This window comes from Ictidomys tridecemlineatus, unplaced genomic scaffold, assembly GCF_052094955.1.
Source record: "Ictidomys tridecemlineatus isolate mIctTri1 unplaced genomic scaffold, mIctTri1.hap1 Scaffold_52, whole genome shotgun sequence".
NCBI lineage: Eukaryota > Metazoa > Chordata > Mammalia > Rodentia > Sciuridae > Ictidomys > Ictidomys tridecemlineatus.
In genome coordinates this window covers 1,470,713-1,614,891 of record NW_027523416.1, presented here as the reverse complement: position 1 = coordinate 1,614,891, position 144,179 = coordinate 1,470,713, and the positions used below count along the sequence as shown (strand labels likewise).

Below are 144,179 nucleotides of genomic sequence, written 5' to 3'. Positions count from 1 at the left end.
TTAGAAAGTGCCTGCTAGAAACTAGGACCTTAACTGCTAAGTTATCTACCACTTTTCTTACATTCCATTTTGTACAAGCTGCTAAATACTCATTTGAAAATATTCCACTCTGTACACATGCATGGGAACCCATCAGTAAATTCGACTCACGAGAAACATCTCTGCTCGTCTCTGTGGATGTCTTCAACCTGCCCTGGCTTGGCCAATCTGGGTAAAGACAAAGCCTAACACAAGGGTTGGGTTTGGATGCCTGGAGTCAGTGAAACTCCACTCTTTTTCACATAGAGACAATATATATTAATAAAATATTACTAGAGTGCCTTACAAATCGACATCAGAAGAGAGCCCTGCGAGGCTACCCATACCCCTCCTCTAGCTGCTGCTTGGTCCACAGCAGACCAGGTGATAGTTCATGCAAGTGGGGCGCTGAGCATCAGGACACATGCCTGCCACTCACAGAGCTTCTCTGTGGGTCCCCTGGTCCTACAGCTTGTCCTGCTTACAGTTTAAATATCTATGTGACTAGTGAAGAGCTAAGAGCTCACATTTCTAGACATGTCTATATACACGTATATGCTTGTGTGTCTTAACAGTTTTCTCTTTGCTATTTTTCAAATGTGGGCAAAATACACAGCTGGAAAATAATAGTGTTCACCTTCGGTTTCCTTCATTTGTCCTTCCTTCTGTCCTCTCCCTTTCTGTCTCTCCTTCCTTTCAACCTGCAATGGTTCTTGTGTGATTCATTCATTCATTTAACCAGCATCTGTTGAGTGCCTACGATGCGTGCGAGCTATTGCACGTGCCCAGTGTGGGTGGTGGAGGTCATGATCATGGGTGTCCTGGGGCTGATGGTGAAAGAGGCAGAAACCCTTTGAGAGCATCACATCATGGAGTAGAAAGCCAGCCTTTATCAGTGCAGTGCAGGAAGGCCCCCTGCAGTCAGGAGAGCTTGTGGTCATTCTAGGGGAGGTAACTCAATTACAGGCCTGGGGCACTTTCCCCAGGAGAGTGAAGGCTGTGCTGATCCTCCAGAGCAGGTAAGAGCTAGCTGGGAGAGAGGGTGGACTGAGGGGCTGAGGGGCACATGTCCACGTACATGCCCCCTGTTCAGGGCTGGCTGGAGGCATGGGAGTGGGGAGGTCTGGAGCAGAGAGAAGGCAGGAGACAATGGAGGAAGGCCAGGGGAGAGCCAAAGACTGGGCCCTGTGGAGTTTTGGAACACACTGTAAGGAGTTTAATATAAATTCTTAGGGTCTTCAAATAGTACTGGTGGGTTTTCAGCAGAGGTGATTGTCAGCTGGGGCACAGCAGATTCCAAGGGCAGCCAGGATGGGCAAGGTTCTGGAAGAGGCTGTGTCAGCAGAGGGCGGGAGGCAGGAGCTGATTATCACCTGGGGGGCTGGTGGCGAAGCACTGTGTTCCAGGGTCCTGGAGGTAACTGAGGACCAAACATGTGGACCAATAAGACAGCAAGTGAACAGCCTGGGGTGCTGTGGCTACGAGCATGGTGGGTAAACATTTCAAGCAGAATTGAAGCAGTAGGACTGGTTTCTTGGGTATGGGGCTTAACATGGGCTGCAAAACAGAAAAAATCCCAGGATCTCAGAGGACATTTCATGTTGGTGGAGCAGGTTAACAAAGCCATTTTATGGTCTGGATGTGAAGTGTCCCCCAAAAGCTCACTTGTGAGACAATGCAGGAAGATTCAGAGGAGAAATAATTGGGTTGTAAGAGTCTTAACCCAATCAGTGAACTAATCCCCTGCTGGGATTACCTGAGTGGCCACTGAGGTGATTGGGTGTGGCTGGAGGAGGTGGGAATTGGGGGTGTGGCTTCGGGTATATATTTGTATCTAGCATCTGAAGTCTCTCTCTCTGCTTCCTGATGATCATGTGGGTGGCTTCCCTCTGCCACACTCTCCACCATGATATTCAGCCTCACCTCCAGCCCCAAGGAATGCAGTCAGCCTTCTGTGGATTATGACCTCTGAAACTGTGGGCCCTCAAATAAACTTTTCCACCTTTAAAATTCTTCTGGTCAGATCTTTTAGTCACAGCAGCCAAAAAAGCTGACTAAAACAAGCCTTAAAAAGAGGGACTTTGGAAGCAAAGGAGGGGGAAAAAATTGTCAGTGACATTACTTAGCAGCTGGGACAGTTTTCAAAGTGATTTGTCATTAATCATTTAGTTTGATGGCCAAAATCTACATCCACACATACACACACACACACACACGCGCGCGCACACACACACACACACACACACACACACACACACACCACACACACACACCCCAGAACAAAGCAAAATCAGCTCAGAAAGGCTTAATGCAAAAAGTATATCTATTTGATCATGGGAATGAAAATCACTTGTGTGAAAGACTTCAGTTAGAGCTGGATCCAACTGCTCAAACAATGGTGCCAAGTCATTTCCTTCTCTCACGGGGCTGTTCCCTTCTTTAGACTGACTTCATTCCTAGAAAGACTCTTCAGTAACACAAAACCCAGGATCTCAGAGTTGCCAGCAGACCTAGGTTTACTGCACATCTAGAAAGTCCTGGTAGGGTTTCTATTTACCAACAGTTTTAGGGAAGGTTCTCTTTTCTGTCTTATTGGCCTAGCTTTTCTCCCATGTCCATCACTGACCTAATCACCCCATCCTAGAGATTCAAACCTTGGCGCAGTTTTGGGGTTGGATCACATGTGCCCTCCCACCCCACTGGAACTAGAGATGGGCTCACTCTCCCCTCTCCAAACTCAATGGACAGGGAAAAGGGAAGGAATTTTCTCCACTAGAAAGCAGAATATCGCAATGATAAGAAGAGTAGATGTGTATTGGACCGGTGAGTGAACACGCAAACAGATAAGGCAGATGTTCTTTACCTCACAAGATGCTGAACAGGTGATTTGGTGAACTTAGAGGGTGAACTTCCATTTTAAGAGATTTCTTTTTGTAACAGCCTCTTGGGCACATACTGGTTTATAAATACCCTTCTATGGGAAAACCAGGTCTGTACTTGAGATCCGTGGTGTTTGCTGAAAGGTAGAGAATCTCCATGTCTGTCTCTTCCTCAGACTGGGGTCTAATATCAGACTCAGTCATGTTCTCCATTCATGAGAGGAAGCTGTTTTGCTCACCTGGTATCTTTTAAAACAGCATGAAAATTGTCATAAAATTGCTAGTCAAATTTTATGGAAGGTGAAACAAACTTCAGTAGTTCTTTCTCATTTTCTGATGGAGGCAGATTGATACAGATTTGGGCTCATAATTCAAGGAAAATATGTCCTTGACAATGACTCAAGAGGGGTGTCTAATTTAGAGCCCTTATTCTCTCATAAGTTATTTTTTTCATGTTCTTCTCTGAATTATTTCATCCTTTAGAAGATTTTTTTAAAATTTAATTTTATGTTCTTTTCATTTTATCTTGATTAAGCTTTGAAATGCCTTTCTGAGAAACTAATTCTGGCTGATAATTAATTTTAAGTTATTCTTTCCCAGTTCGTAATAGCTTTTGTTATTGTATAATTAAAAACAAAATTAAAATATTTCTGCCCCCTCACTGTTGTGAAGCCTATAATCCAGCTCCCTGCGACGATGGGGATGTCACCTGTGGAGGCAGAGCGTGGCACCTTCGCTATCTATGCAACTAAATTAAAACTCCAGCAAGAAGAAACAAAGCAAATATTCCATCATTTCATGGGATTGATGAGATTTTATGATAAATGATTTCCTCCCATCATTCAATACTCTTATCTCATCTTTTCAGGGTTCTAGGATAAATGGGGGTGAGGATTAAGTCACTGCTAACCTGGCATAGTCCTTACAACCTCATGGGGCTTGCAAATCCCCACTGAAGTGAAACAGTCCCAAGCCTCAGGCAAAGGAGAGGACCTAACAGGGAACCTGAAGGAGAGTTCCTGCCTATTTCTCAACTTCCGGAAGTGTTGTGGAGACAGAATCCTAAAGACAGGTCACCCAAGATTCTCAAAGCCAGGTTATTGACACCATGAAGGGACTCTGCAGGTGTGAATTCTTGAGTCAGCTGACCTTAAGCTAAGGAGATCAGATGAGTCAGACCAATCAGGTGAGCCCTTCAAAATTAGGGAGTTTTCACTGGTTGGAGGCAGAATGGGAACCTGGAGGTATTTATAGATCCTGAAGGACTCAGGGCATGGTGACAGTTCTGTACTAGAGGTAGAGGGAGCCATCTGCCAGCACCACAAGAACCAGTGGAAAGGTGAGAGCAGCCCCAGTCCCCGATAGCCAGCAAGGAGAGGAGATCTCAGTCTTTAAACCACACGGATATGAAGGGATAGGGAAGCAGATATTCTCTCAGATCCTCTCTAGAAAAGACTGCAGCCTGGCCAACACTTAGATGTCAGCCTGGGGAGACCTTGGATAAGGAAGCCAGAAAGCCCAGCCACACTCTCTGTACCTTCAGACCTGCAAACTGTGAGATCATAAATGGGAGTTGCTTTTAGTGGCTAATTTTGTGGTATTTTGTTACACAGAAAGAAAACTAAGCCAAGCATTTAAAAGCAGATACATAAAGTCATGTAGAAGTAGGGGACAGTATGACTTGGATACAGATTTCTTAGATGTCAGGGTCAGCCCCTCCAAATGGTGGCAACATTACTGAGCTTCTGAAGCTGCATGGAAGCAGATTCTCAGAATTAGCTCAGAAACCATTTTTAGGTATTCTTTATTCCCCCCAATGAAGAAATACAAGAAAAATCAAACCCAATAGGATAGTTATATGCTGAATGATGATGTTTTGGTCAGCGATGAGCTGCATGCAGGGCAATGGTCCCTTAGGGTCATGTTGTCTAGTGACATCGTGGTTGTCTCAGTTGGCGTAAGTGCACTCTATGATGTTCACATAATGACAAAACCACCTGTGGAGATGTTTCTCAGAGGGTATCCCTCCTGCTGAGTGGTGCATGCTGGCCAAGCATTCTCTCCCTCTCATCACTGACCTTTACATACTCGAGAACAATAAGTCAGGGACGGAGAGAAAAGGATCATATGTTTTCTATGATATGTGGAGTGAGAGGGAAGAGTCGGATAAAAAGCATTGCCATGAGAGCAGAAGGGAGGCCCTTGGAGTAGAGGAAGGAGGTCCAGGAATGGAGGACAGAAAGGAGGAGGGTGGTATGGAGAGGGAAATTGATCTAATTATTCATGAATATACCACTATGAAACCCACCACTTTGTATAATCACTACGCAGCAATACAATATATTCCAGTGACACTATGCCCGTAAGACCAAGAGAAGGAGAAAATGTGAGCTTCCCAGAGCAAGGTCCTTGATAGGTGGGATGTGTCCATGAGCTCCTCTCCTATCCCCACTGGATGAATGTGTCTGGGACAGTCTTTTGGGGTGGGGTTGCAATTGGCATCTAGCGGTGGAGCCAGGATGCTACTCAGTACCCTGGACAGCTCAGGCTGCCCCCCAGTTCCCAACAGAAACCACAGATGACCTGGCTGAACAGGTCTGCCTTGCTGAGGTTGAGAGATCCTGAATGACAGGCTCTGCCTTGGTGAGGATTTTAGGACAAATGGGAAGATTTCTTCTTTCCTCCATCCCACCGTGGTCCTGGTCTTCACTGACAGCATGCTCTTGATGGTTTGCAGAATATTTTATCATCTTCCATGCATCAATTTTAGCCTTCTAAGTCCACACACCTGCTTAGTTCCTGTCCTTTGACCCACTCGTTCCCATGACAGACACAGGAGAGCACTACCCCATGCCAGGAGCTGCTGTACAAGTGTCAGCTTCACATTTATGCAGCTTTTATAGAAATTCTGAAACACAAATTCTCTTGTACCCCCTCTTGGAGGGAGAAACTCCAAGAGCAGAGGATCCAGGCACCACACCTTAGATGGTGAAGCTTGTGAGTGGCAGAGGTGCATCCTGACCTCAAAGCCCGCCATCCTAATAGCAGCGCTTGGTGCTTCCTCTGTGCCCATTGAGATTAAACTTGCTTCGGCTTTTAGTTTTTGAAAACTCCCTAACGATTTTGCCTGCTGACTTTTAGTCTGATACTCAACATCACCTATCTGCTCGTGTTGCTGTATTTTTATCATTTCCAACCTGTTGCCATCCATTCCTTATCACAGCGTATCCCTGAAGTATGTGATTATTTTGCCTCTTCCTTATCGGATATAGTGAAGGCACAAATGAGCAAAATGAGATGGAAGCAATGAGCAAAGTGAGATGGAAAAAATGAGCAAAGTGAGATGGAAGATGAGAGCCATCTGTTACTCTTCATGGAGCAACTGGGGTCACCTTTGCAAAAACACAACATTGGGTCATATCTCGCAGTCTTGCATCAAACTTCTCAATGGCTCCCCATTTCTTAGGATAAATCCCACCTTCCTGGACATGACCCACAGGGTGCCGCACAATCTGGCTCATGCCTGCCTCTATGGTTCTGACAGCCAGGCTGAGGGGACAAAGAGACTTTCAAGTATATCATTATTCAACCACAGGGCAAGTGGATTCTCCTCCCAGTCTAGGTTGGCTAGTGGTTCCCTGGGGTGCCCTGGCTTCTGCCTCTCTTGGACCTCACCTTTGTCTTTGTCCCATCCAGAAGAGGGAGAAAGGAAGGACGGAGCTCACTTTCCCACCTCACTTCCTTGGGAGCCTCAGCGGGGAATAACCACTTGGCAGCATCTTACTCAAAGGAAGCTGGGAAGGGTCCTGGCTGAGCTCCAGAATACCAGGGCAGGGCAGCCTCTCCACAGCAACCCCGCATCACTCTTGTCCTCCTGAGCTCCTGCTCTGACATCTCCCATGGCCCTTAAAGGCTCCATGCTTACTTTACCACAGGATGGTGCATATACTTTGTTTAGACATATAAACAGAATCCACTCCCTAATCTGGCTTATTCTCGCTTCTCTCTTTCTTTGGTCTTGGCTTGAGCATCAGTTTCTCAGGGAAGACTTCCCTGGGCGTTCTCCCAGACACACCCAGATTCTTCCTTATTATGGGATCTCACAGACCTCATTCATTTCCTCCCCAGTACTTATCTCCATGAAAAGTTATAGTTTCATGACTGTCTGATTCGACAGAAATGGTCGGGCTCATCCTGCATCCTAAGTTCCTACCACAATTCATGTAGCTGCTCAGTTACACTCATTAGGATCCCTCCAGTGGGACAGGCAATGATTCATTGATCATTTTATCATATGACTGCTGTATGAATGTAGTCACCGAGTTACTCAGGAACAGTTGAGAAGTGAAGTTGTGAATCTTCCTCCCAGTGTAGAGATCTGTAGATGGCTCTTATTTTGTTCCCTTCTGATTTGTTTATTTATTTACTTATTTATTTCTTTTAAAGTGATTTACATGTCAATTTATTTATTTATTTATTCATATTTATGTGGTTCTGAGGATGGAACCCAGGGCCTCATATGTACTAGGCAATCTCTCTACCACTGAGCCCCAGCCCTGATTTATTTATTTATCAAACATATAGGGAGTCAACATCAGCCATTTTCCTGGGTCCTGAGCATGCAGATGAATAAGCCACACTTTCTATCCTCGATTCCGGATGGGAAAGGGAATTGACAGATATCCACATGCTGAACAAGGCACTATCCATGCTGGAATGGAAGTGTGAAGGCCATGTTTTGATGCCTGTGAAGAGAAAATGTTCTTGTGTGGGGGGCCCGTGCTCCACACTGTCTTTGTCTATAGGCTCCAAGTGCCAAAAGATGATGCTGATGGTTCTGTGCTGACCAAGAGCATTCTGCTTTTCAGAGAGCTCTGAGATATGTCATCTCTCTTCATCCTCCAGCAGACCCAGGCCAGGTGGCCAGGCAGTGCCGCCTCTCACAGATGACTACAGGGAAGCCCAGCACATAGATGGATTTCCCCGAGAACCCATGGTTGATGAATCTTGGGGGTCTTGGGGAGGTGGGCCTAGGGTGACAGGGGCGAATTCCAGGCACACAGAGGAGTGGCTGCCTTTCACCTGACCCTGTTGTATTTCAACACTAGTAACTGGCATGGCCCTCCCAGGCCAGACGCCACAGACAGTTGGCCCAGGCCCCTGCTGTGCCCTGCCGACTGGCCCATGCTCCCTCGCTCTACACAGTGTATTAATTTTCTTTTTAAAAATGCATTTTTGAGTTAAAACTATATACACACCCACATTAAAAAGTAGTAAAGAATATAAAAGGGAAGTCATTTTTTTAAAATTTTCCCTTCAAAACCAGTCACTTAATGTCATAGGCCATGACAGTTCTTGCATCATTTATGGACACTGCATGAAACCTACACACTCAGACACAACCTGGGGCCCACTGTTCTCACACCTTGTTGGGTGTGTTTTCTGCTTAATGTGTCTGGGAGAGCTTCGGGGTCCTGGCATGCAGGTTACTCATTCCTTTCATAGCTGTGGAGTAGAACTCTGTAGGATTCATTCATTTATTTAACCACCTATATAATGTAAGCATATAATTTAAAATATGCAGAATATTTTCCATAAAAATGCACAAATAATCTGTATATCCATCTATAAATACCTATGGATTATCAATTTACCCATCAATCAATCAATTAAATCAGGGGCCAGGTTCAGCCTGTCACCTGTTTCTGTGACAGCAACACTCCTGGGACACATAGGCACCCATCTGTCTATGTCACAGCAGAGTGAGGAGTTGTGACAGAGACCATAAGAGCACAAAGCCTGGGACATTGACTATCTGACCTTATAGTCAAGTTTGCCAAGACCTGCGTCTCATGTGGTTAGTGCATTTATCTGTGTGAATTAGATAGTTCAACCTCATATGGGTGGGTTTTGTTTAACTATTTTCTTACTGGGGAATATTTAGGTGGTTTGCAGAGTTTTATAATCAGTACTGCTATGAACATCCTTTCACATAAGATTTTGGGTAAACCAAGGTTGTGCCTACTTGATAAAGGCACAGTAGACTTGCTGGAACTACCATTTTATCTGTTTTACATTTTCGTAGATATTTCCAAGCTTATCTCTGGAAAGTGTGCAACAGTCTTTGCTCCACCACAGGGGGCTTGGAAAGATCTGCTTCTGCTCACTCTCACCCGTGCCTTATAGTGATCTTTGCTGTTTTTTTTAAAATTATGAGTGTAGTTGAGCAACTTCATGTGTGTTCCAAAGTTGTATTGTCTCCCTGGCAAACATGTTAAGATTTTCTCTCTTATTAATTAGGATGATGTCTTTTTTAATATTTATCTTTTTATAAGAAATAACAATATTGGTGACTTTTTTAAATTTCATGTGTTTCTTATCTAATTTATTATCAACTATTGAAATATGTGTATTTTCTGCTTTCAAAATGAAGTCTTATTACTTTCTGGTTGTTTTCATTTATATTTACATTGTTTATCTCTATACAAGTTTGCGCTATCCAACTATCCACTTTTCCTAAAATATAATTGAATTTAATCAAATATCTTTTTATCCTTTCAACATCATAGGTTTTTCTGGCCTTTGACCACCTAGTAGACTAAATTATGCCAACAGGTTAGAAACCTCATCTGGACATGGTGAATCATTCTTTTAATGTGCTAGTCACCTTTAATTAGCTTGATGTTAACATTTAATTTAAGACTTTTTGCATGAATACTTACATCTTGTGTTGACTGGTGGTTTTCTTGTGCTTTGTCCAGGTTTTATCAATGGTGTGGGGGCTTCAGAAATGATTTTAGGGTGGTGCGGGTTTCTTCTGTATGTTCTGAGACATTTTAAATATGTTTGGAATTTCCTGCTCGTTGAATTCATTTGGGAAACTCTCAGGCCTAGTGTTATTGGGGTGGGTAATGGGGGTTCCCTAGCCATAGAGCTTCCAATTCCTGTTGTGAAAGCAATTTATCGAGGAAGTGCTCCTGGGAGAAGGGACCCAGGGGCAACAGAACAGAGCAGAGAGTCTAAGTAAGGACAACATCTCAGCTGAAGTCGAGCACTGGGCTGATCCCACCAGGAGCTCTGAGCTTGAACACCAGCTCTGAGTATCTTCTGAGGTGGGGCGGGTAGCCCTGGATGTCGGGGTGTAGGTGAGGCCCCGGCTGCCAGCAGCTCCCCTGACCACCTCTTCAGGGACGGCAGAGTAGAAAGGTAAGAGGCTCCCACCAGGTAAGGTAATTCTCTGAGAAGGAGCATCTATGAGCTGTTGACCTGCATCCCCAGCTCTGGGAACAGGTATCTTGGCTGGTGGCCTTGGTGGAGGGAGCATCAAGGGAGCATCCTTGGTGGTAGGAGACTGGCATTAGGATGACTTGATTTACTTCTTGAAGACAGTTTTCCTATCACAAAATTTGGCACATAGTCAATCAACTTACTCTCAACAAATCATACTTTATACCAGCATTTAACCTTAAGTTATTTTGTAATTTTAGAAATGGCTGTAAAATATAGGAATATATGCTGTAAAACAAAGGATTAGTATTTAGGATAAAATGCTAAAATATCTCTTCACCTCCTGGTCCTCTTCCTTCCTCAAATCACACTGCCCTTCCTAGAAGTGGCCTCTGTTAGCAGGTGTGTTAGTTGCTGTATATGTGTGTGTGTGTGTGTGTGTGTGTATGTGTGTGAATGTAGGTGTATGTACAGAATGTACTCACGTGTGTGGGCACATGTGTGTAAATGTAGGTATACATAGAGTATGTACTCACATATGTGTGTATACATTTGTGCATTTTTTAATTTTGCTTGACATTTGCACAGTCACTTATTTTCATGAGGACCGGGACGTCAATTTACAGAGGTGGCCACACAAGTCAGCACAGGTTCATGTTGTCTGATGTAGACTTTGGCTGCAGCTTGAGTTCTCCATGTGTGAAATAAGGGTTTGCATGTTTGAAATAAAATGTGAATTGACTTCTGGGTTCTGTGAAGCCTAAGACACTTGGCATGGGGGGTAAGAGGAGATGAAGTTGATGAAGTTGAAAAGAAAATCTCTTCAGTGTCAGTGGCTGGGATAGTCTCAATTTTATAAAAGTCATTACTTAACAAACAATTTAATAACCTCTTCTGTATCATCCTCGTTTTACTATATAAACCCAGGAAGCATTTTCTCAGCACATTCTTGTGCCCCCTGAACAACATCTCTGAACTCCAGTTTTCAGGGAATGGAGACCTGCCCTTTGGGGGTTGGCTAGCATTTAAATGAGGGGTGTTTGTAAAGCACGGAGTACACTTCCTGGCACAGAGTAAGCTCTAATGACTGTTGATTTGTTCCACTGCCACATTCCCGTCCCCCTAACTGCCTGATGATGGCTCTACACTTTAACGTGCTCTCCACTAGGACAAGAAGGGAGGCCACCAGGTCCACATGGAAATACCAAACCACCCTGTTCAAAAGCAATGCACATGGGTGATCTGTGGCCCAGTGTTGTACAGACAGACCACTCAAGTCTTGGTGGATGACTTCTTGTAAATGAATAACCTAGAACAATCTGCCAAAGCCTCAAGCTGCTCCTGCCTTTTGGATACGTGAAAGATGAGGGTAGACAGGAAAATCACATACCAGGATGCCAAAGGAGGATGCTCTACAATTTCAAGGCCAGCAGGTTACTTGATAAAAATGAAAACCAAGCAAATGAAACACTTATAGCAGACCAGCAGAGCTGACAGTGGCCTCCTCTCTAAATCACCAGCCATTTTTATATAGTGGGAGTGTGGTGGAGGCTGCTGGGGACTTGGGATTGAATCTTCTTTTTGGACGATCTGTCCTCTGAGTGGGCTCTGGGAGTCAGGTGCCTGCTGCGGGAGAAGGAACCATCTGTGGAAACAAATGCCCCTGGAACCCAACTCCAGCTTCAGATAGTAAGCAATTCCATCTCTGATCCTCTGAGGATGACGTCTTTGAAGTGCACACTCTTATTCAAGCTTGTTAATTATGTGTGACCTCCCTGGGGAGATGCAGCATGCAGGATGCCCTTGCTTTCTCTCAGGGTGGAGGAACCCTCAGGGAAGCCTAGAACAAGAGGAGACCTGACTGGGTTTGGGGCAAGCGAAATACGCTCCCTCCTCCTGGTAGCTAGGAAGAGAAGCCACATAACTGCCTTAGGTCTCTCTTGGCAGTCGTGTCATTTGGAGAGACCCCAAAGCGCACCTGGGGAGAGTGCCATTCTCTTCTCACAAAGGCTTTGCAAAGAGTTGTGTGACCTCCACTTGAATTACAATCGCGCCTCCATTCCGTGTCTGGCTTCTAACCCTCCAAGCAGAACTTTTGATGTGTGCGCATTTTTCCAGCTTGGAGGTTTTGCTGGCAAACTGCACAGTTAGCAGTGGGCACAGCGCCGGCCTCTGCAGAGCTGGCAGGAAATAGGGTAATGTACTCAGCACCCACAGAGTCCAAAGTCACTTGGGTATCTTCTCATTGTTGAAAGCTTTGCCCAGCCTGATGTGTGTCCCAGTTACAATTATGCACAGTATGACTTTTGTAAAAACAATCTTTTATAACCAAACATCTTTGTTAAATTTGGGGAAAGTATGTAGACACCAATGGATACACGAAGGAACTTAATATCTGAAGGAGATAGTGGGTTCTTTTTAGAAAATATTCCAAGGCCTCTGTGGAAGTGAATGTACTTCAATTTATTTATTTATTGTTAGAATTTGGTAAGAATATTGAAGAGGGAAGCAGCCTCCTTCACTAACTTCCAGGTCACAACAGTGCGGCCTGGATATCTACAATCCCAGCTCTCTAGATTTGCATCCTCTGCATCCCTGAAATTTTATCTCTGGTGACTAACATGTCCTTATTCCCCACCTTTGGCAACTCCCCTTCTACTCTCTCTGTATATGAGTTGGACCATCTTACAGACATCATGTGTGTGGAGTCCCGCAGTGTTTGTTGTGGAACTGGCCCACTTCTTTTGGTCATCTGTGACTCCCTTGTGTTGTCCTGGACTGAAGGTATTATTTCTTTATTTGAAGCTTCATGTGTGATCAGCCATAATCTGTAAACCTATACATCTTTTGATAGACATCTAGAATTGTTTCCACATCCCAACTCCTGTGACTAATGCTAGAATGAAGGTGGAAGTGCTAATACCTTTTTCAAAACTCAATTTCAGTTTTTTTAAATAAATACACAGAAATGGTGTGGCCAGTTCCTGAGAGTTCTAGTTCAATTTTTTTGAGGAACTGCCATACTAGTTTCCATAGCAGCCACACCATGTTTCACTCCCACCAATAGAGGGGTTCCAATCCCCCTAGTCTCCACTAGCACTTGATGTCTTTTGTGGGTTTTTGATAAGAAAACACAGAGCTGTAGCATGTGGTGTGATGTCTAATTGAGGTTCTGATTTTCATTTCCCTGAGCACCTCATAACAGTCATCTGTCACACACCAAATCAACTGAAACAAGGATGAAGATCACATGGTTATCAAATTCAACACCTTCATAACAAATATACACAATAAACTAGAAAGCGCCAGAAGTTAACTCAACCCCATAAAGGCCATATATGAAAACCTCATAATATAATCCTCAGTGGCGGTGGGAGCTGTTTATGTATGATCAGGAACAAGGCAAGAATGCCCAAGCTCACCACTTCTGTTCAGCAGAGTACTAGAAGCCCTAACCAGAGTAGCTAGGAATGAAAAAGAAAGAAAATACACCCCAATCAGAAAAGAAGTAAAAAATGTCTCTATTTGCATATAGTGATCTTATGGATATAAAACCATAACAATTCCATAAAAAAATTTAGTGAGAAATAATATGCCTGCATGCCAAAAGATGAAACAAGATGCTTATCTTATGCCACATGCAAATCACTTTAAAGTGAGTGGAAGGCTTAAATGTGAGATCTATGGCTGTAAACTTCCTAGAAAAAAAAAAAACAGGAGAAAACAACCCTTCATTGTCTAGTCATTCTCATTAGTCTCAGCAATGATTTCTTTTTTGTTTCTTTTTTGTTTTGTTTTTTGTTACAACATTTATAGCACAGACAACAAAACAAGAATAGATATTGGGCTGGGGATGTGGCTCAAGCGGTAGCACGCTCGCCTGGCATGGGTGCGGCCCGGGTTCGATCCTCAGCACCACATACCAACAAAGATGTTGTGTCCGCTGAGAACTAAAAAATAAATATTAAAAATTATCTCTCTCTCTCTCCTCTCTCACTCTCTCACTCTCTCTTTAAAAAAAAAAGAATAGATATTGGACAACATCTTCCCATACTGCAGAAGGGGACAAACAAAGTCAGGGCAGAAAACAACCTGCAGTAGGGAGAAAATGCTTTCACATTGTGGATTTCAAAAATATATAAGAATGTCCTAGGGTTTAATAGCCAAAAAAGTTACCAATCCAATGAAATCATGGCTAAGGACTGGAAGAGACATTTCTGCAAAGGGACCTGTCTTTATTAACCTAAGCAACCTCCCTGGGAAAGGTATGGGTGTGAGCAGAGAAATGGTGTCCAGTGACTTTCCCCAGGAACCCGAGGTCTGATTCCCAGCTGGTTTGGACCTTGGTTACAATGATCAATTTAAGAATTACCACAATGACAATAAATATGTTACTTAAATTGAAATTCTTGGCCAAAAGGTAAGCATGCACTTCAAATTTTGGTATATGTTCTAAAACTTCTCTGACAATTTTGCATTGCAATTATCAGAGCATGAAAATTCCATTTTCCAACCCTGTCAATATCAGATTTTTCTCATTCTTTTTATTCTTTTATTAGGTAGGAACATACACATACTTTATATATTTTTTGGATAGCTATATTAACATGAAATGTCATCTCAAGTTTATAGTATGTCATATTTTATAAATGACCTACATTTGTCTTTTCCCATTTTTAATAGGCTGTTTGTTACTTTTTCTTGAATTATAGGAGCTCAGTGTATGATTAACCTCTGGTGAGTTAGCTGTGCAGACACCCACATGAACATCACCAAAATACTGTTTTCAAGCAACTGTCAACAGTTTTGCCTCATGTATAGAGCTCTTTGCCAGCTTGGAAATTCTGGTTCTTCTTATAAGTTTCCAGAGTGAAATCAAGTATTTCAGATAAGATATTCTGGTGAATATGGTTGATATTGTTGACAAGTCAGAGAAGATAATTTCAATATTTCACAATCATGATTTATTTTTACATGGACAACATTTGGCCCACCCAATTCAGGATTAGGTTCTATAAATCTCTTGAATTAATGAATAGAGTCAATCCATGAAGTCCTACTGACAGGAAATGCAAAAAATCAGGAATATGCATAATCTAGATTCATCTATCTATCTATCTATCTATCTATCAGGGCTATTTGTTTCTTGTTGAGCTCCTGGGGACTTTCCTGGTGGAGGGATTGACTTGCACTTTATCTGAGCCCTAGCAGCCATGCAGGTTGGCAAAGAAGATTTGGGCCAGTCCTGAGCTCCTGTAGGGGATCTCCTGGTGGCGGGATAAATCCAGGGCTATCCTGTGCAATGGGCTCCCATGCATGTCAGCAAGGCAGATCTTGGAGGAGCAAGAGCTCCTGTGGGGTTTTGCAGGTGGTGGGATAACCCTGGGCCTAACCTGAACTCTTGCTCCTGCACAGGTCATTGAGGAGGACCTGGGCTGTGTATGAGCTCCAGAACATGTCTTCCTGTTGGCAGAGGCGATCCTGGGTGGATGCTAAGCTCCAGGCAGTGTATCCTGTTGGCAGGATGAACTTGGGCCTAACCTGTGCTGAGGCTCCCTTGCAAATCTGCATGGTCAATCTGGGCAGAGACTGAGCTCCTCCTGGGGTCTGCAGGTAGTGTGAAAGACCAGGGCTTACCCTGTGCTCCTGCTCCCGTTCAGGTCATAGAAGCTGATGTGGGCCAGTACTGAGCCCCAGCTGGTGTCTGTCTGTGGCCAGAGGAGATCCTGGGCCATGCCTGAGTTCTGGAGAGAGTTCTAGTGGGCGAAGGCATTCCTGAGCTCCAGCATGGTTGGCTGGTGGGTGCAGGTTGTCCAGACCAAACCTGAGCTCTGGTGGAGGTCTCACAGAGGTTTTATGGACCCGGGCTACCCTGTCCCCTGGCTCTTGGGCATGTTGGCAATGTAGATCTAGGCAGAACCTTAGATCCAGCAGGGGTCAGTTGGTGGAGGAATGGACCCTGTGTTACCCTGGGCACCATCTCCTGTGCAGGTCGGCAAGGTGGACCTGTGTGAGACCTATGGCTACAAATTTCCTAGAAAAAAAACAGGAGAAAAAAACCCTTCATTGTCCAGTCATTCTCATTAGTCTTGGCAATGATTTCTTTCTTTTTTCTTTTTTACTTCCTTCCTTCCTTCTTTCCTTCCTTCCTTCCTTCCTTCCTTCCTTCCTTCCTTCCTTCCTTCCATCCATCCTTTCTCTCTCTCTCTCTCTCTCTCTCTCTCTCTCTCTCTCTCTTTCTTTCTTTCTTTCTTTCTATTTTTCTTGATACAACATCTATAGCACAGACAACAAAAGCAAGAATAGATAATGGACAACATCTGCCCATACTACAGAAGGGGACAAAAATCAGCGCAGGAGACAACCTGTAGATGTGAGGAAACACTTGAGTCTGAATTTCCAAAATATATAAGAATGTCCTAGAGTTAATGGGAAAAATGTTACCAATCCAGTGAAACTATGGCCCAAGAGCTGAGAGAGACATCTCTGGAAGGAGGGCTGTTTATGATTGTAAGCAACCCCCAGGAAAGGCATGGGTGTGAGCAATGCAATGGTGCCCAATGACTTTCCCCAGGGACCTGAGGTCTGATCCCTAGCCAATGGGGACCTTGATTACAATGATCAATTTCATGGTAAAATTTAAAAATTTGCCATAATAACTATACATAAGTTATTTGAGTTGGAATTCTTGGGTTAAAGGAAAGTGTGCACTTCAAATTTTGATATATATTTTAAACTTCTCTGCAGAAGGGTTATGACAATTTTTCATTGCAATTATCAGAGCATGACAATTCCATTTTCCAACACTGTCAACATTAGGTTTTCTCATTCTCTTTATTCTTTTTATGTGATATGCACACACACAAATGTACTTTATATATTCTTTGGATTACTATATTGACATGAAATGCCATCTCAAGTGTATGGTATGTGATATTTTATAAACAGCCTACATTTGTCTTTTCGCATTTTTATTAAGGTGTTTGTTTCTTTTTCTTGAATTTTACGAGCTCCGTATATGATTAACCTCTAGTGAGCTGTTCAGAAACCCAAAGGAACATCATCAAAGTACTATTTTCTACCAACTGGGAACAATTTTGCCTCATGTAGAGAGCCCTTTGCCAGCTTGGGAATTCTGGTTCTATTTCCAAATTTCAGATGTGAAATCAAATTTTTCAGATGGGGTATTCTGGTGAATATGATTGATATTGGTGAAAGTCAGGGAAGAAATCTTCAATATTTTACAATTATGTTTAATTTTTACATGGATAACATTTGGGTCACCCAAATCAGGCTTAGGTAATATAAGTAAGTCTCTTGCATTGAAGAATAGAGTCAATCCATGATGTCCTACTGAAAGTAAATGTGAATAAAATCAAGAATATGAATGAACTAGTTTTCTTTCTTTTTCCTTCCTTCCTTTATTTATTTATTGTTTTGGCTATTTATTTATTCATCAGCTCCTGGGGGGTTTCCCCTAGTGGGATTGATCCATACCTAATTAGGGTCCTGGCAGCCATGCAGATCCATGAGGAAGATCTGGCCTTACCTGAGCTCCATTGGGAGTCTGCTGATGGGTGCATACAGTCCTGGGCCCTGCCTGAGTTCTAGAAGTGTCTGCCAGTGGACTGAGATAGTCCTGGGATGAGCCTCAAATCTGGTGAGGGTCTGCTGGACTCAGGCCTACCCTAGGTAAGGACACCCATGCGGTTGCAATAGGCTGATCTAGACAGAGCCTGAGCTCCAGAAGACGTCATCCAGTGGTGGGATGGTCCTAGGCTTACCCTGAGCATGAGCTCAGGAGAGTTTGGCCAGGCAGATCAGATCTAGGCATAAGCTCCTGCAGTGGTTGGCTGGTGGGGGAATGGACCTGTGGCCATTCTGTGCCCAGGCTTCCACTGCAGGTCGTCCTCACAGATCTGGGGTGATCCTGAGCTCCCAAAGATGTGTGGCAATGAGTAGAAGAAGTCCTGGGCTGAGCCTAAGAACCACAGATGTCAGGTGGTGGCAGGTAGAACCAGGGCTTTCCCTGGGGCCTGGCTCCTGGGCAGAGCTTGAGGTCCAGGTGAGGTGTGCAGGTGGTGGGATGGAACCAGTCCTACACTTGCCAAGGTTCCCGTGCAGGTTGGAGAGGCAATCCTGAGCCAAGCCTAAGCTCCACCTGCTATCCAGCAGTGGAGAAATGAACTCAGGCCTACTACTGGACTCCCACAGGTGTACTAGGATAGTGTGCGCTGAGCCCAAGCTCCAGCAGGAGTCAGCAAGTGAGCAGAGGCAGTCCTGGCCCGGGCCTGAGTCTGGTGTGCATCTGACCATAGATAGAGGTGGTATTGGGCCGAGTCTAAGCTCCAGCGGGGATCAGACACTGGTGGGATGGCACTATGTCTATCCATGTGTAGGCTCCCAAGTAGGTGGACTAGGCTGATCGGAGAAGAACCAGAGTCCAGAAAGTGTCTGCCTTTGGGGTGAGGCTGTAGAGCTTGTGGCCTGAGCTCTACCAGGGGCCTACTTGTGGCAGTTGATCCCAGGCCTACCTTGGACTAGGCTCCCACACCTGTCAGCACTGCTGATCTGGGTGGGGTTGAACTTGGGTGACTGATTGTCAGTGGGTAGAGTCATTCATGAGCAGAGCCTGAGCTTTGGTGCCAGTCTCATGATGACTGGATCGACTTGGGCTACCCTGGGCTCTGGCTTTGTGTCCTGCCAGGACACTGAGTTGGATCTGGTTAGAGCTGGAGCTCTGGTGGGATTCTGCAAGTGGCGGGATGGAACTGGGCCTCCCTTGCACAGGATCCTGCGCAGGTCAACAAGGCCAATCTTGGGCATGTTTGAGCTCTGCCTGTGGGCAGAGACGGTCCTGTGTCTGGCCTTAGGGCTGCTTGGGGCCTGCTTGTGGCAGTTGGTTTAAGGCCTAACTTGGGGCAGGCTTGCTTGCCTGTCAGAGGGAGATCTGGACTGGGGCTGAACTTTGGTGACTGTCTGACAGTGGACAGTCATTTCTGGGAGGAGCCTGTGCTCAGGTACCAGTTTGAAGGTGACTTGATGGACTTGGGCTACCCTAGACTCTACCTCTGTCTCCTACCATGTTGTCGAGTTGGATCTGGCCAGAGCTGGAGCTTGGTGGGGGTCTGCAGCTGTCAGGATGGAGCTCAGCCTCCCCTTGCCTGGGCTCTTGTGCAGGTCAGAAAGGAAAATATGGGCTATTTATGAGCAGCAGGGGACTGCATGAGGGTAGTGGTGGTCCTGGGCCAAGCCTGAGCTCCAGCAGGGCTCAGACAGTAGAGGAATGGAACATTCCTAACCTTTCCCTGGCTCTGGTGCAGATGCTCCAGCTAGACCTGGGCTGGGAATGAGCTCTGGAGAGTGTCTTGCCTGTGGGCAGAGTCGGTCCTGGACCAAGCCTGAGCAGAAGTGGAGGTCTGGTGATGGCCATATGTTCCCAGTGTTAACCTGTGCCAGGGCTCCTGTGCACATCTGCAAGGGTTAACTGGTTGAATGCTAAGATACAGCAGAGTGTCAGCTGTTGGCAGGTGCTGAGGGCCATTACCAAGTAGGAATGACGCATCGAAATCCTTGCCAGCGTACCCCATGTTAAATGGACTTGCCTTGGAAATTTGCTGCGACCTTGCTTGTGTGTTTGAGAAAGGTGACCCTGCTCAATCACCAGGGTGGATCCAAGATTAGGGTGTATTTTGCAGGAAGTATCCCAGTCCTTGGGTTTAGGGCGTGACAATAGGAGTTTTAGGGAAGTTGGAGGTTGAAGATTATTCCTGCTGAGGGTAGGGCGTGCCTGCTGCCTGAGTTCCCGCTGAGTTCTCCTGGAGAGAAAGTATTTAGGACTTGAATTGTGCGGGAGATGGGGATTGCCCCTGTACCTGTGTGGAGGCAGTGTGAGATCGGGAATAAAGAATTGCTGTTTGAACCTACAAAGGTGTGTGGTGGCTCGTGATTCTGGTGCCAAGCCGAGACCTTGGCAGGCAGGAGGGAACAGGATCTACCCTGTCAGGACTTCTCAGTGGATCAGCAAGGTGGATTGGGGCACAGATGAGCTCTGGCAGAGGTGGGCCTTTGGGCAGAGACTGTCTTGTTTCTGGCCTGATCTCTGCTCAGAGCCTGCTTGTGGCAGTTGGATCCAGGCCTACCTTGGGCCAAGTTCCTGCACCTGTCAGCAAGGCTGATCTGGGTGGCTGCCAAAATGACTTTTGGTAGGGTAGGCCTTTGGGCAGAGACTGCTAGTCTCATGGTTACTGGATTGCCTTGGGCTACCCTGGGCTAGGACTTCATCTCCTGCCATATCATGGAGTTGGATCTGGGTAGAGCTGGAGGTCTGGTGGGGTTTTGCATGTGGCGAGATGACATTGGGCCTATCTTTGCCTCTGCCTTCAAGCAGGTCAGCCAGGCTAATCTTGGCCGAATTTGAGCTCCACTTGTTGATCGAAGGTGGTCCCGTGTCTGGCCTGAGCTCTTCTTGGGGCCTGCTTATTTCAGCTGGTACCAGGTCTACCTTGGACTATGCTCCCGTGCCTGTCAGTGAGGCTGATCTTGGTTGGGGCTGAAGTTCTGCAGCTGTCTGTCAGTGGGCAGAGTAGGTCCTGGGCAGAGCCTGAATTCCAATGCAAGCCTCTTGATGACTGGAAGGACAGGGCAACCCTGGACACTGGTTTTGTCCTCACAGGTCCTCATGGTGACTCTGGACTGGATCTGAGCTCCTGCAGTGGTCTGCTGGTGGGCAGAGGCAGTCACGGCCCAAGGCTCAGCTCTGGGGAGGGTCAGCCAGTGTTGGGATGGACCTGGACCTACCCTTTCCTGGGCTCCATACAGGTTTGTGAGGCTGATCTGGGCAGAGCCTGAGTTCCAACAGGTGTCTGCCAGTGTGGGGACGTGGTCCTGGGCCAGACTTGAGCTCGGTGCAGGTCTCCCAGTTGAGGGATGGACACTGGCCTACCCTGTGTCTGGCCTCCTGCCCAGGTCAGCGGGGGCAGATCTGGACTGTACATGAGCTCTGGTTGGTGTCTGCAGGTGAGTAGAAGCATTCTGGGCTGGGCCTGAGCATCCCACTGCAGCTCCAGTGCATCTGGGAAGGGCCTGAGCTCCGGTGGGTATCTCTGGACCTTTATTTTATTCATTTGTTCATAGAAGGTACTGAGAGTCAAACCCAGTGCCTCACACGTGGGAGACAAAGGTTCTATCACTGAGTCACAACCTCAGCCCTATTTGCTTCTTGTTGACCTTTAATCATACCATATTTTTGTTCTATATCATTTTTTTCATGCATGAATTTGAATTTTAATAAATAGCTATTATTTGATATCACCAGCAATGCTTCCCAAGCTGGCCCCAAATCAGACCTTGATCCTCAGCAGGATTACATCCCACACATCCACATCGCCTCTGGCATAGGTGTGAAAGAGAGATAACTAAGACATGGTCCATGACTCTCAAGTTTTGGGAAAAATTGCTTTGAAGAGGTAAAGGGTAAGGCAACACTTGACAGAGATCTGCAGAATTTAGAGCAGGTATGTTTTTGAATAAGATTTATGTATTGATAGTTTGTTTATTTCCTTTTTGCTGATGTTGATTTATTTGTAATTTGTTTTTCATTTTTCTTTTTGGAACAGGGATCCAACCCAAGGCTTTGGGAATGAGAGGCAAGCACTTTGCGGCTTTGCCATTGATCGCTTCCCAGGCCATTCATTCATTGTCAGCGTGGGAATTTGGGGCTGATTCTATGAATGAATCTACTATGAATATTAAAAAGAGACTGACCAATGGCATTAGTATGTGTCCCACCCAATCAGCATAACTTTGGACCAATAGCATTGGTACTTTTTTCAAGTCCTAATTAGCATAAGTTTGGACCAATAGCAGTGGTACTTCCTTCAAGTCCTAATTAGCATAAGTTTGGACCAATAGCATTGGACCAAGTGCTATATAAACCCCTTGGAGGCTGTTCTGCGAAGAGAAGCTGCCAGGCCATCCAGATTGCTTCGCCGGAGCCTCGCCGGAGCCGAGCCTCGCCGGAGCCGAGCCTCGCCGGAGCCGAGCCTCGCCGGAGCCGAGCCTCGCCGGAGCCGAGCCTCGCCGGAGCCGAGCCTCGCCGGAGCCGAGCCTCGCCTCGCCTCGCGGAGCCTCGCCGGAGCCTCGCCGGAGCCGAGCCGGAGCCGAGCCTCGCCTCGCCGGAGCCGAGCCTCGCCTCGCCGGAGCCTCGCCGGAGCCTCGCCGGAGCCTCGCCTCGCCGGAGCCTCGCCGGAGCCTCGCCTCGCCGGAGCCTCGAGGAAGTTCCAGCCTGCTTTGTTTCCCGGAGATGGTTCCTCGACTTTGTAGAGACTGCTGAAAGAAGAAGAAATGGTTGAGGATCTGCGGGGGTCTGCTGCAGCCCTGCGTGGAATGGCCCGCCTTGAAGAGCTAGGACTCCTCTCTGCTGCCCAGGCCTCCCTGCCCCTCGCGGGCAGCGCCCTACCTGCCAGCAGAAGCCATGGAGCTTCGTCTTCGAACTGCGGTTTCAAAGGTATTGTTATATTTTAGATAATTAGTCTAAATATTGAAATTTGTTAATTTTAATTTCCAATAGTGAAGATTGTGAGATTTATAAAGAATAGAAAATTATTTCCCACAGTTCTGGAGGTAAGAAGCCAGAAAAAGTCTGTCCCAATAGTTGAGTCATCATTTGGCAGAAAAGTGGGAGAGAGTATACCCACTCTTAAAAGCCCTTTTACTTTCCATTCATTTGATGTTGATTTGAATGTTATTAGATATGATTTTATTAATTTTCACTTATTGGTTGTTTAAATTATAAAATCCGTTTTAAAGATTTTTTTTAAGTTGTTAATGGACTGTTTATTTTATTTTGTTTATATGCGGTACTGAGAATTAAACCCGGTTCCTCACACATACTAGGCAAGTGCTCTACCACTGAGCCACAACCCTGGCGTTTTTTTGGTGTTAAGTTTTGTGAGTTCTGCATATATCCTAGGGATTAATGCTCTGAGGTGCATGTGGGGAAGATTTTCTCCCATTCTGTAGGCTCTCTTCACATTATTGATTGTGTCCTTTGCTGAGAATATACTTTTTAGTTTGAATCTATCCTGTTTATTAATTATTGAATTTACTTCTTGAAATGTAGGAGTCTCCTTAAGGAAGTCAGGTCTTAGGCTGTCATAGTCAAGATGTGGGCCTACTTTTTCTTCTATTAGGCACAGGTAGTCTGTTCTAGTGCCTAAATTTTGATTCATTTTCAATTGAGTTTTGTCAAGAGTGAGAGAGAGGGCTTTACTTTCTTTTTTGTTTTATGTGGCTTTACAATTTTCCCTGCACCACTTGTTGAATAGACTTTTTAAATTTAATGTATGTTTTTGGTGCCTTTGTCTAGTATGATATAACGGTATTTTGTGAGTTTGTCTCTGTGTCTTCTGTTCTGTACCGTTTATTGGTCTCTGTGTTGTTTTGGTGCCAATGCAATGCTGTTTTTTGTTACCGTGGCTCTGTAGTACAGTTTAAGCTATACTATCATGGTGTGTCTTACTTCACTCTTCTTGCTAAGTATTGCTTTGGCTATTCTGAATCTCTTATTTTTCCACATGAATTTCATGGTTGCTTTTTCTAGTTCTGTGAAGAATTGTCTTTGGGATTTTAATGAATTCCATTAAAATTTATCCCCAAGCACAAATTAGTTAAAACTGAAAAAGAATCCCAGTTCACTATGGACCTGACAGCTATCTGGTCACTGGTGTCTGTTGAGCCAGCTACTATCTCCTGCACACTGGGTGGTGGCTAAGCTGAGGTTACTTGTTGCATTTCGGTGTTAATGGTGTCTTAGAGTTGAGTCTACTCTGCATGTTGGTGCTGACTTCTAGATTCAGGCACACTTTTGCCACCACACAACCTGGGATACTTTTCTGGTTTTTTTAAACTTAATTGTGTCTGAAAATTTCTTTGGGTCCTTTAACCACTTTGCTTGATCAACGTCTGTGTGCTAGGCACTACACTAGGTGTGGAGTACAGAGTGAATAGGCCAAGTCCTTGCCATGGCACTCAATGAAGTTTGTAGGATAATCATAGCATCTATATCTACCTCAATGTTACTGTGAAAGTTAGAAGACGGTATGTCAATAACTGCAGTGCTGAGGACTGTAATATTGTTGAGGAAATTCACAGACGATTTCATCAGGCACCACCTTGTTTTTGTCTGGGAAGTCAGAGCAATATAAAGTTGTTACTTTTTCTGTAATAAAAACAGACATTGTTTTATTAGTTACACATGACAGTACAATTCTGTTGACAATTCGTACATTTGAATCAAATGGGGTATAATTTCTCATTTTTCTGATTGTACAGGTTGCAGACTCACATTGGTCATACACTCACCTATATATACATACAGCAATAATGTCTATTTTATTCTGCTGCCCTTCCTATCCCCCCTTCCCCCCTCCCCTGAAATCTCTCTACCCCATCTAATGTGATATACTTCCTTTTTTTTTCTCCTCACAACATTATACATGTATTCTGTATAGTGATGAGGATCTCCTTCCATCTTCCGTGCAATTCCCCTTCTTCCTCTTTTTCTCTTCCATCTCTCTTTCCTATTTAGTGGTAACCTTCTTAATGCTCTTCCTCCCTAACCCATTTTGAGTCACATCCCTTATATCAGAGAAGACATTCGGCATTTGTTTTTTTAGGGATTGGCTAACTTCACTTAGCATAATCTGCTCTAATGCCAACTATTTCCCTGTTAATGCCATGATATTGTTATTTTTAGTGCTGAGTAATATTCCATTGTGTATAAATGCCACATTTTTTTATCCATTCATCTATTGAAGGGCATCTAGTTTGGTTCCACAGTCTAGCTACTGTGAATTGTGCTGCTATAAACATTGTGGCTGTGTCCCTGTAGTATTCTCTTTTTAGGTCTTTTGGCTATAGTCCGAGAAGGGGAATAGCTTGGTCAAATGGTGTTTCCATTCCCAGCTTTCCAAGGAATCTCCATACTGCTTTCCAAATTGGCTGCACCAATTTGCAGTTCCACCAGCAATGCATGAGTGTACCTTTTTTCCCACATCCTCCCCAGCACTTATTGTTGCTTGACTTCATAATGGCTGTTATTCTTATTGAAATGAGATGGTATCTTAGAGTAGTTTTGATTTGCATTTTTCTATTTGCTAGAGATGGTGAGCATTTTTCATGTATTTGTTGATTGATTGTATATCCTCTTCTCAGAAGTATCTTTTCAGGTCCTTGGCCCATTTGTTGATTGGTTAATTTAATTTTTGTTGTTGTTTTAAATGTTTGAGTTCTTCCTATACTCTAGAGATTAGAGCTCTATCTGATGTGAGGGGTAAAAATTTGTTTCCAGGATGTAGGCTCCCTATTCTCACATTATTTCTCTTGCTGAGAAAAAAACTTTTTAGGTTGAATTCATCCCATTTTTTGATTCTTGTGCTTTAGGTGTCTTATTAAGGAATTTGGGGCCTGCCCCCACATGAGAAAAATAGACATTTAACACAGTTTATATCTGAAACCTGTGAACTTCAGGGATCCCTGTGGGTTGCCTGTCTCCAGGTCAGACACACAGTTCTGTGCTTACTCAGTACAGGTTTGGAGACCCTTGAAGCTTCTCCTATAACCATGAGAGCCAGTGCTTCATAGTCTGGCAAATTCCGAGTCTCCAGCTCACATAGATGACATATCCCTATGGTGCTGACTTCCCCCCAATCAGTTCATCTCCTGCCTTCACATACTCACTGGCTGCCATTTAGCTGGAAGGCCCTGTTCCATGATGGGAATGTTCTAGACTTTGCCTTAATTGTTCAGAGCTCTTGGAGAGGGGCCTGGCCTTTCCTAATCCCCAGAACACTGTGTCCTCTTCATGGTCCTGTTATTACTGGCTGTGAGTGTGCTTTTTGCAGATGGTGGTGTACTGCAAGCTCATACCACATTCATTTTGTGTCCTCTCCTTATAGCACTTAGCAAGGTGCTGAGAGTTGGTCTGAAAAATGACCCAAAACTTCATGACCATATGGTTAGGAAAACCTAGGGGCTGGAGGCAATGATAGTCTGGAGAGAAACCAATTCCTCCTAGGGAAACACATGCACAATCAAACTTCATTTTAGTAAAACAACATCCTGCACACTAAAACCAAGTAATTCTGGATGGATTTCAGAGAGTTAAAAAAATGAAGGGAAAACAGAAGTAGAACATAAAATTGAATAGTTTTTCAATTTCTGCTTGGGATCCGGTTGTCACTGTCAGATCACACTGTGCTCTAGCTGGGGATCATGAATATATCACATGAAGTGAGAGATGTAGAAACACATATTCAGTTATTTGTCTTGTTGTGACACAGCACATTTCCTTAGTCTTTTATGAGGGAAAAATTACACATTTCCTTTAAATATTGCTCCTAATGAATGCTATGCTAAGGCTGTTCTGCCTCAGCCAATAAAGACCTGGGCTTTGTTCAGAGGGACCCAGATTTTTAGAAAAAGGCTAAGCAGCAGAGAGAGAGACACATATCAAATCAGTTGTCAGAACAGGACTCCACCATGACTGTAAATATTGAGCAATCACTTCTGGTTCTGTGATTTAGTATTTGTGCTGCCTCTGCATCTGGTGGTCTCTAACTGATAAGCTGGCTTTTGACATTGGCCTGCATGAGGACACCACAGGTGAAGACTTGGGGATGGTGGTGGAGAGCCTGGCTGGGGTTGGGTTGGACCATTGTGTGAGATGCCATGGAAGATGCATTAGACCAATACCTGGTGGGTAGAATCAGGAAAAAGTGCTTTCTTCTTGACATTGATAGAGGGAAGGAAGTCTGAATTTTTCCTAATGGCAATCCCCAGGTAATTAGTTGGATATTCAAACTAGGTTTCAAACTCTACTCTTTCATGAGTTTGGAGGGGAAAACTAGTACTTACTATTTAGCTTACTGGGTGTTAACTATCATAGTGTGCACTGGTTAGTTTATAAAATATCACTGCATATCTCTCATTTTAATCAGATTTTAAGTATACACATGTAAAGTCCTCAATGTCAACATACAAACAAAAAATAGAAAATGAGAACCTCCTTCATTTCTCTGACCATAGGCCATTGTGCTGAATTTAATATCTGTTAAGGAGATACGCATTTCCATATTTTTGAAACAAATATAGGTATATATTAACATACTTACACTTTTGGAAAGTCAAAATAAGAGAACTCTTCTCAGTTCTCTGAGGATTTAGACTTAATTGATAAACCTCTATGCAGTATGGATCTTATCTCAGAACCACATTTAAATAAATAAATAAAATTAAGGCTCATTGGCAAATAAATAAATGAAAACCAATAGCATACATTTTCTGGAATGCTATTGCACAGTAAAGTGGTGAGTATTGATAACATTTAGATATGGTATATTTCAACAAGGTGGAAGAAAAGATCCCACATGTTTTCACCATATAAAAAGGGGAAATGTTTAAGGAGGTGGGTGTCTTTAACCTGATATAAACATTGTACCTTATTTGGTGTATCAAATCATCACATGGTACTCTCTAAATACATAGAATTTTTACATTTTATATATCAGCGACAAATTTAAAATATTTTCCATATTCTCTGAAGTTTTGTAAACAAAACATGATTAAAAAGTTATTTATTAATAAATAACTTCTGAGAATCCTAGGCACTCTCATTTCATTTTCCATAGGCTCAGTAATACTTCTGTATTTTCTCTAGGCTTTTGGTATTCTCATCTAATATATTTTGGCACACTGTTAAATGAAATTAAAGTCAAGGTTGCTCTTCAGCAGACATATAAGACAGGTTCTGGAGATTGTGTTCCTATGATAAGATGTTAAGATGATACAGTAAGTCCCTTCCCCTGCATCAGATCCCTTGTGATACTCTGCACCCCCATAGATCTACTTTTACTGAATTACTGGATTATTTATTGTATTTTTGTCTGCTTCTCTTCATCAGAATGGCACCCACAAGGCAGGTGACTATTTTTCTTGTTTATTGATGTATCATAAGCTACTGTGAAACAGTGGTTGGCAAATAAATAGGGGTTACAGTATAAATGGTTGTGTGAGTGAATGCAAAACTAACTACAACTCTAAAATGTGGATCTGGTGAATAAAGATAAGGAATTCTGCCAGGTGACCTGCAAGTAAGAGACATTGTGTAAGGAAAGCGTCATGAAGCACAGGCTACATATTGATGCTAAGGATGCTTCAGAAATATTACTGGATTAGTCTTCATTGACTCATGCAAAATTAACTTTAACAGGAGATTTTCTACCTCAGGGGCAAGTCTTTTGGGATAAAGGTCAAGGCAAGGTGTAGATCCCTATCTGAGCTACTCTTTTCTTTGGCTCTGAATGTAGATTTAAATGAAGAAGTACATGGAAAAGTAAATCCCCTTTTCTTAACAAATAAGATAACTGGGAATCAGCAGTTTCTTAAAGCAAACTTTTTTGCTTTCCCCCTTTTCCCAAAGCAGCAGATTTCTGGTCTCACCAATCAACTAACCATGTGAGTTGGGGGAGGAGGCATCTGCATTTGTCACTGGGATCAGTTCCCTCACTCCCAGGGCAGGTGGCTACAGACTCCCCAGTCCCCACCCTGTAACAACTGAAGCTTCAGACAGCCTTCCTTCCAAGAGCACCTTCCCAGTGGGTGATCTGGTGACACAGGGGAACCAGGACTCTTCTGGGGTCTAGACTGACAGTTTCCCTGGACCAGGTAAATGCTGCCTGCTGGGCCCTGGCCAGGCATCCTCAGCTAATGAGATAACAGAAACAAAGTTACAGTCCCCTGTCAGGGACAAGAATGAAGGCCAGGGGAACTGGGGCTGTTATTGCTGCAAAGCAGATTTCTCTGACATCTCCCTGCATTTTTCTGTTTTTCCCCAGTGGTGACCAATAACATCCTAGGCTGAAAGAGTTTTGTATTGTCTGGTTGTGCAACAAAGAAAGGAGAAACAGAGGCCTGACCTTGTGTCTCCTATTTATTTCTTCAAGAAAAATTCTCTTGTTCTGCAAGGGATAGAATCCAGGGCCTCACATATGCCAGGCAAGTACTGTGCCCCTGAGCTCCACCCCGGTGCCATCTTCTCTTTCTTTATGCTCCATTCAGTAGTCAGCAGCTGTGCTGGTTCTTACTTCCAGTGCATCCAGAACCTGGCCTCCACTCCATGCCTCCATTGCTCTGGCCTCCCTGGTCAAGCTGTGGCCTCTCCTGGTGCCTGGGATGACCCCATTGGGCTCTTGGCTTCTCCACCTCTAGATTTCTATCTGTAGGAAAAGACCAGTGGAGGGTATACTTCCAATCCTTTCCTTTTTAAATGAAGCACTGCCACTACTAAAGTTTGAATCTGGAATGATCCCTACAGGCCCAGGTGAGAAAGCTTTGATCACAGCCACAGGTGCTATTGGGAGGAAGTGGGATCTTTAAGGGGGAGGCTAGTGGGGAGCTTCCTGTTAAGGGCCTCCTTTCATGGGACTGAGGAATCCTGGTCTCTTAATTTCCCACTCTCTGCTTCCCAGCCACCATTAAGTGAGTCACTTGCCACCATGCACTGCCAGGGTGATATGTGGTTTCACCCCAGGTCCAAGAACAACAGGGCAACCAACCACGGAGTGAAGCCTGCAAAAGTCAGCCAGAACATACCTGTGTCTTTTAAAGCTGATTACCTCATATATTTGTCACAGTAATGGAAGGCAATGAAAGTACAAAGCAGGGGAGGGGACCACAGAGAAAAAAAGTGTAACTTAGTGAAAAATTATGTGGAACACCCTAGAACCAAGTCAAGAACAGCACCTTGTCAGCATCCCACATGGCTGCATCCTAGCCCTAGTCCCTCCTTCCTCTGGAAGTAACCAGCACCAGGGCACACAAGCTCAAGGGCTAAGACAGACACCCCATACACCACTTGGTATGTCTTTGTGCAGTTCTTGGTTTGCAGGTTCTCCGCCCTGTGTGTCTTTTCCTTGGTCTCTTTGTTATAGTGGCAGGCCCTGGGATCCATGGACGTCCTCACATCTGGATTTTGCTAATTCATATTTAGAATATTGTACACATCTTTCTTTCTCTTTCTTCCATATCTCTTGCAAAATGGCAGCTGGATGTAGAGACCTGTTCAGAGTAATCTGTGATGCTGAAAAAAGTTCTGAATTTTAAAGTAGATATTGGGACCTGAGGCAAATAACATTAAAAACAAGATCATGATGCTAATGTCCACCAATTGAAGCTCACCAGGCTGTCACCTGTGGTCAGAGTCAGTTTACCTAGATTTCTGGTGGCTCCACAGCCACACAGAAGCATTTCAGAAAGAAACATGGAGCAGTGACCCTTAGAAGATTCTGTCTTTTATTCAATGACTCCACGATGTGAGTCAGGACAGGGGCAAGAAGTGAGGCAGCTTGGTGATTGAGCATCTTCAATCACTTTTGTACTTTTGTCTCAGGGGTGGGAAGATTACTGGAGAGTCACAGTCCATGTTGGTAAAGAGGTTGCTCGCTAAATGGCCATTTCCCCTTGTTCTGGGCAAACCTGGGGTAGGTAATGCTTGGTAAGAAAAAGGTTGGCTCAGTAATTTCTGTTGCCTCAGAGTCAGTCTCCACATAGTTTTTGATATGACCACCATGTGGTCCTGCCTGAGGTTTTCGTTCTATTAGGAGTGCTTTTGTTGACTTGTGGAGATCATGGACGAGCCACCTATTATCAGGAAGGCCATTTCCCTTTCTCAGTTCCTTTCAGGGTTTAGATGAAAACAGCACTGACTTCTACCCATATAAAAGAGAAATTGATCCAAATTTCCAGGTTTTCTTGTGTCTAGTCAATTTACACATTAGTATAGATTTTTTTTTACAAAGGCCCTTGTTCCCATGTAAACAAGTGCTCCACACATTACCCCAAGGCTGTGCTAAATACCACCATATATCCAAAGTAAAATGATGTTTGAAGTAAGCCATACATCTTTGTTTCAAAAAAAATATTAGTACAACGAATACGTGTAAACAGGGATTGAAGTTGATTCAGCAGAGTAAAACTTGTCCACTGCCACCTATAATCCCATTTAGCAAGAAGTATGTGCACACAATATCACATAGATGGTAACAATGCAAAGGATGGCCAGAACCAGCATTATGAAGTCATAGACATAATAGATGTGAAAATGAAATATATTTCAATAAAGATAGAGACAAAAGGTAAAATACTTGCCAGGCAAACAATAACTGCAGGCTACATAAAATATTTTTTCTCCAGTATAGGACAGGGCACAGCATTGGCACAACAAAGGAAGTTGGGCTGACCTAACAAATTTCAGCCAAGTATTATACCAATAAGATTTAGATTTTTGTTCCAAAAGGAATGGCTCTTGAAGCATGGTAATAAATAAATATAAAATTGAAGAAGGCCTGCAGCACACTGAAGCTGGGATAAGGAATGCCCCAGTGAACATCTGTTTTATCCATCTCCTTTCTCCTTGTCTAGCATACAGACTTCCTCCAAAATAATCATTCATTGGTGATGTTGCAGCATGGAAAATATATAAATCTTCTATCATTGCAATAATAATAACAATGAGAAACACAGGAAATATCTGAAATCCAGAACCAAGTAGAGAGGAAAATATTAGCTGGTGTCTTGATGATCTAAATACATCTCCATGCACCTGTTTCTATCCATATCCATCTCCTAAGTCTATCCATGTCAGCCATTTCTTCATTACTGAACCAGACATAATCTTTCCTTAAGTTCTCATTAAAATCATTGAAACTAAGCCTATCAAGAAGATCACCATCCTGAAGGAGTTGAAAATTAAAAACCAATGAATCCCCTGTTGAAAAAAGGATGGATCACAAGATATTTGTGCAATCGTTCTTCAAATTTTACATCTGAATTTTTCCATTTTACCAAATATGACATCTGTATTTTGGTATTGGGAACAGTTTCACATTTCCTCCAACAATTAAATTTTCATTAAAATCTATTTCAAGCTTTTTGTAGCTCCAAAGATAACAAACTTCTACATTTTCATCTGCTTCACCAATAATACCCCATATTGCTAAATCAACTATATACATCTGGTACCAGTAGTGAATTTTGATAGCATAAACAAAGGCTTCTCTTTTCTTTATCAAAATCAATTTCACAGTAACTGGCTGGCATCACATCATCTTTAAATTTAATATCTAGACCACTAAATTCCATTTCAACTCCTTGAAATGTTTCTCCTAGAGCTTCATGGTAATGACTGTTACTTTTTTTGACCCCACACAGATTAGAAGTGAAAAGTACTTATATGTTTCGAGGCAATTTTGGAAGGGTCCAGCAGTTTTCATCCATAAGACAACTTCTTCTGTATCTTGAAACTGACTTTCCTGCCTTGCTCCACTTCACCATTCTGAAAACCATCCAGTCCTAAGTGAAAGCCACTCCTAGAATCCTTAACATCCAATCTTGAATGTGAAAATGCAATTAAACCACCGATCAACTTTAGACCAAATGCAAGAGATTGTTTTGGGGCCAGGCCTTCCACTGGGAAACTGGAGGCTTTAAGGTCAGAAGGGGCCTAAAAGACTACCAGATGGAGCCTCTGCTGGGAACATGTGTTGATGCTCCTCTGCCTGGGCCCTGGGCAGCAGCAGCAGCAGTACAGCAGAAGCTGACAGGCCAGGAGCGCCCTACAGAGGCCTCATCCTGAGCGCTCATGCCTGACTGGCCCATCAATTGCTCTGCCTCTGGTGCTTGTGCGGCAGTGATTCACATCCACAGGGCACTGGCAGACTCAAGGCCTGGGCCCAGCCGCTCCGCTGATGCCCCTGCCTTAACAGCTCCTGTGCCGCCCTCCTGATCCTGCCAGCCTCTTTCTCTGACTCAGCCACAACAGCATTGTGCAGATTTAAGTGAGTTTTTGAAAAATGCTTATCCCACCCCCAAAAGATAAAAAATTCATAGGGACAAGGATATCACTTGTTCTCAATTTGAATCTCCCACACACCAGGCATAGAGCTTGCCAAAGGTGACTATTCTATATTTTTTGAAAGAATATATAAATAAATTTCTTTCAAATAGGTGAAATAAAAAGTAAATGAAGAGCTAATGAGTTGAGTGGAGTCAAGGAAGTAATTTTAAGAATGCTGTAGAGGGAGGGGTTGACAAAAGACTGAAGACTGGACCATGCACCCTGATTGACAGCCTGTTGGATCCTAGTGCCCCACAGTGCCCAGGAGCTGATCAAGGATAGGAAGCATTCATCACAAGACCTGATGGGGAGTCTTTCCCTGATTGTGTAGTTGGCTACGATCTATTAGCTTACTTTGGATTCTAGTTCCATACTGTGTATATAGTAATTGTGTGACAAGCCAGAGACCATCTGTCACACAATTACTATATGTGCAAAGACTGGTTTTCAGACTGGATGGTTTTCAGTATGTGCAAAGCATGTGAGCATTAAATAAAGGCTGTTTTCATTTCTTCAGCTCCCTGTGCAGTTCTTTAGCATAATAGAAGATAGATAAGGAAAGCAGACAAACAGACATTTTAAAGCAGATTTTCAGAGTGGTCATCAATATATCATTATTGTAATTCTTCAAAGTTCTTGGTATTTTTTAATTGTATATCCATCAGGAACAAATCTAAGCTTATTTGTCTAAGGTAAGGAATTAAGGAATTTGTTTTTGCCTCTTATTTACTAAACTTTTTTAAAAGTCCTCAAGTTTTTAGAAAACATTTATTCACATGTCAGGCTTGATGTTGGGGTTACTAAGATAAAAAAATTGATTTTTATCCCCAGGAAGTTCATTGTACATTGGAAATAGAGATGCACAAACCATGCATTTCTTTACACTGTGATAAGTAATATAATAGAGGTATTCACACAACGTATAAAATTGCAAACAAAGGCTAGAGGCTTTTTATTTAGCTTCAAAATTGACTTTGGCAAAGAAGATTTTGTAAGGCAACTGTAAGAGTTTCTTTGTTTGAAGGAAAAGAAAATAGGAATCAGAGGTGTGTGTGTGTGTGTGTGTGTGTGTGTGTGTGTGTGTGTGTGTGTGTGTGCAGTGTCTTCATGGGGGGGTATAATTGGTATTTCAAGTGTGTTCAAAGCATGTGAAAAGTCATTAAGATTTCATATAGCAGTTTCTCACTTTTCATTCTATATAGCATTTCTGTTTAGTAATCATTGATGAGATGCTGTGGCAGACAAACTGGGGCCATAATGACTCCTAAGGATAACGTGAACCCACTGGATTTTATTCAGAACTGTTTCTTAGCTTTTCTTTTTCCTTTCATCTTTCTTTCTTTACACCACATACTCTTGTTCAATATTCACAAAAAGAATATGGCCTCCTTTAAAAGATTTTGACAATTCTAAATAAACATTATAAAACAATTATGATTTCGTTGATAATATTTTCCCAGTTACTCTATGGTGAATGATTTATTTAATTAAAGATGTCACCCTCCTTTTACCAAACCCCCCCCCAACTCTTAGATGAAATTGTTATATGATTTCTTTGCAGTCACTGTGTTGAAAATAAAAGATTTAGGATCAGTGTGGTTAGTGGATAGATAATTTTCAGAATGAACTTAGGGGATCTGTTAGGAGTTTACTGTGTACTTCACGTAAAAATGATAAATGCCTGAATTGAAATAGTAGTGGTAAGAGCAGAGAGAGCAGGGTTGGTATGGGAGATACTTAAAGAGGTTGGATCAATAGGACTGGGTCAAAATTTGAATGTGGGTTGGAAAAGATAGAAATGTTCAAGTTGACTGCCCAGGTTCTGACTCAGCCTTTTGGGTAGAAGGTGACCATATTACAGTGTGTTGAAGGGTTAGGTTCAGAAATAAGAGAGGAAAAATTCTGAGTGTACCTGGGAATCTATTGATTTAGAGATGGATAATGTATAAAGTATATGGACATATTGACTTTAGCTCAAGAGAGAGATCTGATAGGCAAACAAAGATTTGAAGCTCATTGCTGAACAGACAGTAGTTGAAGTTACAGGATTGACTAAAATGTTCCAGGACAAAGTTAACTGGGATCATAAGAAGAAAATCCCATATTTACAGGGAGGAGGAAAAATAAAACCTGAAGGATACTAAACAGAATATCAGTGTAGTAGGAATTAAAGAAAATTATCAGAATCTTGGGAGATGATAGAGAAAATAATTTTAAGATTTTAAGATTATTCAAGAAGAAGGAGTCAATGTTAAAAGTGATTAAGAAGTCAAGGGGGTTAACCTCTACAATTATCCATTTAATTTTGATGTTAAAAAAGCATAATGGCCATCATGAGGTGGCATTTTAATTTTTTTCTTTTAAAAAAGTGATTTCATTTAGAAAGAGAAAACAGAACGAAACCAAAAGCATACTGATCACAAAAACATCTACTTAATTTTCTAAATGTTACAAAACCAATTGATCATTTTTATGAAAAGGAAGAGAAATGGGTGTATTTTATTTGCCACTTCCATATCATTATTTCAGTAAATTGTTGATTTTAGTAAATCCATATTACTAAAAATGACAAAACTGCCTTCTCAAATCTCTTTTTTTTTAGGACATCAGCTGTATTTTCTTCATTATGTTAAGGTATAATTCAGAATGTTATTTTCTAACATATTATTAACAATTCTAGATTCATGTCACAGGGGTTATAGTTTGAAATTTTTCATCAAACTATTAATTCATTTTAAAGCAACAGCAACCAAACCTTGTAGCATCTCTTATGTGATTCACCAAATTAATCAGCAATTAAAAACATCAAGGAAAATGTATTCCCAGAGTGAGAATCTGCTCTTTGATTCAGGTCTTCAAGTTTAACTTCTAAGTATGGGAGACAACATATACAAAGTTCAAATCTGGTGTCAATGAAGACAGGAAAGAGGAAGAAACTATAAAGTTTCTCCTCTATTCCCTAACAATATCTGGTAAACAACAGGTCAACAAGTATTTCAAATTAATGTGAACACAAAGCTCAAAATAGCTTTGGCAATACAGGAGAGCAGAGAAAGCACTCAACTGTATGCCAAGGACAAAAAATCAGATGAGAGGGTACAGGTGAAAAAACTGGCAGCAGGAGTAACATTTTGGGATGAGGAAGGAAAGAGATGCTTCCCTGGATTTGCCCACATTCTGAAGCAGGATTGTGTGAGTTATGCTTCCTAGATTTGTAGCATTTACAACATGCATGGCTAGTAACTCTGGAGATGTTAAATCAATTATGTATTTAATCCCAGGTCTCAATAAATTATTTCCTCAATAAATAATCTCTTCAATTAACTAAAGAAGATTCCAAGAATACATAGCATTTCCTATGTGAGGGTATCCTTTGTGAATAAATACATGTCTTCTTATTTCTTTGGTCTCTGTTCACCCAAAGGGCAGAGACAAGACAGCTAAAATGGGATTTATTCTCTCAATAAATTTAGCATTGAGTCTTTAGCCTTCAGAACATCTACAGAGCAATGGAATTATCTAATTCATATTAGGAGGGACAGAAGATTGTGTCTCTCTAGAGTCAGAGAGGCACTCTAGATACTTCAGAAAATTATAAGCAGAGAACTTTCCAAAATCTCCTATGAAGCTATATCTGGTAAATGTAATTTACTTTCTAATTGACTTAAAATATTTTCAATTGGGAAATGAATTAGAATGTATATCTAAATATTTCAATAATCTAGCACAATGCATGACTTTAAGACTTGGAAAATCACAGCACATGTCAATATAAGCACATGGACACACACATGATTTGTATATTTCATTTAGGATATGACATAAGGAAATGCAAGATTAAATTCTGACATGGAACATTGTCAAGTCTTCATGAAATTACATGCAGTTGAAGAGATTTAGAAAAGGCTTCATGTCTTACTTGATGTGCATAAATAATTTTTGAAAGAACTGCAAAAAGATACATTGTAAAAGAGGCATAGCTCTAGAAAGTTTATTAAACCAATGATAGCCAAAGGATGCCAACAAAGGAAAAGTATTTCGATTTCTGTGATCCTAAAAAACATCCTAGTTATTATTAGAAATAATAAAACATTATTTCATAAGATTGATTTCCAGTTTTCCAAATGTGAGAGCTGTTGGGAACAAATTAAAAAGCATTAGAAAGTGCATCAAAATCTCTGTTTGGAATGAATAAAATTGACACTAGAGATGTTGAGGCAGTTTCTTAGCTCCTGCTTGTGAAACCCTGGCCACATATGGGTGACTCCTTTCTGACACCCAGCTCCTATCTATTATTCAACCAGATTCATAGGTTGTATGCTAGCTAGAAAATAACCCTTCCCTTGCTCCACTTAACCAAAATCTTACATGTTTTCAGGTTGTTTCTGAAATGTCACCTGCTTCATAAAGCCTTTTCTAAATCTCTTCAACTGAACGTAATCTCTCCATCCACCGCCCTTGTAAAGAATCTCACTCCTCACCTTGTGACATCCATTTGTATTATTGCCCACACTCTTTTTCAACTTCCTAGAAGGAACACAGTTTCTTGTTGAGATATGTATTCTTTGTCCCCTTAAACCAACATCAGATAGATGGATAAAAAGACAACTGATGCTCAAATATTTTATTTTTAATTCAATTAAATTACAGAGAGGAAAAGCAGGCAGGTATAAAAGGATTTTAAAGGACAGACAGAAGACACTTTGGCCAAAATGTTGTTTATCAGAAGTGTGCAAATGGGCCTAAATAGAAGGTATCCTGCCAGTCTATGGATGGACGAATTCTCTTTTGTCCACACATGTTTTTAATTTTTCACTCTTATCACCATGGCTTGTTTATTATATTTGTGTCTTACTCATTTGCTTCCTACAGTTGATTTTCACAATGGTCATGTGCCAGTTGGCTAGAGCATGAAATGTTTCTTTGTGGAAGTCAAAAGTGGTACAATTACAAGGTCATCTTATCTCTGCACTTTTAATCAACCATTTAATTCATCCTGATATTTGACTTTTGTGTACTTCCAACTCATGAACATAATTTTACTTCTGACTTTAGATCCCAATTTAGAAATGTCAGCTCTGAGTTTTGAGTATTATTCTTCTTGGCTCTCCTCACTCTGACTCTTACAACCTTGGCATCCTCCTTTGTAAGATCATTTTAAGCATTTTTTATTGGATTAAATGTAAAGAAGAGCCAGGGCATGGTATAGAAGACAGTATTTGTGATTGCTTTTCAGTATTACTTAAGTTTTGAATTTTTTTTGTCATCTAGCTCTTCCCCTTTAGTTTGTCAGATGGCTATTTCTGTGCTAAGTGGTTCTGAAGTCTTTGTTAGGGACAGTTCTGTTTCTATAATGATCCCTTAAATCAAGTGCAATATAGAACATTCAAAGATGTGTTTTTATCTTCTTCAATTACTCATTCACTCCAAATTCCAATATACAGTATATAAGTAAAACTTCACAGAATTAGTTAAAAGTCTTTACGTGATTAATTTCAAAGTACATGTAAATTTATTTCCGTGGAATATCAAGATTAAAAAGATGATATTCTAGAAGGTAATATTGTGGTCCTAAAATAAACTTTGTATATTCTGAGATAGTCTATACCATAGCTTTCAAAAAAATTTTAAAAATGTGAATTGAATTAAGATTCAAAATACATTTTTGGAGGAGTAAATTATGCATTTAAAAACCATTATATGTCTGCAGTAGAAAGGATGTGCATAACATTAATTTATTTTAAAATTTGAGTAAGTAAATTAATTTAATTTTGAAATAGTTCTAATCTTATAATTTTGAAAATAATTTCTAAAATTAATTATATTCTCTGAAATAAGTTTCACTGTAATTCCTTTCTCTCCTTGTTTATTTTCCCATTCCCCTCACAACCTCTTATATTACAGTAGGTGGGGTAGAGAGAGAAGATGGGAGGGGAGGGGAGGGGGGATAGTAGAGGATAGGAAAGGTAGCAGAATACAACATTTACTAATAGGGCATTATGTAAAAATATGGATGTGTAACCGATATGATTCTGCAATCTGTATTTGGGGTAAAATTGGGAGTTCATAACCAACTTGAATCTAATGTAAGAAATATGATATGTCAAGAGCTTTGTAATGTTTTGAACAACTAATAAAAAAGTTTCACTTTATAGAAATACTGAATTTCATTTTCTCTAAATGTACTCTAAAAATAATCTCACAATTTCCAATTCAAATTGATTGAATTTAATATGCCATCTTAAATTTGTTTGCAATTCCCGGTACAAATAGGAAAAGTCAACTATTCGTTTATCCAGATTATCAGTATTGTTTGAAAATGCATGAAATATTTACTTATGTTCTCTTTTTACTGCTGATAAATTTCTCTTTGGAGGAGTATGGAAGTTAATAATACGTTCTCACTTTAGGAAAAATAAAAGATAAGAATCTATGCTTATTTAATGCTTATTATGTGCACTTTATAAGTAGTCTGACAATTACCTTTTGAGGTTTTTGAGATTCTGAGTTTTTCTTCCTTCCTTTCTTTCTTTCTTTCTTCTTTTTTTTTTTTGCATTTAGTAGGGTTTGAAGAAGAAAAATACTAAGAAGTTAAGTAACTAAGGTGGAAACATTCTAAACAAGTCAAAGGTCAATTATTTAAATTAAAGTTCACAGGTTATCACAACACAAAATAAGCAAAGAAAATATAGTAAGTTATTATTATTTGGAGATATAAAATACATACTAGATATTGGCAATTAAAAACAGGTAAAATGCATACTTTTAATGTGTGTTCATCTTTTTAAATGTAAGTTAAAAACATAAGAGTCTCATAGAATCACTTAAAAACAGCAAATCACATAAAAATAGAAAAACCTGTTAAAATTTGATTTAGCATTAATTTCAGGGTAATAGAATACAGGTTATTTTCATTCTTTTATTTACTCTAAATTTCTGACTATGACTATTTCTCAGGGTGTTTTCTTTTCTTTCAACCCCTCCCTCCAATCCCTGCCAGTACTAGGGATTGAATCCAGGTACATCTCCTGCCCTTTTCCTGTTTTGTTTTGTTAAAGATAAGGTACAGGATCTTGCTAAATTGCTGAGACTAGCCTCAAACTTGTAATCCTCCTGCTTTAGCTTCCCAAGTCTCTGATCTCAGTTTTGTTTAACACCAACAATATATTTTGCTGGGAATGTTGCTCAGTAGTAGAACACTTGCCTAGCATTTGTGAAGCCCTGGTTCCAACTCCAGTACTACAAAAGGAAAGAAGGAAGGAAGAAAAGAAAAAACAATATATTGTTTTAGAATCATAGATACATATACACATAATAATATGAACTCATTATTAAATAAAAATATGAACTCAGATTTGAAACATAAGGTTATATTCTTTTTACTACTATCAAAGGCTGACTACCTAAATCTAAGAAAAGCTTTCAAATACTTTTGTTGGTGTTTGGGTGTCTGTGAGTGAGAGAGAGGGAGGGAGGGGGAGAAAGAGGGAAGGGTGGGAAGCACACAAGCTCTCCTGTCAGAGAGCCTCTGTTTACCTTTAGCTGTTCTCTGTGTAGGCAACCTTCATGATAATTACTTTTTGTGCAGATGGGAAAATCCTTCCTAAATTGCATGTAACATTTTTTTTCTTTTTGAGTTCTATTGGTTGTTATTGAAGATTCATTAGAACATTTGGAATTACCTTCAGAGCAATTAAAAATTTAGAGTTCCAGGGAAATCTGACTATAAATACTCTTGAAATAGCTGGGCTAGTTGAACTTATGGTGAGGTTAATATTCAGCATTAGGAGATTTGACTGTTTCTGTTTAAATGGCAAATTTAGCTAAAGTCCATTTTAGAGAGTTCCAAGTTAAATCAATGATGTACACAAAAGAACCTGGAAAAAATAAAGTATTCCACTTGAACGGCAGACTAAGGATAGTAATTAGAGATCACAGGCCCAACCACCAACTAGTAAGATTGTATTACAAAAGACAAAATCAGCAGTAAAAGAAAATAAAGCCAGGAGTCCAGGTCAAAGTCAGGTTTGACAAAGGTTATAAATCAAAACAAATAGCATCAGAGTTTAAGGAGAGGTGGACCAGCAGCAAATGAGTGGTAAACCTAAGTTGTTGCATGTGGGTGTTGACTCTGATTCTCTTCCTTCCCTGTTTCTCTCCTTCCCTTCCTCCTTTCTCTTCCTTTTTTCCACTTCCTTCCTCCATTTTCTTCCTTTTCCAACAATCATCTCTCCTACATGCACTGTTTAAAGTGTCTATTATAATTATGAATACGTTTGTTCCCTGTCCTCACAGTGTTCTCAGACTATGTGTGTTGAGACCATAGGTTAATATTTGTCTTTGTTTAATTTATCTTGAATATTCATCTGCAGTGTTTTGGTTTTGTTCAATCTAAAATATGAATCTAATGCTGAACACATGGCCTGTGCTGTGGAAAGTTATGGGCTTTGGGGCAGAAACCCCACCCTTGACCTTCAAACTGAAATGAACATTCTATGCAATGTAGTGTCTATAGCTACTGATCTTGTAGAGTTCACTTGTAACAGTGGTGCAAAAAGCCTTGGATAATAGCCCCATGTTGACTTGGTGATAAAACCAGAGAAATTCATGATGAAACTTCAAGGAAGAGGGATCATTTTTCTTACAAGATAAATGAGTTCTTGTTATCATAAGAAACACGGGTGAAATTTTACAATTTTACAAAACACACTTGCCCACTGCTGTAATAGTATGGAGTTTGATATCAAATCCAGACTTGGAAAAAATAGGAACACAGGCTTAAAATATGTTATATTTCAAGTGGAAATTCATAACAGCTGCATAAGGGATATGATATTGCCTTTTAGCGAGCTAATTTCGTCCCAATTTTAATAGTGACCAAAGGTCAGTCCTTTTGGATTGTGTGCAGAACACATTTGTAAGTTAGCTGTTATAAATCATCCTTATGTTAAGTGGAAGGCAACTGCAACACAAGTCTACGTATTAAATCAAAAGTGTCTTTTACAATGTGGGATGGAGAAGCAAATGTTTATAGTAACAGTCTCTTAAGTGCTTGATGAAATAGAAAGGTAACTTTGCTACTTTTGTGTTGGACAGGATTTATGTAAAAGAAAGTTTTTTTGTAGAGGATACCAAACCATGCAGAACAATTCTCATTTTGATGTGGACATATGTGCTGTCTGTTTCTGTGTCAATCTTTCTATCTTAAAACCACATTTTAGAAAGTATTAGCTGTGTCCTGAATGTCCCTAATGGATTAGATTTAGAGAGGGCTTGTTGGAACATTGGATCATTTCTGATTGATCAGTTAGAGGGACTGAAATACAGCTAGTGCCACAGCTGACAGCAGCACAGACACTAAAAGTAGGTGATTGGTGTTGATGGATGGATAGAACTTGGGATTCATTACAAATTTCAAATGGGATCCAGAGAAGTATTTCTGGTAAAATGATAGTGAAAGGATATGGCAATGGGAATATAAATTGGTATAATCTTTTTGACTTGCAAACTATTAATAAAAATTACATATGCTTTAATATTTTTTATGTATGACAAACTATGCTGTTTATACATATAATTTAATAACAATTATTTATGATGTGTCAGGAGTCTTAGAAATGTTATTTTTCCTTTTCTAGTATTTCTATATCTAGGACTATATACTATATAATAATCAATATCCATAAAAGAATTAAGTAATAAGGTATTTGCTTCATTTTAGTCTTTTAGAATGCATTTCCAAGTAATCTACAATAAGTATACATTCAATTTATAATTAAGATAATAAGCTTAATTTTTTTCTGGCTCAATGTGATTCCTGACTTCTCTTCAGGAAGATTTCCTTCACATGGCTCCCTGCCCAACTACCTTGTCATTCAGATACCCTGCCTGTCTGAAAATAAAATCTTTGTGCTACTTTTTGAATCTTCAGAGTAGACTGGGTTTTTTGTAGACTTAGAAGATTTTAGTTTATTCTTCTTAGGAATTCAGCCCCCACCATAGTCAACTATTGATTATGGAACCTCCTTATCTGAATATAATCTGGGATGGAGATGTAAATCATTCCATTCTACCTTCATTTGCTCACTGACACCCTGGATGACTTTATACTTTCCTGAAGGAATTCTGTTAGGACTTTCTAGTAATATATTTAATGTCCCAAAACTTGGGGATGTCAAGGGGGTACATCAAGTGGGCCTCATCTCTCAGAGACTTGGCTCCATCTCACTACATATATGTCTGTCTCCACTGAGGACTTTGCTAGTAAAACAGGCTACCAGAATGTTCTCCTAAGAATCCCTAGGACACCTTGGTAAATTGAAAGTAAGGGGTTTGGGCATTAAAGGTAGTTTCTCTAAGAGATGTTGGTACAGTGTAGGGAACTCAAGAAATAGTTGATGAAGAAAAGAATGCTACCTCTAGTATTCCCAGTCAGATACCCTGCCTGTCTGAAAATAACTATAGTTTTCAATATACAAATGAGTGTTTCAGATAATAAGTAGGATGTGGGTATGACATAAAATACAGAGATCACTTTGTAGAGGATTTCACAGGATAAATGTCCCATCTTGGGACAAATATTCATATTAATAAGGAATATTAAAGAGTACAGTTTATAGTATGATATATGTGAACATGGAGGTCAATTGTTTTTTTGGTTTTTTTTTTCTTTTTTTTGCCTAAGGATCCTAAGAGCTAAAATTTTTATGGCCCTGAACTTCTGTTGAACTGTAGTAGGTTGAATAATTCCTGCACCAAATATCAAGTCCTAAGCTCTGGAATTTTTATATTTTAACCTTATTTGGAAAAAAGGGTCATTTGCAGATGGACTAAATTTTGAGATGAAAAGATTACCTTGGATTACCTGGGTGGACTCTAATACTGTCGCAAGAGTCCTTATCAAATAGAGGCAGAGGGAGATTCCATGCAGACCTACCAACAAGAAGCCAAACAGAAGAGGAGGCAGTGGTCTGATGATAGAGGCAAAGATTGGAATGATGAGCTCCCAAGCCAAGATGTGCTGGGAGTCACCAGAGGTGGAAGAAGTGAATCAGGACACCAGGGACTTGGGGACTGTAGCCTGTGACATGTTGATTTATGACATCTTCATTTCAGAACTGTAAGGAAATAAATTTCAGTGATTTTAAGCAAAGAAGTTTGTGGTAGTTTGTTTCATGGCAGCCCTGACAAATAAATACAGTGATTAAAATAACACTTACATTAGAGAACATCCTCAGTGTGATTGGCTATGATGAAGTCCTTCTAAACAGTATGCTTGTAATTCGATGAGAGGTAAAATCAGTATTGAAGAGCAGGTCTGCAGAGGTGGTAGGTTAGCAGAACAGAGGTAAGAGCACTTGCTGTCATAAGGCCACAGGGGAGGAGAGTGATGGGGAAGCACGTGAGGGAGGGGCTCTTCCCTAGGTACCTGTCTCTCATTTAGTCATATTCCACTGAACCACCCAAAGGAGATGGTTTTCTGGTTACTGTGCTAGGTGGGAACTGGGGCCATAGTCTGGCATTATTTATCCAAATTCTGCATTACTCTTTAAAATAATATGGATTATGGTAAACAGGATTTATGGTATAGTTTGTCAACATGGAGACCATTACAAAGGAAATTTCTAGACTAAGTGTTCTAGACCTGAAAAACAGATCTTTTTAAAGGAATGGATTAAATTAGTGGCTTGTAAATAAAACAACAACACTAACAAAAAACCTCTGCTGCTTCAAAGCTCGAGACCACCTCCAAAAGCATTCTTTCCTCAAAACTATCTGGTAGATGGCAGACTTGGTAAATTTACATTTGACAGACAAATACAAAACTTTTTCATGTTACACAAAGGCAATGTTATAATCTAGCTGTGAGGCCTTAGCTCAATTGAGGTACTGAGATGTGGGCCAGATGAAGATAATTCAGGGAATACAGCTGCTACAAGAGTCTCAGGGAGCCTTCCCTCAGTTAGCTGAAATCTCAAACGCTTATTGCAAAAGCAAGAGAAATTTGATAATCACCTGGCAGTGGTGACCAGACTTATTCTTGCTAAAATAAGAAAGAGATTGACATACTCTTCAAATGATCAAAAGGGAAATGCAAGAGCTTTCTTTTCAGACTTTCAAGTCACACTGAGTTTGGTCACATAGTGTGTAAGAGGCTCAGCAAAGTCACTTGTTAAAATATATAAAATAAATTTGGGAAATAAAAGGAGAGATTGGAAAGAATGAGGTATTTATTTACCTCATTGAAAAGGACCAATGAAACTGATCCCCCCTGTTAAAAGAGGAAAAGAGGATATTGCCAGGTATTTAAAATGTATGGACAGGGCATTATTTCTAGAACACACCTAGAGGGTAGTTTCCATGTGAGGTTTCAAAGTAACAGAATTCCATCATGTCAGTTATCACAATATCAGTTTAAACAAATAGATATTGATGTTTCTGTTACAAAAGTGATGCAGTTCACTATCAAAACAAAATAACCCAGAACTGAAATTAAGGTACATGACATGGACATGACATTCCCATGGAAAGCTACTTTCTGAAGTCATCCTTGGTTAACAGCTCAATGCCCAAAATCATAAAAGAAAGGCCTGGAAATTTTATACATGTACCCTAATCCAATTCCCTTAGTTTAGAGAACAACGGGATACAAAGAAGGCTATGGAGTTGCTGAAGCTTGGCAGGTACTGAGAAGATCCTGGTTTGCTCTCATGTCACCTACAGACACAGAAACCCTTTATCAACATGATTTTTCTCTTTATGTTAACAGGGAAAGTTATCCTAGATTTCATGAACTAAAGTTGAGCATGGAAGAGATTTTTAAAAGGAGAGCTGACTAAGGTGGGCAAATAAAGTGGTAGTTTATGATTTCATTATCATCTTGAATACATTGTAGATGCCTCCATTTTTAGTTTCAAATTGCAGGTAAACACAATAACAGTATTTACCAACCTCTGGAAGTTTCTTTATTGGAAACATGTACATATATTTTAGCTCTTTATCTGGGAACTCAAACTTCAGTTCATGAATAATTTGGATAGTTACTATGTGCTTTCCCATCTCTCCTCTGCAATACTCCCAAAGGCTACTTATTATGTGGCAATAATATCAAAGAATTTTAAAATTACCTTTGAGATACTACAATTTTACTGAATACTGATACTTTTTCCTATAAAAGAAATTTACAAATTCCTTTCTTGATTTCTACACTTTATAATTTTATGTAGTATTTGCCTTCTCTAGGGAAAAGGCTGCAATATTATGAAAGTCCCTGAAAAGGTTTACAAATGTTTTGCATATTCTAACCTAACCTATTGCAATTTATCTCTTAAATATGTGCCCCTTTCATGATTTTTAATGCCTTCTCAGATTTTCAAAGTAGTAAATGAGCCAATACAGAGATGGTCTAGTTTTTATCCTCACAGTGTTGAGCACAGTGGTCACAATGCCCTAAGATATGTGTATGAATGATACTGTGAGAATATGTACATATGACTGGCCTATGTTTAAGTGTATTTACATATGTATATATACACTGTTAAGTATAGGGTTCACACAGTTTTCAATGAGAAGAGAGGTTGGACGGCAAGCCAGGTGGATTTGGAATCAAATGTTGACTCTTGCTGGTTGTGATTTGGACAAGTCACTTAGCTTCCAAACCATAGTGTCTTCATGTACAAAATGATAATAACGGGTGTCTTCAGGTGTTGGATCTTCCAAGGATAGAAAAAGATAATGAAATAATAGGCCCAATACAATGCCCGGCATATAGTTAAATGTCAACAAATGGCAGTTATCATTATTTTCTCATGAAATCACATTATATTTTAAAGGACTTAAGGGTATTGTCTAAAAATATTCAGCATTTCTCTTCCCCACTCTGCTTTCTGTCCTTTAGGAAATACTACTTCTTAGAGATATTTGCTGATTGCAGTTTTATTCGTTCTTTCTCAAACTCACATTTTCTCCTCTGCACTATCTCTGACAGTGATGGTTGCTCTGCTGTTATTCTGGCTCTTCTCCTTGTCCCTGCATGTTTCAGGCTGAACTGTGCCGAGTTATGGAATCATTTCAGGCACTCTGCCATCTGTGAAACTGCCTCACATGATTGGTTGCCACTAGCTACATTTTTATCAGTTGACCCAAATGCTTCCTTGGGTGTAGATTAGGTTGTCCTGCCTCTGGAGTGCTTGCAGTACAGGACTTTTACTGGACACTTTCTCTTGTCACTTGATGCTAAGAAGAACATGTCAACAGTAAAACTTATCTGGAATCTAAAGATGATGTAACTAGTAGATGTAGGTGTCACATTGTATAGCAGAAAGTCGTGAAGCTTGATAGAATTTTTTGATAGATTTTTTGACTCTGTGCCGAATGACACAGTGAGTTCACTCTGGCTGTCTAGCTCTTCCCATATCGCATGTCATTTGCCATCTTGCTGAAAACATAGCAAGAGACCAGGATTATTTTCAGTTTGAAAAGCTTCATATACGTCTTCTTTTAGCAAAAATATTTATTTTTTGTAGTTGTATTTGGACACAATAACTTTAATTGATTAATTTATTTATTCATTTTTATTATGTAGTGCTAAGGATCAAACCCAAGGCCTTGTATGTATGTGGTGAGCAATCTACTGCTGAGCCATAACCCCAACCCTTCATTTACTGCTTATAGACTAAATAGATCTTTAATGAATAACTTCTTTAACTTAGTCTTGTTTTTAAGACATGTAATGGGAATAAATACTCAGTGATTTGAATGATGGGTTCTCTGTAACAATTAAATATCTAAATGCTTTAACTAGGAGCATTTAACCACATAACATTTCTTTTTGGCACTCACAAGTATTTTCTTTTAAGCAGGGATAATCTCTTTAAAACTAAATGTAAAATCACAAACATAAAGGACTTTTGTATTGAATTTTTAATACTTAGATATCAGCCTGTGTTTAGATTGCCCATGGAGGTATTATCCTTAATTATGGAGGCATAAGAATCTGTTCTAAATCAGCATTAATTTTAGGACTAATTTTAAAATAAAAACCTTAATTAGGGTCACTGGCATGAAATGTTTTGGGGCCCAGGAGACTGGAATTTTTTTCTCCTTTCCCACAGTCTCAGTCATTATTTAATATCACCTCATACTAAATGCCATATTTTAAATAAATTCAGATGATGGGTAATTCATAAAATATTTCAGTTGTTGTTAGAGTAAATATGTTGTTAGACTAAATGTAATACCATCTAACTAATAATGAACTTTCTGAGATTAACACTGGAGTCTGTGGAGATATCTAGAGGATTATCTTGCCTTGTGAATAGGAACTGTGAAGGGGTTCAGACATTGGATTAAAGATTTTGAGTTCATGCTTGTGTGAACTGTTTTCCCTTCATTTTCTATTAAAAAGTGTAACAAGAGAAAAGTAGTTATTTTGAATAAATTCAACACCCTTTCTACACCATATGCACAGGCTTGAGGAAGACAATTTGCATAGCGTGAAGTCCTGATCTAGGAATTCACCAGGACCAACATTGATGTAGTTTTTGATGTTGTTTGTTTTCCATTTAAAATTGTCTAAAAGAAGACTTGGGCCATTTTAAATTTATAGCATTTTTTTCCCATTGGTAGATGTATGGTTTAAATATGAGGTGTCCACCAAAAGTTCATGTGTGGGACAGTGCATGGTTTAGAGGTGAAATGATTGGGTTATGAAAGCCTTAACCAATCACTAAATTAATCTGATGATACAGAATTAACTGAGTAGTGGCAGTAGTCAGGTAGGGTGTGTTGGGAGAGGAAGGGTCATTGGGAATATATTTTGGGGGTATATGTTTTGTATCTGAAGAACGGAGCTCTCTCCCTCCCTCCCTCCCTCCCTCACTCACTCACTCTTTAATTCCTGGTGCAATGCAGTGGAAACTTTCATCCACTTCTGCCATGTTGTTCTGCCTCATCTAAGGCCCTGAGGAATGAAGCCAACCATCTATGCACTGAGAGCTCTGAAACCTTGAGCACCAATTAAACTTTTCCTTTTCTAATTGTTCTTGTCAGATCTTTTGGCCACAACAACAAAAAAGAGTAGATTTCAGTCCAGATGCCAGAAGCCACTCTGAATATTCAAATAGAAGGGGTTAGGATCAAGAAATTACAGGTGTAGCCATAGTAAGGGTGGAGATAAAGGCCAGGGAAACCTATCTGCTGATATCAAAGGCCAGTGTCCCAAAGAGGATCCTCATGTTCACCAGGATGCTACTTTGAATCTCAGAAATCTCTAATGTTCATGTTGCCTGAAGCTCCTGAAGTGAATGATTTGGAAGCCCTCTCACATTGAAGCTCCTGTCTTCCTTTGCATTTTTAAAAATTTTGCCACAAAGCAATTTTTTTTGCTTCCTTCTGCATCATAATGCCTGTTGGTCATTTGCAGACTAATTCTGTAACCATCCAGTTAAAAGAGCTCTGGGAAATGGATTTTCAAGTTTCTCTCCTTTGAAGCACACAAAAATATGTGAGAGGGAAAGTAATGATGTCAGCTTGAGCTTAAATCTGAACTGGTCCAAATTTTCTCAACTCAGAATCCATAGACTCTCTTCTGTGCATATTTGAGCTTCAAAAACAACCACCCAAATTCATCTTTCACAGGATATTATAACTCTGCATTATATAGCCATCCAGTTTACCCTCTCCACAGAGGGGTGGATACAAAGTTCTGTGAGCCACTGATCTATCTCTGAGCGATATTCATTCTTTTTCTGGACTTGGTTCCAATTCTCCATTAATATTGTGTAACTTTTAGGCTGAATTATAAGGCCAATTTTACTATTATGCATCATTAGAAGAGAATGGTTTGCAAAAAATGGATTGATGGGTTGATATATAAAGTAAAGAAAGAAATACACCTAACTACTACATGCCTTATTCATACAAATAAAGAGCCATATTAGTAATTTTTAAAATATTTGCTTTTTAATTGTAGCTGTACACAATTTCTTTATTTTTTTTATTTATTTTTACATGGGACTGAGGATCAAACCCAGGGCCTTGCACATGCTAGGCAAGCACTCTACTGCTGAGCCACAACGCCAGCCCCACAATTAGTATTTTGAATTCACTTTCTCACTATGCATTCCTTTTGTCTTCAGTAAATACCTTGTCTCATCATCATTTTTTATCTAAAGATGTAATGCAAATCTTTTTTTTAAGGGCTGGAGTTATTAGAGCTTTACCTTCATTGGACTGCTTTCTTTCTCCTTTGTTAACATTTTCATTAGCTATATGAGTACTAGGAAGCAACTCAGTGAATTCCTTGAATCGTTCGTGCCTTTATCAAGTGGACACAACTCTTTTTTCTCTTTGATAATCAGTATAATTCTCTCCAGTTAGTATGCAAATCCTTTGTCTATTTCCTTGAAGGTATAAAGAATTCAAAGTGACTAGGCAAGTTCAATGGACTCATTGTTAGTTTTTAGAAATTCAGTCCTCTAAACCTACAGAGCCAAAAGGGGAAAACAGGATGCAAAGCTTTGTGACTGGCCCTTAAGGATTACAGGAGAGAAGAACTATGTCCATCCCCACCTCTTGGTTCCCTGATGCATGTATTCTGGCTATGGGAAAAGGTAGTATCATATTTGTTGCTGGTTCAGAAAATACATCAAATCTTGTAGGACAGTACATCCCTAATGAGGTATTATTAATACTTAGCCAGCACTATAACTCTTTAATAGGATATTTCACTGCTATCTCAAGCAAGCCAACCTGAGGCGATGTGGTATGGGATAAGATGTGTGAACCTCTCCCTCATTCCTTGCTGGTAATGTGTTCTTTGGCCAGAAGCTAGGTTGAGTAGGTATCATTATAGAGAACCATAATAACTATTAGCCTATGGTTAGTAGTTATTGAAAAAGCAGAGCACTCAAGGAAGGCAATTTATATCTACTGTGTTTGTTCTGGTGAAGGATGTTCCTTCTTCCATCATGGAAATAGGCAACATGGGAGCAGATCCCAGTGGGAATGGAGCCACAAGGAGCCAGTATCAATCACCACTGATGGCATGTGATGTGTTTAACAACAGTGGAAGCTGGAATAGTCTTGTTGAAGGGAAAACTATCCTTTATGCCCACAGGTCTAGCTTCTTTATCTGATGCCTTGACTGTCTTGTGTATGAACCCATTGTTCAAACTGAAGTGACTGGAAAAAGGTTGACTGATGTTCACAGAAAAGGTTGTCAGCTTTACTCTGCTACTGAGAAAAGGCTTTGCAGTTGGGCACTAACTTAGAACACAAATACTTTCAGACTTTTGCCATTTCCAGAAGTTTGTTGCTTCTTATTCAGAACTTGTTATCAATGCCTCAGTTTTTGTTACTTTCAAAATTCTGAGGAATGGGAAAATCATTATCCACTGTCCATTTTGTAGGTCTTTTAAGGAAAAGAAAAGAAAATGAATGTGGTTCTGACTATTAGGAAGATTTCCTTTCTCGCCCTTTGTAAGGGCCATTACATTGTGGAACTGAAATGTCAGAAGGTAGTACAAGTTTATTGGTGGACATATTTGTAAACCAGCATTGACTTCTTTAACCTCCATCACTTAATCGTGGACATCTCCTGAGGTCCAAAGTCAGCTCAACTATCTATGTTGCTTATAAAACCTTTGAATTTTGGAGTCAGTTCAAATTCTCCCTGAAGTCCCATATTCTACCTTTCTGATAAGATAGGGACCTGTTACCAGACCTATATGAGCTTTCTCCCCTTTAAACTATTTATTCACCATCTTACCAAGTGCTTAATAGATCCAAGTAGAGTATAAAGACAGCTTGGATGTTTCTTGTGGCCATAGTGACATTTTCCTCAAAGTTCCTTAAATAGTGTAAAATTAAACACACAAAAAGGAGAAAAATATGACTTTATGAGTGTTTTCACCTACTATTTTGGGGGAGTGAGAGTTGGATAATCATTCCATTGGGCAGCTTTGGATTGTTTTTATGGATTATGTCCCAGATGGATATTAGCATATTGGTAGGGCATAGTCAGATAAATGTTAAAAAAATTTTAAAAAGCAACAGCTAGTAGATTGGATCCAACTATTTCCTTAAAATGGCAGGTTATGTTTATGATTGGTGTTTTTTCATAGCAGAGCAGGTTTATGTAATTTGGCCACCTGCTATAAACATCAATTTTAATCCATCACATATATCTTTGCCGATATAGCTTATCATTGGTTAATGTTTGAGGATTTAAAGTAATTTCTTGAGAAAATTAAGGAGCCATCTGGGATTGGATGTGTTCTCTAAATGGTTTACAAGCCACCAATTTGAAATGCTGTAGAGGACACACATGTGAGTGCACATTTATTTTGGCCCTGTTTGCAATACTGTCTGTAAGGACATTTTATCATAAATGATTCAGAAAATTTGCCTACTTAACACAGCCTCTAAATCACCTAAGCCAGAAATATACTTGAGATTCACTGGTCTAGACCTGTGTGTTTAGATAATGAGTACAGCTGCTCTAACCAGGACTACTCAGTGATTATGAACCAAACTCTGTAGCTTTTCAGTTAGAATAAAATTATTGCAGAAACCAAAATCTGATTTCTGATATTTATTTTGAGTAAAATTGGCTTATATAATGTGACTCTAATACATAGATAATTTGTGCACAAGATATATTTATGCTGCCCATGCGAGTTAGAAATCCCCATCAGAGTAGCAATTTCCTAAACTGTTTAGGAAAGACACATAATTTACACAAAGAGTATACAACAATCTGGATCTGTGAAAGAAATCATCTTGAATATATAAATTAGCAGTAATTTCTGCATGTAACCCTTCAATCTGCTTAGTTTGAGGACGGGGCTTATTTTAGTTTTTCTTTTCCCCTGATTACTTTGAATTTGTTAACTTATTCATTACTAGTGGTAGGGAATGTAGGGGTTGGGTTTTATCTTCTCTGTTTTATTCCTATTTTATTCTTTTATGGTTCATTTTAACATGTCACCTGTGGAGGTGTAATCTTGGAAATTACCAGAACTCCTCCAGCTAGAAACATATTTTATTAGATTTATAGCTTATCCCTTCCTGTTATTCAAAATCATAGGTTTTGAAAAAGACTGGGTACAAAATAAAAAAGGTAAAATGTAAAAATGAACAGAAATATTTTTAACAAAGATTTAGAATTGTCAACAAAGGCTCATTCTTACCAATTATAAAAGAAGCGATTTAAAAGTCATTAAGAATGATACATTTTTAATTTCTGCAGCAATATTGAAAATATATGGAGTCTTTTAAAATATACATTTCTAAAAATGAACATTGACATAACTCCTTTATTCCATTTATTTATTTTTATGTGATCCTGAGGATCAAACCCAGTGTTTCACATGTGCTAGGCAAGCACTCTACCACTGAGCTACAACCCCAGCCCATGGAATATGGAATGTTTATAGAGATTGACTTTAAGCATATAATATCAAGTCATAGGTATAATCCATCTTGTGCATTCTTTATTTCATTTATAATTAATACACTTTTTATATTTTAAGTGTATCTTTAGGTTATCATTTCATATTGAGACATAGAAGGCTTATAACACATTCATATACACATATAATGGGCTGGGGACTTACATATCCATCATCTGATGTAAAAACCTGTGAGGTCACAGGGTCCAAATCTAGATGGTAATTTATCATCAATATACCACATTATTTTTTGTGTAATTTTTATAAACTAATTTGATGCCTGATATAATATTTATAAATAAATATCTGTTTAGAAAATAGGGAGGAAATAATCTACTCCTCCTTGAAGTAGGTAATAATTTCACAGAGGAAGTTGTATTTATATTGAGCTGTAGTATTAGAAAATGGGATTTATTAGATGCCTCATATGATTGTGGATAGTCCCCAGTGGCCATCTGTGGACTGCAAAGCCAGAGGACCCAGTAGCTTCCAGGCCAAGAAGCTGGAGTCTCAAAACAAGAGGAATGAGTGATGCAGCCTCAGTTTGAGACTGAAGACTTGGAACCTCCTTGGAAAGTCACTAGGGCAAGTCTGCATTCAAAGGCTGAAGAATCTGGAATCTGATGTCCATCCATGGACCACAGCAGCAGCAACACACAACAAATGCTCCCTAGTCTGTTTCCTCCTCTTCTGCTTTTTGTTCCATCCAGGCTCCCAGCCCACTGAATAGTGCCATACACTGTGTGTGGGGGGGCTTTGCACAGAGTTCGCTGCTCCCCATGACAATCTTCTCTGGATACACCCTCAGATAAGCACCCAAAATGGTGCTTTACCAATCTTTAGGCATCTCTCAATTGAGTCAAGTTGACATCCAAGATTAACTATCATCCAGGCTTTGATGGATGTGTCAAACTGAAAGGCAAGGTGAGGCATGCTGAGTATGAGAATAAAGAGTTTATTCAGGCCAACCTAAGGATGATCATCCAGGGAGACAACCATCTAATCATCCTAGAATTTGTGCTTCTGAAATGATATCTGAGTGGTCTGAAGCTTTATAGCTAACAAAACAAAAACAAATGAGGTTACAGCAACTCCCTTGCTATAATATGCCTTGGGTGTCAAGAAAACACAAGACATAGAGTGTTAACTGGTCACTTATTCATTCCAGGTAAGAGTTACAATAATAAGGAAAAGACTTTTACCAAAGTTATTTTTTATTCTTATGGAATCATGGGGTCTCAGAAAATTGCTATATTCCAGGTCAATTCCAGGTCAAATGTTTTCTCAAATGCTTAGGAATATATCACACATATTAGAAATTAAGAGCATTCCAACAGAAAGAATAGTATTGAAGAGTATTGTCAATTAAGAAAAGGCCTAGAAGTTGAACTCCATAGGATTGGGAAAGTAAACAAGGCACTTAAAGCTAGTTAAGGTCAGGATAAGAAGGGTATTATTGCTATTATAAAAATGTATTCTGTACTTAAAGAGCTGGCTTATTTTAAAGCAAAGGATTGACACAAATTGATGGGTTTTAATAATAGGTTATAAAGTGATACTATGGTATTTGTGTCAAATAGGAAAAGACTGATAGCAGAGCCAATTATGCACAAATGGCATAGTCTAAGATTTTCTTTTCCAGTAGAAAATGAAACCATAGGTTTTTCTTGAAAGACTTGGAAGACCACTCTTACATATGTCACTTACTAGCATTAGATTTACTTTTAGATGATAGACTTAAAAATGCTGCATATATCTAAATTTTTAAAATTTAACAGTTAAAAAATTATCAACCTCGTGCATCTTCATACTTTTTCAAGCCTTGTGGTTTTTTGAGTTCAAGTTACTATTATATGTTACTGAGATAAATCCTCAACATTGGTGAATGAACTCCTATAATCCCAAGATTTAATTTTAAAAATAAATATGTCTCCTCTAACAACATTTTACAGATATCAAAAAAGGAAAGGAATTTTGTGTGTTTTGTTTCCTTTTCCTGAATCTTCCTCAAAAGCACACAAAGTGTAAATTACTAGAACAATATCCAAAAGGCAGTACTCTGAATGAAGAAAAAAAAAGGTATGTAAACAAGAAAACAACAGAAGATAATTTAATTCTTATGAAATAGAAAACCAAGAGATAAAATGTCATGAGCCTTGGAAAATAGAAACTCTTGTTATGATGAGTATTATTACTGATATATACAGTGTCTCTGTTATTTACTGCTACCTAAAAATGTCTCCTCTAATGAGTTATGAAACAGGGTATTCTTAGGCATGGGATTATTTGTCCCTGCCAAAAATTATTTGATTTTTGACTTAATTTGGTAGGTCAGGTAAATCAAAACAAGCCTCTAAAGCAACTTAGTCTAATTATACTCTCAATTTAGAAATTTTGTAATGATAAACATGTCAATTGTTCCCTGCAAAGAGTTTAGGGTCCTCGGCTGCCCTCTAGCATTTAAAATGCTGCTCACTTTAGTTATTATGTAAAGAAATAGTTGGATTAAATTTTGGGCAAAGCAATTTATTTTCTTACTTAAAGCAAGACTACTAGTAGTAATTCTTGTAATGATTGCGATAAAGATGATTCATATTTTTATGTGGCTTTATAAATGCATTGTCTAGCATAGGAGAGATGATTCTAGTTTAATTTGTACAATTTATCTTTTTGGGTCTCATTTCCCCCTGTAGTAACATTTGTAGAAATGACAAAAAATAAATCATTACTTAAAATATTGAATTTTAAAAATGGAATTTGTGGTTATTATACAAATGTTTTGTAGGGGATAGTGCTAGACGTATCATAGTTTATATAACAGTATGTCTATTAGACCATAGATATAATTGAAAATTTAATGGTTATATCATATTTTGGAGTCAAAGGTTCATTTAAATAATAAGCACTTGTAATTTGCTGTGTTTTAACATAGGATGAGTCACTTTTTTGGTCATTGTTCCCTTGTTCTCTGTCTCTTCATCCATCCTCCATTCTTAATGTGCTAACATAGTGACAGATACATTGTTGTACAATGACTATATCAAGGCAAACCCAGCTATTTAGGATCAATATAGTTAGGTTGAGAGAGTTTTAAATGCAAGAGGTCATATCCAGCGAGCAGAATAGGAGGTTTTATTAGATGACTCAAATAAGGAAATAATCAACAAATTACAGTTCACTGTGATGCTTTAAGCATGTTCTTACAAGGAAAAACAATACATGGTGCAGAAAAGAGGCATAAGAGGAGAAAAGAAGAGAAAGGCACAATCTGTGGTTTCAGTTTTCAAAGAGGGTGAACTCATGATACAAAATAACCAAGATATTTCAATTTCAACCTTGGACATTTGTAGGACCATAGTGGCCTGACCAAACAGGGTAGACCCTTGTCAAAAATAGTAACTTAATGGTTCAGTGACCTTTTCTTTTCTTTTTTTGAGTAGAATAATATCATAGAATGAAAATGGTATCTAGGGAGAGTAATTTTAGAGAGCCAACTTGTTGAATAATTGAATGAGAGTTGTTCAGCATATGAAATGTTTATTTCTGACATGGGCAAAAGAAGGGCAGTGGATTTGTTTGTGAACATTAATGGAAAGAGTAAAGAGCAGAATTAAATGAATCTGTGAGATTTTAAATTTCTTTCTAATGAAGATATGTAGACTTTTGTTTTATGCAGCCAATGGTGGGGCACTCACCACCTCAAACATGATTGGCCAAACCAGATATTTGAAAGTGTATTCTTACATTGGACCTAATTCCGATACTCAAAAAAATATATTTAGTGACTCTAATTTTAATATGAAGAGATATTCAATATAAACATCTGCATATACTGATTAGGATTAAAAATCACCTGTGCTGGGGATATAGCTCATTGGTAGATTGCTGACCTAACATGCATGAGGCGCTGGGTTCAGTTTTCCATGATGAAAAAAAGAAATTGCAAAAGCTATCATTTCACAGGTCATCATAGTCACAATGCAGATATAAGAATATTTTGTAAGATCTAGGATATTTTATTTAAAATGATTCCTACTGTTGTCCTAGTGCAAACAATGAGAACATGTCTCAACAGACTATCTTTTATAAGGCTGGTTTTCATTGATTCTCAGGATGCTATATCAGGACTTTTATCCTTTAGCAATATCATTTTAAATATGGTGTCCCGGCTTGGAAAACGATGTCATTAGGAGATGATATACTTGGGAGCTAACAGATTGCCTTTTCTATAATTACTAGTCTTCATAACATGCAGTCTTTGTTCTCTTTGTTGAGGCATATATTTAAACTGCATAATGAAGCCTTATTATATTCTTATTAGTTCATGTACCAGAAGGGGAACTTCACTCTTGGATGAAAACATAAAGGATTTCTCAGAAAAGAAAACTGACTCATTTGAAGATTTAATTTACTATCCAATTCCTAATTCCTTTGATTCATCAATACTTCCTAAGTTTTTAATAGCCCTTTCCCTCCAGAATTCCCAGTCTTATTTTGATGCTATTCTCAGTATCGAATATAATGATAGCTAATGTTACGAAGTTAGCTATAAGGGTAACTAACATTTGTTAATTGTATCTAGTGCTAATCTGGATTCTTTGTAAGTATGAAGTTATGTAATCATATTACTGGAATTTTGATTGAACTAGTAATATAACCAATAATTTAAGGAAACCCAAGGGTTGAATAAATCTAGGCAGTTCAGTTCAGGACCCTGTGCTCATTGCCACAATTCTAGGACAGAAAAATTTCCACTGATTTCCATGGTTTCATATCTGCAAGACTTTATTTAACTGTATGTACAGACAAGCTGAAACAAATGTCAAATAGTAAAAACCTTTGTTGAAAGAGGAAGACATAATGAATACAAAAATGAATCACAATTATCTTGGAGTCCAGAGAAATATAGCTAATTAAAATTAATCAGCTAATGAAAATTATCAAAGTATCACTACGTCTTCATTGTTTTAAAGTTTAGTTGTCTTAGAACAGTAGTTCTTAAAATTTGTGACCTTCCTTCTGCTTTTAAAAGTTATTCAGCACTCAAATCTTTGCTTACATGAAGATTATCTATAGATATTTATTTTATTAGAAATTAAAATTCAGAAGTTGTTAAATATGACAGTAATTTGTTAATTATTAGTTCATTTAAAATGACAATGACATATACATTATATGTCTATCAACTAATGTTTTTTTTTTTTTTAATACAAGTACATTTTCTGGGGCTAAAGGTAAAACCCAGTTTTGGAGCACATACTGTGCATGGGTGAGGTTCTGGGTTCAATTACTAGAGTGCAAGCCACACAAACTCCCCCAAAATTGCATTTCCAAGACAAAACTATTCAGTGAGAAGAGTGATATTGTTTTTCATATTTGCAAATATCTCTAACGTTTGGCTGAATAGAAGATACCTACATTTTCATATCTGCTTCTACATTTCACAAACCAAGTAGCCTCTGGTGAATGCCAGTGTAAGCTTATGTCAAAAACAATGAAAGAAGTAAACAAGACTTTGGTGATATCATGAAATTACCATGGCAATCTTATGGACTCCCTGAAAATTTTCAGGATGCTCAGTGGTCATAGATCACCCTTTTGAGAAATAATATGTTAGAATGATGGGCTAGGAGAAGCACAGAACTTAGGGTTTCCTTTAGATCATTACATAAACCCTGGGTTGTCCTATTTTCAGTTATCCAACCCCGTCCCCTTAGGAAACATAGTAGGATGCTTCAAAATTTTTAAGGGATTTAAGTGCATTAAATCCACTTATATTCAAGAGATAATCAATAACTTTCACATACTCACAAATTCATTTTCTATTTAAAAGCATTTTATGATTGTAAAAAGCATAGAAATAAGTAATGACAAATTGAAAGTATTATTCATGAGTCAATCAAAGCATTTTGAGGTTCGTGGTGAAACCCCTTGATTTTTTTATTGTGAAAGAACAAGGGTCTGCTTCAGGAACTGGCTTTCCCCCATTTGTGTATTTCTCACATTAGGCAATGTGTAACAACCTATATTCACTTGTTTCCTCAAAGAGGATTCTATAAAACCTGGACCTAGGGGCTAGAGCTATGTGCTGTCTCAGTTTCCCAGAAACACCTTGCACTGTTGGCAAGACTCCTTTGCTTGACTGTCTTTGCACAGAGGCTGAATTCTTCCTCCAGGAGTAAATACTTCATTTGGGGACAGAGAAACTGTCTTTCCTCTTATGAATCAGCTGCTTGTGCTGAAGAAGAAAGAAAATGAACAAAGATATAATCTAATGTTAGATACTAATAAGTCCTATAAAAATAGTTAAGCAAGGTATGGACAAAGGGAGAGACAGGGCATTTGATAAGTTGGTCAGTGACATTGCTGAGAACTCAGGTGGACATTTGACACAAGACCTGAAAAGATTGAGGGAAAAGTCCATTTCTGAAGTAAGAGCAGTCTGAATGGAAGCCATAGAAAATGTTAATTCTCTGAGGACAGAAGTAACTTGACTTATTTGCAGTTGAGGAAACAGCAGGACAAAGTTTGGCTGGAGCCACATGAATGGTCAAGATTAAGAAACATGGGGTGCTAATAGTTCCAGGACAGCTCATAAAGTATCATGAGAAGACCATGATAGGTTATCACCCTGCGTTACAAGAGTGCACTAAGCTATTGGGAGGTGGTCAGTAGGAGAGTCTTATTCAAAGGGGCTCATTCCTAATACAATGGGGATGTTGCCTGGAAGCAGGTAGCCCAGTGGGGAAAGATGTGCTGGAGGCTTTCCCTAGGATACTCACCATGAGGGAAGAGTGATGTTTTCTAAGCACAGAATATTTAATTTCTTTTAAAAATTCCTGAAAAACACTGTTTTCCTGTGCAAGAAGTTTGAAATGTTTAAAATTCTTCATTCATATCGAAAAGTGGTGAGAAATAAAGCTTGTGGGACTCAATATGCCATCCCAATATAATCTGGGATTTTAACTGAAGAGTTGAAATGAAACAATCACAAGGATTTAGGCTGTCACTAATTCTCTGTGACAATCTAGGTAGCAGAGGCTTGATTCTTTGATCTCTATCATGAATTCTAGAGTTTGAAAATAAAATCTTTCCTCTCAAAGACATTTTCACTTATATGAATTTGGCCTCTAATAGGGTCTTTCCAGAAGCTTCCATAGCAACTTTCAGGGTTTAGACATGGAATGAAGCCTCTTTTCCATCCCCAGATCCAGTGACATGTTCGTTTAACATGGTTTATTGACTACCTCTTATATGAAAGGATTTTGAAGTATTTTTCAAACCAATGTATATAAACCCTCAAAATTTCTGAAGCATGCTTGGAGGCTGGCCAATAATGTATTGTCCTGACAGTATTAAGAGTGGAGTATCTTCTTATGGAGAATGTACATTTATTTTCTCTCTAGGGAAGCAAATTTGGATAGAAGTTATGGAGCGTTCTTGGGATTTCTGGGGATCTAGGAAGGGTGATCTTTCATTTCAGATTTTCTAATACAATAATCATGTTTCAATAGTCCATCTTTTGTTTATTGCTTTATTTGATGCCATCAAATCTAATTCCCAGTGTGATTTTTTTTTAATTTTTTCATACATGTACTTTGGATAATGAGGCCTATCACATTCCACCATCCTTGCTAATCCCCTGTCCCCTCCCTTTCCCTCCTACCCCTCTGGCCAAACTAGAATTCATCTAATCTTCCCAAGTTCCCCCACCCTACCACACTACATGTCAGCCTCCTTATATCAGAGAAAACATTTGGCATTTGGTTTTGGGGGATTGGCTCACTTCACTTAGCATTGTCTTCTCCAATGCTATCCATTGAAATGCAAATACCATGAATTTATTCTCCTTTCTTGCTGAGTAAAACTCCATTGTGTATGTTTGCCACATTTGTTTTTCATCCATTATCCACTGAAGGGCATCTAGGTTGGCTCCACAGTTTAGCTATTGTGAATTGTGCTGCTATAAATATTGATGTGGCTGTGTCTCTGGAGTATCCTGTTTTTAAGTCTTTGGGTATAGACTGAGAGGGATAGCTGGGTCAAATGGTGGTTCCATTCCCTGATTTCCTAGGAATATCCATACTGCTTTCCATATTGGATGCACCAATTTGAAGTCCCACAAGCAGTGTATGAGTGTGCCTTTCCCCCCACATCCTCACAAAACTTATTGTTGTTTGTCTTCATAATAGCTGCCATTGTGACTGAACTGAGATGGTATCTCAGAGTAGTTTTGATTTGCTAGAGATGGTGAAAATTATTTCATATATTTGGTGACTGATGGATTATCCTCTTCTGAGAAGTGTCTGTTTATGTCCTTGGCCTATTTGCTGATTGGAATATTTGTAGGGTTTTTTTGGTGCTTAGTTTTTTGAGTTCTTTATATACCCCAGAGATTAATGCTCTATCTATCTCTATGTGTGAGGGGTAAAAATTTGCTCCCAGGATGTAGGCTCTCAATTCACCTCACAGATTGTCTCTTTTGCTGAGAAGAAACTTTTTAGTTTGAGTCCATTCCATTTATTGAGTCTTGATTTTAATTGTTGCGCTATAGGGCTCTTATTAAGGAAGTTGGGGAGTAATCCCACATGATGGAGACGAGAGCCTAATTTTCTTCTATTAGAAGCAGGGTCTCTGGTTGTATTCCTAATCCTTGATCCATTTTGAGTTGAGTTTTGTGCATGGTGAGAGACAGGGGTTTAATTTTGTTTTGTTGCCTATGGATTTCCAGTTTTTCCAACACCATTGGTTGAAGAGGCTATCTTTTCTCCAATGCATATTTTTGGTGCCTTTGTCTAATATAATTATAATTTGTGCATTGGTCTCTGTGTCCTATATTCTGTACCATTGGTCTACCAGTCTGTTTTGGTGCCAGTACCATGCTGTTTTTGTTACTATTGCTCTGTAGAATAGTTCAAGGTCTGGTATAGTGATGCCACCTGCTTCACTCTTCCTTCTAAGAATTCCTTTATCTATTCTGAGTCTCTTATTTTTCCAGATCAATTTCATGATTACTTTTACTATTTCTATGAGAAATGCCATTGGGATTTTGATCAGAATTGCATTAAATCTGTATAGTGCATTTGGAAGTATGCTCATTTTGATAATATTAATTCTGCCTATCCAAGAGCAAGGTAGATCTTTCCATCTTCTAAGGTATTCTTTGATTTCTTTGTTTAGGGTTCTGTAGTTTTCATTTTACAGATGTTTCACCTCTTTCATTAAGTTGATTACCAAGTATCTTTTTTTTTTTTTGAGGTTACTGTAAATGGGGTAGTTTTCTTCATTTCCTTCTCAGAGGATTCATCACTGATACACAGAAATGCCTTTGATTTCTGGGTGTTGATTTTATAACCTGCCTCTTTTTTGAATTTGTTTATTAGTTCTAGAAGTACTCTGGTGGAGCGTTTTGGGTCTTCTAGGTATAGAATTATACTGTCAGCAAATAGTGCTAATTTAAGTTCGTCTTTTCCTACATGTATCTCTTTAATTTATTTTGTCTGTCTAATTGCTCTGGCGAGTATTTCAAGGACTACATTGAATAGAAATGGTAAAAGAGGGCATTCCCAACTTGTTTCAGTTTTAAAAGGGAATGCCTTCAATTTTTCTCCATTTAGAATGGTGTTGGTTTCAGGCTTAATATAGATAGCCTTTAGGACGTTGACATATGTTCCTCTTATCCCTAGTTTATCTAGTGTTTTGAACATCAAGGAGTGCTATATTTTGACAAATGCTTGAGTCTGTTGATGTGATGAATTACATTTATTGATTTCCATATGTTGAACCAACCTTGCATACCTTGGACTAATCCCACTTGATCATGGTACAGGATCTTTTTGATGTTTTTGTATTTGATTTGCCAGAATTTTATAGAGAATTTTGCATCTGTATTCATTAGAGATATTGATCTAAAATTTTCTTTCTTTGTTGTGTCTTTGCCTGGTTTTGGAAACAGGGTAATATTGGTCTAATAGAATGAGTTTGGAAGTGGTGCCTCTCCCATTCCAAAAGGGAGAAATTGGTACATAGAAAGAAGAGATGGGACCAAATCAAGACTAAAACCCAGGTGTTCCTTCTTAACTCTCTGCTTTGTGGCTGCCATGAGGTGAGCAGCTGCCTTTCAAACTGTCCTTGTATCCTACTGTTCTGCTTCACCTCTGGCCCAGGGCCATGGAGCTGGCTGCCTATGAACTGACACCTCTGAGACATGAAATGTTCTGCATCACCTTAGCCCCAGAGCAATGCAGTCAGCCAAACATGGACTGAGATCTCTGGAAAATGCAACGCTAGGCAACAGGAAGAACACTGCACACCTTCAATGTGGTATAGAGAGAAGGATGTGTATGTGCTTTGGTCAGGATGAGAGGGAACTCCTCCCAAACAAAATATACATATTTTACCTGAAATAATACCAGAGTCAGGCACCATTACTGGCTCAAGGATCCTGTGGGACAGTTCCAGGGACCACTGTAATGGTTCTCTAAATTGATAGTATGGTGGAAAGTATAGAGGAAAAATTGACTAGAGCTATTTGGGGGCAACTGATGGTGGTTTGACTCTGGATGGCTACAGTCATGTCCAGTAGAACTGTGGAGATATTTTTGGAGCCAAGTAGAAGGACTTCCTAAGTAACCCAAAGGAAAGCAGCCTCAGAATGACCCTCTGGAGAGTGAGGATAACTGTATGCTGGGTGTGGGAGAATAAGCAGCACAGAGTCGGGAGAAGCCTGAGCTCAGACCAATTGGGAGTGGGGGTCTCTTCACACTGGAGCCTTCCTTTGACCAATTGTCTTGGCTCAAGTCTTTTCTGTGTCAAGCATTCCAGCCACACGTCACAAAGGCTAAACTCCAGTTCAGCCTTTGGTCCAAGGAGGAGCTGGCTTCTCAGCCAAGCTGCTCTGTGCTGACTAGCATTGGACTAGTGTGGACTTCTGCCTAGTGACGAGCCAAAGGTGCCCTCAATGGGCAGTCTTTTGACCAAGTGCGGTTGCAGGCCACGCTACAGGGCTCTATGGGCTGTCAGACTCCCCTCTGCCTTGCCCATGAGGCTCCCTCTCCTCACAGGTACCACCCCGCTGCACCTGCCTCTCCCCTCAGCCCTGCCAGCAGGAGTTTCTTCCAGGATCCCCGACCTCAGGGGCCTCCTGTTGCTGGCAGGGACAGAGGCCTGCTCCTCTGTCGGGGGATCCTGCTGCCGGTGTTCTGGGGGTCCTTCCGCAAAAAAACAGTGCTATCCTGGAAGAACTCGCAGATGTTCGGACCCTAAACAGCAGTAAGGATCCCCCCTCCTGGGCGCAGACCACTCCTCCTGTCTTCAGTTCCTCAGCTCATCCACCAAGCTGAGGGGCCCATGACAGCTGCTCGATGCCCTATTGGTGCATCTAAGGATGCTGAGCTCAGGGCCCAGGAACAGCTCGAAGAAGGCAAGATCCACCAGGAGGAGGAGGAGGTGAAGGAGGTGAAGGAGGAGGAGGTGAAGGAGGTGAAGGAGGAGGTGAAGGAGGAGGGGGAGGAGGAGGTGAAGGAGGAGGGGGAGGAGGAGGAGGAGGAGGAGGGGGAGGAGGAGAAGCTGGAGAAGGAGGAGGAGGAGGAGGAGGAGGAGGGGGAGGAGGAGAAGGAGGAGGAGGGGGAGGAGGAGAAGCTGGAGGAGGAGGAGGAGGAGGAGGAGGAGGAGGAGGAGGAGGAGGAGGAGTACGACACTCAGGGAGACCTCAGTGCCCTAGAGCCCAGTTCTTGGCCCACAGAGAGAAACAGTATTCCAGAGAGGGCCCAGGTGTCTCCCAAGAACTTGACATATGGGAGCCCTGTCACCTGCAGCTCCCACTGCCCTGCTCAAGGAGTGCTTGTCCTGCTTAAAGCTGAGGGCTGCTTAACACTGGACAAGTGGGCCCAGGAGCTTGTAGGTGAACTGGATCCGCCCACCTCTCCAGCCTCCCAAGCATCCATCCAGGGAGAGCAGGGCCTAAAGCCAACCTGTGTTCTATCCCAGAGTTGGCCCTCACTAACTGCTGCTTCCAGGAGGCCAAATAAAAGAAAACAGCTCATGCCAGTGGCCCTGCCATCACTGATTGCCTGGCATCAGGATGGGCTGCCCCCACCTGCAAAGTGGCCACTTTTATGTACAAAAGGCACCCTGAGGAGGATTCAGAGTGCCAAAAGTAACAAAGTGGAGCCTGAGGCAGAAGGCTCACAGGGCAGAAGAGAGGATCTGGAGTACTGCACCACCACTGTCCATTCATCCTCCCCACCTGCAGGCCCTTCCTGGAATGCAGGCCCCCTCCCCCCACCCACTGACCCCTTTCCCATAGCAACCATCCTTGCTAGCAGGCAGTTGGAATTCCAGCCTGCTGGGCCCCTGAACCTACTCATTCCTCCACCTTCCCCCTCATGTAATAAAGATGAGGGAAAAATCCCAACTTCCATTCCTCTGCCTCTTCCCACTAAACCTCCTTCTCCCTTCAGCCCCAGTCCCCAAGTTGGAGTTACCCCTAATGTGTTTCACCCAACCACACAACTGTCAAGACCTGTGATACCTCCCAGTTCCCACCTCCCCACACCTCATACCCAGGTCCCTTTCCCTTCCAATCCTACCTCTTCCAGAACTGAATCCCCAACCCCCATGTGTATTGATTCTCCTCCTTTCTTCTTTTTATCCTCCTCCTCCTCCTCTCCCTCCTTACCCTCTCCCTATTGCCTCTCCTCCTCCTCCTCCTCCTCCTCCATCTCCTTTTCCTCCTCCTCCTCTTCTTCCTCCTCCTCCTCATGTTCCCTTTCCTTTGGCTGCTCCTCCTGCTGCCCCTCTTCCTTCTTCTCCTCATTCCTTCCTAAGACCCACTCCTGTCCCTTCCACCCACAACCCCAATACCCAGGGCCAACACTCCGCCCCTCCAACCCTCATTGCCATGTCATCGGCTCACCTTTCCCAGAATCCCGCTGTGCTGCCTGAAGACAAGGCCATGGACACTACCGCCCCTTCCATTGTGGTCATTTTCAAATCTTTTGTGTCAAGTGACAGCTCTGGCCCACAATGCAGTGTTCATGGCCGTAGGCAGCATAGGCAGCCAGCAAAGGGACCAGTCCTCCCCGGCCCCCCAACCCTTCAGTTCTCCCAACCCAACCCCAATATGTTCCATTCTATTGTCCCACCATCCACCCCTCAGCCTGCATCTGGGAACCCTCCTGGACAGCAAAGAGCCTCTCTTCCCAATGCCCCCATGGTTACCATGCTGCCAGTGAAGGACCACTCACCGTCCTCCATCCTGGCACAGAGGGCGTCTGCACCACCAACCTCCAGTGAAGAGGCCATGGATACGACCCCTCCTTCAAAGGCTGTCATGTTCTAGTCACCTCCTGCCTGCCAAGTTCTTAGACTGACACAATTTGGTAAGCATGTCAGACACGTCGACAGCTATTTGTATATTGTAGGCCTGGTACCACATATTTGGGATCTGATTTCTGCTTGCAATGTCTTCCCAATGTTGCTTTTGAGGTAAAATGTGCTTTGCAAATGTTGGCTTTAGACATAATAGCTGAAGATGTTATCACCATTGAAGCAGCACATATGTGTACATGCGCACACACACACACACACACACACACACACACACACACAGAGAGAAATGCCACAGTCTTTGTCTCTAAATTTCAGAAGTAAGCAAATTGAAAATTTTCTACAACTATAAAGGAGACTAAATAGATGTGATAAGTGTATAAACTGTGGGAGCCTGGACTTAAATCAAGCATGGATTAAGACAACAGGCAACTACCAAATTAGGCTATAGACTAGAGGAGAGTATTATGTCAATGTTAGTTTCCTGAATGTAGGAATATTCCAGGGTTATGGGAGAGGATGTGCTATCCTAGACAATTCATAGCAGAGTAAAGGCATTAAGTGTTCAGGGGTATGAGACACAAATACACTTCTCAAACTGCTTAGAAAGGTTAATTAGGGAAAGAGGCAAGATAAAGTACATGTGGCAAAATGTGAAAAGTCTGTGACCTCTTCTAGAAATTCAAAATAACTCTCATGTCCAGGCAATTTCAGTGGTCTTCCCTCCCCCACTATGAAGAAAAGTTTTGCATTCATTTTCAAATACCATGACTTCAATAATTCACATGCATAGATGAATATTTCAACTATTATAATATAGACCTGTCTCCGCCATTAATGATATGTTAAAATCTTTAAAAGCTGTTGCTCAACAAGATTGATTCAATAAGATTGGTTAGATCAATTAGGAAAGGCCTTATAAAAATTCTCTTAACAGTCTTATGGAATTCTTAAGTTTGAAAATCCTTCAGAATGAAAAGAAAACATCTAAAATGACTATAAAGCGTAAATCACAGTGGATTGGAACTGATGTAAGAACAAGTGCATGTTGTGTTTACATAGAAAGCAGAATTGGGCTTTACAGGAGGAAACGTGACCAGGCCAGAAACAGGGCAGCAATGAAGTTATGTAAGTTGTCAACAGTTTGATAGCACCATGACTTTGACCATGAAACTGTTCCATGATGTGTGTCCTCATGAGAACCCTGAGGTGCTGGTTTCCATGACTCTGTACACTTTGCTTTGCTTTGCTTCACATTCTCTATATTGAAGAAGCTGGAGTAGAGCAGCTTTGTATTTCTCAAAAACATTACATTTATCTGTCATCTCATCCCCCTAATATTTCAGGTTGCTTAAAAGATAACAAAATACTATTTGATAACATATGTTAAAGGAGGAGAAAATGCAAAACTAGAGGTAGAAACATAAACAAGGAGTAGAAAGAGGCCACTCTGTAAATGCTTGCCATAATGCCATTGACCTTGTTCTGAATAAACTTGGGGTCAATTGAAGGTATTTTTTGTTTGATTACTTTTCAGGTTTTATTTTATTTTTATTCTAATTTTTATACATGACAGCAGAATGCATTACAGCTCATATCACACATATATAGAGAGCACATTTTTTCATATCTCTGGTTGTATACAAAGTAGATCCACACCATTCGTGTTTTCATACATGTACTTAGGGTAATGATATCCATCTCGTTATGCCATCTTTTTTACTCTTAGGCTCCCTCTCTTCCCCTCCCACCCCTCTGCCCAATCTTGAGTTCATCTAATCCTCCCATGCTCCCTCTCCAAATCCCACTATGAATCAGCCTCCTTATATCAGAGAATATATTTTGCATTTGGTTTTGGGGGGATTTTCTAACTTCACTTACCATTATATTCTCCAACTCCACCCATGCACCTGAAAATGCCATGATTTTGTTCTCTTTTGTTGTTGAGTAGTATTCCATTGTGTACATATACCATATTTTCTTTATCTATTCATCTACTGACAGGCATTTGAGTTGGTTCCACAGTTTAGCTATTGTGAATTCTGCTACTAGAAACAGCAGAATTCACAATAGCTGTTGTGGCTCTGTCCCTATAGTATGATGCTTTTAAGTCCTTTGGGCATAGACCAAGGAGTGGGAGAGCTGGATCAAATGGTGATTTCATTCCCATTTTCCCAAGGATTCTCCATATTGCTTTCCATATTGGCTACACCAATTGGGAGTCCCATGAACAATGTATGAATGTGCCTTTTTCCCCACATCCTTGCCAACACCTATTGTTGTTTGTATTCTTAATAGCTGCCATTCTGATTGGAGTGAGATGAGATCTTAGAGTAGTTTTGATTTGCATTTCTCTAATTGGTAAAGATGTAGAGCTTTTTAAAATACATGTGTTGATTGATTGTATATCATCTTCTGAGAGGTGTCTCCTCAGTTCCTTAGCCCATTTGTTGATTGGGCTATTTGGTTTTGTGGTGTTTAGTTTTTTGGGTTCTCTATATATCCTAGAGTTTAGGGCTCTATCTGATGTGTGACCGTTAAAAATTTGATCCCAAAATGGAGGTTCTCTATTCACCTTGCTGATTGTTTCCTTTGCTGAGAAGATTTTTAGTTTAATTCATCCCTTTTATTTGATTTTAATTGTTCCACTATAAGTGTCTTATGAGGGAAGCTGGGGCTTAATCCAACATGATGGAGAATTCTGCCTACTTTTTCTTCTAGTAGATACAGTCTCTGTTTAATTTTGATCCACTTTGCATTGAGTTTTCTTCATGGTGAGAGATAGGGGTTCAATGTCATTTTGTGGCATATGGATTTCCAATTTTCACAGCACCATTTGTCAAAGAGGCTATCTTTTCTCCAATGTTCATTTTTGGTGCCTTGGTCTCATATAAGATAGCTGTAATTATGTGGGTTACTCCCTGTGTCTTTTATTCTGTACCATTGATGTATGAGGCGATTTTGATGCCAATGCCATGCTGTTTGGGTCACTATTGCTCTGTAGTATAGTTCAAGGTCCTCAGCCTGCCTTCTCTCATTCATGCTCCCTGAGGGCAGAATATGTAGGTCACTGCAGTGCAGTCCCAGTAGAGATTAGAGCTGTGAGGGGGTGTCAGTGATGCAGCATGCAGCAGGGACAACAGACACCATGCAATAGGGCCCATGGAGCATGTCCCTGTACTGGTCCATAGTGGAAATAACCCATATCAGTGCCAGGTCAGAACTTTGTCTTTTTCATTTATCTTAGTTGGCAAACACAGGGATGCTGAACTCTCTTTGCTTTTGGATATAGAGTGACACAAGATTCCAGCAAAAAGCAAAAACAAACCATCACTTGTGAAAGGACACATTTTATTCAAAATATTTCCATTAGTCTGGCCTCCTATAGTTTCACTCAAGGGACCATTCTTATTGCTCTCAGCATGGTTTCAATGGGCTTTTTGCAATACAGGACAAATCATATTTGAACAGGACACTATAAAGTGTTACAGTGTTCAATATGAGGTGTCCCACACAAGCTCCTGTGTGAGACAATGCAAGAAATATTTAAGGTGAAAACATAGAGTTACAGGAGCTTTAATGCATGCATAGGATTAAATGAGAGACCAGTATAAGCTGTTAGGTATTGGCTAGAAGAAGTAGTTCCATGTGAGCGTGCATGGGGGTTTCCATTTTGTGCCTGGTGAATTGCCGCCTCTGTGCTTCCAAGTGGCCATGCCTGAGCTGCTTTCTTAAACAACACTCTTCTGACAGGATGTTTGGCCTCATATTGTGCCCAGAGTTAGGAACACAGCTGACTATGAATTACCTTTGAATCCAAGAAAGATAAATTTTTCCTCCTCTAATTATTCTAGTCATCTCTTTCATACAGACAAAAAAAAAGCCACCTAGAATAGAAATAGGTGTCAACAGGTGAGTTGTTTGCAGTGACTTGCCTAAATATTTGGTTCAGAAACTTGTGGGGACTTTGATAATTGGGATAGATACTTTGAATAGTTTAGAGATGTATGCTGGAAAAGCTTTGAACATTGTTAATGAACTTATCATGTGATTCTGGTGGAAGCTCTAAACAATAATGCTGATAGGATTGTTGCTAGGAAATACTGTGCTCATGAGTTTGCACAGGAGGAGGATTCTGCTGGAAAAGGGAGTAGAAGACATTTATGTTACATTCTGTCAAAGATTGTTGTCTACTTTATGCTTATGTCCTATCGCATTCCTGTGGCTAAATTTAGAGGTGATATACTCATTACTCTGATGGAAGAAATGTCAAGGAAGCACAGCATTCAAGCAATGATATTGATGTTTCTAGCAGCTTTTATTCATGTTTACTGGGGGAAGGTGGAGCACAAGGAAGAGTGTAAGCTTACATTTTGGTCAGAAAAGGGGGAGTAATTCTGGGCCTCAGGAATTGTGGTTGTTAATGCATTACAGTCACCAAAGATATTCTAAAAAATTACACAGACACAGTAGAGAAGTGGCTTAAGGTCATTTCAGGAATTGGCCAGATTCACAAATCATGTTCACAAGGTATGAATATACAAATTCCACTGAGAAGAGAAACTACTAGGAAGTTTGTTCTCCATGCTCACTCAGCCACACAAAACTCGCCCCTTCCATGTTCCTCAGAGGCTTGGCTACTGCTTGAGATGGGGGCAGTCAGTGGCTTCAAGCATGTGGTGCTGGTTCTGCAGGAATGCAGAATCCTGGAGTTAGATGGTCATAAAGGCTTCCATAGGATTGCAAAGGTCGGCCAGGAAGGTCAAAGTGTAACAAAGTGAGAATTCATGTAAGTAGGCCCTGAGAGGGTCATGTGTGTAGTTGTGGAAGGAAGTTAAATCTTCAGTAGTGACCCCTGGGACTAAGAGATGGTGGCAATGTGGACTATATGTCAGGAGATTTCTGGCTAAGGATACAGTTAGCCTATGTGAGAGGACATGGGTCAAGGCTGCCCAAGTCCTTTGGAGCCCACTGTCCACAACATGTGCCCAGATGCTGAGCATGGGGAAAGAGGTGTTGTTAGCCCAGCTACATTTAGGTTTTGATCATAGCCAGCTTTACTTTCTGTGTGTCTATTTCTCCCTTTGGAATGGAAATACCTACTCTGTGCCACTGTACCTTAGTTATACATGAGTTGATTTTGATTCCTACAAGGTCTGAAAACCAAAAGTCTAATTTGAGTCCCAGAAGAGACTCTGAACTTGCAGTTTGGAGCAGTGCTAAAACTATTTAGATTTGGGCATCTACTGTAAATATACTGCACACATTTTCCAGGGTGAGATGTTAATAGCTTTGGGGGATCATGGGTGGCATGTAAAATTTTGGAGTTCAGTGTACCTCAAAAGCTGAAGTGAGTCAATGTGGGAATAATCAGAGGTGAAATGATCACATTATGAGTTTGGATTTATTCATGGATTATGGCACCATTGGGTGGATTCATAATTTGGAAGAAGTGCTGCATTGGTTGGTAAATGGAGAATGTGCGTGTCTGGAAGAAGGAGGTCCCTGCGGGCATGTACTTGGAGTTTATATTTTGCCACTTGGTCCTCCTTTCTTTCTGCTTCATAGAAGCTATGGGTTTAGAGGCTTCTTGCAAACTACCCTTCTTCCATGATAGTTTTTCTCACATCATGACCAAAGCAATGGAGCTGGCTTCCCATAGGCTGAGACCTCTGAAACTCAAAATTTCTGCATCAACATGGGTCAGAGCAGAGCAGACAGCCTAACATAGACAAGGAGATCTCTGAGAAATGTTGTCCTTGGCAACAGCAGGAATACACCTATCTACAACCATGCAGCAAACTCAATGCAAACTCAATGCAAAGTGGATCACAGCCAGTGCAATATGGCAAGGAAAACAAGTGACAAGGCCCAAAGGAGCTTAAAAAGAGAATACAAAATTTTTGTTTCAGATGATATAATTTATGGGTTTAGAAATCCAAAGGAGTCCAAATAGTCAGAATTAGTAAATAAATATTGCAAGAATAATATAAAACAAATAATAAAATTCAATATGTTTTGGCGTATCAGAAACAAAATATGCAGAACAAAAATACTAAATTGATGTATTTTCTGATAGCATCAAATAAACAAATACCTAGAAATTAATGTAATGAAAGATGTATATGACCTTTATGATAGTGCAACACAAAGCACAGGTGGTAAAATGTTAACTGTTTATGATGAGATAAAATTTTTATGGAAATCTCAACATTACCACATTTTATTTTCTTTCATGAACACATTAGATTAGAATTACAAAAACCCAAACCAAAGCGGGTCCTTCACAGACAGTTTGAAAATAATTGATTATTTTTTTAGAAAAGTCCAACTTACAAAAGGAAACATCCATATTTGTTAATATAAAAATGACAGTTTTTCTTTTATTAATAAATAGATTTAATGTAATTTAAATTAAAATTCCAAGAGCATATTTGAGTGTGTAGAAATTCAGACCTGAGTCTGAAGGTCATGTGGAATTGCAGACCCCAGGGAAGAGCGTAGGCAGGGGGAAGCCGCAGCGGCCTCCCTGCACCACGGAGGCGCAGCTCTTTATCAAAGGCTGCACAGGACATGGCTGCCAGCTTGGACAGATGCAGTAGGACCACAATGAGCTTCCCCAGACAAGCCCACACCTGTGCAACCACCTGACTACAGCAAAAGACACACCGCACACGCAGAGTGGGAGCAAACGGCATAGTCTAGTAGCAGCCCTAAGTGGCTCCTGTGGTGCGTCCCTCCACATGCAAATGGCAGCCAAAGAGGGATGTTAGCATTAATATCCCAGGTTAACAATGCATTGGTACCCAGAACCTAGAAGGACATCTTCATGGGCTCTGAGTAACTAAAACCTTATACTTGGTGCTAAAATCGTGAAGCATGAAGGACAGAGAAGAGCCACGTTGGACTGCTTCCCGGCTAAGAGCATCCATTCCCAAGAAGACGCAGTCATGCAGTGGAAGACACACACACAGTGAGGCAGGAAAGAGTGGAATCCACGTGGCACATGTGCCCAGGTCCTAGGTGGAGTGTGTGCGAGTCAGTCAGAGGTACAGGCGGCTCAGAAGGCCCTCAACCTGGGACCTTTCATGAAAGCCAACATCCAAATGGTCAAACTCACACGGGGGTCTGCTGCACTCCGTTGGTCATCAGAGGGATGAAATGACACCATCATTCATGTGCACCAGGAGGTCCAAATGTGGATGATGGGCAGGAGCAGGCCTTGACCTAGCCGCGGAGTGGATGAGGCTCATGCTGTGCTTGTGAGCGTGTACTGGGAACAGCCTGTTTGGGAGAATCTTTGCTGAAGTTCTCCACAGCTCAACAAGCCCACATCTTACACAAGCAATTTCATCCCTCCGTTGGCACCTGCACACGTAGATTCTTCAAAAGACACATCAAAAGCTTGTACCAGCATTATTCACTATGTTGGAGCTAGAAATATCCCAGATGTCCATGAATAATGGAAAGGAAACATCACGCTCCATGTATTGAACAATGAAGTGCTCGGAGCAGTAGAGCCCTCACCTACGATGCCCGAAGCACCGCAGCTGCATGCTGGCATGAAACCTCAGGGCACGAAGGACAGAGGCAGAACTCCCACGGAGTGGGCAGCAGTGGGCTTCCCCAGGATGCAGGGACCCGCATCGTCCTGACCTCAGTGCTGACTCCTGCAGGAGGGCGTCCACCTGGTGGAGGGTCACGCACCAGTGCATCTAGGTTCCACTCCCCCTTCTGTGTGGGTGCCAGACTTCAAAAGTTCATGGACAAGTTAACCCCTCTTTATGTCAGAAAGCATTTCCTAAATTCAGAAGATAACTAGGCATCTTTACCAAACAATAATGTTTATTAAACAACAACAACAAAAAACCTAGAAATACCCAGAAAAAAAATGAATCTAAGGTGGAGCAGCTTAGAAACAGTCCCTTGAAGTAGGAAAAAAATGAGATATAAAAGTCAGCTGCCAACACTTCTGTTCAGTGTTATATTGAAAATACCAACCATCACAAAAACAATGAAAAACAATTAAAAAAATAGAGATGCAGGATTTCAATGGATATGCTAAAATTACCATTATTTGTAGAGTCAATAATTGTTTATAAAAAAACTCAATTTAATACATGGAAGAACTTTTAGAAATGATAGAAGGGTTTAGCAAGGAACATTAGATAAAAATTCAAGAAATCTGAGTTGAAAGATTCAAGCATTGATATTTGTTTATTAGTGGTCATCAACGTGCCCCACTCATAAGATGTTAGCAATAAGGAAAGCTATGTTAAAATCACAATTTTTCTATAAATTTTAAAACTGCTGGGGCTGGGGATATGGCTCAAGTGGTAGCGCGCTCTCCTGGAATGCATGCAGCCCGGGTTCGATCCTCAGCACCACATACAAAGATGTTGTGCCCGCCGATAACTAAAAAATAAATAATAAAATTCTATCTCTCTCTCTACCTCTCTCTCTTTAAAAAAAAAACTGCTTTCAAATAAAGGCTTATTTTTTAAAATGCCATCTTTGTGGATAAGAAGATCTACCAGCATAAAGCTGTCAATCATTCCTAGTGTGATATGATCTTTAGATTCAAATCACTTTCCCCAAATACCTAAAAAAAAGATTCATACAGAAAAGTAAAGGTATAGGAAATCCAGGATGATTCTGAATGAGATGGACGAGGAAAGGAAACAGACTTGTTTTCCTCCACTTTTACAGAAAGTCCTAATATTCTGGTAAGGGGTCACGGGGGTGGGGGGGGGAGGGAACATAAGATATGGATCCCAGAAGCAAACTCATGATATAAATGAAGCTTCAGATTATGATAGGAGGAGCACCTTAATAAATAGGAGAAAATGGGGCTGTTGGTAAGCAGAATGGAAAATAAAATGAACCCCTACCTCACTCCATAGACACAACCAGCTCCAAATGTATTTATTTAATGATGGCAAAAACAAAACTGCCAATCTTCTCATGGAAAAAAATAACGGAGTTTCTTTTGGAATTCAGAATAGGGAAAGATTTATTCAATGCACTAATAAAAACTAGAAATAAATAGATTAGTGTATTTAATTTGTTTTTATTTAAATGTTGTATCCAGGCAAACGCATACAGGGCCAGAAGATGTAGAAGAGACCTCAGGCTTGTTAGTAAATGGGTCCCTTTCTACACACATTTGATTGACAAGTTTGCTAAATAACAACTGGAGGATGGGAGTGCCCAGGGTGCTCTCTTTGTTTCTGGTGGGAGAGAAAATTGTGGATCCCCCGTGAGAGCAGCTAGCATTAGCTTTTGGAGGTGACTATTCAGACACTCTCTGGCTCTCAGGTCTGTGTGCACATTCCAGGAGGGGCTCACAGGCCTACAGCAGCCGTGGTGTCCAGGGGTGTCATGTGAGTCCCCAGCTTGCCCTGTGAAGCCCAGGACGCTCTGCCTCTACCTCAGTTCTTCAGATTGCCCTGCAGGGTCTCAGCCTTGGAGACCTCTGGGGGTCCAGGCGTGCTCCTGTTCGCGATCCAAATACAGCACTTCTGTTCTGCTGGGCTGACATTCCAGGGTCCTGGTCCAAATGACAAAATGCAGGTTGAGCTACTTGTACCTGCAGCGCAGGACATAGGGCCTGCTCACGGGGTGAAGGCTAAGGTCACACACAGGCAGGGTCTTCCTGACTGGGTGGGCTCCTCCTGGCCACCGTGTGGCTAAAGGTTTTCACACAACTCGGGACAGAAAGGACACGGGTAAAATGAGAGCAGGCAATGGCAGGGTCCCCATTGACAAGGGACCAAAACAAGGACACAAAAGAACTGGAGGTGCCAGGCCCTGATGGGAGGCCCAGTCCTTGAAAATCACCTCGGAACGTGGAAGGGGTGCAGGATGGTCTGAGAGGGAGGAGCAGTGGAGTAGAATCCAGAAGCACCATGTATCTCCCCACGTTGATAGTCCTCCATCAGGGAGGCTTTTGATCAATGGAAACATTTGCACAGCAATGAATGCGGGAGTTAATCCTGGAACCAATGAAGACTGCTGCTCCTGAGGACTGCGTTTTATAGAAGTCGGTGCCTCGTGATGTTGGTCTCACCGTGGGCAGCGTTCTTTGTAAAGTAGGACCCTCACGTCCATTTTCCTCCCAACAATTCGTAAGACGCAGCGTGTACTTGATTTCTATACCTTTAAGCATTTGTGTTTCAGTTGAGGGGCATCTATATTTATCAGTTTCATTAGAAATATATGATTGAGTTGCATGTTTTTTTTATCAGATTGTTGACCCTTCAAACTGAACATCTGCCGTTGGGCCTTTCTAAAAGTAAGCAGGTTGACCCTCCATGTCGGCAGGCTCTGTCCAGGATGCCCACCACCTAAGCCGGGACCCTTACCACCTCAAGTGTGCCGCTCACAGCCTGCGCACACCCTCCCAGGGAGTGTCAGTCACCTCTGGACGACTTACGTACCCAGCAAGCGTCCGTGCGGAATAGGAAGTTGTCACAGGGCACTGTCACATGGCACTGCCACAGGGACTAGGCAGTTTGCACATGTTCAGGACAGACTTTTTTTTTTCTCAAATGATTTGGACCCTCAGTTGGTTGTCTCAACAGGAAGGACCCACAGCACTCTGTACCCTCAGGGTTGTCACTGCCATCTTCCCGGTGTCCCCCTGTAGCCACCTGGCCTGTGGCTGAGCCTTTCCCAGGCCAGTACACTTGCCTTGGCCTCCTCCATGCCTGGCATGTGTCCTCCTCCAGATCTCCAGCTTTGCTCCCAGAGCCATGGCACTGTGTCTCGGGGAAGCCCTGGTGACACCCCTAAGATTCCATCCCTCCCTCGGTGCCCGCCCCCTGTTGCGTTTGCCTTAACAGAACCGTCCACTGACCTAAGAGCTCATCTCTATTACTCCTTTCCTGCCTTCCTCATAGACCAAGCTCCATAAGGTCAGGGAACCATCAGGTCAGGGTGGCTCCCTCCTGCCCTGCCCTCGGTGACAGAACAGGATCCACACCAAAAGAAACAAGCAAGAATCCTTCACTAAAGGAACCCGAACTACCACAGAATAGTCCAGGGCCGTGGGGAGGAGAGGCACCATGAGTGGGAACAGCCAGGAGCTCAAGCCCGGAAGGAGGGCGAGCAGCATGGTGCACCAGCCCAGGAGCAGCAGGATGCCTGGAAGGGGTCAGAGGAGGTTGCAGCCTTGCTCCAGGCACCACAGAGCCTGGACCCTGCAGAGTCCAGGAGAAACTGAAAATCTACCACCTGACACTGCAAACTAGGGAAGTCCTCTATAAAGACTTGGCAAGGAAAGAGCAAGACCAGGAAACCTGTGTCCTCATTAGTGAAAAAGCAAAAGGTGCCCACCCCTGACCTTGAGCAGACATGCGGTGTGGTGGGTGAAGGATACCCTTGAGATGACCTGTCCTGCGGTCAGACCTCTACCTGGCCTGGGGTCCGGGCGGTGTAGGCACAGAAAGGAGATGAAGATCAGGCACAGAAAGGAGATGAAGATCTTGAGACATTGTCAAAGATAGCAGTGACTGCCGCGAAGGCTGATTTACACAGCCACAGAGCAAACCGTAAAAGAAAAGGACTCTTCATGGAGTCGTCATAAAAGTGCCGAGTGCAAGCCGCAATCGAACTTACCAGTCGCAGGGCTGATGTCCATAATGCAGAATGAAAACATCTTCTCAATAATCATAGTTAACAGCAGCCCACAGTCAAATAGGTGGGTGAGCATTTCACAGAATGCAGCACAGGAAACTCCCGCTTGTGTTAATTAACTGCCCTAAGAATGAAGAGCAGAATTCATGCTTCAAGCCAAGGAGAGTGAGGGATTTTTTTTTAAATTCTGACATTTATAGACAAATATGTGAAGCAATTGGACTGCTTAAATATTATTTCTTACAAACATTCTGATAGTGAAAAATGATTTGACTTCATCTGTAAAAACTGAATATATTCATAACCTATGACCCAGCAAATCCATTTCTAACTGTGTACCTTTAAACAATGACAAAAATCAAACACCTGAGATCTGTGTAAACAGCAGGGACACATGTAAAGGATGCTCCCAGCCTGGCATCTACAACAGGGCAGGGCAGGGCCAGGAGGACAGCCCTTGGTGAGTGAGTCCTCGCCAGGCAGCAGGGACGAGGCGTGGGGCACAGCCCCTCCACCTGACCACCACCGTCCACCTTCACACTGAGCGACAAAGCCAATGGCAGAGGTGACAGGGGCTGGTGCCTTTGAATAAAGCACAGACAGCCAGTCTGCTGCATGAAGATACAGGCCGACTCAGTAAAGTGGGAAGGGCCAGAGGGGATCCACCAGGTCAGGCCGCCCTGCAGAGGGCAGAAAGAAGCCTCTTAGAAGGTCCCTATGAAGGAGGGAGACCAAGCCCTGGGTCACCACCAGCACTTGACATTTATCATATGTCACATACCGTATGTCATTTGGGGAGGTCAATAAATCCTATTTAAACAGTACAGAAAAGTATTGTTATGGTTTAGATGCGAGTGTCCCCCAAACTCACATGAGACCCTGCAAGAAAGTTCAGAAGTGAAATGATCAGATTATGAGTCTTAATCTAGTCAGTCTCCTTCTCCGTAAAACAGATAACACAAAAAAATGTGTATGCTGCTTGTATGAGGAACATACTACCATACAGGTGTGTGAGAACACACCAGAATTGAAATGCCCAACGATACCTGAAGAAGAATATTAAACTGATTGCTTTCTCTCCCTCTCCCTCTCCTTCCCTCCCGTCTCCCTCCCTCCCTCCCTCCCTCTCTCTCCCTCCCCCATCTCTCCTCCTCCTCCCTCTTTCTCCTCCTGGTGCCCTGTTCCCAGCCACTCTCCTCCTCCTCCAAACTCTCCTGCAGTAATGCTCTGCTTCCCACCAGGTCCCAAGGAATGGAGTCCTCCATCTAAGAACTAAGACCTCTTAAACTGTGACCCCCAAATAAATGCTTCCTCCTCTAAAGTTGTTCTTTCCAGGTTTTTTGGTCACAGCAGCAAAAAGGCTAAAACAGATAACACAAAAAACACATGCTACTTACACGAGGAACATAATGCCATACAGGTGTGTGAGAACCAACTGGAATTGAAATGCCCAACGTTACCTGAAGATGAACAATAAACTGTGCTAAGAAACCCCTCTCCCAGAGCTTGGGACAAGGGGGAGGTCCTGAGCAGCCTTCGGGGGGCAGCTTGTGTGTACCAGATGTCAGGCTTCCCTGAGGGATGAGGGTGCAGAGATCTTAACGTGTGCTACCCTCCTCTCCGGGCCCCCTGAGTGTGTGAGAGGCTCCTGAACTAGCAAATCCACCCACAGGACACGGGTTATGGAAGGCCATGGAGAGGTTCACATCACTTCCTGAGTCCCCAGAAGGCAGTCCAAGGCCAGCCACTCCCTGGAGCAGGGTGGAATTACAAATGGATCAGTCCATCCAGGGCACAAGCAATGCAGGAGGGAAATGGACAGTGGTGCACATGGGAGATGAGCAGGTGAAACCGCATCCTTTCCAACCTGGGGAGGGGATGGAAGGTGGATGAACCTCAGTGCTGCTTTCTGTGAAATGCCAGGGCCCCACTCTTTACATCAGCACAGCTCTCCAGACCAGTGAGGACCCAGGCCCGCAGGCGAGGAGGAGGCGTGGCCAGAGCCCCATGGCAGCTCTGTCCTTTCCTGCCTCCCCCTCCCCCAGCTCTCCCCCAGCTGCTGACACAGGGCCCAGGCTCACAGGTACCTCCTTGGAGGGTCCCCTCCTTGTGGAGCCCAGCAGCACCTGGGAGGGACCCACAGTTGGACATGCTAAGAGGAAAGTGCATCTACTTGCTGTTGGTGGGGGCCAAAGCTGTGGTTGTGGTTTAGATGAGGTGTCCTCCAGAATCTCAGGTGTGAGACACACAGGAAGGTCTGCAGGAGCGGTGACTGGGCTACACCTTGACCTAGTCAGTGACTTGGTCCCTGATGGGATTACCTGGGTGGTCACTGGAGGCAGGTGGGTGTGGCTGGAGGACGTGGCTCATCTGCACAGTGGAGTCTCTCTCAGCTTCCTGATCACCATGTGAGCTGCTTCCCTCCGCCACACTCTTCTGCCATGATGTTCTGCCTCACCTGCAGCCCAGAGGAGCCCTCCTCTAAAATTGTTCTGGTCGGGTCCTTCAGTCACAGCCGCAAAATGCTGACTAACACAATGAGCCCTTGGAGCCCCTCCGGGGCCAGCAGGACCTGGGAGTCCCAAGCCACGTCCCTGCTGCCTAGCACCCCCTGCTCTGTCCTGGTCCCTCATGCTCTGACTCCAGTCTCAGCCCCCCAGGGAGGGCACACCCATATCCAGCTCTGCTCGGGTTGATGTGGCTCCCTACAGGTCACAGGGGAAAGCAGGGGAGCTGTGTGCAGTGACCTCAGAGCAGGAAGATTTTCCAAGATGGATATCACAACCAAGGAGAAAAGGCACACAGTGACTCCTAAACAGTAGGACCTAAGTCAGCAGCAAACATGAGGCACCACATGTCTACAGGGGTTGTGTGCCTTCAGATAGAAGAACGTTTGTCCCAAGAAATGGATTTTCTTGAATTGAAAGATAGTACGAAATCATTAAGAAAAGCGGGACCGCCCAAGAGAAAGGCAGTGGAAGGGCTTGAAGGAAGAGCACCCATAAAACAGGAACGAACCAAGGAAAGGCTCCCAGTCCCCTGGGAAGACCATGGAAAGGAAGAGTGTCATCAGGCCCAGGCAGTGACTAGAGTAGGACCTGCTGAGCGAATGAGAACGGCATGTGGTGTATGGGTGAAATGCCAGGCAGTCATGATTTTTGTTTTTTTTGTTTGTTTTTGCATCAGGGCGTGAACCCAGGGCGCTTAATCCCTGAGCACATCCCAGGCTCCTTTCTATATACATGTATTTTATTTTGAGACACTCTTGGTAAGTTGCTTAACCCCCCACTGAGTTGCTCAGGCTGGCCTCAAACTTGCAATCCTCCTGCCTCAGCCTCCCAAGCCACTGGGATTACAGGTGTGTGCCAATGTACCTGGCTGCAGTTTAACTTTTTAAAGAGCACCATATTTATTGGAAGGGAAGTAATCTCCAGGAAGTTTCAATTGTATGTATTTGTATGTATACAAATAATAGAATGTATTTATGGGGTACAATGTGATATTTTGATATGTGTAAATTGTGTGATGATCAAATCAGAATAATCAGCATATCCATTGCTTTAAATATCAATTATCAATTTTGTGGTTCACGATTCTCTCTTCCAGCTCTTTTTTTTAACTTTTTATTTGTTTTACTTCGTTACACATGACAGTACAATGACCTTGACATATCACACATTTGAATGAGATGGGGTATAATTTCTCATTTTTCTGAGTATACAGGTTGCAGAATCACATTGGTCCTGCAGTCATGCATATACACACAGTCATGATGATGTCAGTTTCATTCTATGTCCTTCCTATCCCCCCATCCGCTCCTCCAGCTCTGTGGACACATGCATCACATACAGTCCCTGGCTGTGGGGTGGACTTGGCAACCTCCTCCTCCTGCCCCAGGGGCTTTGCGCCCATTCCCTGGGTTCTCTTCGCCCTCCTCCTGGACCTCCTTTGTGACCCACCGGCCCCACTTCTGGGCACATGTATCCAAACAAACAGATTCGGGCCCCAGGGACCCCTGCACGCCCCCGTTCACTGCAGCACTGGTCACAACAGCCAGGTAGGGAATCCACCCAAGGGCCCATGGACAGATGGCAGATCAAGGAAACGGGCATGTGGACACGGTGGAACCCTGCCTGCTGGGAACATGAAGCTGCTGTCACCTGCAGTCCCATGTGGAGACCACGGGATTGAGTGAAGTGGGACGGCAGGCACAGGAAGAGCTCGGCTTCCACAGGGTCCTCTGCCTGGGGGGGGGGGCTTATGGGACCATGTCCTCTCTCCCCGCAGAGGCAGGCGGCCTCATCTGCACCACGCTGGGGGGTCCCTTATCCACTGCCCACTCAGTCTCTCCAGGTCCCCTCTCTCCCTTCTTCGCTACGGATCCTGTGAACTGCTGTCCCCTACCCAACCTCCTCTGATGAGACAATGACACATTCTGAGAGCAATGACTGTCACCAGGCTCTCAAATGTGGTTTACTGCCACCATCCTCATCTCCCCTGAGGACAGGGTCCCCAGCCCACTGCATGCATAAGGCAACGAAGCCCAAAGCCACTGGCCTGAACACAGGCTAACTGGTCCCAGCCAGGTCTTCCTGGGGCTCAGCGTGGAGCCAGGCCACAGAGATGGCCCCTCAGACTGGGGTCAGCAGCACCCTGGGCCATGAGGGCCTTTCCACCTCCAGCCTGTGGGGCAGGTGGACACTGCCACATTTTTATAGTCAGTCCCCACCATGGTTCCAGGCCGGGAGGTGTCTCAGAGCTGACCCAAAAACAAACACCCGCAGCTGAAGGGGCTGAGCAGGGGGTGGGTGGCAAGTTCAAGGCCAGACAGGACAGGGGAGGGAGAGGCAACTCAGTGAGGTCCTGAGCAATCAGTGGGACTCTGTCTCAATAAAAAATAAAAAGGGCTGGGGACGTGGTCAGTGGTTAAACCCAAAACAAAAGACCACGTTGTAGTGTGAGGAGAACCCACAGCCCAGAGAAAAGCAAGGACCGGGCCAGGTGGCCAAGGTCTCTCATTTACCCAGCAAAGGGTGGACCTGGGCAGGGATGGACAGAACCTACCTCTCAGAGGGAAGAGGTTGGCGGGGAAGGCAAGGGTCAGGTGCTGACAGAGCAGGCCTGCATGGCTCACTGTCCCCTCTGCCCCACCTTTGGTCTTGCTGGCCATGGACTGGAGAGAGCGAGTGGGCAGTGGGGACAGCAGTCAAGGCTGCATGGCCACCCCAGGAGCTGCCCTTGGCTCTGGGTGTTTATCCATGAAGGTTCAGACCAGGGAAGCCATAGTGTCCAGTGACCAGGGCACATAACCCCAGAACAATCCATCTGGTTGTCCAAGGTTCCCACATGTGTCACACACACTCTTGTCCAGGTGTCCGCATTCCCTCCTGGCTATAGGGATGGGGAGGTCCATGGTGGGACATTGGCCAGTTGACCCTTCAATGGGTTTATGGCCCAAGATGGGGCTGAAGTGTCAAAGATGACGGGTTTCCCATGCTCAGGCAGCCATGCATCTCGGGAGACCTGACGTTCATCCTTAGTGGACAGAGGTAGGGGCTGGGCACATGGGACAGGACAGGGGAGGGAGACCAGACCTTTGGGCAGGGAGGGTCTCCTGGAGGCTGAGGCTGCAGCTGGGAAGAGCTCAGCTTAGGTGACTGGGGGAGGTGGGAGGAGGGGCTCTTCCTACTCCTCAGCCCCTTGGACTTCTCCTGGTGGCAGGCCAGCTGCCCCACGGAGCCAGGCGCCTATGACCCAAGGCTCCCCCGGAGCCTGCGCACCAAGCTTCATGAGCGAGGCCCTCTCCACAGCTGTCTTGAGCCAGCTCCTGCCAACAGAGCCACAGCGGGGGCTCTGGGGGCCTTGGTCCCCAGTCAGCAGTGGACCTGGCCATCGGCAGAGGCCTGGCTTACAAGGGAGTTGTTTTCCCGACAGCCTCGCCAACCTGAACCAGCAGCCGGGAGAGCTCCTGAAGGGCAGTCGGGGCCTTGCACCAGCCTGAGGCAGGGGCGAGGTCTGGGCCTCCTCGGAGGCTGCATCTGAGCTTCAGCAGGGCTGATGGGCAGCTGAGGGGACCTGGGAATCCATTTCCCTGTTGTGCTCATAAGGCTTGATAAGGCTGTACCCAGAGCAGGGAGCCCACCTGCCCCTTGCCCCCAGCTCTGCTGGCACCAAGGCAGGCAGCAGCTGCGGGTGGGCGCTCAGGGCTCCCTGGCTGCCTTCTGGGAGAGGGCTCTGACTGGAGACCAGACTTCCTCCCCTGGACAGCAGTGGCCACCTGTAAAGTCAACGGCCTGAATTTTCAACCAAGCATCTTCCATCTGTCCCAGCACGCTGGCACGTCCAAGTTGGTCAGCTTTCAGAGTAAATGTGTGTCTGCCAGGACGGCTCCTCATCGTGCTGGCAGGACTAAACTGAGGATGCTTGTCCAACATGCTTTGAAGTCTGGGGTCTGTACAAAACCTTCCCTCAGGTCATCCTCCCCCAGGCCACTGGTGGAAGGTGGCTCCTGGCCAGTGTCTGGCTCTGTCCTTGGCGGTCTCCTTTCCAGGCAGGTGTCTTACCACTCGATTTTTCTAAAAATCTACCTTCATTGAGTTTCACTATCTGGGAGACCAGTGGCAGCAGGGGATGCCCAGACATATTTCCCTAGTCAAAAATCAGATTTTCCAAGAAAATCTGAGCTGAAGACCTTCAGTACACGAAGCAGGAAAGGCCAAGCTCAAAGGTCATGTCCTTCCCAGGACTCTGACTGGCTTCTCCTCTTCCTTATTCTACTTTCTCTTTCCCCTGAGTCCATCCATCAGCCTCGACCACTCCTCCTTCCAGAACAGGTTGAGTTTCACCCCAACTTCATGAGCTTTAGGTAGATAATACTCTTGTTATAGTAGAAAGTGGCCCAACAGCACCTCTATCCACCCCAAGTCTCCAATGGCCTACACATGAAGACTTTCATCTTCAATACTCTCCTCTGCCAAAGGAAAGATGATTCCACATCAGAACAGCTCTAGAATATGTCCAAAAAAGCAACTCGAATCAATGTCCTCTATGAGGTTCTGCTTCCTTTAAGGTGTTCACAGCACATAAGAAATGAGTATACCACCAGGTACAGTGGCACACACCTGTAACCCCAGGGAATTGGGCTTTTGAGGCTGGAGGATCACAAGTTCAAGGCCAGCCTCAACAACTTAGGGTGTCACTAAATTGTTGAGGGCCTTGCTAAGTTGCTATCTCAAAACAAAATAGAGCAAGGATTAGGGATGCAGCTTTGGTGGTAAAGCACCTGTGGGTTCAATCCCTAGTACCAGAAGAAATAAACTAATAGCAGAGCATTAAAAAATTACAGAATCTTTAAACTTTGAGAAAGAATATTTGATTAGATATATATCGTGTAGAAAATATTGATTGTACATAAAGTATAGAAAATGTTTAAGGAATGATAGTAAATTTGTAAGAACTGAGCAGTAAATGTGAATACCGTCCTCCCCCCACATGGAACCCTATCACACAACTGGAATCCAACAGCTTTGAGGCACCCAGACCTGCCTCTCTCACTGGTTCCACTCTTGGGGCTCCTGTTCCAATTCTGTGTCTCAAACACCCTCACACTCCACAGGACCAAACTTCAGCAGCATCTTCTTCTTGCCCCATCTTCTGCCCAACTTCCTGTTGTCTCTCCTTCTTCTCCTTATCCTGGGGGGTCAGGACACAATTCTTCTCTCTGTTCCTTTCCTCTTTCCTTCTATCCCCAAATGTTGGTTCTTCTGTTTGATGGTTCACTCATTGATTCAGATGTCTTTTCTCTGTGTGCTGGGGATTGAAGAATTCAGGGCCTTGCACATGCTAAGCACACACTCTACCACGGAGATGCACCCCCATCAGAAATATTTCAGGGCATCAAAAATGCTTGGGTCCAACCAGGAAGGGTGGCACACACCTGTAATCCCAGTGATTTGGGAAACTAAGGCAGGTTTGAGACCAGCCTCAGCAATTTAGTGAGACCCTGATTCATAATAAAAAGTAGCAGGGACTGGGAATGTAGCTCAGTGGTAAAGTGCCCCTGGGTTTAATACCGAGTAGCAAAAAAACAAAGCCCCGTCACTGCACTGGGGATGGAAAGCACACCGCAAACAGCATGGCCAGCCTACTTTCAGTGGGTGAGGGCAGCTGCAACCTGAGGCCCTGTGCACCAAGGGGAGTGGAAAGGGTAGAGCATAGAGAGAGTATCATGGGAACCATGTAGGCAACCCAGCTCACACCATCCAGGTACATGCAGAGGAGAAGCCCAGAGAGTTAAGTGCTGAGACAGCGACTTCTGGTTTCAGAGGCTGTGTCTAGACCAGAAAGAGTAGTCTGAAGATGTCTGCTGAATTTGGCCATTAATGAGAGCATCATCCTGACAGCAAGGGCTGGGCTGAGCTGGGCCAGAAAGTGAAGGGGGAGCTAGTGAACAAGATCAACTCTTTCAGGAAATAAGGCCCAGAAGGTACAACAGGTGGAGTGGAGGCCTGGGATGTTAAGGCTGGGACTAGTATGACTTTTAAGATGAGCACAAACATGTGTAGATGACCATGGGAAGGAATGGTAGTGATGTAACAGCAGCACACAGGGCACTCTCTGGTGCCATCCACTCTACTATGAGGTTTACATGAATTAACCCACAATTCCCTGTTTTACAGATAGGGAAATTGAGTGACCAGGGGCTGAGTAGCATACCCCAGGTCCCCCTGCTGCTCAGTTCTAGAGCTCCGATTTGAACTTATGTGGTCTTCACCAGAGTCTTTGCCACCAACCACCAAGCAAGTGAGTCTAGGAGGAGTTGCAATCAGGGAATGGAGTATGCTGGGAGTGAAAGTTGGAGCATGAAATCAGTGCCTGAAATTAGTGCTGCCATTAATAGAAAGGAGCCCTGTCTGGTGAATCTTAGAGGGCAGACCACATTTAGGTCCCTTGAGACTTGGGGATCCTGGACATGGAAGGCCTCACTCTGAGCAGAGGAGGAAGAGCAATGGACTAAGGCCTGACCTAGGGCAGGAAAAACCACAGGATGGAGGAATGGAACAGGCTGCCAGGCAAAGTCAATGATGATACTAGAAGCTGGAGAGAGGAGAAGACAGGGAGACCACAGGGCTGAGGAATAAGGGCCAAGCACAGGAGTCACAGCTGGGAGGGAACCACATATGGCAGTGGTGGATGGGAGGTGATGAGCAGACAGGCTCCTCTGTCTGTTCAGCTATCTCAGGGTCTGAAGCTTCCCCTCCCCCACTGATGCTGCCCACCAGTCTTCCTGAAAGAGCCTTTAGTTAAGTGATTGCCATACTAAAGGAATCCCAGGGCAAAGATGCCCACTATATCATTCCTAGTGGATGCTCAAAGAAAAAGCAATACAGACACAGATGGGGAAGAAAGCAAAGAAACTGCTCCACAGGACATGAGGTTCCTTTTAGAGTGAACAACAACGAATGCTGGGGAAGAAGCTCAGTGATCGAGCACCCCTGGTTCGATCCTCAGTGCTGGAAAAACATCAACACTAAGGACTCCTGCTCTTTGGAAGATGCGATGAAGAAAATAAAATGTCAAGCCATGAATTGCAAGAAAAGATTTGCAACACATACATCTGAATCCAGTATAGAGAACTCCTGAAACTCAATAAGAAAACAACACAGTTTTTTTTAAAATGGGCAAAGTTTGGAGCAAACACTTCACCATCAATATACCCATGGCTTATAAGACACAAAAATATGCTCAACACCATTAGTCATTAGGAAAATACAGAGTGGAGCCCTAGTGATATACCACTACTCATTTATTAGACAGGCTACAATTTGAAAACAAAAAAGAATAGTGACCAATGACAGTATCAAATGCTAGTGAGGATGTGGAGCAACTGGAATTCTCATTCATTGCTGGTACAAAATAGAAACATTAGAGTTGTTTTCTAAAATGTCCCATAAGTTTATCTCATGACTCAGCAATGCCACCCTTAACAATTTACCCAACAGAAATGAAAACTTATGTCCACATGTCTATGCATCAATGGTTGTTGTAGCAGCTTTATTTATAACTGCCTGAAACTGGCTGGGCACAGTTCCCCATGACTTTAATGGCTTGGGAGGCTAAGGCAAGTGGGTGACAAGTTCAAAGCCTCAGTAACTTAGGAAGGCCTTAAGCAACTTAGTAAGACCCTTTCTCAAAATTTTAAAAATTTTTCAAAAAGAAAACATAAGGGTGCTGGTTGTGGGGTGGGTGAGGCTGGGATTGTTGCTCAGTGGTTAAGCACCTCTGGGTTCAATCCCTGGTACAAAAACAAAACAAAAATTTTGCCAAAACCTAGATGCAAAGTAAAAATACTTCAATTGGTGAATGTACAAATAGTCTGTAGGGAAATACATACTACAAGAAACAAAAGAAAATAAACTACTGATATGAGCAACTACATAGATGAATCTCAAATGCATCGTGCTCAGTGAATGAAGCCAGACTAGAAAGCCCAAAACACCATTGATGCATGATTCCGGAAAGAGAAAAACCACAAGGACTTAGGGAGAGAAAATGACAACAAGAGATGAAAGGATTTTCTGGGGTAGTGAAACTGGTTAACCTTGATCTTGATGGAGAGTACACAATGTCATTTGTCAAAATCCCTAACTATAGATGAAAAAGGGTGAATTTACTGTTTCTAATTACCCCTCAAAATGACATTTTCACAAAATTTTTCATGGCTCCCAGGTTTCCAGTTCTTCCAAACAAAATTCCAAGCTTGGCTTTCTGGGCCTTTCTAATCTTGACCCCCATAGGGTCAACCTCATTGCCCATGTCACCTTGTCCTTGAACTAGGATCCATTTCTTCATCATTCTGTTAACACCCTACTTTCAGATTTCTGTGCCTTTCTACAAAATTGTACCTCTCACAGTCAATGCCCTCCTGTCTGCCTCTCCAAAAGCACACCTAGGACACAAAGAGTGGCATGTTCTCCTCTACAGCGTGGGCTTCACCAAACTCCCAGTCTCTTCCAGTTGGCTACACCACTCAGGACTGACCCCTTGCTCAGAGTGTTCCTGGTGTCTCCCAGTGTTATTCTGATGGCAGGTTGCTTATCAACACAAGTGCATGATGTACTTACTCACCCCTACACCCATCCCTCAAATAACTACTACCTAGAACACCCAGCACACAGTAGGCTTTCTTTTTTTTTAAGAATTTTTTAATATTTACTTTTTAGTTCTTGGCAGACACAACATCTTTGTTTGTATGTGGTGCTGAGGATTGAACCTTGGCCACACGCATGCTAGGCGAGCGCACTACCACTTGAGCCACATCCCCAGCCCACACAGTAGGCTTTCAATGCAATGCACCCAGGAGGCAGAATGGCCCCAAGCTCCAGGGTATAGAAATATCTGAGCTGCATCTTCAGAGGTGGGTCTGGAAGGACTCATGAGGCATCATCAAGGCCAAGGGCAGTGGAGAAAGTGCACAAAGTGTCTAATTGAAGAGGTGCAAGATGCCTCCACACAGCCAAGGGCACACACACTCACCACTTACCTTCTCCTCATACGGTCACCTTGCGGTGCCCACCGCCACTGCCTTGATGAACAATTGCAGGATGAGCGGGACCAGGAGGGCCCCAGTGGATACAGCCACTAGGATGCTGTGCACAGGCTAAGAATGGAAGCCATGGAAGAGCTCCTCCCTGGCCCGCTTTCGACCCCACTGCTCCCTCCTTACCTCTCACCCCAGGTAGCACTGCCCATGGCTCTCCCTCTCCCTCCATGGACTGGACAGTTAGTCCAGTTCAACCAAGGGAAACCTCCCTCCACCACACTGTCTTCCCACCTGTCCATTTTCAACTTTCATTACCCTACTCTGAGGGCCCCTAGATTCTTAACTCCACAGGCATCCTATCTCGTCCATGTTCCTGACTCCACTGGCCTTCCAAATGTCCTTCACAGGTCCTGCCAAGTGACTTCTCCCTCTAGCCCCGCCCACGTCAGCCCCTCCCCTGTCACCCTGACCCTACTGGGCTGTTTGCCCCTCCCTCCCCACCACATCAGCACTTCCCAGTGTGCGCCCTTGGGAGTGTGTGGATACGTCATGATTTTGTCCAAAAACGCCACGTTCCTCCTGCATATGATGAAAACCATGCAGGTGGCCAGCACGGTACCCAGATAGAGGCACAGGGACACGAGGAGTAGCAGGTAGAGCCGGATGTTTCGGCGCCCCACGCAGTTATTCACCCACCTGCAATGGTGGTCGAACTCCTAGGGGAGAGGAGACAGGTCTGAGGGTCCTTCTGGAATGGCCTCCATCACTCCCTAATCCTGGGGCCTCCCCTAACGCAGCCCTCTAGGCCACCTGCTCTTGACCTTACATAAGGGTTCCCATCTCAGTGAGAGCACAGTTAGAACCCCATGGCTCATCAAGTCACCTGTCCTGAGTGAGGTCTTTAGAGACAAGACCTGCCTGGTGTCACGTGGACCAGGACATGAAAACTCTGGGCCTCCATTTCCTCAAGTACTGGAAAAGGATGAAAAAAATGCCCTTCCACTACCGGCTGTCTGCTCTTGTGAACCATGTTCCCAGAGTGCCACATGAAGCACTCTGGGAATATGGTCTGATACCCCCACCTGGCCCACTCATGATGTGAGGTTCCTGGTCCTGGCCAGGTGCAAGGAGATAGGTTGGTGAGTGGGCAGGGAGGAGGAGCACTCACCTCCACACAGATGTCACACCTTTTGCAGTGGAAGGTTCGGGGCAGGCGGTGAAAATAACACGTGGGACACCACGGCATGTGGTACAACCTGCCATTCACTCGTGCCATGTATACAGTCTCAGGGTCCTGCTCGAAGGCGTCTGGCAGGGAGAGAGGTGTGGGAATGGAGGAGGCCCTTGTATTACTCTGATGCTCAGGGCAGCCCCATAGCATCACTGGGCATCAAGAAGGTGGGGAGGAGGAGGGCAGGGGAACCCCAGTCCCTGTTGAGCAAGCTGACCACTCAGATGGGCGGCAGTCAGAGAGAAGGGCTGTCCAGCACAGGAGCTCTACATGGAGCTCCCCCTGTGGAATAGTGATCAGTGCTTGGAGTTGGATGTGAAATGGGAAGGAGGAAGGGGGAACTGCGTGGCTGGAAGAGCCTGCTGCCTCTCTTGGCCCGTCCTCCCTTCTAAAGCAACTGGAAAACCTCCAGGATTCTGTTTTTCACACTTCAGTGGCTTGGGAAATGAAGTGCCAGGGCCCAAGTAATAGTGACAGGGTAAGAAGGGATCCTGAGGCCACAGGTGGGGTCAGCCCTTTACAAATGACCCCTGTAGGCACCAGCCTTGGGGTGCCACCTCCCTCTCCCAGGAGTCCGAGGCCTTACCTCTGTGCAAGATTCCTGGGTCTGAAAAATTCATGCCAATGAGGCTATACAAACTCAGGAGGCAGAGAAGTCCGGAGACCACTGGGTAGGCCCACTCTCCATTTTGCGCCAGTGCTCAGCCTCTGAAATCAGAGCCAGACTCCGTTCTAGTTGGGGGCAACCCGGAGCCCCCATGAAGCCCGGCTCACCTGAGGTCAGACCCACACACCTTAAGGACAGATCTGAATATCCAGGCTAGAGACAGACCCCATTCCCTCCACCAAATGTCATCAGCATTACCAGCCTCCAACAGTCCCCCCAAATCCTCAGGCTCCCCACATCTCTGTGCTTCCCACTAAATATCCTCCTTCCCCTCTTGGCCTCCCTCCACCTCCCTGCCTCTGCACTCTCACTGTCTATTTCCCTTCTGTCTCTTTTTGAGAACCCACAGCTTGCCCGGAGACTCACGGAAATATAAAGAACACAGCACTTAGATACACCAGGGCTGCCACAGTGAAACAAGCCCAGAGGCTTGAGAATAGCCAGGATCTGGCTGGGGGTCGGGGTGGGGACAATAAATCGTTTGATACAGTCATGCTGCGATGCCTGCTCTCAAACAAATGAGAGCCAACTGCTCCTTCTCCTGGCTTGGCACCCAGAGTACCATGACTACAAGTGTGACATCAGAGAGGTTCCGGAATGGGGGCTCTGGCTGCTTCCTGTGCCCACTGATATCAACCTTCCCCTGGCCTCACATACACACTTCTGGACGGGGACATCCTGCTCTTACAATGTGGCTTTGTTGGAGCTTGTGAGGATGGATGTAGTTTATCCCCCAAAGGTTCTTAGGCTGGAGGCTAGGTCCTCGGTGTGGCAGTGTTGAGGGGGTAGAACCTGCAAGAGGTGGGGCCTAGTGGGAGGTAATTTGGCCACTGGGGATGAGGCCCTTGAAAGGGAGTAATGAACTTCTCATGGGTCCCTGTTAGTTCCTATGAGAGGGGGTGTTATAAAATGAACAAGACTCATCCTCCCCAGTTTCTGGCCATTCAGTCTCAACCCCTTGCATGTCCTCCCACCATGATGCCATTCACCATGTTGTAATCACTCTCACCAAAGATCAGTCTCAGGGGCTACCAAATGTTGCATTCTGTGCTAAATAAACCTCATCTCTTTATAAAGTACCCATTCTTGGGTATTTTGTTAGAGCAACAGAAAGCATCTAATACAGAGACCATGTCATATGGTTTATGGGGAGAAGATTGGTGATGGTTAGTTATCCCCCTTTCAGGCCCAGTGCTAATGGAAGTAGGCATAAGTGCTCCTCACTTATCCTAGTGCCACTTCTTCCTTTCTGTTGTAACAAAGCTCCATTTTGGGGAGGAGGTAGCAAGCTACCAACTAAATATCTTCCCAGTTTCCTTCACTTCCAGGGTGGGTTTTATGACATACTTCTGTCTCAACATAAAACATAAAATGGGCTGGGGATGTGACTCAATGGTTAAGCAACCCTCCGTACAATCCCTGATGATGATGATGATGATAACATAATGATAATAATTTGTACATATTTATGGCATAAAACATATTTTGAAACATGTATACATATACATTATTTCATATTCTTTTTTGTGTTGAGAACCCTTGAAATCTATTCTCTGAGTCATTTTCCAGTGTATATAACATTATCAACTGTACTCATTCTGTTGTATGTTATTATTAACTGTAGTCATCTTATTGTACAATAGATCCCTTAAACTCATCCCCCTCATCTAAGTGCAATTTGGCTTCCTGGGACCAGCATCTCCCCCATACACAGCCCAGCCACTCCTGGGCCCCTGGCAGTCACCATTCTGCTCTCTGTTTCTATGAGTTCAACTTTTATAGATTCCACATGTAGGTGAGATCATGTGATAGTTGTCCTATGCCTGGCTTATTTCCCCCAGTAAAATGTCCTTTGGCCTCCCTCATTCAATGCCACAAGTGACAGGACTTCCTAATTTTATTTAAAGACTAAATAGTGTGCCCTTATATTACTAAACCACATTTTTTATATCATCTCACCCACTGATAGACACAGCTTTTCCCATTTCTAGGTTCTGAGAATATTACTGCAATGAACATGGGGTGCAGATATCTATTAATACACTGATGCCATTTCCTTTGGATATATACCAAGTAGTTGGATGTCTGGACTGTAGGGTATTTTTTTTTTTTGGTGCTGGGAATTGAACCCAGGGCCTTGTCCATGCATGGCAAGCACTCTACCAACTGAGCTCTATTTTTGATTTTTAAAGAAACTTCCCATATTGATTTTTCTAATGACTAGACTAATTTAAATTCCACCAAACATTCTACAAGAATTCTAGTTTCTCCCCATCCAGACCAGTACTTAATATCTTTTGTCTTTCTTTTTCTTTTATTTATACTCAAGTTGAACCAAGGGGTACATTACCCAGATACACAACTGCAGACCTTTTTAAGTTTTATTCTGAGATCAGGTCTCACTAAGTTGCTGAGGTTTACCTTGAATTTATAATCCTCCCACCTCAGCCTCTTGAGTTACTGGTATTAAGGCATGTGCCGCTGGTTCTTTGGTCTTTTTGATAATAGTCATTCTAATAGATGTGGGAGGGTATCTCATTATGATTCTAACTTGCATTTCTCTAAGGATTAGTAATGTTGAACATTTTTTTTCAGCTTTCTCTTGGTCAATTGTGTTTCTACTGAGAATGCAATGATGTTTGAGTCACAGTCTACCTTCAAATTTTATGTCGATTTCTGTTTTAGCACAAGAAGGGATGACATGCATTGGGTCATGGAAAAAGGTCAGGAGTGGTTCTAGAATCATAAATACCAGGTCTATTGAGCTTTGTAGCAGACCATGCTAGCCTTAGGTTTTCTTTTTTTGTTTGTTTGTTTTTTGGTTTTTTAAATTAGTTATATATAATAGCACAATGCATTTTAATTCATTGTACACAACTGTAGCGCAACTTTACATTTCTATGCTTGTACCTGATGTAGCATCACACCATATGTGCATTCATACATGTACTTAGGGTAATGATGTCCATCTCATTCCACCATCTTTCCTATCCCCATGCCCCATCCTCACCTCTGCCTCCCCTTTGCCTCATCAAAGTTCCTCCATTTTTTTCTTATCAGAGAGAACATTCAGCCTTTGGTTTTTGAGGATTGGCTTACTTCAATTAGCATGATATTCTCTAACTCCATTCATTTACCTGCACATAATTTTATTTTCTTTTAATGCTGAGTAGTAATATTCCATTAGGTATATATATACACCACAGTTTCTCTATCCATTCATCTATTCACGGGCATCCAGGCTGTTTCCACAGTTTAGTTATTGTGAACTGAGCTTCTATAAACATGGATGTGGCTGTGTCTCTGTAATATGCTGATTTTAAGTCATTTGGGAATAGACCTAGGAGAGGGATAGTTGGGTCAAATGGTGGTTCCATTTAAAGTTTTCTAAGGAATCTCCATACTGCTTTCCAGATTGGTTACACCAATTTGCAGTCCCACCAGCAGTGTATGAGTGTACCTTTCCCCCCACATCCTCATCCACCAACATTTATTGTGGTCTGTATTCAACACACAGGGCACTTTCTGGTACAGCCACTGTTCTATGTGGTTTACATGAATTATACCACAATCTCTGTTTTACAGATAGGGAAGTTGACTGACCAGGGGCTAAGCAGTTACCTAAGGTCTCCCTGCTGGTTAGTTCTAGAGCTGTGATTTGGACTTATGAGGTCTGGCTCCAGAGACCTTGCCACCAACCACCAAGCAAGGGACTCCAGGAGGAGTTGCAGTCAGGGGGCAGAGTAGAAAGGGAGTGAAGTTGGAGCATGGGATCAATGCCTGAGATGGGTGCTTCCAGTAATAGAAAGGAACCCTGACTGGGGAATCCCAGAGGGCAGACCACATTTAGGTCCCTTGAGAATAGTGATCCTGGACATGGAGGGCCTCATTCTGAGCAGAGGAGGAAGGGCCTATGGCCTGACCTGGGGCTGGAAGAACCACAGGATGGAGGAAGGGAAAAGGCTGCCAGGCAAACTCAATGATGGAATGAAGCTGGACAGAGGAGAAGACAGGCAGACCACAGGGCTGAGGAAAAAGGGCCAAGCTCAAGAGTCACAGGTGGGAGGGAACCACATATGGCAGTGGTGGGGTGCTGAATAAAAGGATGGGAGGTGATGAGCAGACAGGATCCTCTGTCTTTTCAGTTGTCTCAGAGTCTGCAGCTTCACCTCCCCCCACTGATGCTGCCCACCAGTCTTCCTGAAAGAGCCTTTAATCAAGCGATTGCCATACAAAAGGAATCTCACGGCAGAGATGCCCACTCCTATCATTCCTAGTCAACACTAAGAAGAAAAAGAAATAAAAACACACATGTTGGAAAGAAGAAAATAAAACTGTTCCTCACAGAGGACATGATTTTCCAAGTAGAATAAATAACAACAATCAGTGGCAGAGCACCTCGATTCAATCTCCAGAACTGGAAAAACAACACCACTAAGAACTTCTGTTCTTTGGAAGATGCTATGAAGAAAATTGAATGAAAAGCCACAGATTGCAAGAAAAATTTGGAAAACATAGATCTCAACCCAGTGTACACAACTCTTATAACTTAGTAAGGAAAGAAAACAATATTTTTTAAAAGAGAAGTAGATTGGAGCCAACACTTTGCCAAAGACCTACCAATGGACAAGAAGACATAAAAATAAGCTCAACATCATTGCTCATTAGGAAAACATAACCTGGAGCTTAAATGAGATGCCACTACTCATTTATTAGAAAGGCTTCAATAAAAAGAGAAAACAAAACAAGAACAAATGACAGTGTGAAATGTTGGTAAGGATGTGGAGCAACTGGAATTTTCATACTTTGCTGGTAGAAATTAGGAATGGTACAGTGATTTTGAAAGAAAAATGGCAATTTTCTACAGAGTTCCACCTACAGTTACCTTATGACTCAGCAATGCCACCCCTAAGAATTGACCCAACAGAAATGAAAACTTAGGTTCGCATGCCTGTACACCAATGTTTGTAGCAGCTTTCTTTATAGCTGTGAAAAACTAGCTAGGCACAGTGGCGTGTGCCTAAGTTCTAGCCACTTGAGAGGCTAAGACTGAAGGATTGCAAGTTCAAAGCCAGCCTCAGCAAATTAGCAAGGTTCTAAGCAATTCAATGAGACCCTGACTCAAAAGAAAAAAAAAACCTTTAAGAAAAATAAAGGGGGCAGATGGATCAGAGATGCAGCTCAGTGGTTAAGCACCCCTGGGTTCAATCCCTGGTACAAACAAAACAAAACTAAAACACTGTGGAAAAACTAGATACAATGAACAATCCTTCAATTGGTGAATGTATAAATACTCTATAGGAATGCTATTCCCAGTGTGGGCCCTTGGGACTGTGTGGCTAGCCATGGCTTTGTCCAAGGATAATGACATCACCGTGGTGGCCACAAGGAAGACGATGCACATCACCAGAAGGGCACCCAGGTACAGGCAAAGGGACACAAGTAGCAGCAGGAAATTGCAGATGTTCAGATACCTCAAGCTGTTGCTCACCTGCCCACAGTGGTGGTCCAACTCCTAGGGGAGAGGAGGCAAACCTCAAGGGTCCATCTGACCTGACTTCCATCACCCCCAAATGCTCAGGTCTTCCCCAACTCAGCCCCCTAGGCTGCCTGCTCTTGGCCCTACACACAGGTTCTCATCTCAAGGACAACCTGGCATTTCCATGGTTAGGGCACAGTTAGCCCCATAGCACATCAGGTCACCTGTTCTGAGCGAGATTTTTAGAGACAAGATCCGCCTGGTGTCACTTGGAGCAGGACATAAAAACTCTGGGCCTCTGTTTTCTCAGATACTGGATGAGGATGAAAAAAACACCCTTGCCCAACCAGCCGTCTGCACTTGTGAACCCGAGCAGGGTGGGCACATCAGACAAACACACTCAGAACCAGGAAACCCTACAACTAGGACACCCAGACCAAGACATGCAATGATCCCCAGGACCAGGCAGCAGTCAGCAAAAAAGGCTGGGAATCTAGTATCAGCAAGCCAGGGGAGGGCACAGTCACTGCCTTTCCTCCCCCTGACTCCACCAGGCTCAGCACAGAGGGGATGCCCTTTGCATGTCAGCACCTGTGCAAGCAAGGCCAGCCTCCCAGGACAGGTGCAGAACTGGAGGCAATAACAGATGGAAGTGAGCAAGAGTAGCAGGGAGCCACTTTTAGCAGACTGGGAAGATGGTCTCATACCCACCTGTGGCCCACTTATGCTGTGAGTTTCCTGGTCCTGACCAGGTGTCCAGGGATGGGTTGGTGAGCGGACAGGGAGGTGGAACACTATGTCCACAAAGATGTTACAACAGGGACAGTGGAAGGTCTTGGGTGGGCAGTGGGAGGAGCAACGTGGGCACCAGGGCATTTGAAAGGTCCTTCGATACATCCAGGCCACATATGCTGCCCTCAGGGTTCTGTTTGATGGAGCCTGGCATGGGAAAAGTTTTGGGCAATGACAAGATCCCCTTCTATCACTCTGTCGCTCAGGGCAGCACCATAGCTGGAATGCAGGCATTATCTTCTTCTAGGATTATCTTCTATGTTGAATATATATATATATATATATATATATATATATATATATATATATATATATTGTTAGAGAGGGACCTACCTTTGCTACTGAAATTTATTTCTTCATACTGTGCCTGGTCTTACCATGAAACCATGATATTAGTAGCAGGAAGAACTCTGGTAGCTCTTGTGCTATTTAGCTCCAACATAAGTGTAAAGAGTTTTGAGAACATTTGATTTTTAATTGATATTCTTCCCAGGGTAAATAAACCCTTTCTAGTCAGTGCCACAGAGATGTTGTCAAGAGTAAAATTATACAATTTGATGTTGTCTGGGATGGACTGTTGAAATATATATATTTACATTGCTATAAAGAAGCTCAAATGAAAACAATGAAATAATAAAATTGAGGGAAGAATTCACAACCCTGGGTACTGGCCTCCAAATACTTCACCACTTTGAAGATGGAAGAAAATATTCTTAGTAACATACTGACTTTTCCAGGTGAAACTGGACTATACAAACAAAATTTGAATGTGTGATTTCACTTAAAATATTTGTCCTGTCTCAGAGACCTGATACAAAACCAACCAATTCAATCAAATGCATAATCCTTCTCTTGGATTGCTTTACGAATAAGAGAGGACAGATTTTTTTAATAGAACAAGAATTTTATGCAAAATCTGAGCTTTACTATTCTTCATTGAGTGGGAGGAAAGGAGTGGAGGGAGTTTAGAAGGCTCTTTGAAGGAGAAGCCAAGTTATTAGAGCAAGCTCCAGGTTCTTTGAGACTCGTCTTCCTGTCTTTCACTGGGCACAGTCAGTACTTCCACAGCCTGTGCACCTGGGAGGAAGGCAAAGCATGGAGAGATGGCAGAGGGGGGAGACAGGCAACTGAGCATTTGAACATATGTGCTTGCTCTGAGTGCATGGGTGTATGATTGGCAAATGGGGAATAGACTGATAACATTTGACTTTGAAAATGACTTTGAGCCCTGCTACACTAAAACTTGCTTTACCAGCTTGGAAGACAAATATGCCCGCATCTGTTTGTAAAGTTCTAACTAATCACTGTGCCACCCCACAAGCAAGTTCACAGGAAATGTTGTTTCCTTCAGGACTTCCCACTGGGTTTGCCCAAGAATTCTCTCCAGCTCTCTTTGCCTTTAGGAGCTTGGTGCTGGCAAAAGAGGGGAAGGAAGAAACCCATAGGGTCCTGCCTGAGGAGACTCCCTGCTTCCCCTCAGTCTTTCACACCAACCAGTGCAGGGAGCCCACACTTGGGGAAGACTGGGGTCCTTTTGTTTTCTGACTGCATATGCTGCTTCTCCTGGCCTCTCCATGGGAGCTTGTAGGGAGGTGGAAGGAGCTACTTGGAGTGCTTTCCTGCCAGCTGACCCCACACTTGGTCATCTCAGCCCACCAGAGAACTTCCAACATGTGAATTTTCAAAAGGAAGAAATCAGGATTGCTTTTGACCTCCCTGACTTCTGCAAATTTGCCAGCCCTGTCCCTCAGGTAGGGCAGTGGGGTGCAGGAGGGACACACACCTGGCTAAGAAAATCTCCATGTGGTAAACAATCCTAGGTGTAACTCTTCTCCTTGGCTATGGAGAATTCTGTCTGTGGTACAAAGCTTCCACAAGACATAGTGGACCTGTGATGTTTCACTGTTTTACTTCCCAAAGATTTTTGAGGCTTGAGGCAAGGGCTAGTAAGAGGCAAAGCAATTTACCTTGACCTCAGAGCACTGCCCCAAGTAGAAGAGCCATCTGGTAGAAGCAAAGTTAGTTTTAGAATCTGTGTGCTTAGGTAGGTGCAACTAACTCAGACTATGTAGAACTTTGTCTAACACTGCTTTTTTTCCCATTAAAATGCTATTTTAAAATGTTTATCCTATAGGAAAGTTTCAAGAACAGTAAAATAATGTGCACCATAATCTGTATACTTTTCTATATGTAAATGAGGTTAAGCAAAAATGAAGATTAGCATGACACCAATATGTATTCAGCTAAATTCATCAATTTTAATATTTTGGTATGTATAGGAAAATTTTCTTGTACCACCATACTAATATCACTTTGAGGAAATTTGATATTGATATGAAACTACTATCAAGGTATATATTCCATATTCAAATTTTCCTAAATCCATTATAGCTGGATTTTTTAAATATACAGGATATGATCAAGGATCACGTGTTGCATTTTGTTGTCATTTTTCTTTAGAATCCTGTAATCTATAATGGTTTTCTGACATTTTTTATACAGCACTGACATTGTGGAAGTGTCCTGAACAGTTGTTCTGCAGAATTTGAATGTTTCTGATTGCCTCCTCATGATCTGTTTTAGGCAAAACATTTCTACAAGAATTGGACAGATGATACTTATTTCATGGAGTAGGGGGTGGGAAACTTAACATCTGTTGTCAAGTACAGTTAATGTTGAACTTTGATCATTCAGCATGATGCTGTTTGATTGAGAAGGTAAAGTGTTGTCATTCTGGTTTCTCCTAACTTACTGCATATGCAAAAATAAATGTTGGTGAGGATGTGGGGGAAAAGACACACTCATAGATTGCTGGTTGGACTGCAAATTGATGTAATCATCATGGAAAGCAGTATGGATATTCCTCAGAAAACTTGGAATGAAACCATCATTTGACCCAGCTATCCCACTTCTCAGTCTATTTCCAATAGACTTAAAATCAGCAAACTACAGTGATGCAGCCACATCAATGCTATAAAGTAGCTCAACTCACAAAAGAGTTTTACTATGGAACCAACCTAGGTGTCCTTCAACAGACGAACAGATAAAGAAAATGTGGTCAATATGCACAATGGAATATTACTCAGTTTTAAAGAAGAACAAAGTGATGACATATGCCAGTAAATGAGTGGAAGTTAAGAATATCAGACAAAAACAACTGATAATTAAATTTCCATGAAGCTTGAGTAAGACACACTGGACAAAATACACATCAAAGTATTTCAGAATGAAATACTTTGCACAGCAAAAAGGGAAATGCCAATGGATGAGTAATTGTACTTACTGGGAAATAGTGAACTAAAAAGCAAAGTAAATTAGGACTTACAAAAATGGTTTCCATAAAAATGATTGATTTAAAATATGAAAGTCATTGATATATAAACAATGAATCATTACAAATCACCTAATTGTAATAAAATAAAAGGTACAAGAAAAACACATAAATTATATGTACAGAATGTAGAGAATAGACTTACACTGAAAACTTGTAATTTACTCTTTTGGGGGGACAAACAAAAGAAAACACTGGCAGATAAAGTTTAGAACACAGCTTTTAAAATGATACACCATATGCACAACTTTAAAAATGATACATGCATACTCCCATTTAAACCAGGTGTTCCTCTTTCTCCCTTCAACATCCCCCCATTCAGGTTAGCCCCCAACCAAAGTTTCCCTTCACACTTACTCCCCCAACAAGGCCCCACTATTGAAGCCAGGTACCAGCCCTAAAACCTCTACCACACAAACTCAGCTGCCTCCAGGAGCACCCAGGAACAGCACCCAAGTGCCTCTGCCCCACTGCCCTGCAACCTCTGCCACACCCACTCAGCTCATGTCAAGAGCACCCAGGAACAGCACACTAACTCCTATGCCCCACTTCCCTACCTCCACAGGCCTTAGCACTAGTGCCCCCTCCAGGCACTCACTCAGAGCAGGCAGCCACTACCCCACATAGCTGCCAGTCCCTCTGCACCTCTCCAGCCAGGGTGGCGCCCCCAGAGGCCTCACCACCTGTGTCTGCTCCAGTCATCACCTTGCAGCCACAGGCACTGAGTGCCCCCTCCCCACACCCTACCCCACCTAGCCTCTGGTCCCAGGACACCTCTCCTGCAAGGGTCCAACCCCCACAGGCCTCAGAAAGAGGCCCCTCTCAAGGGGCCAGCACAGCATGCCCCCTCCACACACACTACCCCACCCAGCTCTAACTCATCTAGCTCCAATCCCCAATGCCTCTCCAGCCAGGGCTGTGCGCCCCCTCCAGACCTCAGCATGAGCGCCCCCTCAAGTAACTACCTCGCAGAGACAGGCACAGTGTGCCCCATCACCACACATTACCCACCAAACTCCTTCACCACCCAGCTCCGGTCCCCTAAAACCTCTCCACCCAGGGCCATATGCCACATACCACTGGGGACACTGGAGTCCTCCCTACCTGAGACTGTCCTCATAAGTCCACAAGGACCAACAGGAGGTGGTGGTGAGGGTCATGCTGCCCCTATGGGAGGCACAACATCCTCACCAGGAACCATAAATGAGAAAGGACGGCAAGGACACCTTCCCAGAGGGTGACATAGTCTAGGGGCAAGACTGGAGCAGCCCAGGCAGCCATCAGTAGAAAGGATCTCTGTGATTTGAAGGCCCTAGCTTCTCCACAATCTGCAGTATACTTTTAGGCTGCCCAGAAATCCACTGTGCAGATGCAGTTTGGAATAAGTTCCTGCATGAATCAGTGAATGTGTGCAAACTGCACGCACATGTGTGTCAAGGGCGGGGGTATGTGCTGGGATGTTCCCAGGCCCTACCTCACAGTTATAAAAACAGTTCAGCCCTCCCAAGGTACTACCTCACCCAGCTCTGGTCCCCTAAGACCTCTCCAGCCAGGGTTGTGCCCCTACAAACCTCAGGAAAACTGCCCCCTCCAGCTAACCCCTAGCAAGAACAGGCACAGTGCACCTCTCCCCACAAAAGTTCCTACCCCACCAAGCTCCACCCCATTCACTCTGGTCTCCCAATAACTCTCCAGCCAGGACTGCACCCCCACAAGCCTCAGCACAAGCACCCACTGTAGGCATTGCATTGCAGTGACAGGCTCAGCAAGTACCCTCCCCATGTACTACCCCATCCAGTTCCTGGTGCCCTAACACCTCCCCAGTGAGGGCCTTGTACCCACAGGCCTCAGCAAGAGCGCCCCCTCCAGGCATCTCCTCACAGGTACAAACACAGTGTGCCCCTCCCCACCAACTACCTCACCCAGCTCCGTTCCCCTGAAGCCTCTTCAGCCAGGGCGGTGCCCCCAAAGGCCTCAGCATGAGCTTCCTCTCCAGGCAACACTTTACAGAAACAGTGTGCCCCCTCGTCACACACTACCACACCTAGCACCTACCCCATCCAGTCTGGTCCCCCAACACCTCTCCAGCCAGGGCCATACACAACACATTGCTGAGGATACTGGAGGTCTCCCTACCTTGGCTCTGCTCCCAGTTTCAGCAGGAAGGATCTCAGGTACTTGAGGAACATGCTTCTCCACTGTCTACTGGCCACTTCTGGATGCCTGGAAACTCAGAGCACAGAAACAGCTTGCAATATGCCCGCCCAAGCTTGTGTGCCTCACGCACTCGCCTGTGTGTTGAGGGTGGGACTTTGCCCAGGAATGTTACAAGGTAATGTCTAGCAACAACAGGCACAGTGCGCCTTCTCCCCAGACACTACCCCACCCAGCTCGGGTCCCCTAAGATCTCCAGCCAGGACCCTTCCCCCACAAGCCTCAGCATGGTCACCCCTTCAGTCACTGCCTCCCATGGATAGCACAGAGCACACCCTCCCCTGCACTATCCCACCCAGCACCTACCCCACGGAGCTCCTACCTCACCCACCTCTACCCCTCCCACCTCGTACCCCACCCTGCTTCTGGTTCCCTAAGAACTATCCAGCAAGGTTCCTATCCCATATAGGACTCAGCAGGGTCCGCGCATCCATGAACCACCTTACAGGGAGAGAGACACACTCTGCCTCCTCCTCATGCATTACTTACCCAGCTCTGGTCCCATGACGCCGCTCCAGCCAGTGCTGCACCCCACAAACTGCTGGACACACTGGTGCCCTCTCTACCTGAGGCTCTCCACTGGGATGTACAATGTCCAACAGGAGCACAGTGGTGAGTGCCAGGCTGCCTTTGTGGGAAGCCTCACATCCTCACCAGGAACCGCAAAGTTGAAAGCTAGAAGGGACTTCATCCCAGAGGGCGACAAAGCTTCTTGGCCAGGAGCAGAGCAGGCCAGGCAGCCTTGCAAAGGTAGGTCCTCAGCTACTTGAAGACACGCGCTTCTCCACCATCTGCCTGAAACTTCTAGGCCGCAGGAAACCCACTGCACAGAAGTAGTTAGCAGTGCGTCTGTGCATGCGTGCGTGCGTGTGTGTGTGCATGCATGTGCGCGTGGAGCATGACCGCGTCTTGCATTCGTTCGTGTGCGCATCATGCATTCACTTATGAGTTGAGGGCAGGGCTGTGCCCTACAATATAGGGGTGGGGCCACATGATGTGCAGGGAGGGCGAGCGGGAAGTAGAGTTCCCGGGAAGATGGGGAGGATGGCTTGTGTTGCAGGAGGGGGCGCTGCAGAACTTGCCCAGGAGGTGGCGTAGGGTGCCGGTTCCTTGTCTGGGCCACAGTATAGGAGGCAGTGCAGGAATGTTGTGTCGTACCCCCGCTCCCCTGCAGTAGCGCTTGAGGTTGGGGTCCATGCACAACTTTTGCTGTTTGGAGCCAAGGTAGTTCTCACAGCCCTCCTGGCTTCAACTTCTGGGAGGACTGGAGTTCTGGCCAATGCGGTGCTCAGCACTAAATAACTCTGGCCAAACATGGAAACCTGCCGGTGCCAATCCAGGGACCTGGTAGTGATGATGCAATTGCTTGGCTGCACAAGACTGCTGAGGTCTCCTGTCAGATATATATATATATGTATATATACATACACACACGTACATATCTGAACCAGTAAGCACAGCTAGCACTCACAGGTACATATACACCTGATCACATGGATTTATGTAAAATTGGTTAATATGTAGAGGTAAGGTTAGGGTTAATATGAAATTTTGGTTTGAGTTAGTGGTAGGGTTAAAGATTAACATGTGTATGTGAAAATATGAACAGTCCTAAGTATTTACATTAAAAATGTACTGAAACATATATAAACATACATGTTATAACACAGAGAAGAATACAATATGAGTAATGTGATTATACATGTTGTATATAAGTGGAGGTGAGGATATAACCTATAAATTACATATATTAGTATAGATGCAGATTTATCATTAAACAATTAAAATAGAAGTCAAAATACAATTTAAAATTTATTGGACTACATGGATTCAAGTCAAACTGGATTTAGATAGAAAGGTAATGTAAAGATAATAAAAAATTTGGTTTGAGTTAGGATTAGGGTTAAAGAATGGACATGTATACTGGGAAATATCTGTATTCATAAGATGAATGTGTGAAAATATGTTAAAAATACATAAAAAACATGCATGGTATGACATTAGGGAGACTGTTATATGAATCATATGATGAGACATTTTGTAAATAGGGAGTTTCAAGGATATACCCTATAAATTATATACAGTGATATGTATGTGAATTTAATATTGATCATTGAAAATAAAAGTCAAAATACACTTTAAAATTCTTATTGGTGTACAAGGATTGAAGTAAAATTTGCCTTTCTTATAGAAGTAACATAAAGGTCAATATAAAATTTTGGATTGTGTTAGGGTTTTAGTGTAAGAATGAATATGTGAATTGGGAAATATCAATATTCATAAGAATATACTGTGAAATTATGTATGAAAGCATATATAAAACCACATGTTGATACAGGCATAAGTAAAATGTGAGTCATGTGATTACAAATTTGGTAAACATGGGGATGAAGAATATATCCTATAAACAATATATACCAGTATATATGCAAATTTAATATTGATAATTGAACATATAAGTCAAAATGCACATAAAATTTTATCATAGTGCACATGCTTTTAATAAAATTTAGTTCAGTTACTTATTTGAGGAGAACTGATAATGCAAATTATATAATAGAAAGTATTTTCAGGTTAACAAATTTTTACCATGACAGTAGGATACCTGGTCATTGAATCCATACCTAGAAGCATTGCTTAAAAAACTATGCTTATATTTTAATGTAAATTTTTTTCCCAAAACATACTAAACGTTTCTAACTATGATGTGTCAGTACTCTTGGGAAGGAGGTTAACAAATGTCAACCTGACATTGAATAAGGAAAAACAAGAGACCAAACAGGGAAAGTCCTCCAGGTATAATTCCAGAACTGAAATGTTGATTTTGTGCCAGTTTTAGACTCTAATCCCTACTCCTGGGGGGAGTAAGGGAAGGAGAATTCATTTCATGAAATAAATTTGGGAAATGAGGTCAAAGAATCTGATCTCTTTCATAGAGCATTCTAATTAAATCTATTCCTCAACTGTCATGGAAATTCTTTTTCAGTACTGACACAGAGTGGAGTCAACGTGTCATACCTGGGCTGGATGGCCCCTCAGGAGAGCTTGTTTCCAAAGCACTGTCTGGAGGAATCCCATCTACTAACTGCAGGGCTGAAAGGAACAACACAATTTATAAACAAGCCTCATACATAAAGCACCTTTACAGCTTCACTGTAGCTTTTTTATATATAATCCAGAAAGAATTGAGCCTTGACCTTGCTAAAAGTCATTTTACTACCCAACTGTGAAATGACAAAATTCCACTTAGATTCATTTCTCTCACTATATAAGTCAATCCTGGAGTGGCAATATTTTCTAAATAAGTTTACAAATTACAATCTGCTCATTTTCGGATAATGAAGCCATATAATTTTGTCATTTTATTTTGTGTTGCAGATTCATAGAAAGTAGTCAAGTGAGAATAATCAGGGACTATTTATAAATCCTAAATATCATTATTTAATAAAAAGACAAACATATCATTTCTGTTTGTATTAAGCAGAACATAATACAAATGAAAGTGTTAATGGGAAAAGTAACATTACCAGTCACTCGGCCATTTCCATCACTTGAATGCTGAGCTGCTTTGGAGGGTGGGGAAGGTGCTTTTCACTTTGTTCTCCTCAAAGATGAAGTTCCCCAATGGAGGAGCTACTGAGCCGCAGTGAGCCTGTTCTCACTATGCTTGCTTCACAGGGACTCTGTAAAAAACAAAACCACCAAACACAATCCTATGAATAGAAATTAATTGCAAACCTTATGAAGACACTGATCTTTAAAACAAATCCATCATCTACCAAAATGAAGCACAATAGTAATTTATTAAAAAAAATAGTTATGGAACAAAGAAAATCTGTGCAGAAGTAAGGTAAAATATAAGGAAAAATAAAATATATCCCTCCCCAATTAACTTAGACTAGGACAGGGGACAAATATGAAAATAACAAATTGAAATGTAAAAGGCTTTTGAGAAATACAGTTAAAAACTAACTTTTACAGAAGAATCAGAGAAATTATTGAATGTAAAGTAAGGGTTGAAAAGGAGAAGAGTACTGGTACACTAATAGCTGGCTTGGTTAATCTATCTCTTTTTAGCACCAGTGTATCAGTGGAAAATGTTTCAAGAATTTATATTTGCCCAAGATAAGGTCCTTGAGGTCACAGACTACAAGTGGCTACTGCTCACATTCCTGGCAGGTGAATGTCTGCAGAACCTAGGACTATCCTGCCTCCTCAGGCAGATTGATGCCTCCTGGCCAACTGCCACACCATCTTTGCTCTTTGACTTATAACAAAACTTAGAATTGTTCATACTTTATTTCTGCAATTTCTCTTTTCCCACTTGAGTTTCCCAATTAAATTTTTACCACCCTTGACCCATTAACACTTTTCCTATCAAAATCACCAATGACCTTGACCACAAATAAATCAGTGGTCATTTCTCTCAGAACTCTTTTTTTTTGGACCTGTTAGCAGCAATAAACACACATGACCTCCCTTCTGCAGTGCTTTTTCTTACCCAGAACACCACATTTCTCACTCTCAACAGATCCATACTCTGGTTGCTCTGCTTTTTTGATGCATTAGTTTTCATCTTCTGACCAACATTGGTGTCACCAGAACTCTGGCCATATTCTTGTTAATATCTATACTCACACTTTCTTGATGATTTGTTACCTGTAAGTTTTATATACATGCTGATGATTGTAAACTCATGTCTACTCCATCTGATGACCTGTTTTGGTCTCCATGGCAAGGCCACTTCAACTTAGCACGTCTAAACCTGAAATCTTAGCAGTCATTCCTTTTCTTCCTTCTACCCAAACCCTGTACTTCTCATGGTCTTTATCTCAGCAAAGAGCAAGTCATTTTTCTATTTGCTGTCATTTCCTCTCTCATCATCCATAACAAATCTACCCTGTTGGCTCCTCCCTTAAAAGACACTGAGCATCATCTTGACTTCTACCATAGAGTCTGAATCATTGACAACACTCTAACAGGGCTCTGCTTGTACACTGAATGCCTACTGTCTTTCCTCAACATAGCAGGAAGAAAAGATCCTGTTAAAGTGTGTAAGTTACTTTAGGATGTTTTGTTCAAAACCTTCTAGTATTTTCCCAATTGGCACAGAAAATCTAAGTCCTTTTAATTGATGTCCTGGTTCCTATATGTCTCTGACCATCTGCAAGGACAGAATAGCTCACTCCAGTCACAATGGCTTTTTTGCTGCCTCTCATGGTGCCTGGAGAGTTTCTGGGATGGCTACCCTGGCTGTTCCTATACCTAGAACATTCTTCCTTCTGATAGCTTAATGTTTCTCTCCCTCATTTCCTTCTGGTTATTTCTCACATGTCACCTTTCAATGCCTTCCTCCCTGACTCCAAAATTTTCTATCCCATTTCCAAGCTTTACTTTTTTACTATAAGCCTTTAACAGCTTTTGGCTTATTTACTGGTTTATTATCTGCTTCCACTGAAATTGGCTATAAGGGCAGGAACTTGTTTTTCTATTTTGCTCATTGCTGTAATTCTGGAACAATTGTTTGGCATACAGAAGTTTCTCAATAAATATTTAAGTGAGTGGAAAATGAATTCTGTATTTTCTTCTTCATGGGTAAGAAGTCTTGATAAACGTGGACTAGATGTTTGTGTAAATTTGGGTCATTCCACTCTTACAGGACCATGTAAGTACATCCAAGCAAAATAGTCCAATACATAAGAAGTTCCCTGTCTTTGTGCTTTGCTACACATCCAGAAAAAAGTGACGAATTTACTATTTCATAACTTTCTAATACTTCTGCCAGAGGAAAAAAACCTGCCCCAAAAGAAAAAAAATTATTTAAAAACTATCATCATTGCCAACTGTGTGAGATACTAAAGACAACGATGGATCACTACAGAGACAGAAACACAAGCCTACATGGCAGATTCTATACTATACAAACCCCTCATTCATAATTCCTCTTAAGGAAGGAGAGATAAGGTGGCTGGTGATCTCATCATCCCCCCAAATATTAAACTTCTACCATATCAGTTGATATATAGTTATAGCTAGCCCTTGCCATCATATTACGCTGTTCCTTCTTTCAGAACTCAAACCTCTAATAATCTAGCAAGAAAAGAAAACCTGCCACTCAAACTCATATTTTGATTCTGAACCACTAAAGTCAATTCTAATTAACTATCGTGATCATCCCCCACTGGGAGGTCATGGGATGGATCCCCAACAGACCTCTAAAATAATTCAAGAGAAGGATCCTCAGTAATAAAGAGATGATATAGAACATAGTGAGGAATTAGCAGTAAATACTGATTTGAGTAGATTATAATGCCTCTGTGGTCTGAAACTTTCACTTGATCTCTCATAGTATTAGCAAATTCAGAGAAACTCAAGGAGTGGTTAAATGCTAAAAGAACATTTTAAAATATTTCTCTAAAAATCTAAAGATGTTATTTCTTGAGAAACTGACTTCAGTTTAGCCTTATTCAAGCATCACTATCACTGCAGACCTGGTTTATTAGTAACAATGCAGTAAAAGCACACCAAGGAATGACATCTTTGATCTTCCTCCTTAGTTTCATCTTTCTCATGTTTTGACTGATTGCTTTCATGAGGTATATAATAAAAATACTTCCACCTTAGGCCATATTCTCAATCACTGTCACTTATGAATCTCACCTATTACATGCTAAAAGCAGTCATGATATGAACTTCACAGACAATAGTGTTTAAGAGCTAAAGACTTTCATAATACAGTAAAGCAGACAGCATAGAAATTTTAAAAATAGAGGAATTTTTATACTCACAAATTCATGTAAACATATCCATAACTCAAATACAGAATACTCACATATTCATATATTTATCAGTCTAGAGATCCTAAAATAAGCTAGCATTTTTGTACAGAATATGTATATTTCTATGAACAAGGAATTTAAAACTTGTCAGAATAAATAAATAGCATTTATGAAGACAATTGAGGGAATGCAAAGCTATGGATACCTTGGGAAGCATATATGGTATAGTCATTCTACAAAACACTGGTATAAATGGGCGTACATTTCTAGAGTTGCAGTTTGAACCACAGACCCTCAGAACAAGGACATTAGGAGAGACATGATTCTTACTAATTGATATGAGGTAGAACTTGTGCCTGTCATAACTAGATTCCATCTTATAATTAATAGTGAAAACTTGCTAAATAAAGAGACAAAATATAAATGTAACAATTAGTATAAGATGATCCAAAAGCAGGAGTTCTGAATTAATAAGAATTGTGAGATTAGTTAATCAACACAAGATTAATAATAGAAATGTAAATTTTGAGATGTAACACCAGTAATAGCATTTAAAAAATAGCTTTATATTTTCAGTCGTCCTATGGGATACAGAAGAGGTTAGTTGTTTTTATAAAAAGATACTCTCAGAAAAGAGCTTCAGTCAGCCAAGGTAACAGCCAAACAAAGTTACTACAAGTCAAATTTGAAGTTTTTTGAGGTTGACTAAAATATCACTACTAAGAAAACCTGGAGGAGTACTTGGTCTTGAGGAAAAGATGGTCTGTATCTACTGAACATATCCTCTTCTTGGGTGAAAGTCTGCAGGAAAAATGGAGTATTTACATTAAAACCCTTTAGTACTTCTTGGTTAGATTGTAGCCAAGAAAGTAGACTTCCTAAATTACGACAGTTCTTTAAGTAATACACAAGTTTCCATTTAGAATATATTCTCCTGTGTCCTTCAGGATGTGCTCCCAATAGTCTCCAAGTAACTGTACTTTTGCACTGATCAGAATTCAATCACCTAGTGTGAACCAGAGGGAGGTTCATAGAAGTTTTTTTTTTTTTTATGTTGGAAGATAGCTCACCATAATGGTGAACCCCAAAATGGACTATGGGGTCAACACTAGGGGGAGAACCAAGAAATGTGTCATTTACTGTCTCTGTGACCTTCAGTCTCCTCATCTATAAAAAGTAACCATATCTATGTTAAAAGGTGCTGTGATCCTTAAATGATCTCAGCATATATAAAATGGTGCCTAGTACACAGTACATGTTCCATATTTATCAGCTGTTATTACATGACATGTGAATGTATTCCGTAAACAAAATAAAAACATGATAGTTATTAAGGTTAAAGTGAAAAGTATGGATATTTAAAAAAGGAAATATTTATGACTGCCTTTCTCTTTGGTGAAAGTGAAATTGGGGGTCCTATTGGAATCAATCTCAATTATGATCAACTTTAAAACCCAACAGTGTTCAATATTCAGGAACCTGTGCTTAGTCTGCTGCATAAGCCGAATTCGCTGTTCTAAAATTCTCCACCTTTAATCACCTCAAGTTATTTCATCATACCATGAAGGACTTTAATAAAAGTTAAATAATTAACACTAGTTTGTTAAATGCTGGTGATGAGTACGTGAATATGCATTAGAGTATATAAATCTGAACAATCTAACAGGTGAAGTTTACATGAAGAATTAATTAAAGAATAATTTATAAATGTTTACCTTTTATAACCAGGATACATTTCCTTTGGTCAAATTATATATGTGTGTATATATATATATATATATATATATATATATATATATATACACACACACATACATACATACATATATATTTAACAGTGGTTAAAATTTAATTATTTTAAGTCTAAAAGGGTTTACAATATGAGAAAATAGGTTTCTATTTACCAGGAGAAACTGTTATGGTTAATCATTAGAGATATTCAATTATTTAATTTAGTTAAAGCTACTGATAAGTCTGTCTGCCATTAGTGACCACTGCACCTGTAATAGAAACACACATCACCAAACCGTGTGCTCTGTGAAAAGGGAAACACTACAAGGAAAAAACAGAATCCTCTAGCAAAAGGGGCAACGTCAGGTTGAAAACCAGGCCAGATCGTTAATGTCCCACAATTCTCATCCAAATCAAAATTCACTGGTTCAAATGAAACTAAATAAAAGTTGAAAACAGAATTAAATAATGTTCAAAAGACTGATGACTAGCTGAGTACTAGCTTTGCACTAGTTACTAGGTCACTTATTAATCATTAGGTGAATCATAAGATGTGGGTCACTGGAATCAATGCATTCTAGAAAAGAACACAAAAAGAAAAAAATCAATTAAGGCATATAAACAGTAGCCTAATTTTAATAATGTTATTTAATGTATCTATTAGGAGTTTTTTTTATTATCTGTTTACAATATTATTTTCACATGTGGGGAGGATCGGGGTAAATAGAGAGAACCTAAGAAATCCTGTAAAATTATTATAAATTATATATATATATATTTTAAGGTACAGATCAACATTATTCTTTGCCAGCTATATATTCCTTGTAAATACTATGAGATAGTATGAAATATTAAAGTTCATTAACTTGAATATCTAAGCAACTTCATTAACTTGAACACATCTTCATGAAACTAAGTCTTTGAGCACTTTTTAGTGATACCCACGTGGTCCTTCAGGAGTCCAGGGAGAAAGATGTCCATTATTCAATGTCTTAAGTTGTTTCTGTAGTTTAGGTTTCATAAATCCTCACAGAGTTGAAGTAGGCATCACCATCTCATTACCACTGATCAAAGCTTCCCACAACAAAGCCCTTTCATCCAATTTTAAAAGACAATAAAAGGATCAAAATAATTTTACAATACTAGAGCTGGAAGACACTTTGATGAACACAGTTACAAAACCTTATTCTACAGAGAAGAAAACCAAGCCACAGAGAAATTCAATGAAGATGATGATGGAAAAGAAAATGACAAGGACAAAAAAAAAATCATAGGCCCAAGAATAGAATGTAACCATACTCCAAACCACGACAATTCCTGTTCTGCCACAATATACTTCTTTTTTCCAGCCCTTCTCTATGCAAAGAAGAAATAAATTACAAATTTTTCAACTTGTGTTATGACCTGAAAATGTTTTTACACTTCTCTTGAACAACATGCACTTTCATTTCATAAGCCCTACAATTTTGTGTGATAGCATACAACCAATTCTTGTTATTGAGAAACCTTTGCTTATTACATTTTGTTAAAGACCAAAGATGATGGCCTCTCTCAATAGTATATCTTGTGGGGAAAAGACAGGATGAACCAGAAGAGCGCAGAACCCATGATCAAGCTTAAAGATAGGGAATGGTGTTAACTCTAGTCTTCTGTTATCATTTTAGCAGAAGTCTTTCTAGGGACAGGGTAGGGGAATATGCAACACCAACAGGTAAACAAACTGGGGCCAATTCAGTTGATTCCAAAAAATGCACCAAAGATGTATAGCTGGCTTCATTCCAGACAGTGCCCCACCTCTATAAGCTTATCACCATCATTCTAGGAAAGATGCCCACTTCTCTCTGCCCTGGCCTCTGTTATCACAAACCAATTACCACTGAAAGGTGAATCTCTCCCATGGCAGACAGGCTAAGCGAACTTTGAACCACAAGGATTGGTCAAGAAAGCCTCCTAACACTGATGGTTTTCAATGTGGTTTTATGAATATCTTGTGCAATTTTAGAGAGAAACAACTTTTTTGCATATTAATAGATAAGGAAGAGAAATCCACATTAATCCCACAACCCATTGTTCTTTGAATAATATTTTTATTTAAAATTTAAATTTATAATAAGCATAGTTTTTTTTTTACATTTCGGTCAGAAGTAAACTGGGCAGAAAATTAAAAGTAGTGATACAGAGGCTTATTGTGGACATTAACTGGGTAATATTCTTTAAACTTGATATGTAATATTAATAGTCAATAATATAAGCATTCACCATTGCTTTTGTTATTCTGACCCTTGAAATGAACCTTATGAAAACCACAATAACAAAATATGCTTTATATCTGGGAAAGATTAAATATATTGTGCCAGTGCATTTCTCTACTGAAACCAGTCATATTTTTGGAAGTACAGACAGCTGTATTTGATGTATCAAACTGCAAATGCCATGGTAACCACTGTTCCTAGGCAATTGTAGAATGATGTGTGTGGTCCACTTTCCATATGATAAGAGGAGAGTGGAGGGGAAAATAAAATGTTACCCGATGATCTGGATTAAAAAACAGTATATTTCTTAAAGACTACAAATACAAACTTTATATATAGAAGAGTACAACCTTAATTACTCTGTTGAAAAGTAGGATTAAAATCAATTAAGTAAAATGAAAACAAATATATACCTACTCATACAAGCAGATACATCATCTGCTTGTAAGCCATTGATATAAAAGTGAGTAAAAGATGAAGACAGCACATATTTTGAAAAAATTAAGTTACTTATTAAAAATGAATACTCTAGGTATTAAATTTCACTTGCATAATACTAGATGTCAAAAGTCTCAATTGCTCAATCTTTGAGTGTTTGTAGCAGAATGCAAAAGGAGACAAAATGAAATATCCACTAGAGATTATTCCGACTGTGTTTTCAGTCACAACTCAATATCCCAAGAAAATGGCATATCATGTTAGTGGTCAGTGGAAAAGCTGGTGGGTGTTGTGTACACATAGCTCTAAGCCGCAAAGACACACCAAATATGTCAAATGAAAAATTCTCCCAAAGGTTCTATGAATTCTGAGTCAAGATTATCCACAAATTCAACTTTTTTACCTCTTCTTCTAATGTAATAAATCTAGTTTCTGCACATACAGTGCAGAAACTAGATTTCTGAACTTAGTTTTAGTTCCAGAATTATAAGTCACTTTCAATTTAAGTCAAGTCACTGCATTTCTGACTTCCTGTTTCACACATGTTGGTCTTACTATATACAACTGTATATATTTTCTATACTAATGCATGGGATATGGTTTGCATAAATAAGAGAATGAGTCAAATATTTTATATTTTGTCACAGAATTGACATTTTGAATCATTAGAAGCACAAAATGCCCCAAAAGTTCCATTAAAAACTGCCAGAAAAATTCTAATTGGAAAGTTTTTCTTTTCAAATGAACATTTTTGTAGATAGGAATATCTCCACCTTTATAGGGAAAATGACATGAAGCCTGAAATAATGGGAAAAAAGTACAGAAAAATTTAAGGACATGAAATTGACAGTGAAATATATATTCTATAAAATACAGTCTTAAATGGGGAAAAATTTTAGGTACAGACCTATTCCAAGAAAAATTTAGACTATTTTACTAATTTTAAACTTTTATGAATTCTTTTTGGAAACTGCACAATCAGTTTCCAAAATCAGCTCAGAAAATCAACAGCCTGTAATGTGAATAATTTCAGTATAATTTCTAAAAACACAATCCAAATATCTTAATTTGTCGATATTGAGAAATGTCTTAGAGGAATTAGGCAAATTATTAAATACGGGCAGCCAAAAAAATATATGAGATATGTTTGACAATTTTTTTCAAGATACAGTTGAACTAACTTATTGGTAAGCCTTGATTGTGGGAAACATAGTATTAGTGACTTTAAAAGAACACTAAAATGAACTCAAAGCTCAAAATGGATAAAACTGCTAATTATAAATCACTGTCAGACATTACTGGTATTTATCTCTCTTACTTATTTTCTGTCACTTTACTCATACAAAGTAAGCATTTGTATTTCTAATATCACATAAATATTTCCAATATTTGCTTTCTGCTTTAGTATAGTTTGGAAGAAAAAAAATGGAAAAGATTGCAACACTGTACTTCTGTTAAACAGTGCACCCTTGTAGCTTATTTTGCATCACAGACAATGAAAATCATAGGACATAAGTGTATCTAAAATTCTCTGCATACTTAAGAACAGATTTGTACAAATATTTTTTCTTCCAGTTACATTTTCCCCAACATGCCTGTACTTTCAATCACATAAAATAGTGACTTGTTAAAATTCAAAGTTCAGCCAGGAGTGGTGGCATCTGTAATCCTAGTAACTCAGGGGGCTGAGGCAGGAGAATTGCAAGTTCAAGACCAGCCTCAGCAAGTAATCAGTAAACTAAGTAATTGATATGCTTTGCTGAATTTTCTGAATGTCTGTATATAAGTAATGTCAATCCAATGGTTAATTATATTTATATGCACAGTGTAATATATAATATAATGTTTTAGGTGTTCATCCTTGATTTTAAAATATAAGGTTGTCAAAATTCTGGATTTTCTATAAAAGCCTAAGAAAACATTTCTAAAAGCCACGTGGTCCAGTTACCATAAAACTAAATATAAGCAACCTATGTTACCCAAGTGTTTCAGAAAATTCAACAAATAAAAAACTGAAATAAATACTAAAATTTTGTGATATGACAAATTCTCATTGTATATAATATACTTGGATATGTGGAAGCTCTACTTATTAATGTTTGTCAATTCTCTGTACTATACCACCAATTCTCTTGAATACCTACAGTGTTATAGGATTTTGCTGGAGAATACAATTCCTGCCCTATAGCTGGAAGAGGACAAAAGGAAAATTTAACAGAGCTTTACGCTTTAAACAATAACAATTTAACCCTAATATTTATCTTTAGATGACAGGGTAAGTAAATCCTGTTATATCCATCAATGTAATATTATTCAATCTTTAAACAAGGGAAGCCCTCTATGTTCTAATAAGGATATCCAAAATGAATCATTAAGTACCAAAAGTGAGGAATAACATGGTATAGGTAGCACATGACCAAGGGAAAAGAACAATAGGTAGTATGAGTATTGACTTGAATTTGCATACATTCATTAGCTCTTGAAAGGGACTTGAACTGTCAATATTGGTTGCCTTGGGCAGAAGAATTTAGTTGAGGACAAAGCAGAAAATGATGATTCTCACTGTATTCCCCTTTTTATCTTTAGCATTATGTAATATATGAACATGCTACCTAAACATATACATAAAAAAATAAAAAGGCACAGGGAGACATGTTAAGAGAAAGTAAAAAGTATTCTATGATAAAATATGAAAAAAAAATTCTTCATTAAGTTAAAAAAAAAAACCAGGATCCACTGAATGGGATAGTAGGAATGAATGTAAGGAAAAGACACTGAGATGCCTAGGCAACCAAGAATTCATGTGTGTGCATACATGCACTTTTGTACCTGCAATCGGGCCATTCAATTATGAAAGGAAAGGAAGCAGGATTTCACATGAGAGACAGTAAGTCAAATCTTGTGGTCAGAGTTAAAAGCATCCTGAAAATGATGAGGATTAAAAGTTTAAAAGTTATGATCAGTCTGTAAAGAAACTTGAGACCCAGAAAATCAATCACAGCAAACTGAGGTTTCTGAACTGGGAAATGATAATTAACAAATAGAAATGTGGCAGCTTGCTCCATTTAGAGCATCCTGAGGATAAGTTCAATACTATTTCTCACCTTACTCTGCCTGTATTTTCCTAGGAATGACTTCAGCAAAGGAAATGGAGGACATTATGAAGGGTGACTATGTGAAGAATTGGTTTCTAAGTAGATGTGAAAGAATAAGGAAAAAACTAAAAAATGATCTTTAGCTTTTCAGTCTAGGAGGGAAAAAATGATTTTGGTTTTAAATATGTTGATTTATTCGTGTAATGAGTCACTAAGTAACAGTGAGGTCAAGGTACAACCAGAAGAATACCAGGATTGGAATTACTGATATATTGGTTTCCTATAACTGCTATAACAAATTTCCATGAATGAGTAGCTTAGATCAACCCAAAGTTCTTCTTTCATGGTTTCTAAGGCCAGAAATCTGAAATCAAGAAAATCAAGGTGTTGGAAAGGCCATGATCCCATGGCTTCTGCTGGCTGCTGGTGCTCCTTAGCTGCATGCAGCAGCATGACATCACCTTTGCTTTGTCTTCACCTTATGTGCCCTCTCTGTGGACTCATCATTGGCATACTCACCAGTGGATTTGGGTCTAACTTAAAATTAAGATGCTCTCATCTCTACACCCATAAGTATATCCACAAAACACTAGTTTTAAATATGACTTCATTTATTTAAGACCTGGACATAGGGGGGACACTATTAAAATCACATAGTGAAAATTATCAGCCCATGGATGTAACAAAAGAACAGATGTGCTGCCTCTTAAAGAGTAGAGTGAACATAGTGAATCATGAATTCAGGTATCTCCAATTCAGACAATGGGTAAAAGAGTGACAACAAGGAAAATAAAAATAGGATGTGGTTAAAGTATAAGAAGTTGGTTCCTAGCAGGGTACCATGGTATACACCTGTAATCCCAGGGACTCAGGCAGGAAGACTGCAAGTCCAAAGCCAGCCTCAACAACTTAGCGAGACTCTGTCTCAAAATTAAAAATAAAAGACCTTTTGATGTTGCTCAGTGATAAAGCATCACTGGTTCAATCCCCATCTAAAAAAAAACAACAACAACAAAAACTGACTCCTCCTGGATCTGTGCAAGGTACGGAGGTACACAGTGAGATGCAGCAGAAGATAAAAAATCAGGACCAAAGGGTGACTATTCACATCAAATATGGCCAGGAATGTAAGGAAAAGGCACTAAGATGCCTAGGCAAACCAAGAATTCACGTGTGTGCATACATGCACTTTTGTAATGAATAAATAAAAAATGGTTCTTCAGCTTCTCTAGGGAAAAACAAATAAAATTCTGGGTTCTGCTGAACAATACACCAAAGAACTATCCAGATGTCCAGATCAAAAGAAAAAATAATCAAAAATTGTATAAAGATGTGTAGTTTGCCAAAGGCAACATACTAAAAAAAGATTACTTAACAGAGGGCACCAAGTGGTCATAGAGCAGAGGGCGAGAATCAAAAGAAATAGCTTTCAGTAAGGTCACTGGTAGCACAGTCCAGAATTTTAAGAGACAACCTAGACCTCCTGGGGATCCAAGTACAAAGGAACTTCACTGGAATGGGTTAAATGAGGAAATCCAGAAGAAAGATTTATAAGCAGGGGCTATGATGATTTCTATATACAGAAAAAGATGCTTTGGTAACTACTTGAGAGTATAATAACTTACACACTTAGGATGTAATTTTAGGGTAAATACAAGTATAAAAAAACCCTGAAAATGCTTTTGCTATGAAGAAATGCAAAGAAGCTACAAGCACAAAATGAAGTCTCTGACCCTAACTTGGTTCTAGATTTCCTTGCTGGTTCAATCTGATCCTTGCACACACCCAGGCAAGCTATTGTATTCAGGAACTGAATCTCTGGACAGGGTCCTCCACCTGACCGATGGACTCCCACACTCATTTCAAGACTGAACTCAATGATCACCTTTTTTGCAAAGCTTCACTCAACTACCAAGCAGTAACTCTGGAAAAGTTTGTCAGAAAAATGACTCCATCACAGAAAAAAATTCTTGTTTATGAGATTTTACACCACAAACATTAAATTAGACGTCTTAATAGAAATAAGAGAGTTGATTTTCTAAGTAACAACTTCATTAAGCATTTCTTTAAAGATGTGTTTCTATTCAAATTGCTATGTTCTAAAGACACACATGATAGTTTACAAAAAAAAACTATAATCAAGTTGCTGGGTTTTTTTTTTAAATTAAGAAAGTACCCAAATGCATATTAGGTGATGGGAAGAGTTCATTTCTTGAGGCTAGAATTTACTAAATTTCTGAGGAGGAAATAAAATCCTTCAACCATATATGAGAAGACCACCTGTTGTATTGAATACTTCAAAATAAAAATTGCTCTCAAAGTCATTAAAATCATTGTGTGATTACAAGCAACATAATACATCATCTTATGTTCAATCACATTTACTTGAAAAATCATCTACCTTCCACATGAATAAAGCAAGAATGTTCAGATTGCTTAGTCATAAAAAGGTGTTTGCTAATAAATTCCCAAATTTAGGATTAAAGGGAACCAATAATAATTGGGGGAGTAAAAATAAGACAATAAAGAAAAAGAATAAAAATAAAATTTAAAGGAAAAGGTACACATAGAACAATGCTTTGAACATAAGAACACATAAAGGTAATCACAATATGTTCTATTAAAAGGCTCATTTTAAAAAATAGAGTATTGATTTTAGGTACACACCAGTATTTCCTCTGCAGAATCTCAAAATTAGGTAAAGAAGACATACAAATTAGAAGCCCATGAATTAGCACAAAGACTGTTGTTTAAAAACATTTTCATTTGAAAATAAGCATTTTCATCTGTAATATATGCATTAAGTAAGACTTAATGTTTATAAACCAGCTATTTGCTTGAAAAAAAAAGCTCCTTAAAATAGCAACTTATTCTTCATTGCATCAAACTACATATAATCTTTTCCCAGTACCAATTTTAGTTAAGTACTTATTCATGTTATTACATATTAATAACTGTTACTAACTTTCTTGGGGGTCTAAGTTACGTAACCTTGTCTCATCCTGTAAAACAAAACAAATCTACCCACCTTATCAGTCTCCTCCACACTTGTGGATTTCAGCACACAAGAAGCTGGCCTCTCCTGTATGTTTGTAAGATCCTGAGGGGCACTCTGAGATGCTGCCATTGGAGGCAATGGAGCACACCTCCTCTTGGGTGCATCCGATGGCAGGATGTTTGAAACATGTGGTTTGGAAATAGCATTGGACCTCAAAAAAGTTGGGTGGTGCTTATTTATTAGAGGGGTTGCAGGAGCACTTGCAGTCTTATAAGAAAAAGACAGTGTCTATATGCAATTTCAAAATAAAAACCACTTATTTTATACAAGAATAGAAAGGATCAATTAAACTAAAAGGTGGTTCTTTGAAAAGATAAACAAAATTGACAAATACTTAGCTACTAAAAAACCAAAAAAAAACACACCAAACAAATAAAGAGATGAAAAAAGGATAATATGACACATATCACTGAAATTCATAGGATCATTAGCAATATTGAGTAAAACTATATACCAATACACTGGAAATTCTAGAAAAAATTAACAAATTTCTGGGCCCAGATGACCTACCATAATCGAACCAATAGGACATAAAAAAATCTAAATAGATCAATAATAAGCAATGAGATTGAAGCAGTAATAAATAGTTTCCCAACAAAAAAGTATAAGAACCAGACAGATTCATTGATGAATTTTTACCAGATTTTTAAAGAACGACCACCAATGCTCCTCAAACTATTCCATGAATTAAAATGGAAAGAAACCCTTTCAAACTCATTCTGCAATATATGACCCAGTTACCAAAACTTGATGAGGATACAACAACAACAACAAAAAACTATAGACCAATGTCCCTGATGAACATAGATAATATATATCCTCAATAAAATACTTTCAAATGGAATTCAACAGCACATTAAAAAGAGCATATATCATGATCAAGTTGGTTTCATTCCTAGGATGCAATGATGGCTCAATATATATGAATCAATAAATGTAATACAGCATACAGCACATAAATAGAATCAAGAATAAACATCACATGATCATCTCAATAGATGCAGAAAAAGTCCTTGGTAAAATTCAACAGTCCTTCATGATTAAGTTCTGAATAATTAGATATAGAAAGAAGATACCTTATTATGATAAAAGCTATATATGATAAAACTATATCCATCATCATTCTGAATGGGGAAAAACTGAAAGCATTTCCTCTAAAATCAGGAAATAGAGTATCTATTCTCAACCTTTTCATTCAGTACATTGCTTGAAATTTTAGCCAGAGCAATTAGGTAAGAAAAATATTTAAAGTGACATAAATATGAGAGGAGGAAGTTGAATTATCCCTATTTGCAGATAATACAATTATATTCTGAGAAAATCCTGAAGATTCCACCAAAGGACTCAAAACTGATAAATAAATTCAGCAAAGTAGTAGGGATACAATATCAATATACAAAAATCAATAGCTTTTCTATATATCAGTAATGAATGGACTGAGAAAGAAATCAGTGTTTCTTGAACAAGGAGTCGAAAGATTACTACAGTGAAAATTGGAAAGTAGTGAAGAAAGAGATTAGAGAGTAGAAGATGTAAAGATCCTCCATGTTCATGGATTGGAAGAATTAATATTGTTAAGACAGCCATAGTACTGAAAGTGATCTATGGATTCAATGCAATCACAATCAAAATACCAATGACATCTTTCACAGTTCTTCACAGAAATAGAAAAAAAATCCTAAAATTCATCTGGAATGAACAAAGACCACAAATAATCAAAATCATTCTGAGCAAAAGGACTAAGGATGTAGGCATTGTAATCCTTTATTTTAAAATATACTATAGAGACCCTCATCAGTATACAAAATATGAGATGTGAATTTGGTGTCAACATACCTTATATACAATCAAAAATATGATAAATTATGGTATAAAGGTGTATTAAGAATTGTAATGCTAAAATTAAATAAACAAATGACTAAACAAGCAAATAAATAAAGTATACTACAGAGCTATTTAATTAAATGCTGAGGGCCATTACCAAGTAGGAATGACGCATCGAAATTTCCTTGCCAAGCGTACCCCATGCTGCTTAGAGGACATTTGATGGAACATTGCATGCATGCTTTAATAAGGTGACCTTGCTCAAGGACCAAGGCGGATTCGGGTTTAGAGCTGATCAGGTTTGAGGAAGTAACCGGCTCCTTGAGTTTAAGGCGTTGCCAGTTTAAGATATGGGTTTTAGGGAAGTTGGCGGTTGAAGATTATTGCTGGGATTAGGGTGTTCCTGCTGCTTGTTCCCTTGAGTTCTCCTGAGATTAAAATGGGATTTTGGAGAGAGCCTCGTGGAGTAGGTGGATTGTGCGGGAGACGGCAGAACGTGTTTGCCCCTGGACCTGTGTGGAGGCGGTGTGAGAGCTGGAATAAAGAATTGCTGTTTGAATCTACAAAGCTGTGTGGTGGCTCGTGATTCTGGTGCCAAGCCGAGACATTGGCCTTGGCATTTTGGTGGCCCGTACGCGGAACGTCTGAAATTTGGAGGTGAGTAAAATCGCTCCCCCCTGAGGGAAGGCGAGAGAATGGGTGACCATTTCAAAAAACAATGTGTTCTTGTTTTGATTTATTTCATTTTTGTTTCAAGCTGCCTATCCCTAGAAATTTCTCAGGCAAACTGGGAAAAATGGTTGACTCAAGGTTTGAAGTTTGTTAGCCCCGAGAAAGAGAAAATTGATACAGTGAATTTTTATTCAGTTTTTGTTTCATTCAGTTGTGGTTTTGTTTTGTGTTATCTTATTGGATTGCGTTATCTTTATAGAAGATTAGAAATTATTAAAAAAGAAGCCGAAAAAGTGTTAAGTAAATTGTTAGAGATTCAGACCATGGAGGAAGACATTTTAGGTCAAACAAAAGAGAAGGTCTCTCAAGCTAGTCAGAGAAAGGGAGAAAATTTAAAGGAAAAGGGGTTATTAGAAAAAAGGCCACAACAAGAGGCTGTCACTAACTCCGTTTTACCAGAGGGTGTAATTCAACCAACAGCCCCACCGATGGAGACAGCTGAGTGGCCCTCAAACCCCGTAGTTGATAGATGGGATCCTGAGACAGGACCTCAAAGATTAGCATGCCCTGTGTTTGAACAGGCAGGAGGGCGGCGAATTCACCGTATTTTAGAATTTAACACAGTGAAGCAGTTAAAGGAGGCTGTAACAACCTATGGTCCTCAAGCCCCCTTCACGGTAAGCATGGTGGAGTCCATTACTAACTTGGACATGACGCCAGCAGATTGGGCTAGCATGTGTAAATCTGTGCTAAATGGAGGACAATATTTGTTATGGAAGGTTGCCAATGAGGAATTTTGCATGGAGACAGCTAGGCGAAATGCAGCAGCCGGTTACCCTCAAAGAAGTCTTGAAATGTTATTAGGAAGGGGACCTTATGAGAGTCAGCGGCAACAAATGGAATATGATCCTGCTGTATATGTACAGATTGCTGCAGACGCAGTTAGGGCATGGAAGACTTTACAAGGACATGGAGATTTACAAGGTCAGCTATCTAAGGTAATACAGAGACCTAATGAACCTTACGCTGACTTTGTAGATAGGCTTATTCAAACGGCTGCCAAAATTTTTGGTGACACAGAACAAGCAATGCCATTAATAAAACAACTGGCTTATGACCAAGCAAATCGTTGCTGCAGAGAGGTTATTAGACCATGGAGACATGAAGATTTAAACACATATATTAAATTATGTAGAGATGTTAATGAACAAGGGCAAGTCTTGGCAGCTGCAGTACAACAGGCTTTAGATGCCAGGCTAGAAACATGCTATAATTGTGAACAAACAGGACATTTTAAAAGGAGTTGCCCCATAAGAGGAGGGTTTAACAAAACTAGAAATCAAAGGAATAGAATACCGGGTATTTGCCCACGATGCCGTAGAGGGAGACATTGGGCTAATGAATGCCGTTCTCAAACCACCATAGAAGGTACTCCCTTATCAAAAAACGGACAAGGATCAGGTATTTACCCACGATATCGTGGAGAAAGGCACCAGGCTTCATTGCCAAAAAACGGACCGGGGGGCCCAATGCTCCGGGGCCCACAACCACAAATATACGGGGCAGTGGAGGAACCCAGAAACCCCATCAGGGTTGTGCCCAGGACACATTGTCCATTAAATCCCTCATCAGACAAACCCGAGGGAGCGCAGGGTTGGACATCTGCGCCTCTGCCAGAGCAGTATTAACTCCAGAGATGGGAGTTCAAATCATTCCCACAGGAGTAAAAGGACCTCTTCCCCAAGGAACAGTAGGCTTATTGTTGGGACGTAGTTCATCTACATTAAAAGGACTTATGATAAGTCCTGGGGTAATTGATCCCGATTATGTAGGTGAAATAAAAATTATAGCTAGTTCTCCAGGAGGTATATCAGTAATTTCACCTGGAGATAGAATAGCACAGTTGTTAATACTACCCAGCCTACATAATAAGTTCTCTAGTCTTAATGTAGAAAGAGGTTCCAAGGGATTAGGCTCCACAGGTGTAGATTGGGCTATGTTGTCTTTAAATTTAGATTCTCGCCCAATGTTAAAACTAAATATTCAGGGTCGTGACTTTAATGGACTGCTGGACACAGGTGCTGACCTTAGCATCATATCTCTTCAAGAATGGCCAAAACATTGGCCATTACAACAAGCCACTCAAACGCTTCGAGGCCTAGGAGTGGCGACTAATCCCCATAGAAGTGCTATGGTATTAGATTGGAAGGATCCTGAAGGATGTGAAGGAACTATACAGCCATATGTTTTGGATCACCTTCCTATTAATTTATGGGGACGAGATGTCCTAGATCAACTAGGTTTGATGTTAACAAATAACATCAATCCTAATGTGCCCACTACTAGGGCTAGACAAGGTATCAGGAAAGAAAAAAGATTAGGAAAACAAGAACAAGGTATAGCAGCGCCAATTCAAATAGATCAAGGAACAGACAGACATGGGTTGGATTTTCAGAAAGGGCCACTGAGACAATCAAAATTACTTGGAAATCAGAAAGACCAGTGTGGGTTCCTCAGTGGCCCCTGACTAAAGAAAAGATACAAGTAGCCCATGATCTGGTCAAACAACAATTAGCGGAAGGACATTTACAACCTTCTGTATCTCCCCATAATACTCCCATTTTTGTTATCAAAAAGAAATCGGGTAAATGGAGATTATTACAAGATTTAAGAGCAATTAATAATGAAATGGTCATTATGGGACCTGCTCAATCAGGGATTCCTCAATTGTCTGCTTTACCAAAAACGTGGCATGTTTTAGCTATAGACATTAAAGATTGCTTTTTTTCGATTCCAATTCATTCCGAGGATAGTCCATGTTTTGCATTTACTATCCCTGCATTAAATCATGAAGGTCCTGATGAGAGATATGAATGGAAAGTACTCCCTCAAGGAATGGCTAACAGTCCAACTATGTGTCAAATATATGTTAATAAAGCAATCCAGCCACTTAGAAATCAAAATCCTGAACTAAAAATATTTCACTATATGGATGATGTATTATTGGCACATAAAGATAAAAACATATTGCTGGAATGTTATGCCACACTTACAAACTTATTAAAAAATTATAATCTAGAGATAGGAATAGACAAAGTACAATTAAATTTTCCAATTAATTATTTAGGAGTTCTATTATCCTCAACCATGGTCCGTCCACCTAAAATTCAAATACGAGTAGATCAACTCAAATCACTTAATGACTTTCAAAAGTTGTTGGGAGATATAAATTGGATAAGGCCTTATCTAGGCATACCAACAGGAGAGTTGGGACCTTTATTTGATATTCTAAAAGGTCCATCAGATCCAAATTCACCCCGAATGTTAACTCCTAAAGCTAGAAAGGCATTAAAAATTATTGAGACATATATGGAAAATATGCATTTAGATAGAATTGATATAAGTTTGCCTTTATTATTTATTGTACTACCAACAAGAAATATTCCTACAGGAGTATTTTGGCAGGAAGGTCCATTATTGTGGATACATTTATCTTATTCTCCTAACACTATTCTTACTAGGTATCCTGAGGCTGTAGGACAATTAATACTCAAAGGTATAAGAGCAGCAAAGACAGTGTTTGGAATTTCTCCCAATAAAATTATTACTCCATATACTATGGAGCAAATTGATGAGTTAGCTAATGAATTAAATACTTGGGCAATAATCATGTGTAAATCGAATGTTTCATTTGATAATCATTTACCATCTAATCCTTTGTTGTCTTTTTGGTCTAAGCATCCTGTAGTTTTTCCTAAAATGACAAGAAAAACACCTATCATGAATGCTCCAAATATATTCACTGATGGGTCTAATAATGGTACAGCTGCAGTAGTTACCCCTGATCAAACTTTTACATTTTTAGTTCCCAAACAGTCAGCTCAAAAGGTAGAGCTTAATGCAGTTCTACAAGCTTTTGTGATGTTCAAAGATTCTGTGTTTAATTTATTCTCTGATAGCCAGTATGTAGTTAATGCTATAACATCCCTTGAAGATGCTGGTAGGATTTCCCCTTCCTCTACTGTTTTCTCTTTGTTTTCCACTATACAAAGTCTAATCTGGGATAGAAAAGATCCATTCTTCATAGGACATATCAGGGCACATACAGGATTGCCTGGAGCCCTTAGTTTGGGCAATGATTTAGCAGATAAAACTACACATGATATACATATTTTTTCTACTGTAGAAGAAGCTACAAATTTTCATAAAAGGTTTCATGTTAACGCTAATACTTTACAAAAGCGTTTTAAAATAACTAAGGAACAAGCCAGGCATATAATAAAACAATGTCAAAATTGTGTGACCTTTTTACCACAAGTTAATCTTGGAGTCAATCCTAGAGGACTGATACCTAACCATATTTGGCAGATGGACGTCACACACTTGCCAGAATTTGGAAAATTAAAATATTTACATGTTACAGTTGATACTTCTTCTGGATTTTTGATGGGCTCCCTTCATGCTGGAGAAAAAACTAAAGATGTTATAGCTCATTGCTTACAAAATTTTGCCACTGTGGGTGTTCCTAAACAGTTAAAAACTGATAACGGTCCTGGTTATACGTCTAAATCTTTTAAACAATTTTGCTCATCATTTGGTATTACTCATATAACAGGAATCCCATACAATCCACAGAGACAAGGCATAGTTGAAAGAGCTCATCAAACTATTAAAACGTACCTATTAAAGCAAAAAGAGGGAATTGGAAAGGGGTATATATCCCCCAAAGATAAACTTAAAATAACTCTTTTTACTCTAAACTTTCTAAATTTGGATTCATCAGGACTTAGTGCTGCGGAAAGACATATGTATCCGAAAAATGTACATAAGCCTAAGGTACTTTGGAAAGATATTCTAACAGGACAATGGAAAGGTCCCGATCCAGTTATTGTCTGGAGTCGGGGTTCCGTTTGTGTGTTCCCACAGGGAGAACAGCAGCCGATTTGGATTCCAGAGAGGTTAACCAAAACAATTTCTACAGAAAAAGAAGATGATTTGACTGAAATCCATAACAGCTGAAATCCAGAGCTCCAGCTTGGCTATTCTTACATCTGCGACAGTGATTAACCACGGTGCCTTTTTTCAATATCTATTTTATTATTGCATTTTTCCCACATCGTAAAGTTCTATTTTATTTTTTGAGCTTATACAAACCTAGGTTAATGTTTTTCTGATCAGTTTTGTTTTTTGACTGTGTTTTATTTTTTGACTGTGGAGTTTTTAAACATTGCAATGGAGATTTTACCTAGGTAAAGCTACAAGGCCGTTATTATTGTCTTATGTGTTGTATGTTATGTCTGCACTGTTTTGTGTTGCATGTCAGTATGTGTGTATGTCCATATTTTTATATGAGGAGCGCTCATGAAAAAATGGATCCGAATTTTTTTTTATTCACGTGATTTAAGTGGTTTAATCTAATTAGGTAAACAGCTGTTAATGATTGTTTTCAAGGGTGGTTAATAGATCTGTTTGCTTACTATTGTTTTTAAAGGTGATTAACAGATCTGTTTGTTTACTTTCACTTTTCCTTTTCATTATATTTAATAATTCTGTTCAGGATAATGTCTCTTTAACATCATTGCCAGAATTCCCATCTCCATCCCAGTGCCGGTGAAGACTAAGAAAACCAAACTACAGCTTCTATGATAGCTACCACAGTAAACTGTATAAACTGATGCATCAATGAATATAACTCAACAAGTAATGCTCAATCAAGGACTTGATTTACTTTGGGAGGAAATGGATATATTGATAGACTCTTCCACTTTGAACTGCCTGCAGAACTTGCCTGGACTATATATCAGTTGCATGCATCGTGAACTATCGTCTGGTGCAGCGAATTGTGGTACTGCTGGCATATTTTTGCTGATGGTGTCACCAGTGATGCAATTTCCTTGCCAGCGCACCCCATGTTAATTGTGGTAATGCTGGCATCTTTGCTGATGGTGTCACCAGTGATGCAATTTTTCCAAAGGAGCCGTCAATTGGCTTGGTGTCGTGGCATTTCTGTATCTTCCTCCCTTCTACTAGTGATGGTCTAAAATTTGGGGGCCAACAGAGGTGAGGCAAGAACCTCACCCCCCCACTGGCACCAAGGTTAAATTTGGGGGCCAACAGAGGTGAGGCAAGAACCTCACCCCCCCACTGGTGCTTAGGCCTATCCACAAGCATGGCTGAATGCTGGACCGGTAGTCAGCGACGGGTTGATCTGATTGCAGTGGATTCAACCTAAGACAGGGGACTGACGCCTAGAGGTCAGTTCATCCGATGACGGGTAAGAACCATATGTTGAATTGGACAACCTACCAGGCACGGTCCTAAGCCGCATTGCTTGTTGTTTAATTAATCAGAAGGGGGGAGATGCTGAGGGCCATTACCAAGTAGGAATGACGCATCGAAATTTCCTTGCCAAGCGTACCCCATGCTGCTTAGAGGACATTTGATGGAACATTGCATGCATGCTTTAATAAGGTGACCTTGCTCAAGGACCAAGGCGGATTCGGGTTTAGAGCTGATCAGGTTTGAGGAAGTAACCGGCTCCTTGAGTTTAAGGCGTTGCCAGTTTAAGATATGGGTTTTAGGGAAGTTGGCGGTTGAAGATTATTGCTGGGATTAGGGTGTTCCTGCTGCTTGTTCCCTTGAGTTCTCCTGAGATTAAAATGGGATTTTGGAGAGAGCCTCGTGGAGTAGGTGGATTGTGCGGGAGACGGCAGAACGTGTTTGCCCCTGGACCTGTGTGGAGGCGGTGTGAGAGCTGGAATAAAGAATTGCTGTTTGAATCTACAAAGCTGTGTGGTGGCTCGTGATTCTGGTGCCAAGCCGAGACATTGGCCTTTGGCAATTAAAAAAAACCTGGTATAGACATAAAAACAGATATCCATGGATACAAAAAAAAAGAATATAAAGGGGCTGGAGTTATGGCTTAGCAGCAAAGTACTTGCCTAGCACAAATGTGAGGCCCTGGGTTTGATCCTCACTACCACATTAAAATAAAGGTATTATGTAAAATTACAACTAAAAAAATAAATATTAAAAAAAGAATATAAACATAAATAAGATATATCTCCCTATTTACAGATAATACAATTTTCATTACAATCTCTCTCTCTCTCTCTCTCTCTCTCTCTCTCTCTCTCTATATATATATATATATATATATATATATATATATATAAATGAATTGAGGACCCAGAAATAAACCCATGTATCTTCAGACAGCTGATCTCAATAAAGTTCCAAAAGTCATATACTGGAGAAAAGCCTTTTCAACAAATGGTACTAAGACAACTGGATATCCACATGCAGATGACTGAAACTAGATTTCAATCACCCTGAAGAAAAATCAACTCAAAATGGATCAAAATCTTAATTTAATACTTTGAAACTACTGGAAGAAAACATATAGGAAACACTTCAAAATACTGGAACATGCAATGATTTCCTGAATAGTACTTTGATATCTCAGGAAACAAAAGCAACAATTGACAAATAGGATTACAATAAATCAAAACTCTGCTGCACAGCAAAGGAAACCACCAAGAGAGTGAAGAGAAAATCTATAGAATGAGGAAAAATCTTTGCCAGCTATTCATCTGACAGAGAATTAATCTTTAGAAAGAACAAATATTCCAATCAGTAACTGGACCAATGATCTGAACAGACATTTCTCAAAAGAATACAAATACAAGACAACAAATATATGTAAAAATAATATCTTTAGCCTTAATAAATCACAAAAAACTACATGGAGATTCCTGTCACCCTATTCAGAATGGCTCTTGTCATATAAATAAACAAACCAAAGCAAAAGCAAAAAATAAAATAACAAATGCTAGTTGAAATGTGGAAAAAATATGAATCTGTATAAACTGTTGATGAAAATGTAAATTAGTATAGCTGGTATGGAAAACCGTTTACAGATTCTTCAAAAAACTAAAAATAGATTTACCATAAAATCCAACTAGAGCTGGGCATAGTGGTGCATACCTGTAATCCCAGCAGTTTGGGAGGCTGAAGTAGGAGCACCAAAAGTTCAAGGCCAGCCTCAGCAACTAAGCAAGGCCCTATCAACTGAGTGAGACCCTGTCTCAAAGTAAAAATAAATAGGGGATGTCAATGGCTAAGTACCCCTGGCTTCAATCCCTAGTTCCCCCCTCCCCACCACCACCACCAAAAAAAAAAATCCAAATAGACCATTCCTTAGTGTTTTTTCAAAGGGTAAAAAGTGGGAAGGAGATGAATTGAAGTAGAAAAAAATTATTGGGAAGGGGGAAGGATACTGGGGGGTGGGCAAAGAGCAAGAAAAAGTAGAATGGAGGGTAGACATGATCAAAATATGATACATGTATATATGGAAATGTCAGAGTAAAACCCAATACTTTTTATAATATATATTGATAATAATAATAGTAATAAAAATGCACAAGATGATCTTGAAACAATTAAGAAAACTATGAAAATATATTGGAGTTTATGTTAGAAGGACTCAGGATGGTTTCTAATGCAAAAATCTGAACAAATTTGGTGTCATGATTCCATAATTGAAACAATCACATAAGTTTCATTCTGTGCTTTCATAATGATACTAAGAAAAGAACGCTTCATCATGTTCATGCTAGAGAACAAGTCCATTATTTAAAAAAAAACATCCAGTAAAGAGAAAGAAATTATCCCATTTTCATATGACCTCTTCTGACTGAATTTGATCTGGGGAGTCAAATTGCTGATATGAGTGCGTTTGTTTTATAGAAATATCTCAACAAACAGTTAAAAGTAATGTTTACATACACTCTCGTCCTTTATCAATTACTGTTTAAGATGCAGACAATAATTGTTGATGGCTAACATTAGAAAAGATGATAACATGTTACTGTCAGTTAATGGTAACACAAAAATAATACCTATGAAGTTTTCTTTCTTTTTTCTCTATTTTTTTGGAGGCAGAGTCTCCCTGTGTTGTACAGGCTGACTCCTGGGCTCAACCAATCCTCGTACCTCAGCGTCCAGCATAGCTGAAACTACAGGCAAGTTACACCATGCCTGGCTACTATATTCTTGCCAGAGATGTGTCACTAAAACCTGATTAAGGCTCTAGATTTAATAGTCAAATTTCAGGAAATAGAGGGGACAAAGAAACATGTGACAAGGATACATTACCAAAATTTTGAGTAAGACAAACTATAAAACAAATGACCTGGTTTTGTCAATAAACCAATTGCAAATAAAAAAAAAATTAGGACAGGAATAAATTTCAAAAGCATTCTTTTACAAAAAACAAGGGTTTTATAGAAAATCACAATGTAATTTCAATGACATTGAAAACAAAGCACTGTGTGTCAAAATTTGATATAGCTAAAGCAGAGCATAGCAAATATACATTCTTAAATGTTTATTTAAAATAAATGTTCAATAAATTAAATAAATCATGATAATGTAGGGACTTCTCTAGGAAGGGAAAGATAGTACCAATAAATATTAATGCAATATGTCTTGATAGAATTAAAGAAAAACTATATTCCACAAATTAAAACTCATATCTGATAATCCAAATATTAATTAAGTAGCATGCATTCTGCATGAAAAGCCTAACAATAGTAACAATTAATAATGATGAACAGGTGGATAGGACTTTATGTTTAAAGAATTTTTCATAGGCCCATTTTACTTCTTGGAACATCTTTTTGAAGGAGTTATCAACAGTTATAATTCTAAGCCCTTCTTATTTGAGTAATGCCAGCATTTACTCTATAGATATAAAGAAATATAAGCAATGTTATCACTCGAATTCACATCCAAGGAGCCAGGTGATCAGAGATTTGAATAAATTGCACAAAGATACACAGGTTATACATGGTAAAACTAAAACCAATATCTATTTAAAGACTTTCTGTAATACTTGTGGTTTTTCCTTTTTATGCCGCTATTTCATTTTAAGATAGAATCCCCTAATAGATAAATATATAAACATACACACAATTAAGTTTAGTTAGAAGAACAGGTGGAAAATTCATATGGCAGCACAATAAATAATATAACCAGAGTGCCAAGCATGGTGACACATGCCTGCAATCCTAGCTTTGGAGGAGGCTGAGGCAGGAGGATCACAAATTCAAGGCCAACTTGGGCAATGTAGCAAGACCATGCCTCAAAATAAAGCAATTCTTACAAGGGCTGGGGATGTAGCTCAGTGAAGAGCACCCTTAAGTTCAATCCCTAATACTGGGAGAATATTTATTTATTTATCTGGAGAGTATTTCAAATAATGATTTTTCCAGACATCTTGTCATCCTCTGCACTAGTTAACCCATCTTCCCTAAAGTTCTAAGTAGGTATCACTACAAGTCAAAGTGAAACACTAAGACAAGTGAAAATTTGAGCCTATTTTAAAAAACAACTCCATACTATAGTTTTCAATGATACCAAACAACCTAAGAGCTGAGGACACTTACAGCACTTTGGATTGACCTGTAGACACTGTAAAAAAAAAAAAAAAAAAAAAAAAAAAAAAGCTTTCTTAATCTTATTCAGAGCATTCAGTCATCTGTAAAATCACATACTTCCACTGCTGGAAGGTGTAGTAGCAATGTATACATTCAACACCTTTAAAATGAGGTACAGGGGCTGGGGATGTGGCTCAAGCGGTAGCGCGCTCGCCTAGCATGCGTGCGGCCCGGGGTTCGATCCTCAGCAGCACCACATACCAACAAAGATGTTGTGTCCGCCAAGAACTAAGAAAAAAATAAATAAATGTTAAAATTCTCTCTCTCTCTCTCTCTCTGTCCCCCTCTCTCACTCTCTCTTTAAAAAAAAATAAAATAAAATGAGGTACAAAAGATTATGAAGTTTGCTTAGGGTTAAATACATACAGAGTAGCAAAGTTAGGAGCAGAAGCCAAGTGCAAGTAACAGTGCTGTTTCTGGAAGGAACACAGAAACCATTTTTTTCCAATTTTTGTGCGTAAAGGCAGACGTGGGGGAGGGGGCGCTTACCTCCAGCCCTTCAAAAGGGACAAAGCTGGTCCTGGCAAACCCATCGATGATGTCCTCTTTGGCCAAGGTGGACTCGCTCCGCTTCCTCCGCGGGGGTCTGGGCAGGACCAGGCGGAGGACAGGGGCTTCCCATTGTCTTCCTCCTAGGAGCCCGACGACAAAGCCAGCGAGGGCGCCCGGAGTCCAGCAGGCCCCACCGCCCGACGAGCCAACCCCCAGACGGACCCGGGAGCGCATCTCCCGGTCTCGCTGCGACTGTGACCGCAGCTTTTTGCAGAGTCCAAGGCCCCGATCCGGTCCATCCATGGCTCTGCCACGCCGGGGTCCCCGCGCTCACCGCCCACGCGCCACAGACTCCGGCCGCGGTTGGTGCCAGAAAAAAATTGACACGGAGCTCTCCCTCCCGCAGCACGGCGTCCCTCCGCCCCGCGCAGACGCTTACCGCCCGCACCCGCCGGCGAGCCCGCAAAGGTCGCAGCAAAGTGGGGGCGCGGAATGTCGCCCGCCCCTGCGCGGGAGAACGCCCCCGCCGCTGCTCACGCAGGAAACTCACCGCCCGGCCGCAAGAAGTCCAAGCGGCGCAGCCAGTGGCGGCTGGGACCTGACAGCAGCCAACAGGATCACAGGGGCGGCTGGGGGCCAGCAGCGCTCCCGAGCCCAGGGCATGCGCGCTGGGGCGGCCGGGCCTGCGCAATGGGGGTAGCGGGGCGCCCCGCGGGGGGGGGGGGGGGGCGCGGGGGCCGCGCGGGGGGGGGGGCGGGGGGAGCGGGGGGGCGGGGCCGCGCGGGGGGGGCGGGGGGCGGGGCCGCGCGGGGGGGGGCGGGGGGAGGGGTGGCGAGGGCCGCGCGGGGGGGGGGCGGGGGAGTGGCGAGGGCCGGGGGAGGGGCGAGGGCCGCCGGGGGGGGGGGGGGGGGGGGGGCCCGAGGGCCGCGCGGGGGGGGGGGGGGTGAGGGCGCGGGGGGGGGGGGGTGAGGGCGCGGGGGGCGGGGGCCAGGTCCACGCGGGGCCTGCCCTCCGGAGCGCCCCGCCACGGGCCCCGACCCTCCGCACTAACCGTGGGTCTTCCTGGGACCCTTGCTCCTCCACCCGCCTGAGGAGCCCCAAGGTGTTTCCCCCAGGCGACCCTTGGGGTCGGAGGAGGAGGCTCTGGGCCAGGACGCCGCCGGGCGCTGTGGCCTGGGCAGGACCAGGCGCCGCAGAGGGAGCGGGCGTCAGGTCGCGCGAGGCCCCGCAGCGCTCCTGCAAACTTTTCCTCTCATGGCGCCACTGAGCGAGGCCGAGCCTCTACTTACAAATTAATCATACTCTTTCATGGGCTCCAGATGCTTTCTAAGTGTTGGCTTTGCTAAATACCCAATGAACTTAGCCTTTAGGATATTTACAGTGGCTCTTAATGAACTTGTATTCCAAGTAAGCCTTTTCTCTATTTTTTTTCTTTTGAAGCGACAGCACATTCACAGAAAAGTTGCATAAATAACACATAAACTCCTATATATTTGGTCAGTAATTTGTTTTTAACATTTTGCCACAAACTTCATCATTCTTGTGCACCATTTTACTCCTTTTAAGAGTAGTTTTTGACACTTTCCAGTTCCTTGGAGAAGAACAGGAAATATTTCTGATTGCTTTTGAGATCATTTTTGGAATACATGAAAAAATCAAATGTATCACAAATTTTCAAATATTTGATATTTGATATTGACTCCTTTAATATTTCAGTGGTATATTTTAGAATAAGTATTTTCTTTCTTTCTTTTCTTCCTTCCTTACTTTCTTTTATCTTTTTTTTTTTTTTTTGCAGAAGCTCAGTACAGTGATACATTTCAGGAAATTAGATATTGATAAAATCTATTACCTAATCTACATTTCATATTCCAGTTCTGTCAGTATTCCCAGTAACATTTTTAGGATATTTTTCCCCATTATAAGATCTAGTCAGAATTTTACTACATTCTCCCATTTCAATTTGCAATATAAATAGTTCTTCAGTATTTATCTTTCATGACTTATTCAAATAACTAAGGTCAAACACACTTAACTAGGTAAATCATTATTCATCCAACAAATTCACATGAATTTTTATCTGATTGCTCTATGCAGATTTAGTGAGATCTACCATGGTGGTCTCATAATATTACTTGTATTAACCACTTATATTGTAATTCAGTGTTCTTCATTAAAATGTAAACACCTTAAAATATAGTTTTTCTATTGATTTTTACTAGAGTTCCTACACATGGGAAGTACCCCCCCAAAAAAAAAAACCTGGCAGAATTTACTAAAATAAATGACATATTTTATAAACACTTAAAAATTAGATATTAAACCAAAGAAAGATTACTATTTTGTATTTCTCTGTCCATGTTCTCTCATGTATTATCTTATTAATCTTTATTACATCCCTGTAAGATAAGCCTTTTTATCATAAACATGGCACAAATAAAGGAAGTAAAGCACAGAGAAGTGAAGAATGTGCCTAAAAGGTTTAGGAGGTGTAACAATACACCTTCCCCTGAAGCTTTAAACTAGAGACCTCCTAAAAAAAAGGAAACAATACTTTCTCTAAATTTGCTGAAGTCAGAGAGTACATATGTCTTTAGCAATGAAGGACAGAATGATATTTTCATGTGAATGTAAAATTACATCATAAAGAATTTGTGAATTGGGAAATGAGATTATTTTCTTCTTCCTATTAATGATTGAAGAATGTTTTAAAAACTAAAATTCATCTTTATAAAGAGTAGTTCATATGAATTAATATGAGGAAAAAATGAAAAACAAGATTTATAATCAACCATGTGAGGGGACCGATTTGTAAAGAGCAAAAAAGAAAAATGTTTTCTACAAAAAGAACTTTAAAATACTGCTATCACTAACAGCAATTCAGCAATATATTTGAAAATAAATTTTAGGCAACTGTGTATGTATGATATCTAACAATTTCTCATTATATAAATGTTTTTCCATCTGACCATATAATGTATGTACTTTGGGGAAACAAAATTCAAAAACTATTTAAATACTAAGTTCACAAATAGATTTTTCTTGTCACTGAAGTAGATAGCCACTTTAAATTAAAACAGCGGCTTAAATCTACTCTGATATTGTGTTTTATATTCCTAAAGAAAGTGATAACCTTAAGTCACACTAGTCCAGCCTTATTTCTTATGATTCTCATTCCAAAGTATCAGGAAACTGAACTTATTTTGAATGAGTACTAATTAGTATTAAAATACTAAATAGTATCATGGAAATCATGTCTCCAATACATGTCCTGAATGTATAAAGAATTTCTATTTATAAATTATTTAAAAATTCTGGTTAGAGAATGGGCACAGGACTTACATAGATATTTTTTCAAAAAAAGGGCCAAAAAGGTACTCAACACCACTAATCCTTAGGGAATGAGATGTGCAAGGTAGCCAAAAGGTGGAAGGAATCCCAAGAATTCGTCAATAGATGAGCAGATAAACAAAATGTGGTACATATATAAAAAAGAATATTGTCATCTCTCAAAGTTATGTATGTAAGCATCACTGATAATGGTGTTTGTTGTACTAAATTTTCTTCCAGTTTTCTGCATAAGATGTAATTTATTTTTTTATGGTTGAATTTTTTTTTGCTTTTATTATATTTTATTTTTATGTGGTGCTGAGGATCAAACCCAGAGCCTCACACTTGCTAGGTGAGAACTCTACAAGTGAGCCACAACCCCAGCCCAACAATGTTTTTCTATTACTGATAAAACTTGCTATTATGAACATTCTTTTGTGTAAATTATTTTAACAATATTTATTGAACACCTACTATGTGCCAGGTACTGTGATTTTTTTTTTGTCCTAACTGGTTTTACATGACAGTAAAGCAGAATTCATTTTGACACAATGTACACAAATGGAGCATACATTCTCATTCCTCTGGTTGTACATGGTGCTGAGTCACACCAGTACTGTAATTATACATGTATATAAGCTAATAGTATCTGTTTAATTGTAATGTCCTTCCCATCCTCAATGCCTCACCCTCCCCTCACTCTCCTTTGCACTATCCAAAGGCCCTTCATTCTTCCCTACCCCCACTCCCACTGTGGATCAGCATCCATTTATCAGAGAATACATTCAGCCTTTGGTTTCTTGGAATTGGTTTATATCATTTAGCATGATATTTTCTAGTTCCACCATTACACTTGCAAATGACATAATTTTATTCTTGTGCATGTCTCTTGGTATACTTATGCAGTTAATTACTCTGTAGTACATATTCAGGGATAAAAATGTTTTGTCATCAAGTATGTATATCTTCAAGTTTAAGAAATAATACTAAGCAGTTTTCCAAACTAGTACAGATTTCACTGCTACTAGAATACATAAAAGATCATGTTGCTCTTTATACATATTTTCAATTATTAAGTTCTGTCATATGTGTGTATGTAATGGTATCTTGTGGTTTTAATTTGTATTTCCTTGAGTAGTAATAATGAGCTTGAATATATGTTCACTGGCCATTTGGATAATCTTTTGTGGAGTTATTAAAATTTTTCCCGTTTTAAGTATTTTCTCTTGGCTTATCCTTCCATTTTACACTTCTATTTGTTTTTCAAATCTGCCATGCTTGAATTAAAACTAATGATATTCCATATTTATGCCAAGGATTACAGTTTTGTTGATTACACATGGGTGGTTTCCTTGTAAAAATTATTTAAAACTTTAAAGTACCTAGTAAGAGAGAGTAACTGCTCTTTGCATCTGCCTTTGGAACTGGTTCACCCGGGTGTGGATGCCACTGCACTGCAACACAGGACCTGGGACTGCCGTTGGTCCTCATTCCCACTTGCCACACATACCCTTTAGGCCAGTTCCCACAGGGAGTCTCAGGACGGGAGAGTTAAGAGGTGCTGCTGGGTATGGCACCAGAGTCCTCCCACTTCTGAAGGTCAGGCTTAGTTCCAGGGACAGTTGTCACTTGGAAAGGTTCCACAATGCCTGGGACAACTCACCACCTAGAAAATACACATTCCCATAAAAACAAAACTCCAAACTGTCATTATGCTATTATTCAACTATTGCAAAACCGGATTTTTATCTAGCTCAAATGATGTGTTATAATTTGATAAATTTTTATCTTTACATATTGAACAATTTCTTATTAAAGGAAAGTTGAAAATCTGATAGATATAATCTAATTATAATATCTAATTACAGGATGAAATAAATTACTAAAACCAGCTTAATGAGTCTTAAATACTAATTAATATTCAGACAAGAAGCAGGAATTGTGACATTGCTGTCAGCGGAGGAAACACAGGCGCACCTGAGGGAGCAGGTCGTCTGTCATGTGGATCTGAAGTGCCCACTCCCTCTGCATCGTGCCAGGGACACCAGAGTCAGGAAGCTCCTGCTAATGACAGGCGGCCATGAGCGCCACTCATCAGGCGGACATGCTGAGGGGAGACCGTCTTGCTAAAATCAGCTGGGGAGTCTGGACGGGAGCTGACCCGTCATGTTGCAAAGAGCGACAGTTTCCAGAATGAGTAGGAGTGCGGGTCTGCTAGAGGCAGGTGGCTGTGACAGGTGTGCAGGCAAAGTGGGTTACCGTGTGCACACTGGCACGCTCTTCAACACAAAGGGGCAAACCGGGTAGACCTGGCCAGACTGCCCCACTCGAGTGCCCGTCCCACCACCAGCAGGAATCTGGGGACTCGGCCACCTCTCCCTGCAGTGCTGTCCTCTCGCACAGGGTCATCCACTTGTGTGTGAGGTCAGCTGGGCTCTCTCCAGGTAGCGCAAAGGGTTCCTGGGTGTGTTCAGTGCCCATTAGTCCCTTGTCCAGCTGCACTCTCCCAGCTCAGGAGGCCCAGGCTCTCCCTTCAGGGCTCTGTCGGCCCAACTCTGCCATGGGTGACACCATTGCATTCCAGGTCCACAGAGAAGAGAGCCAGCACCAAGCACAGTGACAGCGCACACTGTGCTTAATTATATGTATGTAATCCCAAGAAAACAGCTAAAAATTCATCAGAATAAAGATGTTTGATGAAATCATCATACAAAATCAATTATATTTCTACACACATCAACAAAAATCAAGAAATTAAGAAAACAATTCTATTCACAATACTATTGAAAAGAACAAAATCATTAAAAATAAACTTAACAAAATAATTATAAAACTTATACTCTGAAGATTATAACTGTTGAATTAATTTGAGGAAGCCTTTATGAATGAAAATGTCATTTGATCATAGATCAGAAGACTCAGCATCGTTAAGATGACAATATGTCCAAAATGGACCCACATAGTCAACACAATACCTATTAATATCCCAGATCCCACTTTTTGCAGAAATTGCCAAAATGATTCTAAAATTTGCATGAAAATTCAAGGAATACAAAATATTTAAGGCAGCCTTTAAAGAAAAACAAAACAAGCCAGATGCATTGGCACATGCCTATAATCCTGAGGCAGGAGGATTGCTACTTTGAGGCCAGGAAGACCTTAAGAAACATAGTGAGACTCTGTCTCAAAAAGTAAAAATGGTTGGGAATGTGGCTCAGCAGTTAAGCACCCCTGGTTCAATCCTCTGTAAAAAAAATGAATAAATAAATAAAAACAAACTTTAAGGACTCATGTTTATCATTCCAAAATATGCTATATGCTAAGTAATTAAGACTAATAACTGAGTCAGCTGGAAAATAGAGACACTAATAAAAAGGGAAGTAAAATAGAAAGAAAAATACAAATATTAAGTGTTACTCATAAAAGGTTCACAGTCGCTGGCATCCCACTGTGGCCGCAGCCAGTCCAGAGTGGGAGCAGCCTGGGACAGCCACTCCGGACCCATTTTATGTGATTTATTTGCTCGATATTTTCTGGTTAAATGAAAAACTGTGTGAGTCATCTTAACCTATCCTGTGTCAAGGCTGTAGCAACTGTCACCTCGGAGACATGGGAAGAGGGCGATTTAGGTCAGACAGACACCCTGAGCTGCAGTGTGGTGGGAGGGGGAGGGGGAGATTCAGTGTTGGAGGACTGCAGAGAGAAAGAAGTCCTTCTGCGGAAAAATAGAGGCCAAAGGTCTCGTCCTAGTGAGGGAAGGGAGAAAGCTCTTCCTAGTAGCTCTGGAGGGCAGGAGGAGGGAGACAGACTGGGCTCAGTATTCAGGGGGAGGGCACGGTCCTCACTGTTCCCCAGGACTGGCCCTCAGGAGTGTGCACCAGAGGCCCCTATTCCAGGATGGCCTCAGTTCAAAATGACTCCAGCTGCGCTGCCTCTTTTCCCAACAGGGTCACATCCTGAGGAGGAGGGGCTGGGGTGGGAGGGGCCCTTCAAGCCCCCCACCCACTCCCTGGCCTTTATTCCAAAAGCAGGAACTGGGCCACATCCTGTTCCTAACTGTCCAAAGTCATGCTTTCCCTTTAAAAATGACACACCTGTCTTAAATGAGTCTCAAAATCACTTGCAGATCTGAAATGTCAGTTTTCTACCATGAACTGTTTTCATGCCAGAATTAAATCCGTCACTCTGGTGCCTTAGCTTGTAATCCCTGCAGAACAGGATGGAAACCTGAGGTCAGCTTTCCCAGGCTCCCAACCTACCTACCTTCGAAGAGGCACAGAGGAGACAGAAAAGTGATTAGCACATGAGCCGGAGGGGGCGAGAACAGGACAGGCTTCAGGAGGAACCTGACCAAGAACCATGAAAGATGGCACCAGACCTGAGCGTTTATCAGCGTTCAATGAACATCTGCTGTGATTGTTCAAACCAACAGAGAAATGCTAATTTAAGGAAAGATGAGTTGGAAAAGAGAAAGAAACTAGTGAAGGTTCAGAAATACAAGTCCTGAGTCCCTCCAAGAAGACCGCAGCCCCCACCCAGGTAGGCAAGGGCGAAGCACATCAGACAGGGAGACTCCTGCGTGGAGCCGGCTCCTCCCAGGAGAGTAGAACCCAGAGCTTCACGGTGTACAGACCCTAGCTCACCACAGGCCATCACTGCATTGTGGATAGAAAGGAAATAATTATCAGAAAGTGTGCTCCTCCTTAAGGAAAGGGTGCTCCAGCGACACCCAGGATGCCCGTCTGCCTCCGATGCCACCTGCGCCCTCCCCAGTGCAGTCGAGCTGCTGACAGCGCTAACCCTGTCCTCAACTCCCAGTCTTTCTCCTTGCCCTCCTGCAAAAGGCACATGTGGGGCGGCATTCAAGGGAGGTCCCGGAGCACCCTTCCACAGGAGCGTGGAGTGGTGTCCTAGGTTGGTACTAAGCACCCTTTTACAGGAGTGCAGGACCATCCAGAGCACCCTTCCACAGGAGTGTGGGGCGGTGCCCGAGGGTGGTTCTGAGCACCTTTCCACAGGAGCGCAGGACCACACAGAGCACCCTTTTACAGGAGCGTGGGGCCTCATCTGAGGGTGGTCCTGAGCACCCTTCATCGGATGCTGGCTTTGATGTCCGGCCAAGGCCAGCCCTGCTCAGCCAGGTGTTCCCAGAGACTTCAGCTTTGACTCCATTCCTGTCCTCAAAAGAATCGGTGGCCTGTGGTCGTGCCGCGTGTCTTCAGTACTGTGGTGTTTTCCAGGGCTCCTTAGGACTCCGTTTATCTGCTCCCTCCTTGGGGGCTCCCTGCGTCAGTGAACACAATCCATCACACAGAAGGGAAGCGGTCAGCCTGGAGTGTGCTGACTGGTTTCCCCAGGACTTTGGACCTAGCTTAATCCTCCCTTGGATGCTGCTGCTGTTGATAACAGCATGTGGGACAGAGGGTCCTGGTGGCTGTTGGTGGCCCCACACGCCCACCCTGGCTTGGGGGTGAGGGTTCTACAGTAAGTGCACTCTAAAGGCTCAGCTCCCCTCTAATCCAGAGCCTGAGTTTGGGGAGGGTCACACAGTGACTGACCTGGCCAGGACATGTCTGTCCTACAGACCTTTATCAGGCTCACAGAAGACCCAGACCCGCCTGGCGCCCAGGCGGACAGCAGGGGTCTATATACAATTGAATACACAGCCTGTTTCAATCTAGCATCATCCAGTCACAGCAATTATAGACAGCATAACTTAATTATCATCATCTTAATGGCTCTCCTCTCAACCATTACTTCTGACAAGCTGGGGTGGGGGTTGAAAAACCCTCATGAGGCTTGAGACAAGAACTCTGGTGTGTGCGGCTTTGGGCGAGTGGGGTTTTGCAAAAGCAGCATAGTCGAGATTCAAGTCCCAAAACAACATGTCGTTGACCCATATAGAGTGCAGTTCAGTGGGCTTTGGCATTCCATGGTGATGCACAACCCACAGCACTGCCAGTTTTAGAATCTAATTTCCTCAGGAAGAAATCCCATCCACTTTGTCATCACTTCCAGTGGGGCAGAGTGCCCGCACCCCGCTCCGGCGGCCACCACAGTGCTTCATGTCTCTATAACACCTGCTCCAGGGGTTTCTCTGAACCACAGCATACTGTGCTACAGGCTCTTATAACCGGCTTCTCCTGCTTAACGTGTTCTCAGAGCTCATCCACATCGAGGCAGATGTCAGTTCTTCATTTCATTTTGTGGCCAAATGAGATCCCACTGCCTGGTCTGACACATTTTTTATTCACCT

At 41.4% G+C, this 144,179-nt stretch overlaps 1 protein-coding gene and 1 long non-coding RNA gene across 26 annotated transcripts; one reads left to right on the top strand and one right to left on the bottom strand.

The window, feature by feature from the left end:
* The first annotated feature begins 22,343 nt into the window (after positions 1-22,343).
* Positions 22,344-44,233, top strand: LOC144373882 (uncharacterized). Its single transcript, XR_013433448.1, has 2 exons — positions 22,344-22,632; positions 43,763-44,233. It is a non-coding gene; the product is annotated as an uncharacterized LOC144373882 (long non-coding RNA).
* Positions 44,234-59,426: 15,193 nt separating this feature from the next.
* LOC144373881 (palmitoyltransferase ZDHHC19-like) lies at positions 59,427-135,275 on the bottom strand. Of its 25 annotated transcripts, none has more exons than XM_078036859.1 (11): positions 135,144-135,275; positions 134,591-134,733; positions 107,281-107,436; positions 106,772-106,846; positions 104,243-105,146; positions 103,676-103,762; positions 91,208-91,978; positions 90,586-90,755; positions 79,895-90,145; positions 78,480-79,376; positions 75,911-76,410 (listed from the first exon to the last, which is right to left on the bottom strand). In XM_078036859.1, exons 7-9 carry the CDS (start codon positions 91,418-91,420, stop codon positions 90,055-90,057), a joined length of 474 nt encoding a protein of 157 aa, XP_077892985.1. In that variant the 5' UTR covers positions 91,421-91,978; positions 103,676-103,762; positions 104,243-105,146; positions 106,772-106,846; positions 107,281-107,436; positions 134,591-134,733; positions 135,144-135,275; the 3' UTR covers positions 75,911-76,410; positions 78,480-79,376; positions 79,895-90,054. The 25 variants fall into 25 exon arrangements, with proteins under 25 accessions (XP_077892989.1, XP_077892990.1, XP_077892985.1 ...); XM_078036869.1 differs by having other exon boundaries at positions 79,895-80,364; positions 90,040-90,145; positions 134,591-135,269; XM_078036861.1 differs by adding an exon at positions 76,701-77,018 and having other exon boundaries at positions 134,591-135,268.
* Positions 135,276-144,179: the final 8,904 nt, after the last annotated feature.

Coding starts and splice junctions, on each gene's coding strand:
- LOC144373881 (XM_078036859.1), bottom strand. CDS start 91,420: ATGCTATGGGGCTGCCCTGAGCATCAGAGTAATACAAGGGCCTCCTCC. Junction 90,756..91,207: donor GGTGTGACATCTGTGTGGAG/GTGAGTGCTCCT, acceptor CCTCTCCCCTAG/GAGTTCGACCACCATTGCAG. Junction 90,146..90,585: donor TTTTTGGACAAAATCATGAC/GTATCCACACAC, acceptor GCCTGTGCACAG/CATCCTAGTGGCTGTATCCA.